The sequence below is a fragment of the Colossoma macropomum genome, unplaced genomic scaffold, assembly GCF_904425465.1.
Source record: "Colossoma macropomum unplaced genomic scaffold, Colossoma_macropomum, whole genome shotgun sequence".
NCBI classification, from domain to species: Eukaryota; Metazoa; Chordata; class Actinopteri; order Characiformes; family Serrasalmidae; genus Colossoma; species Colossoma macropomum.
In genome coordinates, this window is record NW_023494784.1 from 15345873 (window position 1) to 15467768 (window position 121896).

General features: G+C 38.1%; 9 protein-coding genes across 18 annotated transcripts in view; 7 read left to right on the forward strand and 2 right to left on the reverse strand.

Annotated features, from left to right (window-relative positions):
* Positions 1–667, forward strand: part of olig2 (oligodendrocyte lineage transcription factor 2) — a 2299-nt gene extending 1632 nt beyond the window's left edge. The window contains exon 2 of the mRNA XM_036573397.1: positions 1–667. This exon is cut by the window's left edge and continues 1290 nt beyond it. The gene's annotated coding sequence lies outside the window, so the exon portion shown is untranslated.
* Positions 668–18635: 17968 nt separating this feature from the next.
* Positions 18636–19380, forward strand: olig1 (oligodendrocyte transcription factor 1). Its single transcript, XM_036573410.1, has one exon. The coding sequence runs from the start codon at positions 18646–18648 to the stop codon at positions 19378–19380; it is 735 nt and encodes a 244-aa protein (XP_036429303.1). The 5' UTR covers positions 18636–18645.
* Positions 19381–50623: 31243 nt separating this feature from the next.
* Positions 50624–56791, forward strand: ercc1 (excision repair cross-complementation group 1). Its single transcript, XM_036574414.1, has 9 exons — positions 50624–50797; positions 51414–51848; positions 52957–53060; positions 53376–53475; positions 54780–54856; positions 54962–55061; positions 56003–56074; positions 56257–56325; positions 56423–56791. The coding sequence occupies exons 1-9, from the start codon at positions 50735–50737 to the stop codon at positions 56483–56485; spliced, it is 1083 nt and encodes a 360-aa protein (XP_036430307.1). The 5' UTR covers positions 50624–50734; the 3' UTR covers positions 56486–56791.
* A 336-nt stretch (positions 56792–57127) lies between these two features.
* Positions 57128–59793, reverse strand: LOC118810605 (granzyme B-like). The gene is made up of 5 exons (XM_036574546.1): positions 59734–59793; positions 59496–59643; positions 57826–58009; positions 57473–57730; positions 57128–57366 (listed from the first exon to the last, which is right to left on the reverse strand). Exons 1-5 carry the CDS (start codon positions 59777–59779, stop codon positions 57208–57210), a joined length of 795 nt encoding a protein of 264 aa, XP_036430439.1. The 5' UTR covers positions 59780–59793; the 3' UTR covers positions 57128–57207.
* Positions 59794–66004: 6211 nt separating this feature from the next.
* On the forward strand, positions 66005–75206 carry LOC118810674 (granzyme B(G,H)-like). Of its 9 annotated transcripts, none has more exons than XM_036575084.1 (7): positions 66005–66091; positions 66388–66448; positions 67114–67524; positions 70777–70924; positions 73217–73376; positions 73459–73716; positions 73809–75206. In XM_036575084.1, the coding sequence occupies exons 4-7, from the start codon at positions 70782–70784 to the stop codon at positions 73956–73958; spliced, it is 711 nt and encodes a 236-aa protein (XP_036430977.1). In that variant the 5' UTR covers positions 66005–66091; positions 66388–66448; positions 67114–67524; positions 70777–70781; the 3' UTR covers positions 73959–75206. The 9 variants fall into 9 exon arrangements, with proteins under 9 accessions (XP_036430977.1, XP_036431057.1, XP_036430730.1 ...); XM_036575164.1 differs by lacking the exon at positions 66005–66091 and having other exon boundaries at positions 66282–66448; positions 67114–67147; positions 67370–67524; XM_036575235.1 differs by lacking the exons at positions 66005–66091; positions 66388–66448 and adding an exon at positions 66461–66721 and having other exon boundaries at positions 67045–67147; positions 67370–67524.
* Positions 75207–79042: 3836 nt separating this feature from the next.
* Positions 79043–84073, forward strand: LOC118809904 (granzyme B-like). The gene is made up of 5 exons (XM_036573420.1): positions 79043–79159; positions 79292–79439; positions 81267–81432; positions 81512–81772; positions 83694–84073. Exons 1-5 carry the CDS (start codon positions 79111–79113, stop codon positions 83847–83849), a joined length of 780 nt encoding a protein of 259 aa, XP_036429313.1. The 5' UTR covers positions 79043–79110; the 3' UTR covers positions 83850–84073.
* Positions 84074–86398: 2325 nt separating this feature from the next.
* Positions 86399–93327, forward strand: LOC118811274 (granzyme B-like). 2 transcript variants are annotated; one of them, XM_036575537.1, is made up of 5 exons: positions 86399–86519; positions 89558–89705; positions 89995–90160; positions 91941–92201; positions 93115–93327. In XM_036575537.1, the coding sequence occupies exons 1-5, from the start codon at positions 86477–86479 to the stop codon at positions 93268–93270; spliced, it is 774 nt and encodes a 257-aa protein (XP_036431430.1). In that variant the 5' UTR covers positions 86399–86476; the 3' UTR covers positions 93271–93327. The 2 variants fall into 2 exon arrangements, with proteins under 2 accessions (XP_036431430.1, XP_036431358.1); XM_036575465.1 differs by lacking the exon at positions 86399–86519 and adding an exon at positions 89036–89095.
* Positions 93328–93509: 182 nt separating this feature from the next.
* Positions 93510–99804, reverse strand: rabl3 (RAB, member of RAS oncogene family-like 3). Its single transcript, XM_036575662.1, has 8 exons — positions 99682–99804; positions 99375–99466; positions 98977–99106; positions 97134–97248; positions 95575–95725; positions 95321–95392; positions 94397–94435; positions 93510–94106 (listed from the first exon to the last, which is right to left on the reverse strand). Exons 1-8 carry the CDS (start codon positions 99731–99733, stop codon positions 94050–94052), a joined length of 708 nt encoding a protein of 235 aa, XP_036431555.1. The 5' UTR covers positions 99734–99804; the 3' UTR covers positions 93510–94049.
* A 193-nt stretch (positions 99805–99997) lies between these two features.
* Positions 99998–109617, forward strand: dnajb11 (DnaJ heat shock protein family (Hsp40) member B11). Its single transcript, XM_036575374.1, has 10 exons — positions 99998–100176; positions 100634–100790; positions 101385–101482; positions 101928–102060; positions 104730–104872; positions 104989–105071; positions 105788–105845; positions 107169–107280; positions 107386–107545; positions 108662–109617. The coding sequence occupies exons 1-10, from the start codon at positions 100103–100105 to the stop codon at positions 108724–108726; spliced, it is 1083 nt and encodes a 360-aa protein (XP_036431267.1). The 5' UTR covers positions 99998–100102; the 3' UTR covers positions 108727–109617.
* The last annotated feature ends 12279 nt before the right edge of the window (positions 109618–121896 follow it).

A 121896-nucleotide genomic window follows, 5' to 3' on the forward strand; every position in this document is an offset into this window, starting at 1 on the left:
TTGGCAATAATTCTGTTTTATTCACGTGAAACAGACGCGCTGTTTTGAATCAGGTAAACTAAACGCACTATTTCCTTCCCACTGTAGCCTCAGAAAGACTGTATCTGATAGACAGAGGTGAGGCTGATGGGGAGCTGACACAGCCGGATCAGTGACACTAACGTAGCTTTTTTAACCCGTTTAGCTCCAGTAGGTGATTATTTTCCTCCACACGGACATTTCAGTGTAGCTCATCATCGATTGTGAACGTGCTGTAACTGTTCAGCCACCTCTACAAAACTGTTATTATTATTACTATTATTATTATTATTATGATGTGTAAATAAACCATGTAAATATGTAGACAGTGTTTGTACAGAATGAGAGATTTTATTTTAGGACTGAAACTCGCGCTTCGGGCTTTAGAGCGAGCCTGGAGAACTCTTATTGCACCTGTTCACCTCTCTCTCCCCCTCTCTCTCTCTCTCTCTTTCTCTCTGTCTCATATTCTTCTCTCTTTGTTGTCTCTGTTCTTACTGCCATGTCATTGACCGACGCAAAGAATGATCATCTTTTATTTTTTATAAAAGTGCGAGACGATATTTATTGACTTATTTTCGATTGTATTTTCAAATGAATGAGGGATGATGTGAGAACTGTAAATGTAGTTCAAATAATAATAATAATAAAAAGGTTTAAAGTGAATCGTATCGCTTGTCTTGTGCTTTTTTCTTCTTCCAGTCAGAGAGAAGTCCTCAGCAGCACATTCTGCAAACAAACACCGACCTGTAACATGATTTATCAAATTTCAGCTGAATTAATTCGTATTTTTACATTCAATTGTCAGACGTGTGTCGCTTTGGCTGCTTTTCAGATCCCTGTTGGGTGAAAGGAGGATGGAAGAAGTCTTAATCTTTAATCTTAAATCTTAATCTGAGCCTCAATAACTCACCGCCTTATTAACCACATGATATCTGCCATTTCAGAGCTGAAACAGTATCTTCTCCATGTTGCTTCCACTGTTTATGTCGTTAAGGGTGAATCATGTCATCCATGAACAGAAACAGGCCTATAGACACTCACTGTTACTGGCTGGCGAATTGCTGTAAGCACTACGTAAGTAAACACTACGAAAGGCTGAGTGCACTCAGTCCTCCAGACTGTTAAATTTGTCATTAAAACTTTTTAGTTCACATCCAACAAAACACAAGTCCATCACCTTCCTTAAAATGTAAAGATAAGATTATTATTATTATTATTATTATTATTGTTATTATTATTATTATGGAAAATCATGTTACGTGTCTTGTAAAGGATGCTTGAAGAGTACAAGCACAAAAAACCCCAACAAAATAACAGAAGCTACATATTAAATCTCGCACTGAAACAGGATGTTCAAATATGAATTTTCTTGTCCATCTATTCGACGCAAATTAAATCAAACGAATAACTTTTAATTAATTAAATTTTAATTAACTATTGCTTTTGGAGAAACATCAAAACAGCCATTTTTCTCTTTTCTAATACCAATAAAACAACAACAGTTTAATAATAATAATAATAATAATAATTATTATTATTATTATTATTATTATTATTATTATAGTAGTGTTTGATTTCTGTCTTGCTATTATACAGTAGAATTCGCCTGTGTGAAGAAGCACGCTCCCATTTTAATTCTTCTTATTTTAAAATGATTTGAGAGAAGAAAAAGAGACTCTCGTGCTGTAACTGCTTATTCGAGTTCAGCTTCTCTGAATGAGGACCTGAATTATAAGGCACGAATCCAGTCGACCTTAATAACATCTGTTTATTAACTTTGATCGATTAATGTGGTCCTCAAAACCGCATAAAAGACCTGACTCTCAGCTCTGAGGAGGTGATGTAGCTGGGGGGGCAGACAGCGTGGTGGGCTGTGTGAGCTGAGTTAGTGAGATATGCAGTGCCTGCAGAGTAAATACAGCGGTGTGCGCGGCGGATTATACTCAACTAAATGGCAGCAGCTGGACGGCAGCTTTTCCGCACTGTTGCGATGTTTTCCAGCAGCCTCTAGAGCTGGAACGATATGGAGCGAACTTGCTCTCTGAATATTCATATCTAGCGTTTGTTTATCTCTCTGTGTTTCAGCGAGTGAGTTTAGAGGAATTCAGAGCACGAAAAGTCCTACAGCATCCCGAGGACACGCGAGGAGAGTTTACTCTGCTGTTTGTTGTGTTTTTGTGAAGCACAAATTAAGACAATAAACTATTCATAAAACACTGCACATCTCCACATAAGGTGGGCAAAGGTAATTTCACCGGACAGTCTGTTTGTGCTCCTCCGCTGAACTGAGAACACATTCTATCAGGACACACAGCTCAACGAAACAACGGCCTGTCAACAGGCTAGCGCACCTTAGACCCCCGGTGCCCCTCAAAAAAAGCATATCACTGTTAGAAATAAAGGTTCTGTGCAGGTACATTTTTGTTCATCAAGGTACAAACGATGTAAATATTCCCTTAAAGGTACACCAGTGGTTTAAAACAGAACAACTCACTGCCAACAATAAACAAATAAATCAATAAATTAAGCTTATAATAATAAATAATAACGGTAAATTAACCTAGCAAGAAAATCTACAGTTTGTTTGAGAATTTTCTGATTTCACTCTTTCATGTAGCTTTAAGACTGACCTGTGTAAATAACTTCTTTTGTGATCGGCTGCCCTGTATTGTGCCTCATTCAAAAAGTCCAGTCCAGGCTGAAACACTCCTTATAGCCTTAGTGTTAATGGGCAGAGCTAAACTGCCAAGGTATAATAATAGGTAGATTTATGAAGAGTTTCATTTCAAAATGCTCTATATACATTTGTAACAATTTCAGACACCAGATCAATAGCAGAACCCTTTTTGGTGCTATATAGATCCATTTTCAAAAAGTTTCTATACAGAATCTACATCACATTCTCCATCAACCTGAAGATCCATTTCACCATGTAAAGAACCCTTTAAGCATGCAAATGGTTCTTTGAGTGTTCCTGGTTCTATAGGGAATCATTGTCTTTCCTAAAACTCCTGAAAGAACCTTCTTTTTACGAGTGCTGAAAAGTTAAGTTTACTCAAACTATTAGAGGTAGTTTGTTGAAACAAATGAGTAGATTTTGAAACTCAGTTTTTTAAGTTATCTGTAAGGCACGGTGTTGAATACACTCAAACTTATAAATTTAACAAAGTATTAGTATACATCACGCAAACTGTGCTGGTTCAGAAACTTGAACTTTTAAGTTCAAGTAACTACATTTGCTTCTTTAATTTTCACATCAACGTATTTGTGATCACAAGCTGAAATGTGTAAGAAAACCTTTTCAAAAAGAGTTTTCAGAGTTACACAATCTAATAACAGCTTTGAGAAAAATTACTGCATTGGCAGTCATTTAAGTTGTTTTGTTACAACTGGACTAAACACATTCATGGTTAGAAAACCTGAAACATGTAAAGTGCATCCAAACTTCTGTTTAATCCACATATAACATGTGAAAGTGTTGTTTGTTCGAAAACAACATCTGAAGGCCAAAAAAGAACTAATATACAGAAATCCACTGACTCGCTAGGAATTCTGGGTGACTCCACCCTATACTCTCTCATTGCTTGTCTTTTTGAGTTTGTTCTTCTCACTAAAATAAGTACATTTGAATTTTTGACCTGATGGTGCAAACAACCTGTCTAGAAATTAAGTAATTACAACTTGATTATTAACATCATGGCTTTCATGGTTGCGCAAATGAGTAATATTTTTATACATTTAAATGATCCGTTTTTTGGTGCACTTTTTTATGTGTTGATGAGAGTAAAAGATTAGAAATGACATTAGCCTGCAGTGTATGGCTTACAAAGATGTCAATATTGGAATCCAGTTTACAATCCAGCTATCAGCGGCCACCAATGCTTTTTTGTGGACATGCCCCCAACTCAGAAAGTCAGGAGCTGCGTTCTATTCTGCAGGGTCCCTCAGCAGGACTGTTATGTTCCCTACACACTTGAGTGCTGGATGTCGGTTAAGGGAACTGGAGTTGATAAACACCTTAATTTGGAATGTACTACAGTGTCATAATCAAACACACAGCTTCAAGAGACCTGCAATGACCGATGAGTAAACTTTCCTGCAGCTTCCTGCAAAGTGATAAGCTGTTCATCACTCTCTCTGCAGTTTGAAGTTCCCTTCCAACGAAATGTTTTCACTTCCTGTGGTGTGGAATCACCCTTAAAATGTCTAAAAACCCTGTGTAGTACACTTTTTAGGGAACTACAAGGGCAATTGGAATGCACCTTGGGTTCATTGAGAAATCCAGTTTCCGGTAGCATATGTGCTAGGGAGTGACTGTACCTGTTTTATTAGACAGAAATTGAGGAAACGTTAGTTTTCCATGACAGGGGCCCTCAAAGTGAGAATCTGTCTAAGAGGTTTTAGCTCTCGAGTTGGACTCAAGATTGAGTTAAACAGAATCAAGCAGGCTGCTAACTGCCTTGTCTCCCTTTTCAAACATCTGCTTGTTAGCAGTCTTCGCCGCCTAGCCCATTTGCTCCACGTAAAATGCAATTACCCCCGAAAGGTAATGAGAATTACATGCTATCACGTTTCCGAATTAATCACCGTGCACCTCCCCCGCCGACCCACCGACAGCAGCCCCACCTTAATAAGGATCTCCCTCTTGCTCCTAGAAGGCCAGTCAAAAGCCACTAATTAGCCGATCCATGGTTGGTGAAGCAGGTAGCAGAAAACGTGCGCCATTATCTGTAATGAAACAGCGATTCAGGGGTTAAATGAGTGACAACAAACTGCAGAAATTCGATTATGTAAATGCTGTGGGTGAATGTTGAGGAGCTGTGTTGACTATAATGTAAGTGTATGTGATTTTGTCTGAACGGTGCAGTAATTGCTGCGGTTATGCTAGCACAGCGGTTAGCTCTGCATTAAGAAGCTACACTCCCTCACCTCACAGGTCTTACACAAAGCCAAGAAGGCTAATTGGATTCACTGCACTCCAGTTAGTTTCCTTCTTCACCCGGTGTCACTGAAAGAGTGCTGAAGACTTGAGAAGATACAACAAAATGGATGCTTAAAACTGGGGCTAATCACATGGATTCCCCATGGTTTCTTCCCAACACTGCTGAGTAGCTGACATAGTAAACATTAAAGGGTGAATTTAACTCACTAAAAAACACACAAAAACAAATCTCTGCATAGTTACATCAGAAAATGTGATCAAATTAATTCAGAGTGATTAGATATGATATGCTCCCTTCTAGAGAAACTACAATCAGAATTGTTCACAGAGGTGGTGATGGGAACCAGACGTCTGAAGAGTTTACTGGCTTTAAAAGCTCCTTCATAAGATGTTACAAGAAACAGTTATGAGTATGCTGCCTGATGCCTGAGACATTGTTTAATGACAGTTTTGATACAAAGTTATTCTTGGTGGAGAGCAAAATAATACCAACAAGAACCTTGTTCTTTCAGATTTACCACTATTTTACCAGCATCAACATTATATATATTATTAATTATCAATGGATGACTGTGAAAGACTTTTTTGACATCTCTACCATTAAATTATGCAGAAAGTATCAAACAGGTTTTCTTGAGGACTCTGTTCTGTCCACTACTGGATGGACTCTAAGAAAGGGGGGATACTCAGTCCTCACGGAAGGCAACAGTCCTTCTTTTCTTGAACTCACAGATTGTGTTGTTTACGGTTTGAATATTCATGGTGCATCTTCTGTGTGTGTGCGCGTGTGTTACACTTACATTTCAAACCCATTCTCAAATCCCCTGGTTCAGTCCAGATGCAGGCCTTTTCAGTCTCTGGGCCGTGTTGGTGCAAAGGATTAGACGGAGAGGATTGGAGCAATGCATCAAAGGTGGCATCAAAAACACAAAATGAAAGAAAGAAAAGAGAAAAAATAAACAAATAAAGAAGTGCATCTGTAGCTTAGTGAGATAATAGACAGTGTATGAGAGACATAGAGAGAGAGAGAGAGAGAGAGAGAGAGAGAGAGAAGATAATCTCTTCATTGTAGTTTGCAGTCTTGCATCTTTGTTACAGTTTTAGATCATGTGTTTAATTTATTCACCATCTTTACTATTAATGTTATTCATTCACCCTATAATCATGCCAAGAAACCATCATGCACTGAGATGGTGTGAGTGAAGTGTGTGTGTATGTGTGTGGGTTGGGGGTGTTGTTACAGTAGCCATATGAGAGCATTTCTCCCTGGGGAAGACTGATTCTCTCTTTCTCCTTCATCTGTTCTTCCTTTAGCAGCACATGGCACTGTCTGGAGGGGCTAAGCACCACTGAAAGACCCTCATGTGTGACTTTTAATGTACTGTTTAAAGGTAGGAACCTAACAGAAGTAGCACAAATGAAACTAGTTAGTAGAACTAATCTTACCCACACGCATTTATGTAGAGCAGTAACAGTTACAAAATAATATACTAAATTTACACTACAAACCTTCATCCACACTAATAACACCCATACTAACCCCTAGCATCATCAGAACTAACATAGCAATGGCCTTCCAACACCTAAACAACCATTTGGGATTCAATAGTAATGGCCTAGCAACACCTTAGCAGCCACTTGTGATACCATAACAATTACCTATCAATGCCTTAGCAACTACCTTGGATAGCACAGCAACAGCTTACAAAACACCTTAACAACCACCTAAAATAGCATATCAAACACCTAGCAAAACCTTAGCAACCACCCAACAACCACCAAGCAACAGCCTAACAACAAGCTGGAATACTATTGCAATCAAGTAGCAACACCATGACAACTTCTTGGAATTACTGTATAAACTAAATTAAGTTATATCAGCGCTGCTCTGCAACTGTTTTAAATTTGACACTTTATTAGCTGGCTTTGTAAAGCCAACTGAAAGTTTCTTTTTCTCATTACTTTTACATGTATTTGTACTTAAAAGAATGGTTAAGTGAGAAATCAAATATACACAATTTTCCACTTACCACAGATATTCAGCCAAGACTTTTTTGATGTTTAAATGTTGCTTTTTTAGTTTTTAACTGGAGCAATGAGGCTAATATAGCTAATAAACACCATAAATCAATAGTCACCCAAATCTTTTACATCCCCAAAACTTTTCTTAACCCACTCAAACCCCATCCAGGCCTTTATTAATATTGTACAGACTTGTCAATGTTGTTTAGGGCACAGGATGACTTACTGTGAACTATAAAAATGAACAAACTTAATCTTGTAGCCAAATGCATAAGGTGTTATATTGACGTCTGCCTTTACATGTTTAAAAAACAGAAATAATAGATCTATCACCCATAGTAGGGATGGGCATTTCAACTTATTTTGTGCTAATGAATGGATATCCAGTTAACTGCAGAAAAGGAAAAAAACAACACCAAAATGAGAGAAACATATTACAAAATATGTTACTTATCCAAAAATAGCCTAAAGTTGTTTTTTTCTGTTAGGTGACTAACAAAACTGAGGTGCATTATTTGAGCTAATGAGCTACACAGATAATTGGTACAACACTGAATGCTGGTAGAGACTGGTCATCTTCTGCAGGTGTTTTATCCTGTTCAGACAAAGTGCTAACATGTCAGTTTGTCAAAGAAATGTATTTTAATTGTTTGTAGTCAATAACAGTTTAGCCTATGTAGTGATAAAAGCTGTGCTATGTCTGCCTTGTCAGTCACGTCTTTAACAACACGTCCTTGGTAACATGCTCACGCTAAGTCACTTATGTTCTGGAGAAAAAAATATAACACAACTCACAAATATGAGCAAAACTTTAGCTGTTAAAACTCACTTTAACTGTTAAAGCAAAAAAAATACCTGAGTAGTGATTTCAGTATTAGAATACTGGCACCTCGAATGGTTAACTGAGTACTTCAGGACATCTGCACATCTGCCTGCATGGCATGAATGCACACAAACTGGAGCTGGATTCTATGGGGAGGCATAATTTTGCACAACGCCTGACAAAAATAACTGCCCAAAGCATTCAGCTGCACAGTGAGGTTTTGTTCATTTTTATGTTTCATAGTAAGTCATACTGTCCTCAAAACTACATCGACAATCTCAATAAAGATCTGGATGCGGATTGAGCAAGTTGAGAGATGTTTTGGGGATGTAGTTACAGAAAAGATTTGGGTGACTATCGACTGCTTGTGTTTGTTAGCAACATTAGCCTTTTAAGTCCAGCACTAATCTAAATAAGCCAAAAATGGATGTCTAATATCCCTTGACTGATTGACTACATCCGGGGTAAGTGGAAACTTGTGTGTGTTTGATTGTTTGCAAAACCATTCCTTTAAGTAAAATTTTGATGGATTTGTGCTTCTCTGAGCATCATCTGATGATAACACTTTTAATTTTACCTAGACATATTTGTGAGGAAAGTACTCTTCACTTAGTTATGCTTTAGCCATTCATTTTGAGTTATTAATTCCCTTTTTGGGTGTAATTTCATTCTGTTCTGTTAGTTCAGCATCTGGGCTGCTTTTCTGTTGCTTACACCTCTCATTTTGAAGAGTATTAGTATTTTATTTCAGAGCAGAAAGAACCCATAAAAGGAGAAACACACCACTTACAGGGGACTTCCACCAACTTTTGAAAATTTCTGCACAGTTCTATTGTTGAGATGTAAACAAATTCACTCAGAGTGATTTGATGTTAAATGGTTAATTGAAGAGAACATTACGAACTTAAATTTCTTTACGGAGGTGGTGATGAGAACCAGAGATCACTATGTCTACAACACAAATGTGGCCATTTATTTATTGTCCAAAACTACCAGTGAACCTACACGTGTATTCTGAGTTTTTATACATAACGTTGATGATGGTAAAACTGCAGTAAATCTGAGGAAATAAGTTTTCTTTTGGGATGTACTCCTCCGTGAAGTTTTTATGTGTTTTAATTCGTTAATGTATTTTAGAAATCAAGCAGAGTTTTTGTGACCATTTCATTTAAACACTTTCTCTGAGGAAGTTTTAGATGTCTGGTTCCTATCACCACCACTGTGAACATTTCTGAGTTGGTACGTTTCTCTAGAACAAAGCATTTCACATCAAACCAGTTTAAATGACTTTGTTTACATCTTAACCATTGAATTAAGCAAATATTTTGAACAATTGGTGGTATTCCCATTTAAAGTTTTTTTTCTTTTGCTTGGCTACTTGTTCTTGAGTCATTAGATCACAAAAGTAAAAATTCTATTCTTTGAGAATGGGTTTAGTGTATTATATATACCCCTGGCTATTTCTGTTTTAATCAATAGCTCTGAAAGCTGTGGTTATCACATTGTTGCTGTGAAAAAAAAATCTCCAAAATGGCAACTTTACAGAACTTACTTTTAATGGAGGTTAATGTAAAGACATTTTATTCCAAGCATGTTTATAGCATTTGTATTGGCCCATACATAATTGAAATTTTTACACAGCATAAAGGCAACTAGTGTGACCAAATGGTGTTAAAAAGTAAAAATTACAAAAATATAAATATGAACAAAACAATTTTCAGGGCAACATAGTGAAAATAATTGTGTTGTCTCAAGTTTTTCAAGTATAGATGAGTCTTAAGTTACAGATGTGAATGTGTGTATTTGAAATCATCAGTACTGTTTCTAACTGTGTGCACTTTTTAAGGCCAGCTGGACATCAGTGTGTGTGTGTGTGTGTGTGTGTGTGTGTGTGTGTGTGTGTGTGCGCGCATCCAGAAGTCTATGATCCAAAGCTGATGAACTCCCATACAGGGTGGATCAATGTGTTTACTGAAAGAGTCAGAGACACAAAGACAGATGGAGAAGAGAAAGACAGAGAAAGAGAAAAAGAAGGGAATATATAACAGAGAGAAGAGATAGAGAGAGCTGGGCTTTGAGAGTGTTTGAGCGGTTAAAGAAAGAGGGGATAATCCTGTAAGAGGAGTGAACTCTTGGATATTCATGACTGGCCGAGTGTGGACACTCTGTGAAAAGAGGACACGGCCTGGACACAACGCAACATCAAAGAGCACCATGGGAGCTCACACAGGCCAGTGTGTGTATGTGTGTGTATGTGTGTGAGTGTGTTACAAGACCTTTATTAGTGGCTGTGGGCCTGAAACCATTCAGAGTAGCAATGATCTGATGAGTGATCATCCCTCCCTCAGAAAAGCTGCCCCCTGTGAGAGCTAGAGAAAGAAAGAGAGAAAGTATGTGTGTGTGAGAAAGAGAGGGAGAGAGAGAGAGAGTTCTGTTTGCTCTCATATCTGATCGTTTTCAAGCATCTCTTTTTCTAATATTTAATTAATATTTCCTCAGCTATCAATAAACTGTGCTGGTTTCTGAGGCTGCCCCAGGCCTTGTACATGTGAGGAAAAACAGATTATGTGCAACTATCCAACTAAGCAGGAAAAGGAGGCATCTCTGCTTGTTAGTCAATCATGTTGCACATCCACAGCACAAAGCAGGAAGCCACAGGCTAACTTTAGCAAGCAGCAAAGCTCAGTTCTGATTTCACTGCCACCCATCCCGACCGCTGGTATGAGCTTTAATGAAATAATAGCAGCGGAAATAACACAACAATACAGCAACAAAACAAATCAAAAATCAAATACTTTTTGAAAAAGTGTCCATAATAAGAAAAAATGTGCATAATGAAATAGTATTTGTAATAAAAAAAAAGCTAAAATATCAAGAATTTTGTGTTTACTTACGCAGTTGATTGTGCTCTCTAACTGGCAGGCCTGGAAGTGTGTGTGGGGGGCTTGTAGTCTTCCCAGGGTGGGCTTGGAGTCCCATAAAAGAGATACATGTGCCAGGATGAGAATAATAATTGAGCTATCTAGAACTTGAGAGACTTATTAAACAAGTGAACCACACCAACAACCACATGCAATCACAGCACACTATTAAAAAGCAAAATCCGGATGTGTCGAGTTGAGTTGAGTTATTGGGGTAGACAGCTCATCCTCCAAACACTGAAGAGGACACAGTAAAAATGAGTATACGAAAGTCACCCCCTCCCCTCTCTTTCCAAGCAATGCTCTTGTGCCACATGGTCTTGGCTGTGGACATGGTTTGTTTCCGATTCTTTTTTTTTTTTCAGGAATTGTCTTTTTCAATGCTGCATTCTTTTGCCGGCCTGTGCTCTGTTCAAGTCAGTATCCTTTCTTTCCATCTGTCTCTTATTGCTTGTTCCTCCATCTCTATACCAGCCCTCCTCATCCATCATATCCCATAAGCCTTCAGTCTCCTATTTCCCCCTCTAACCTTCCTTTTGCCCCCTTACCACAAAGTGTGGGAGTAAAGTGCAACACACACACACACACATACATGCACAAAAGAAACTTTATTAGACGATATGAGGTCGACATAGGTCCTGTATGGCGGTTTTGTGGTTGTGTTAAAGATGTCAGTGGCAGGCAGGAGATTCATCACTGTCAAAAGTAGCATGAAAAGCAGTCTGGGTTGAAGGGGAGATCCATGATCTTACCATATGGACTTTTATCATCAGCTAAGAATACAAAGCCATATTTAACTGAAACATTTAAAGAGCATAGTCCAGTGTTTTTCAACTTAACATTTATCTAGCGGATCTCTAGCATGTGATTGATTACAGTGGATCAGGGAGTAACCAAATGAACCTGATGACCTGTGGACCAGGCTTAAAAAAGGAAAGCTGCCTCTTTAAATCTGCCACCAGAGGAGTTACACCGCATGCACATCCTCATTGGCAGCAGTAAGATCATTTTCTATCACTGATTAAAAGATTGCATGCATTCAAGCATGTGAGCACATTCAGTATAGAACTGGGATCGGTTAACACTTATTACTGATTAATTTAATGTGTGACATATACTCTTTCTCATGCATTTTCTTCTTTAAAGTGTGACACAAACTGAATAAAAATCTACAAACTTTTGGCTTTGTAAGATCACACTCCTTACAAGTTAAAAAATGCAACAACAGCAAACGGAAAATATGTTATTACGGTCTTCCTTAATCACTAAAACACATTTAACAAAACTGCAGTCGACTTAATCTTTACTGTGACTTCCTTAGCAATGCAGAAGTGTCCTTTTGCAAATGTGTTAACACCTTCTTATTGCTTTCCCTCATTTTTTATACACTTTTTCAAAACAATTGAAACAGACTTCACACAAAAACACAGAAGTTCCTTGGATAGCTGTGTAAAACAAAACATGTAGTGGTAGCTTGTAGAAAATCCATCACATGTGCTTTCAGCCCCCACTTACTAAAAGATTTTACCTGAGGTATTCAGAAGCCTTTGTTTCTGCTTTTATTCCAAAGTTTTATTCCAAATACACAAAAGGTGAGAATAGTAGAAAGAAACTTTTTCCCAAATGATGACACACAGGAGGCTGGACACAGTGTTTGTCAGTAGAGGGATGTGTACCTAGTGAGGTTTTTAAAAAGAAATTCATACAATATACAATACAGTTTTTCCTGATCATTAAAACACATTTAACAGAACTGGGGTCAACATAATTTCCATTATCACTTTATTAGCAAAGCAGAGGTGTCCTTTTGCAATTGTGTTAACATGTTCTCATTGCTTTCAGTCATTGTTCACATATTTTTACAGAACGATTAACACACTAGTACAAAAACACAAAAGTTCAGTAGATAGCTGAGCAGAAAAGAAAGGAAAACATGTAATGACAGCTCATAGTTATAAATACCTTCAGTACCTGTGCACGATTGTTAACTCAGCAGTCATCATCAGCTGCTGATGTAGACATCGATAAAAGAGCAAAAAAGAAAATCCACTTGAGATACTACAGAAATATTTGTTTCTGCTTTTCTCTTTTTTCTATACTAATTAAAAAAAATGTGAGAATAGTAGAAAGCAACATTTCCCAAACACTGACAAACAGGAGACAATGTTTGACACTGGAAACATGTGTCATAGATTTACACAATGTCAGATTAACCTATTCAGGTTTTTTAAAACTGTATAATGTTACAGTGTGTTGATGGGTTGAACCCCTCTTCCATGTTCTGTCATAGATAAGCCATGACTGGTGATCTGGTCTATAACTGTTTTGTCTGAATTTCATGAAAGGTTCGGCTTAATAAGGTCTGAATGTAAAAAGCCTTCTTTGAGATCCTCTGACGCAGTCTAACCCTTGACCGATGTTTACTCGGGCGTAGGAGTTTGGCATCATTTTGGACAGTGTTGCCCTCCACCACTCTCGCTTTTGTTTCAGGAGTATACGCTGTTAGAAATAAAGGTTCTGTGCAGGTACATTTTTTATTCATCAAGGTATAAACAATGTAAATGTTCCCTCAAAGGTACAACAGTGTTTTTAAGGTCCAATTGTGCACCGTAAATAAGTTTTTCCAGGTGAAAAGTACGTATTTGTATCTTTTCATAACCTAATGTTTTATAACAGAACAATAAAATAAAGAGATGAGACATGGGTGTGTGGAGTCAGTACAACTTAGAAAATATATTATTACAGTACAATTTAGAAAACATATTATTACAGTACAACTTAGAAAATATATTATTACAGGGAACAGTTATGTTCCCTGACTAAAGGTACTGAGAGGTGGCCACGAGTGTCCCACCCCAGTGACAAGAGGGGTACTGCCCCAGTGACAGTTTAGTATCTTTATTTCTGAGAGTGTAGAAAAAAAGAGGAAAAATTAGTAAATTTGTTTTGCCCAGCAAGCTTCTGTTTAGTATTATGTGTTAACTGTTTTAAGAATGTGGCTTCTGAATGGACAAAAGTGTTTGAGAAAAACTGTAAAAGAAAAGAATAGATAAAACAGCAGAAATAGCCACTTCACCAACATATCTAAAAAGTGAATGTAGCCGCATATGCTAAAGGTTTAAAAAGGAAGCCTGTAGTTTGGAGAACAGTGTTTCAGAAATCAAAGCAACAGAACATGTCCTCGTTCTCAAAACAATGCCCACTTCTTGCAGCTCTGCTGTGAGATGCTCTTGCTCCGTTTGGAGGCTGTCTGAGTGATAGCCCTCATTAGTGAAATTTGACACGTCCAGCAGCTGTCACTGAGTAGTTAGTGACAGCTATAATCAGTGTGTCCTCAGCATGCCTGCCTGTGTGTGTCTGTAAGTGTTTGGAGAATCAGCTCCAGCTCCAAACAGCCATGACTAACTGCGAGTGTGTGACAGTGAGTTTCGATTCGGGGTCTGTCATGTCGACTGCGCTCGGGCAGAGGGGACAAAAGACCCACAGGGCGACTCTCCCTGGCCCCTTCTGCATCTGAGCGGCCCAGGCCAACCTTTCCCAGAGCATGCTGGGAGCCACAATGCCCAGCCTTCAGCCCATTGGTTCCGCCCTATTAACAGCTTGTAATCTTCTCATAGCTCTGGCCGTGAGCCTGCAGCTTTGTAGCTAACTGGAGGTCTGATGCCCAAGACAGTTGCCCCCTCCCCACACACAGTCATTCCTTTTCCCAATCTGTACCCTTCCTGCCTTGATTGAAGGCTCTTTTTTTGTTGCATCTGAATCGTCCGCCTGACTTTGAGGCCCTGTAGTGAGTCTCTCTGCACCTGCCTCCCTGCAGGGATGCAAGTGGGAGAATATAGTTGTTGACATCTGTTAATTTCTCATTAGAACTTTGCTTTATGCAGGATTTCTTTTGCACAAGACAGCTTGGTACACTACGCCATCCAGCCACAAGCTGGCGAGGGCCCGGCCAGCCGGCGGTTGAGAGTGCGTGGCTGGCGTTTAGCAGACGCTCGGAGGAGTCTGTGTCCTGGCGATGAATATGGAAACAGCTGTTTTATGCTTCCTCACTGCTGATTTTCGGTGTGTTGTCTGTTTTGACCTTTCAGATGGCGGAAAAAGAGTTTCCAGTGTGAGCTGTCAAACTTGCGCGAGTAGCTGAACTTCCGTGAGCTGTGTTTATTTGTTTGTTTGTCTGTATGGGGCAATTAAGCTGAGGGATCTGGCAGCAAAGCACGGGTACATTTTTGGAGCCATATGCGCTGCATCATTGACTGAACTCCAGGGTTGGTTTTTCCAAAGTTACTTGATCTAAGGTCCTGAAATTTTTGAAAATGTTTTCATTTTCATGTGTTTTGGCCTCCCGTTCACATGAAAATGGTATGTTAGGTCAGTGAAAATTGAGAGTGTAGAACATATTCTCTATTTTTTTTAAATTGCTGGCATCATGTCCTCATCTTGGGTGCAGTCAGTCTGTTTGCATGTATTGGACAAAAACATTGATTACATGTTGACTAACTTCACCTTATTGTTACACTCAGTCCACACTTATGAATTATCCTTTTTTTCCATTTTCTTCATTTTCTTAATACATTAAGGTAATCATTGTGCTGTTTCCTGGCACTTTGGAGGCCCTAGGCAAGATATTTCGACAGGGCCCCCATCTTGCTAGCTGATGTACTGTAACATTAGAGGCTAACTAATAACAATGACTGCCACAAGCTGTCTAAATGATATACATTTATAGCTGGCTAATTGTGATTTGCTTATAATTGGATGTTCATTTGACCAGCTAACTTTAAGCATAGTTCGATCTCACTCTGGTGGCAGTGGTGACAGTGGTGCTTTTTTTACCATTATAAATGCTTTATTTTTTACAGATTTAGTGTGATTTCTTTTTTCTTCTTTGGCTGCTACTCATGTTACATGCAAGTGGCTGTTCACCATAAATATCACGCTTTTATGTGCACAGACACAAGGACAATCTAAACCTGGATTAACAGAGAAAGTTGTTAAAACAACTGAACCATGGTTTTGTGAACCTGAAGCTCAGTCAGAAAGCTTAAGTTGAATCTGCTTCATCAAACAGACCAGATCCACTTCTTCTTGTTTTCCAAGTACAAGCCAAAACAAATGGCATAATGTGAACACCACAAAAAAAAAAACATCTTTGAGCTTTTTTCCCTCATCTTTTCTATTTTCTTTTTCTGTTCCAGCTGCATACATTGTTTGTTGAGACATGATTAGTCACCTGCTTATGTTGCTTATTAGATAGAGCCAGCGATATAGATGTTATGCAGATACATTATCATCTCCTCCTGGAAGAATGTTCAATGCTAAACTTGATTTAACTGTAAATCATTAGAAATTGTAAAATTGTAAATATTCCATTTCCAAATATATCTTGGAATAGCACATGCTTACACTGTGTGATGTGATGTTGTCAGCTGTCAATTTCATCCTGTGGGGTATTACAGTGTTTGTGTATTTTGAGTATGATTGTCTACTTTTAGAGGACCATTTTAAATGAATTACTTCTGTTAAAAATAGCTTATTTTAAAGCTTAGCTGTTTGCGGTATTGGCTGATTCTCAAGCATTGGCCTCAATATCAGAAAAAAAGTGATATTGTCCAATCTGTAATTGCAACTGTAGCTAACTGAAACAAGAAGATACATTCAGATTAAAGTTTGGGTTCTAAACCTTTAAGTAATACCACATTTGTGCTTGTTGAGGACATATTTTAGTCTAATTTTAAACTGTTGAAAGGTATTGATTAATATACCTTTTTTTACAGAAAGCTTCCTTTACATTTTTTCATGTTTTTCTCACTTTTTTTGATTCCTCTGTTTCTCTCCATCTATCTTGTTGCTGGCTGTTCTCTTCCATATCTACCTTCACTTGTCCCAACCATAATTGCATTTTCCAATCAACCCCCATCAAGTCCCATCCTTTCACTCTGTTCTTTCACTTTACTTATTAGAGCTTTCAGGTTCAGCATACAGGCTGAACAAGTATGGTGATAGTATGCAGCCTTCTCTTATTCCTTTGCTGATGTGGTCTGCTTGATCTGAGTTTTCTCATTTGAGCAATGAGATGTTCTGCTGTATCCATTTCTCTGAGGACATTCTATAATTTTTCATGGCCGACAAAGTTGTTGGCTTGACTGTAATCAGTGAAACACATGTTGACTTCGTTCTTGTATTCCTTAGCTTTTTCAATTATCTGATTATTTAATCAATAATTAATTAATTATCAAACCTGATGATACAGAATGTAAATTGCAAGATCTAATTAATGACATAAATGATTATTTATATAATTGCTGGCAAATGCTTCTATTTATTTTGAGATTTTCGCACGAGGCTTCTCGAAATGCCTTTCTATTTTCAATGGACTTTATATTAAAATATCATGACTGATGAGAAGGAACTCAGTTCATAATATCAGTGATGAATGTGCGGAGGTTTACATCTGTATACACACTTGTCTGTTAAAGACAGAGGGAAGACCCCTGGGCCAACGGTGACCTGCTCGGCCAGGCGTGCCGTAATGTTTAATGGGAGTCCACAGGAAACAGGCTGGGTGTGAATGAGCTGATTGAAGCTCCAGGTGCAGCTCCAGAGACCCAGCCACAGCCTGGCCAGCTTGGTCCAGCCGGAGCGCACCCAGGCCCCCACAAAGAGGGCCCTCATCCTCCTGCCCAGCTCCACCATGCCCTGCCCCGCTCTAGCCTTGTGATAAAGGCCCACGGAGGGCAGGGGTACGGATGTGATCCCCCCCGGCACCACACCGGCCCATTCAGCCCCTGCAAGCTGGAAGGAAGGATGGAGAGAGTGGGAGGGGGGCGGTGGACACCAGGTTCTTTCTTTGCCTCTCTTTTTCATCTCCTCTCTCTGTCTGTGTGGCAGTGCAGGTGTCCTTTTCTGGCCTCTCCCTCACTCCTTCTTTCTGTTTCTATTTCTTTTCATGGAACCTCTCTCTCTCACACACACACACACACATGCAAACAAAACACACACAGCTGACAAACATCCCAGCTCTAATCCATCACAGGCTGGCTTTTATAGGTCAGATCGTAGGAAAACGCACACACGCACATGCACATAATACTGGCAGGTTGTGCTCTGTTGCCCTGCAGGTGCCTGGCATGGTGACTGCTCTTTTAGTGTAGTTTCTCTTTCCTGTCTCTGTAAGAGCATGTTTGTGGATGCCATGATACTATTCACCAGTCAGACAACACCAGTTACTATAACCATTTCCTATAACCCCCACTCCCTTCTCGTCTTTTCATGTAGGGAAAATGGAGCTTCACTTCCTTCTTCGCCTGTTTCCAGTATGGCCTCTTTTTCTCTCTATCTCCCCCTCTATTTTATCCCGCAACATCCTCTGAGGGGCAGGTTTATAGATGGAATGTCAAGAAAGTGAACGTGACTGTTTTGAGTTTGTGTGTGAGCGAGAGAGAGAGAGAGGGAGAGAGAGAGAGAGAGTTAAAACATTAGGTCATTACCCCTGTCTTCTCTTCCTCATTTCCTCTCTATGATCTGAGGGTGTGATCCAGTCAGATCACTGTGTGATGCAGTGGAACTGCTTAAAGATTAACAGACTAGGATAGACCTATCAGCTGCCAACAGCCAAAGGAACAGACACAGAAGACCATCTTTTGTCTTATTTCAGATTCTGTGCCACTATTTATCAACAATTTGAGGGATTCTTCTTGAGGAATTGGTATGGATTTGGGGGGCTGAATCACTGTTGGATGAATCCTTGAATCATTGGAACCCAAGTGGAATTGCTGAATCAAGGATCAAGGTCCATTGTCGTGGAGGGACTCAACAACTCTCAGTGTGATTAAGTTGTAGATGAGACTTTTGTGAGAACATCCTTGGCTTTTGGTTGAAGCAAGTTTTTTGCTTTGAGACTTGAGCATCCTGGTAACATGCAGCCTGTGTCTAGCCTCAGGTGCAGGGAGCAAGAAGAGCCATCTTTGCAGCAGCTCGTGCCCAGATCTGTCAGGGTTACTGGGGCTACAGGAGCAGGAGGATCATCCTCTGGTGTCATAGGTTTCCAAGGGCCCCAAAGACACCCCAAACTCCCTCGAGAGCTCAGCCTGCAGGAGCAGCAGGAGCTTAGGCGGAAGATAAACAGCCGGGAGAGAAAGAGAATGCAGGACCTCAACTTGGCCATGGATGCTCTTCGGGAAGTGATGGTACCTTACTTTTCCTCCCCCTCTTCATCTCCCGGTGCAGGAGGAGGAGGGCTGCAGCACCCTTATCTGCCTCCCGGAGCTCCTCCAAACGGCCGCCGTCTCTCAAAAATCTCCACTCTGGTTTTGGCACGAAACTATATCCTTCTGTTGGGTTCATCCCTTCAAGAAATGAGGCGACTCCTGGGCGAGGTCAGCATCGGGATGAGCGTTGGAGGGACGGTACCACGCCTCCTCCTCACTAGAGGGTGGCCGTTTCTCACAGGTCCAGGACAGCTTCTGCTAAGTCCCCGGGAGGTCCAGCCGCTTGGCCAAGTCAAGTGTACTTCACTGCCACTGAATGACCACTCAAATCTGGAGGAATCGTGGGGTTCAGGAAGGGTGAATGGAACCCCACTCTGCCCCTGCGGTGTGTGTAGGGTGCCCAGAGTGGTGCATGGTGCACCTACATCACGCTTCCAAAAATAAGCACAGGACACCCGAAAGAGGATGCACATTTCAGAGATCATAAGAAAACTGCTTTTGTATTACAAACACAAGCCCCTCTTTGTTTCATGTTTTCTTTCTCTTTTGTTTTTATTATGTTGTTGTTGTGGCTTTTAGGTTTTTAGGTGGCTTTATATTATTATTTTTTTAAAAGCTGAAGTGAAACACACTTCAGTACTATATATTTGCCAAAATTATAACATATCCCTAACCTTCACATTTTATTATTTTATTGCTACAATACACCCACCTCAACTCAGGAAGGGGTAGTTAATTAATTGATTATTTAAATCAGTCTTCTTCGAGTAAGCACCAATTATGCTGGGCAATGGCAGGACTGTTTCTTGCTGTAAGCAGTGCAGGCAGTCAGTCCCCAAGCCAGCACAGGGCCCCTAAATACACAGTTTTTAAAATGTAATTAATATATTCGGTCAAACATGTGCAGTGAGTTTGGAGATGGTCTTATATTGTTTCTCAAAATTAATGATTAATGCTTGGTCTAGTCTTGCATACGTCAGAATAATATTGGGGTGTTTGGCCCTCAAGTGGGATGTAGCTTAAGGTCCCAAAATGATCCAAAATGTGTTGGGAACCACTGATATGTGCAATTAAACAACAGAAGTGCTCAGTCTAAATAGCAAAATATGTAAACCAATATCCTAAACATTAGTCTGTTCTTTGTTGAATGAGACTTCAAACCCTGGAAAAGCACATGATGTATCTAAGTCCTAATATTTTGTAAAGAAAAAAGTAACATTTTTCTTCTACTGACTTTGACTACACTCATTATTCATAGTAAAGAGAATAAAACTACATTACAAAGAAATAGTGTGTATGTCTGTGTATGTGTGCTTCTGCAGCAGTTCAAGAAACAGTGAATATTCACCTTTCAACAGGCTTTTGCATCTTTCACTTTCTTCCCCTTTCTTTGTCATGTTACCCCCATTTAAAGAGAGTGTGTGTGTGTGTGTGTGTGTGTGTGTGTGTGTGGGTGCTCTTCATCTAAGTGAATGTGAGCCCTCACAGACTGAAATAATTACTCAAACCCTCTCCATGTGATGAGGAGGTGCAGCTTACAGCAATACTGCAACAGTCTCTCTCCGCCCTGGCCTTGCTTCTTTAGCCCACCTCAAACTCCTATTCAACTGGGCCAAACAAACCCGAACATCAAAACCTGTCCCTATAATTACTTCGCTCCACTCTCCTTCTCTTCCTCCAGCTCTCCCTCCCTTCCTCCCTCCCCTGTCCCCCATCCCTCACTCAGAGAGGTAAAAGGCCGTTTAGCCGGGCCGGTGTGCCGCATACTCATTACGCTCTACTCACAATACGTTCAAACGCCCAGAAAATGTGTTTCCATCAAAAGAGCTCACCCTGCAAAAGTAGAAACGACATCCCCCCCACCCCCTCAGCACCCAAAACTCTGACGTCCGTCACCTCGGCGCTGAAGAGCAGGCCCCCTTTCAATCCAAATAGAAAAGGAGGCAGCAGTGAAAGAGAGCAAAGGCAGTCCCTGCTCCAGGATTGAGGGGCACGTGAGTGAATGATAATGCTGATCATAATCATAATAATGATGATAAAATAGTGGGAATAATTGGGCCGGCGGTGAGAGGGGGATTAGCCTGGCCGGGCGAGTGAAAGAGGGCAGCAGGTTGAAAAGAGGGAGTCTGTTACCCATCGGGTGAGACAAAGGGAGAGGTAGATGCCATTAAGCAAGATTAAGCCTAATAGAACTTGATTTTCTTACAAGAAAAGAAAAGGAGAGGGAGGGGGTGGACCAAGAAGTGAGAAAGATCAAAGACAATCCGACTTGAGACCCCACTTCTTGCAATGAGACGCACATACACGCTGACTTAGTATTCTTCATATTTACATATAGCTGTCTTACGTCCTAGCTTGAAGAGGATTGCCTCACTAATTTTAACTTTCATTCACCTAAATCCTGCTCTGTGTCAGTCTCTCTCTCTCTCTCTCTCTCTCTTTTGTGCTTGTGCTGTAACTCATCAGTAGTACTCAGTCCAGGCAAAACAAAGAGAAACAGAACAGGAGAGAGAAGAACAGGGGCGTCCCATTGTTCCTCACTAAATACCAATGTGTCGGTGCATAGCTCACTGATATACGACCAGCAGCCTGGGTCGCTGTGTGGATGCGTGTTTGTTTGTATGTTTGTTTCTGTGGTTTATGATTGAATCATGTTTAAGCCTACAGATTGGTTGATACTTATTCTTTTATATCATTTTGAACATCCATGTAAATTTGGTTTAACTCTGTGTGTAAGAATGTGAGGATGGGTTGAAGACTGATTGAGGGCCATCCATCCTTGGCTCTGGGTGAAAGGACAAGTGTGAGAAGAGTTCCACTCCTCCTTTCAGTTCCTCAGCACAAGCTGAGGATTTATTTCTCCCTTCCCTGGGGTCTTTTTTTACCCCCTCAGTCCAGCCAAATCTCCAACCTCCTGGTGACTTATAGCGGGTGAGAGAGTCATCGATTTATCACACAGCCCAGCAGCCACACGTTCAGGAGAGAGCAAAGCACCAAAGTACATGTTTTTATATCAATGATTCAGTAATTACACTAATAATTAGACTCTTACACAATCTCTCAACCTCTTCTCTTCTCTTCTCTTCTCTTCTCTTCTCTTCTCTTCTCTTCTCTTTTCTTTTCTTCTCTTCTCTTCTCTTCTCTTCTTCCATTCATCTCTCCTCTCTCTCTTTCACCTCATCTCTCTCTTTATTTCTCTCTCTCTCTTTTCTCTCTCCCTCTCTATTTCTTCCCTTTTCTCTCGCTCTCTTTGTCCATCTCACTCTCTCTTCCTCCATCTCTTTTATTCCTCTCTATTCTCCTCTCCTTTGCTCTATCTCTTTGTCTTTCTCACCTCTCTTTCTGTCAGTTTCTCACTCTTGCTCTGTCTTTCTCCCCTTTCTGCCTTTCTTTTTCACTTTCTTTCCCTCTCTCTTTCTACCTCTTTCTGTCATCTCTGTACTTTTCTGTACTCCTCCTCTTTCTTCCTCCCTCTGTCACCTCCCTACCTCTCCTTCTCTTTTTTTCACCTCTCTCTCATCTGTCCTTCATATTCTATAGTCTTCTTTGTCTTCTCTTCTTTCTCTTTTGCTCTGTTCTTCTCTTTGTAAATTCTTTCCCTCTAACCTCTCTCTCTCTCTCTTTCTCTCTCTCTCTCTCTCTCTGTCTCTGCTGAGAATCATTGGGCTCAACGTGGGGAGTCTGAGGTATAGGAAATGCTGAGCAATAAATTTGAGCATGTGAATGAAAGAGAGAGGGAGAGGAGAAGGGGCGGAGCTACGGGCCCTGTTCTCTTCACACCCCTCTTATTATTTATCTCTTTAACTTAGACCTCCTGTACCCCCCCATGCACACCCCTTAAATTCTTGACTACTGTTCTACAACCCAGCCTTAACCCAGTACACTCACTCTACTGGGCCTAGTAATGACCTGCGCCATTAACCCTCCACTCTGAGCCCACCCCTAACACACACACACACACACACACACACACTGGTTTCCATAACAGTTCCTCATTATTCTAATGCCCCTGTGTATCCTGAGTGCTTCGGGGTGGCACAGCATGGGAACAAGCCTGATTTAACACACACACACACACACATGCACACACACACATACACAATAACACATATATAGTGCTGTATGAACTTGTGAAGAAATCAGAACTGAGAAAGACAAACTTCTCTCTTCCCAACACACAACAAGCACACATAGTGTCACTGATATGAAGCACTGCTTTTATGATGCTTTAAAAGCTTTTTGACTGCTAATGGTGCCCTCTGTGGAGAATTTTACATATACAGCCTGCTAAACATGAATGAGTCTGTGAGTTACAAGCCACAACCATGAGGTGCTTCACAAATGGTAACTACATGTATTAAACCTACCCAATGTGGGTTTAACACTATACACTGTAAAAAATGGGGTATTAACTTAAAAAAGTGTCTAGGCTGCCGTAAATTTGTGAGTTATTTGAACTCAGGGCATAAAACCTTTATAATATATATATTTTTCAATAGCTGAAGCTCACATTGTGTGGGCTAAGTGAAACACACTATCAGTACTATATATTTGCCAAAATTACTACATATTCTGGTCACACTTTATTTGGATGGTCCCCTATAGATGAAATGTAGATACCTATATTATTTACAAACATCCTGGTGATACTCTGTTAATTATCAACACTGTATTTTGAATAAACAGTGGTCAGTTTAGGTTATAGCAAGATGTTATTGAAAAATGAAATAAACACATAGGCGCTCTCTGGCTCACTGATTTGTTGGGATTTTTTAATATGGCCCTTTTAGTGGTTGAGTTGACACCCCTGCCTTAAAAGCTTGCTGTACTATTGCAATGAAATTACACAACTGCATGATTTATTACTACTTAGTTATGTAATGAATTACATGAAAATGAATATTCTATGTCAACAGGCTTTTAGACTTAGGCTTGTTGTTGGCAGCAATAAAGTGACAGTAGTCACAGTAGTGATTTTGTAGCAGTCAAGTTGCAGTTGAATCTATATTTCCATTTATTGCAACATCACCAAAAGGCAATAAACACAAGGCAAAATAGTTAAGAATGCTTTTTTTCTGCAAGTGAAGACTGAACATATAGCAGGAATGTTTTATTAGAAGAACTTTTACTTTATAATAGTTATAAATGGAATCCCAGATGGTTGCTAAGGTGCTGCCACGCCATTGCTATGGTATTCCAGGTGCTTGCTAAGGTGCTGCTAGGCAATTGCCATATCCCTTGTAGTTGCTGAGGTGCTGCTAGGCCATTGCTATGGTATTCAAGCTGGTTGAAAAAGTGTTTCTAGGCCATTATTTTGCTATCCAGGGTAGCTGCTAAGGTGTTGCTAAGCTTTTGCTATAGTGCCTCAGGTCACTGCTAAGGTTTTAGTTGGGCATTGTTATGTTATCCAAGGTGGTTGCTAAGGTGTTACTAGGCTGTTGCTACGTTATCCTAGGTGGTTGCTAAGGTATTGCTTTAGCAACATGGCAATGCCCTAGCAATACATGTTATCCCAGGTAGTTGCTAAGGTGTTGCTCAGCCATTGCTGTTATTCCACTCGGTTGCTAAGGTCTTGCTACGCTGTTGTAATAGTATCTCAGTGGTTGCTAATATGTGTAAATGGATGTGCTAGTACGTGTGTGAGTCTGTATGTAATGTCCTTTTCTACGTATAAACACAAATGTTATATTAATTGAACGTTTCAAATCTCTACTTTCCACAGAAGTGTGCCACTTATTTCAATGTATCATGTGTGAGAAATAATTCATAAAAACGTACACCATGCTTTTGCTATCACCAATGATAACTACAGTACTATTGAAGTAGCCTGTCTAACTGAAGCACATTTGTGTCTTTATGATTTATTATAGTTTGTTATAGTCCTCAAGAGAACACTGAAGTCTAAAGTGTTTCAGTCTTTAAATTGAAGAGGAAAGTAAACACACACAATCCTTCTGCAGAGAGTCAGCGCTCTCTATCACGAAGAGAAGAGCAAACACACACACACACACACACACACACACACACACACACGTTTAGTAACACACTCTGTCCCCGGTTGTCTCTGGTCGTGTGGTAATGACCCACTGGCTCTTAGTTTGACCTTTTTCCCAGAGTTTGCCCCAGGCTAGAAATGCCAGTTAACACATCACAGAGCTAGGCCTTTATTCTTCTTCTCTCTTTTCTTCTTCTCATCTCTCTCTTTTCTCTCCGCTCACCCCGCTTGCCCTGGCCATACAGCTGACAGCAAACAGGTCGCTCTCTTTCTCTCGCCTTCCCTCACTCCTCTGTTCTCTCTCCTCTTTTCTTCCCCCTCTTTTCTGCTTAATTGAGTTGTTTGGCAGACAGGCTTGTCAACCCGCCTCCACATCGTGGGGAGTCTGTGTGTGTGTGTGTGTGTGTGTGTGTGTGTGTGTGTTGGGAGACACAGAGCAAAGGGTGAGCTGGCCTTTGTACTCCGCTAGACGGGTTAGTTTTTCACGGTTAGTGCTGCTTGAGTAGATATTCTACGGAGAGGGAGAGGGAGAGAGAGAGAGAGAGAGAGAGAGAGAGAGAGAGGGAAATATATATTTTTTAATTTATTGATTTCATAAATTTGCCAGAGTAATGATAACATAACATATGCAACATATTGTCGACATAGCTATGTATATAATGTGGTTCATTTAGAAAACCTGCATGAATTGCATTCTTGCACACACATTTGAATGCAAAAGTCTGAACACCCTGGTCAAATGACATGTTTTGTTGATTTTTACAAGTGAAAAAGTTAAAACACTCTCTACAGTTTTCTGCCGCCATTTTCTGCAATTTTTAGTGCACAATTTCTGTTTATTTACTGAGTTTAACATACTAGGGAAAACATAAATATATATATCTTTTTATAACTTTTGCACAGGCCACATTTTATTTTCCAGTATGTTAAATTCACCAAATAAAGAGTAATTGTGTATAAATATGTGTTCTCTGTATAATTTTTCAGAATTTAGTCACTGTTGCTTTGGATAGTAAATAAAATAGCTGTTTGTGTTGAAGATATCATGAGCTCTGGTTCCTATTACCACCACTGTAAAGAAATCTGAGTCTGTAAACGTCTGTTCAATGAACAACACAACTTTGAGTGGTTTGGTCTGCATCTCAACGATTGAATTATTTAGAAATCTTGAAAAATTTGTGGAAACCCCTTTCAAAATTCTTTTAAACTTATGATTTTTTTCCTATGTTTAATTTTAAAATTAGGATGAATTACATTCAAGTGGGCTAATTCTTAGTGATTTAAATTATTTAGATTGTATTCAAGTTTTAAAGAAGACTGATCTTGAAAAGAGTGTTTGTTTCAAGGTATAAACATATTATTTCACACCTGTGAAGTGAATTATTTCATGGCCTTAATCTCACTGTTTTCACAATAGCAGAAAGGTTTTGCTTAAACATGTAATGAGTCAGCCTCTCAGAGTCCACGACTCCAGCTTACTTCAGAGGGGGAATTTATCTCACTTCCCCACAAGCACTTTCACAAACAGCATTACCCATATATCTCACTTCACCATAAGAGGCAAGCAAATACAGTCAGTACTAGGAGAGAGGCACAATAACAGCGCTTAAGAGCATCATGAATAGTGTGTGTACACACTGAGCAGCCTAACCGCGTCTTTAAAAACTGGTGATTTTCTACTGAAGAACTTGTTAAAGCAGCAAATGAATTAGACTTTCTAGTAGTTCTATAACTTAGCTAGAATATTTAAAGTGCTTGTAAGAGGATATAAGCTGTTGTGATTTTTTTTTGTTTTTGACAAATTTGTGTAGAAATGTACACAAATCCATCCATATTAGTTTTATAAAATACACAAATTATATCTTATAATTTTATTATGTTTATTCATCATGAATATAAACTTAAACATAAACATAAAAATCCTACTTAAACATAAACATATAAACTTAAACATTACACATTTCAGTTAGCAGGTTATGGAATTGAAACAATATGCATATATGACAATTTCCCAGATTTTTAGTTCATTGAAAAGTAGCCCATACTTCACTGATGTTGGAACAGAAGCTTCCGACCTCAATTTTTGTCATTATTTCTTTTTTTTGAACATAATGTGAGAATTCCAGTTGCAATTTATGATTTGTCAAAAGTGTAATGATGAATAAGGGCCAAGAGAAACAGCTCAAAATGACTTGAATGATGAAAATCTTGTTATATCAACTTACTCTGAAATTTAAGAATGTGTTCTCCTCCTGTGATGTTGCTTTTTTGGCAATATGCTCCTGTAAAATGAGCTAAATCTGTGATATGTTTCATATGTGTATTTATTGTTAATGTGCGAATATTCTTTTTCACATAATTTGTGAAATATTTACAAAAGAAAATATTTTGTTTATATAAAAAAATTATTACATTTACATTCCAAATTTACTATTTATTATATTAAAGCAATGATTTTTTCTCTACAATGATAATTACATATTTATTAATATCCCCCTCACTTATATCTTTTATTACTTTTTTATTACTTTTTTGATTGCCTGTCATTCTGTTATGTAGTTTTGTACAGCACATTTACACAAATTAAAATGTTTCTTTTATTAAACATAAAAATAAAGTTAAAATATGAGCAGAAGTATTATAGTAGCAATATTGTTATACTATTCATTACACAGAATGTCTGTGGTTTTTACATGCTTGAAACTGTGTGTGTGTGTGTTTGTGTGTGTGTGAGTGTGTTTGTGTGTGTGGGGGGGGGGTATGGGGGTGTGTGTGTGTGTGTGTGTATGTAAGCTTCATGTTTTCTTCTAAGTATGAGTGATGCTGTCCTGCCCTCTTCTTTTCCCCGGTGCACTCTGACACACATCAGAGACAGAGAAGGGCAAACCATGTGTGTGTGTGTGCGTGTGTGTGTGTGTGTGTGTGTGTGTGTGTGTGTGTGTGTGTGTGTGTGTGTGTGTGTGTCATTTATGGACAAGGTCTGGACTGGAGCCACTTTACTTCAACCTTCCCCCAGCAGCCCTCCCCAAACATACACACCTCTCTTATCTGACATCAGCGCACACACACACACACACACACACACACCCTCTGGAGTTGTACTGACAGCAGAACTCAGCCAGAAGGCAGACAGACGTTGTGCTGACCAGCACAAACCTGAAGACACGGCGGCCCAAGGGCAGTCATAGGAGGGAGGGAGGGACAGAGAGAGAGAGAGACAGCGAGTGAGAGAGAGAGAGAAAGATGAGAGAAGCAGGGTCAGGTCTTCTCTTCTCCAGCCTGCTGGAATGCCAAAACCGGCCGGCTGGGTCAAGGCTTGATGCTCCTCAGAATTCATAAACGCCTGTGTCCTCTTAAACTGGGCCACAATGTAAATGACTCCCAACTTTACAAATTATGGTGGGGCTGCACATTTGTGCAGACAAGATAGAGTGAATTACCACAGTGTTAGCGATTTAATTAGTACCCACAATGACTGACTGTTTTACAGCTGTAGAGAGAAAAGCACACATTGTTCACAGTGCATTTTATTCAACAGACACTGTAACCGCTAGATCAGTCACATTCTAGATAACTGCTGTATGAATAAGAAACTGCTGTACAAATGGAGAAATTGAGTTTTTCTGCTCATATTAGTTACAACAGCTCTAGATGCTCTGGTTTACGCATATATAATCAATATGTGTGGAAATCTGCACTCTTAAAATAAATGTGCCAAAAAGGGTTCCATAGAAGAAAGAAACTTTAATGACAAAAAAAGAATGCTTTCTGAAGAAATTCAAATGAGATTCAAATGAGTGTGAATAATCTGTTTAAAATTTAAGAACCTAATGTAAAGCTTTTTTTCCTAAGAATTGAGACCAAGCCAAGAACTAATTAGAACCTTTTTTTAAGAGTGTGTGCTTAATCTTTATCAACTCACTGGTTTAAACCACTTAAACTGTATGTGGGTCCACAGTTCATTCCTCATTTACATAACTACATTATATATCCTAATGTGTGTAGACACCTGCTCAAGTTTCTTCTGAAATCAAGGTCCCCTTTTTGACTGCAGTAACAGCCTCTACTCTTCTGGGAAGGCTTTAATGCTAGATGTTGGATCTTTTGCTGTGAAGATTTGATTGCATTCAGCCACAAAAGCATTAGTAACCTGGGGAGCAGTTAGGGGTTAGGCGACTCGCTCAGTTGTGTACTGTCGGCTCAGGGGACTGAACTGGCGACCTTCCGGTCACAAGGCTGGTTCCCTAACCTCCAGCCCACGACTGCCCCATACGTATAAAGCGCATGACCTATTTCATGAAAATAAAGTCACTTTAGGCCTTCTGGAAGTTCCAGACATGTCACTGACTGTGAATATGAGTGTCAGCCTAGTCATTGGGTTGTTGGGGTGTCAGCTCTGTAGCGGGCCTTCCTATTGAAAGAGTCACTATGAAACAGCTACAAGGTAAAACATATGCTAAAATGTCCATCACAAGTTTCAACTATAACATGGAATGTCTTTTAGAGGCTTCAAATGTCTATGTTTATTCATGCTCAAGGAAAGTGGAGTACATAAGAGGATTCACTCATTTATTCACACAGTTCCACTGACCTTCACATACATCTTCTGCAATGCAAACATGAAATGATGAAAGTTGTATAATACAGTTAATGTCCTGATGTCCTTACGCAAGGCGCTCTGCAAAGCGGGTGGTGTGGGTTACCAAATCCACTCTGTTAGAAGGGCATGCCACACACACACACACACACACTTACACTCATACACACATGCTCACACACACACACACACACACACACGGGTCACTCCTGGTCTCTGCAGGTCAGGTGCTGCTTGGCTTGCCTGGAGGCTAATTTGCATATATTAGCATGCTGTCAGACAGTGTCAGAGAGTTGGAGTTGACCCAAACCAGAGAGAGGGAGAGAGAGAGAGAGAGAGAGAGAGAGAGGGAGAGACCTCCAGTACAGAGAGAGAGAGAGAGAGATACTACCATCTAAGACCTCATTTTGTAGCCTGAAGGTTTTATTTCTTCTTACTGCAGACCACCACATAATGACCAATATCATCTGTGTGTGTGTGTGTGTGTGTGTGTGTGTGTACAGATGTGTGAAGGGAAAAGACATAAAAAGGAAAGATTAAAGGAAAAACATAAAATGTGTATGGTTTGGGCCAATTTGCCACAACACCTTCACTGAGCTGTTGCATAGATTCTACAAGTCTGTGAAACTGTACTGGAGGTCTGTGAAATTGTACTGGAGGTCTGTGAAATTGTACTGGAGGTCTGTGAAACTGTACTGGAGAGATGGAACTTCACTCTTTCAAAAGATATTCCCCCAGTTGGTGTTTTGATTATGGTGGTGGATGGTATTGCTTAATATGTCGTTTCAAGGGTCCTACAGGTTAGGGGTTCTCAACCTTTTCATTCAAAAGTTCTTACTATTTATCACTAGAAATCATGAAGGACAACAAAAAAACAACTTTTGACTAAAGATATATTTTGGGAAGTTTTCAGCAAAATGTTTGGGTGCCATAATATGTGATGTGTATTGCTAAACATATAATACTGAGAGATTAGGCTAACATGAGCGGAATAGTGGCAAATTAAAAGAAATGTTTTCTTCCAAGTGGACAAGGGACATGCTTTGTGGGCCATTGTCACATGGCATGTATTAATACCAGTAACTGTTTAAAAGCATTGTATGTTTCCTCCTTATTACTTTATTTATCGGTTATGTTTTCACTGATTTTTGAGACACAAAGTGCCATCACCGCCTGACTATGGACCACTGGCTCCCCTCAGTACAGGCCCAACAACCAGCAGAGGGTGCTTTGCTGGTGGTTCAGAAATGTTGCTATAGGTGATTAATTGGGTTGAGATCTGGTGTCTGCACAGGATATGATTTACATTGTTTTCACACTCATCAAACCAATATGTGACCCATCATGTCCTGTGTATGCAGGCATTGTCATCCTGACGGAGACCACTCCCATCAGAAAAGAAATGTTTCATTATAAGACAGGTGATCAGTCAGAATAACTTTGTATTGATCTGCAGTGACCCTTCGCTCTAAGGTGATATTTGACACAATTCATACCAACACAATGCTTCTCACACCATTACAGATCCACCGGTCCTCCTTACTGTAGAGGCCAAGCATTCAGGCCTGTATGGTGTATGCTGCACTTGCACTCTCCCACTTGTGGAGAATATGGTCAAGCATGAAACCATATCACTGTTTCCCCATCTCTGTGGAGCCTATTGTTTTACACCACTCAACGACTTTAGATAAAGTTTAAGACACAAAACTGAAAATATAATCATCTTGCTCCAGAACAGAAATGTTAATTGTCTCTTTTACTGGTTAATTATGTTATTTTTTAATTTCCCTCAAATGAAAAATATTGAATATGTTAATATTTATCTCTTACCCAGAGTAATGACATTTACTCATATACATGTACTGAAGTAAAAAAAGCAATACAAATGTATGTATTTGTGTCTGATACAGACTTACTTATGTGGTTTCTGACACTAAATAGAGACAAACAAATGATTTGTAATTCAGGTGTAAAATGTAGGCTGTTATATTGATCATCAGTAAAATTGTAACACCACTGACAAAATTACTAAATACTGGGCTTTTTCAAAAATGAGGTCCATTGCCATTTTATTTATATTATTTAATCATTCAATCAATTAATTCTTCAAAAGTAACACCACTGAAATTGTCTTTGTGACACATGAAGTCATCAGTATTTGCTATAGTAACAGTGAACTTCTCAGGGTTTGTCTTTTTTCTTTTGAGATATCCATACAAGATGTAATTTAAAAGACTTTCCTGTTTTGTAACGACATTTTATGTTAACACCACAGACAAATTATGTGATACATATTAGATACTATAATTTTTTGTTCTTTTACCTAACATGTATACATACTGCTAGAATCAGATACCGATATTTTCATATATGCCTTCGGTCGAAGCGCCATTAGAGGCGGGTACCAACAGCTTACCAAAGCTTTAACTGACAGCAACCAGTCAGGGCTGTGATGGGATAAGTCAAACTTACTTTTTGATTGGACCAATTCAAACTTTTAAGAGGAGAATTGGGTAAATTTGAGTTTTGGAAGAAACATTAAACCATAACTTAAAGTTATGCATGCCATCTACTACGATTTAATAAACCTGTCATTCTTTCTCTCTCTCTCTCTCTCTCTCTCTCTCTCTCTCTCTTTTTTCTCTGTGTGTCCTCTCCTGCTGAGGGACACTGATGTGTGTTTACTGGTGTTGTGTCTCGGTACAGGGAGGCTTGTAGCACAGCGAGGGGCTCACACAGGTGTGAAATACACACACACACACACACACACACACCTCAACTCGTCCTGCAATGGCAAATAGAATATGAATATTAAAGAAGAGATTGTAGCTGGAATACAGCTTAATGAAGCACATTATAAACAAGCAGACAGGGAGAGACTCTAGCAGTTAGAAACACAAGCACAAAAAGCAGGATTATTTTAATAAAACCAACAGGAGACTGATTTTACATCACCATTATATATATATAGTGTGTGTCCAAAGTTCATCAAAGTGCATTCTTCACAGAGCAAGGGAAGCTCCTAAAATTAATCATGTTGATAAACTATTTAATTATGGCACATTTTTTCAATCAAATAGTGCAGAGTGGACATATACAGTCTTTGTTAGGGCATGTGGTATAATGCTAAATGATGGTCAAATATTTTGTTGATTTTCTAGTTGCAAATAAATTACACATCATCTCCAGAGAGCACACTTGAATATGGAGTATTTCTGCAATTATTAGTGCACAATTCCCATTTATTTGATGAACATACTAGAAAAATGTAAACATGATGTATTTTATGCTTTTTTTCATTACAGTATAGTGCAAAAAAGCAGAAAATATTTATTTAACAGAAAATTACACAAAAGCACAAAAATACTCAACAACTAGACTTAATATCTTTCCTTAAGTATTTAGCCCATCCACTATGCGTTTATCACAGAAAAAGATATAAAATAAAGAGACTTGCTTTAAGTTTTTCAAATAAATCTGCAGGGATATTTTTCATACCTTCAAAGTACAGTCTTAGAAATTGGTTGCATTTTATGCATCTCACCATTCAGGTAATCTCAAACTCGGTAATGTTGAGGTCTAGACTTTGGGGTGGACAGTCCATTGGCCAGAGAACACCAGCATCTTCTTTGTTTCATCTACAAATTTTCTTTTTTTTGTCTATTGTCTTTTCTCAGTAATGACTTCTTGACAGCTACACATCCTTTCAGACTCATAGCGTTGAGTTGTCTTCTCACAGTGGAAGGATGGACAGAAACACCTGTGGAATTTTTTAGATCTGAAGTAAGAGTGGAGCTTGATTTTTTCTTCTCTCTCAAAGATGAAAGCTTAATAGTCACAGTTTTGGTGGTCTACTTTGTCTTAAACAATCATTAGAAGTTAAATTTCTGTATGTTTAATTTCATATGCAAGATTATCTTATATCCAATCTCTTCATAAATATAGAAATATCTCCTGAAAAATGAATTTTAAAAATAAAAATAAAATTTGGCTACAAATGAAACAAATGAAGGGTGCCCCCCCACACACACATTTATTCAGTAACTATGGCAACGTCCATATTACAAGCCTTATTGCTCAATTCTGATAAGTCACTCAGTTTCTGGCTTCATGAAGGTTGACAGTTTTGTTTGTTAGTGACCCGTCTCTGTCATTAGTGTGAACACATCTCTGCCCTGAAAGAACTCACATGTACACATTTTGTCAAGTGAAAGCCAATACTGCCCACACTAGATAATAACCCTAGTGATGTCTGATCAATTGGATGTATATTGACACATACTGCATGTTTGTACAATCTAATAATTAATCTAATATGTAAGTAATTTAGTCATAGGAGTGAGGAGCTAAAGTGACTCACAGTCCCTTGAAGTTTATGTGGTTAAAATAACTGTGTCACTTGGACTTAAAACTTTACATGAAGAAGTCTGTGTATAAATCTGAGCGCTTATTGTACGTTCAGACTGACCATGAGGACTGAATGGTCAGCATCTGAAAGGGCTAAAGTTAGAGAGCGTGTGAGAGGTGGATGGTGGATGCTGTGCAGCAGGCAGACAGTCGTCATCTCTGTCAGATACAAAGCCTGGCCTGTTCCTCCGCAGCCACGAGCAGCCTCACCATCTGTCAACAAACCCCCACAGTACAAACATTGTGTTACAGCCCCGGAACACATTCACTCACCCACACATACACACACACCTGACGGCCTCAAACTATTACATCTCAGCTTGAAGTGCTGCCAGAGACCCAGAACAATAGAGGGCATCTCCACCCTGTGCAGTGATATCATAGAGACTCCACTCATCTCCTCTGCTTACTGATCTCTCTCTCTTTCTCTCTCTGTCCCTCACACTCTCTCTCTCTCTCTCTCACACACACACACACACACACAGAAATGTGTTTTTTCTTTTTTTACATTTTCATGATACAAAATGGCTTAAATAAAAGCAGAGAAAAGCAAAAGGCCCCTGACTTTATACTATGTTTTTTTTGTTGTTGTTTTTTTTAAATAAAAGCCGATTATTTGTTGGTTGATTGATTTATTGATTGTTTGATCAATTTCTTTTTTGTTTCTTAAGTTAAGGTTAGGTTTAGGTTCAGTCACTGGGCCTCATTCGCCAACCATCTTAAGAAGAATTTTCTTCTTTAAACTCACTCACTGAGATTCACCAGCGTTTTCTTATTTGAGATTTATACTTAGGTAAGAACAGAATGTACACACACTCAAGAACAATTCTGCGGTTTAAGAACACATCATGAATCTGAGGTAGACTTTTTCTTAGGACCTTTCTCATGAACATGCTTTCTGGAGTAGCCTTCACAGTCCCTTGACATCACTGAACAGTACATCTTAAACACAATGAGTTACTAAATTGCGATGTACTGACTTAGTGAGGTGTCCAAACATTTGGACATGCCATAATTACTATTTTATCTATTTTTTTTTCTATTTTTCAAGCTTATCAAAAATAAAGTAACTGTTCATTTGCAAATTTGTTCTGTTTATTTCTTTTCAGTTTAAAAATCAAAACATAATAATATGGCTAGGGTGGCCAAACTTTTGCATACAATTTCAGATACATAATTATATGATGTATATGATGGACCTCTTTTCTTGTTAGTTCATGTCCTTGGTCATATTAAGCACAATCCACAGTGTTATATCATTCAAAATACAAAATTTATGAGGAGCCCCCATATCCTTTACAAAAAGAATTAGCAACATCATGCCATTTATTTACCTTCTATTTTGTCTGGCTAAAGAGCTACTTGGCCTGCACAGAGCCCTCACCTCAAACCCACTGAACACCTTTGGGGTGAACAGGAACATCGATTGCAAGCCAGGCCCTCTCGTCCAACATCAGTGCCTGACCTCACAAAAGTTTTTTTGACTGAATCAGCACAAATTCACACAGACACACTCCAATATTTTGTGGAAAGCCTTCCCAGAAGAGTGGAAGCTGTTATAGCTCCAAAGGTGGGCATGGGGCTTAAGGAGGGGGCGGGCAGGGAGGAGGGTGCCCTATATTAATGCCCATTGTTTTGGGATGTCCCATACGTGTGATGGGCAGTGTATATAATGTATAAACAAGGCCATAAAAACAAACCCATACACATACACACATACACACACACACGTTCACAAGGAGGCACAATAAGATCTGGTCGCCATACAGCAATGCTGACAGTAGAGTATTGAAGAGCTATTAGAGAAGAGAGAGAGAGGCCTCTGTGTTGAAAACAGAGCAGAGACATAAGAGAGAGTCAGATAAGGACAAGACAGAGAGACTGTGAGAGAGAGAGAGAGAGAGAGAGAGAGAGAGAGAGAGAGAGAGAGAGAGAGAGATAGAGAGCTGTCAGCCAGTCCTCACACACTGCTTACGGAGCCCTCCTTCCCTAGGATGCTTATCTTTATGTGTGTGTTCTCCAGCCGGTTCTCTCTCACACACAGCTGTGATTAGGGTGTAAGGGGACAGAAAGCCCCAGACTGCACCACCCATTGCCCTGGCAACAAGACACCACCTGCATCCACACACACACACACACACACACACACACACACACACATACATGCATTTCCCTCCGATTCTGTCCTCTGTTGAGACTTTACAGGCCTAAAGAACACAGAGCTCCTCTGTCTCCTTCTTACATCTCAACAAAATGCTTTACACTGTTGACACACACTCATTTCACACACTCTCACTATTAGAGTTGAATGAATATTCAGCAGACTGTGATCACAGACATCAACATTAAGAAAAACACAGTGATTCACTTTAACCCTTTAAACTCCTTAAAGAATCCATCAGGGGGTTCACTTCTCATTCTTAATAATGTATCTCTGTATTTACATTACAGACCCACAGGTCCCAGTCAGCATGTCTCACTTTTTTTTTTGTTTTGTTTGTTTCGATGTCAACAAATAACAAGAAAAGGTGTAAAGGAAATTTTTCCTTTGGCCAACAGCAATACAATTTCAACAAATTAAAATTCTAATAAAACATCTACTCCTTTACTTACAAACAGAGTAATGTAGTATTGATTGACAGTTTAGAATTTGAACATTCCTCAGGATGTATTGGCTTGTTTTAATGAACTACAAGGGAAAAATAAAGCAAAAAACCATGAGAGGCAATGCAGTACTAATGCCTGACAAAATACACCCATGATAAAATCACTAATGCATGACCTTAAGGTGCTTATTGCTATCATCAAAAGGTGACAACATAAAATGTGATAAAATGCATTCTATCCACCTCATTCATGTGGCCCATGATGCCTTGAATGGCTTATGGACACAACTTCCTGTGAGGTGTAAACAGTCTATATTTGTTAAATGCTAACAAAGGCTTTTGTGCTGATGTATGTAATCGATCAGTCAAGAAACCTGAACCTGTGTGATAGAATTGCTTTGGTCAGAGGATTCTATTTGTAGCCAACACTAATCACTTTGGCTAATAAAGTCATTACATTTCAACTTTTGAATTTTCTTCACACTTTCAAGCACAGACATTACACTTATGTTTTCAACTAGTGCTGAGATAACGTTCCTTCCATGATGTGTTAGTGCCAAGCTAGTGCGATTAGTTCAATATTATGTTGGATATTGAGGTTGGCTTTAGTTTAAATAAATACATTTTGAGCTCATAACAGGTATGTAACATATGTAAGAAACATTTTTTTCAGTTTTATGTCTCAGCTTTTAAGCAAGTCTTGAAGGCTTTCTGTTTCATAATAATGACATTATCCATGATTATGACCAATGACAATGATTAATATTGAATTATCAGTCTAGAAATTAATCAAGACATCTCTGCAGAGATCACATAGTTCATCAGAAGCTGTATCTGAATGTGAAAAGTACTAGATGTGTATTAAGAGCTGGTATGAGAATTGTAGGGGTTTCAGTGTGACTGGGTTGCCACTGCACTAGCAATCAGTTGCAACAATAACAAGGCAAGACACCAAGTCTACTGGGCTTAATTTCCCCAGTGACCCTCTATGACCACACACACACACACACACACACACACACACACACACACACACACACATAGATAATGCTGGAATAAATGTTGCCAGGTGTGTTTCTATGCTTTAAGTCTAATTCTAAATCTCTGGGTGTTTACCTGCACTAATGAGCAGCTCTGACTCAGCACAGGAGAGATAATTTAGCGAGCGTGTGTGTATGTGGGTGGGTGTGTGGGGATGAGGTGAGAAACATGCGTTAATTTCATAGAACATTGGAGACTCAGTGGCTGTGACATTTATGGGCAATTAAGCGTTGCTGATTAGAGGTGAAGAGATGAAGATGATAAAGGATGGAGGATGTGAAGTGGGAAAAATGGATATATACAACACAAACCCAACTACAAAAAGTTGGGAGAGTAAATAAAATGCAAGTACAAAAAGAAAACAGTGATTTGGCCTGTATTCAATTGAACACAGTACAAAGACAATATATACATAATGCTTCAACTCATTAACTGTATTGGTTATTGTATATATATGCTTATTGTAAGTGTAATGCCTGCAACATTATCCAAAACAGCTAGGCCATCTATTGGAAACTGAGGGCATCAACTGTTGCAGTTGTGTAAGTGGAATTTTCCCCATTCTTGCTATATATATATATATATATATATATATATATATATATATATAAAACACTTAAACTGTTCGACAGTCTGGGGTCTCTATTGTCATATACTGCACTTCATAATGCACCACACATTTTCAATGGGAGACAGATCTAGACTGCTGGCAGGCCCGTCATGCACCTGCAGTCTTGTACTATGAAGCCACTTTGTTGTATCACATGCAGGATGTGGCCTTAACAGCCTTGAAAAAGACATCATCTAGATGGCAGCATATGTTGCTCCAAAAGACTTGTGTACCTCTCAGCATTAACAGTGACTTCACAGATATATAAATTACCCATGCCATTGACACTCCCATACCATAACAGATGCTGGCTTTTGTCACTGCATTGGGAACAATCAGGATGGTCCTCTTTGACCCAGATAACACAACGTCCATTATTTCCAAAAACAATTTGAAAGGTGCACATTTCCACTTTGCGTCAGTCTAACTCAGATGGGCTTTAGCCCAGAGAAGTTGGCAATGTTTCTGGATGTTGTTGATATGTGGCTTCTGCTTCGCGTAGTAGAGTCTTAACTTGCATTTGTAGGTGTAATAGTTGTGTTTACTAATGAGGGTTTTACAAAGTGCTCCTGATTTCACATGACTCATTTACACCTTACGTCTTAAAGACACAAGAACAAAAAAGCCAGCTTAACTGTAAAATGGGCGTCTAATAAAGTACATTTTGACTGGGTTTGGTCCAGAAAACCATGCAAATTGGACCTCAGGGGAAAAGCTAAAACACAAAAAGAATGTGGGATAGAGGCTCTTTAAAGGGTTAATGTGACATGTGACTTCAAACTTTTGAACAGTCGTGTATGTGAGTGCAACATAATCACAGGGCTGTTGCCTATTGAATTTTGATTAAATCAGAACATTGTACTATTTATACCCCTCCAACAAAACCAGACAGAGTCTAAAAGAGGCACCACACACACAGAGTGAGGGGCAGTCCCAATCCGGTCACGCCCGTCTCCATCGGCAACAGCTGCTGTGAGGCGATGATGTCGTGCGGCAACAATACGGCATGTGAGCGGCCACAATGGCGGCAGTGTGCGGACACCATGCTGTTACACACACACACAGTATCTGTGTTGATGCTGTTGTTTAGCTGCTTGTTTAGAGGCCTGAAAAGCAGGAGGCCTGTGTATTCAGCCACCCGAAAACACACATAACAATGTGCCGCGCGACGAGGGAAGTAGGTCATGGGAAGAGGGCTGCAGTCAGGGTGCATTGTGGGTAGGGACCCAGTTTACTAGCAAAGTGTACGCAAGACCAAGAGTGGAATATCACGACAGGTCTCGGCTTTGTGCACGAGTGGTTTTAGCACTACAGTGAGTGTCTGCTGAAGCACTGATGATGTCTTGTTTAACCCCTTTAACCCTTACAAGTCTAGAGCCATTACTGCTGTTTTGCTGTGGCATTTAAATGTAAGTACTCTGTTGTTAGCCTACATAGTTAGCCGCCAAAGTAATTGCATTCATATTAAAATTTCATTCCCTATTGACAGGTACAGGTTATGTACTTCTGACTTTGACTGCTTATTTTGATGTCAGAAAAAAGGGGGCAAGAACAGGGGCACAGCAAGAGCTTTTACCATGTGGTAGCCAGGTTTTTTGTAATTTCCTTATGCATAAATTGAAAGTTTGTGGCCTCATTAAACAAAATAAACAAAATCAGCATATATATTGTGACTGGCATTCTCACCTGTCTGTTTAGTTTAATCACAGCAAGCCACTGCCAGAGTGGATAACTAGGAGAGTCAGGAGAACTCCCAGTGTGAGAATTTCCATTTTGGGCTGGTTACTGTGATTTAATGCATAAAATCACCTATATAAGCACAAGAACACTCAGGTTAATGCTAAATGTTACATTCAAGTGTATATATGTTGTAATTTAGGGGTTAAACTAGCAGCCCCCACCTCAAATGCTAAAAAGTGCCCTACAGAGTTCACTACTTTTATTGCAAGGAGGACAGGCAGCAGAACAACACTCTAGAAAAACACTGTGGCACCAAGAAGATAAGAATGAAATAGCTACCTAAGGAGGATGAGGACATATTCAAGCAGGTAAGCAGTGAAAACTTCTGACAGACTTAACTTACCTAGCAAGCATTAGTTTGTTGCACATTCTGTCATGAATATGTCACATTTCAGATAAAAGCTTTTGCCAGTTTTCATCTTATCACTAGCTAGCCACTTTGATTGTCTGAGTGTAACATGTAAATAATAAATAAGATTTAGTAATGAAGAAGGTGAAAATGAGCAGATTTTAGAAAAAGTGAATTGTGTGTGTGTGTGTGTGTGTGTGTAGAGTTTGGGGTGGGCTGGGTTCTAGAAGTGTATAATTAAACTTTGGGCCTGATGGTGGGCCCTGGCCATTTACGGGGTTAACTGGGGTGGCCAGAAGAGTGGCCATGCTTGACGCTATGTGGCACCTGCCATCATTGCCACTTATTGCAATGCCTCTGGGGAAAATGTATAGGATATTTTTTTAGAAACACTTTACTGAACTCTACTACATAACACATACATGTCATGGCAGATGTCATATGCTATCATGAGTTGTCATGAAAGATTTTGTCCAGTAATTTAACAGTGTCAGGATATCATTATCACTAAATATCCATTACATATATCATTGTGTTTGATGCCATGACAGCTAACTAGAGAACACTTAACAAAAATCAGCATGTGATATAAACTGTCATAGCGTAAAACATAATGGAATCTGTCATGAGAATTACCAGTAATGGTAACATTACATTGTTATATTATATTACAGTGACAATTCATGACAGCATACCATCACTGCCCAAAAAAATGTATCTCCATTTCAGCACGACAATATGACATCTGCCTTGACATGTTTATGCAGCGAGCTGGAAAGTGCAAATTGTTCTTTTTTGTCTTTCTGCAAAACAAGACTGAAAAAAAAATCTTGCCATCAAATTCAAATCATAAAAAAATATCTTTTCTTCATCTTGTGAACACAAATTAGGGTAATGAATGAATTTTTTTAATCTGCACTTTCCAAAGACGTGATACAATAAAGATATAAATGAGAAGAATTTGCTTTTGTTGCTGGCAGCAATTACAATGAATTCTGAGGGTTAAAATGTAGGCTCATTGTTCAAGTATTATTCTTCAGGATTATTTTCCAGTAATGACTATAAATTATTTGTAAACTATAATTAACTACTATGAAATTAATATGTAAATGTTGGAGCTCTCAGATTGAGGACCTAAAGACGAGCCCTTAAGGTTTAAGGAGTTAAATCTATTTTGATGATGGAGGCTCTCTATGTTTTGTTGACCTACCCAGATCTCTAATGAGTTATAGGCCGCACCTCTCTTACTCCTTCTTCTTTTTCTCTACTTTCTCTCTCTCCCTTGGGTTCTGACCATTCTCATTAGAGATGTTTCCACAGTCCTTGATAATTGTGTCCTGCCTTTTTCAACACCTCGCTTCATACCCATCCTCTCTCTCTCTCTCTCTTTCTCTCTCTCTCTCTCTCTCTCTTTCTCGCTTTTTGTCTCTCTTTCTGTCCCTCTTTCTTTCACTCTTCCTGTTGCCTCCTTGTCTCTCTCTCATCGTCTCCAACAAATGACTAATATATTTATCTTTCTTTTTCACTGTTTTACCTTATTTGTGTACCATGATCACACATAAAGTCTCTTTTGGTTTGTCTTTATTGGAGGGTGTGTCACGTGTCTTCATTCCTTTTTAATTTTGTTGTCTATCAATAACAATATATTCTCTCTCTCTTTCTCTCTCTCTCTCTCTCTCTCTCTCTCTCTCTCTCTCTCTCTCTCTCTCTAATTGTGATCATAAGGCACTGCTCACTGTCACAACTGGGAAACAGCCTGCCCACAGACACACACAGCCTGTCCCCATCCACCCCTAAAGACTGCCTCACTCACACACACACACACACACACACACACACACAGGAGAATCCACCAGGGGCCAATGAGGGACCATGCTGTGATAGTGTAGCTAACAGGCAGTGTTGAGAATAGCTGGTCCCAGGTTAGGACACTGTGTGTGTGTGTGTGTGTATGTGTGGCAGAGGTGCTGAACAGCTAACAAGGCCAAACTGGGAATTCTAATGCGCAGCAGTGGGCCGCAGGGGCCGACAGTGTTGTAACCTGGCTGTGAAAACATGGTTAATTATGTGCCTATGTGTGAATGCGTGATGAAATTGAACACAGAGATATTGTTACTGCAAACTGTGCTGCTGTTCACTCAGTCAGCAGTGGCCTTTAGATTTGGGCCCAATAGCCACAGTATCAGAAGTAATGAAAAGCACAAATACATGCTCTTTAGCTCAAAATCTAAAGGGGTAAGTATAAATGGGACAACTAGGCCATGAACAGTGGCTGTGCTGGATCAGGTGTGTTGAAGAGATGTATAAGAAAGTGAAACAGTTCTTATCTCTGTAAAGTAAATAAACAGTCACTGACAACAAACTGATTCTAACTTTTTTATTTAAAGCCTCACTTTATAGCAGAACACTTGGAGGTGACTGGATGTACTTTTTGCTTATGCACAGGTCTTGTTGGTGTAAGTAAGCTAAGTGGTGGTCTATGATGTAACACTGAGTGAACATGTTAGTAGCCAACAGTAAAAAAGGGAAAAATAGAACATATTTACTCAAATATTGTGATTAATTTAGTCTATATATAGTAAGGGCACGATATAGCCACAAAACCATAAAAGGGACAGTGAAAAGTGTATATAAATGTGTGTGTGTGTGTGTGTGTGTGTAGAGCAGGTTTACTGCAGTCTGTTTGGAGCCCCTTGAGTAAATGTAAAGGTCATTGTAACACTTGGCACATGAGGGTGCATATGTGGCTGAAATGCATATTTTACAGCTATGAGTCTGAATATGTGTGAGTGTGTGTATATGTGTGTGTATGTGTGGTTGTTTTCAGCAAAAAAAGCATTCTGACTCTGAAAAACAGTGTGAAACTACAATATCAGGGCCAGTAAAATGTTCTACAAGGTATATGTATTACTATTATTATTATTATTATTATTATTATTATATTAGGTAATTGCCCTTTTATAATACAATCTAATTAAAAAATCAAATACAATATATGTACTTACATCGCTGTTCTCGGAACCAAACCTTGTGTCTCCATTTTTGTCAATTTTTACACAGTTTGAAAATGCCAGCTGATCTTTACAATGTTTCAAACAAAATTTCTTGATGAACGGACGAACAGAAATACTCCAAAAGTGCTTGGAAAAAAATCTAGTTCCCTTAACTTTCATTTAAAATTAAGAACATTCTTTCCTTCTCCTGTAAAGTTAACATTTTGGAGATACAAGGTTTTGTTCCGACAGCAGTGAAATATTATATACATCAGAGAAATATTATTATTACATATTACTACTTACATATTGTTACTGTTTGAAGAAAACCTTGAATCTCCAAAACAGTAACTTTACTGAAGAAGCAAAAAACATTCTTCACTTTCAATGGAAGTGAATGTAAAAAGATTTTGAACATTTCTTACAGTCCATTCATCATGAAATTTACACACAATTTAAAGAGCTGCTGGTATTTTAAAATTATGTAAAAAAAGGAAAGTTCTTATTGTTATTATAATATATAGCTGCTTACATGCCATTGTCAGAACAAAAGCTCGTATCTCCAAAATTTCCATATTTAACACAATGCAAAGGGTAACGAGTTTTTAAATTATACAAAGAAACAACAAAAATGGGGATTCAAGGTTTTTGCACAACAGTGATGATATATAAAATACAAATGGACACATTTTGATTACATATAGATAGTTGTATACGTATAGTGTACCTTTTTGTATACAGCACTACAGTACTGTGTACGTTTTAGTGATTTTCTAAGAGAAAATACACATCTTCTACATAAATGTGGACTGTGCAAAAGTTATGGCACATTTTATGTTTTTTTCCCAACATGTCAAACTCAGTAAACAAACACAAATTTGCATAAAAATACAATATTTAAACATGAAAATCAACAAAACATGTAATTTGAGCAGGGGTGTTCAAACTTTTGCATATGACTGTAAGAGTGGTTCAGAGCACAATAGCTTCAGTAAGGGTTCTCTGTGTGTATATGTGGAGTATATGTAAGTGTGTATGTGTGTGTAAATGTGTGTGTAATATCAAGGCATGTGGTGGTCTCAGTGAGGGGTATTGCAGGGCTTCAGTTGGACAGCTGGAGAGCCAATCTGTCCTCTTTCTGCGCTGGTGACGGCAGGTCGCTACGGATCGAGCCGTTACACCTCTGCCCCCTCGCGCACATACACACACCATATCACACACACTCTGGCACGCACCCGGGAGCAGGCCGTTTGACAGCTCGACACACTCCACCCAGCATGCTGCCTGAGATAGAAAGAGAGAGAGAGAGAGAGAGAGAGAGAGAGGAAGAGAGAGAGAGAGAGAGAGAGAGAGAGGAAGAGAGAGGGGAAGAGAGAGAAAGGGTGCTAACAAGCCACTAAATGCCACTTTTTAGGGATCTTGCCAGAACCTGAAGTGGGCAAACTGCTTGCCTACATCACATATTTCTCTGTAGCTTATGAAAGGCATAAAGAGAAAGGGACAGAAAGAGAGAGAGAGAGAGAGAGAGAGAGAGAGAGAGAGAGAGAGAAAGATAGTTTTTATGTCTTAACAATATGCTGCAAATACTTCATACACAATATGGATCACTTTCATTAAAACAATCAGAACACCTTCAAAACTACTGTTTCAGCAGTGACTGCTTCAGGTGTGACAATTTTAGCTAATTTTGAGCAGAACTCTGAAACACTAGCCAGTACATGACCAGCAAACACAGCTGTGAACAGTTGTACATACAATAAATCTTAATATGTTTCATTAAAACACAAAAATGTTTACTTGATTGCAGTAAATATGTATTTCAGTAATGACAATTCTCAATGTTACACAAAGACGTTCCGAGTTTAGTAATATTTACTTCAAAACAATGGGATCTAACTGCTCACCATGTGGCCGTGAGGAACAGGGATGCAGTCTCTCTTTCTGCGCTAAAATGCAGGGGTGTGGCTAAAATGAGGCTCCACCTATGGACTAAAACTCGTTGTGTTGTGGTAATGACTTGAATTAAGTTTTTGTTTTTTTAAAAATTAAGATCATGATAAATCTAAAATCTTCAACTTCGTTCATTAAATGTTTTTAAAAACAACATTGAAAAAATGCAAAGAAGTTATTTTTTGGTCTTGTTTATTTTTTATTTTCAGTTGAAATTTAACACCTCCCAATAGAAAGTACCTTATAAATGGTGATTTTGTATATATGTTTATTTCTGTGACACCGCAGTTTGAACCAATTTGGTCCATATATCAAAATATATGAAGCCAAAATCAAAATTAGTCAAGAAAGGTTGGCTCTGATTGTGTCTGAAAGTGATGATATGTCTCTGCTCATCTTCTCCTTCATCATCTGACTCTTCTGCTCCTCTTCCTCCCTCAGTACAGCTATCCTGGCTACCTCTTCATCTCATAGAAACTGGTGAAGCTTCTCAGACTCCTCCTTAATCTGCCTCTCTGTGTGCTGAAACTGAGTCTAAAATGAAGAGTAAACTGATGATGTAATGATGTTCAGAATCATCATCAATCATCAGAATTCATAATCTCTGTAGTTTTTCATTTTCACAATTCACATTTTCAGACTGAAATCAATCAACACACTGGATTTTATAAATTAAGAGCAGTAAATCACTGGTTATTTTACATTAGAAGGAATAAACTCTAATGTATGTTAATGTATTTAACTTTTATTCCATGTAATTATGGAGCATTTCTATTGCTCCATTCATCATGAAATGCTCGCACAGTTTAAAGGGCAGCTAGCTTTTTCTAAAGGTGTAAAAAGTAAATAAAATGGAGATTCTGTTATAACTGTGAGAACTTTTTCATTATAAGTAGTAAAATGTGCAAATGTAGCACTGAATCCTAGATTTAAGTTAAAAACAGAACAAAAGGAAACAAACATGCAAAAAAACTACATTCATTTAAATGGAAAAACAAACTTCCTTTGCTTTATTTATTTACTTATTTATTTATATGCTAAACATACCATTCACTATCTAGACCCCATGTGTCAAACACAAGATCCACAGGCCAAGTCAGGCCTGTGACACAGTCCTATTCGGCCTGTGAAATTATTTTGATTTTCTATTCTTATTAGCCTGTTTCACCCTGAGATGCACTACCACTACGTCCCCAGCATGCACTGCAACTTAGTGTGCGTTCAGACCACCTTGCCCCAACAACAATCCCGCAGTTACGCAAAAAAGAAAAGCAATTTATTTTTATTTAGAATTATTTTTGAATACTGAGTAATCAGTGCCTATTTTGCTGTTGCACATTTGGCATGTTTCGAATAAACAATGGCCTGTTCAGGTCATGGCACGATGTTAAGTAAAAACAAAATAAAAACACAGCTGGGCCAAAGATTTGCTGAGATTTTTTAATATGGCCCTGTAAAGGTTGAGTTTGACACCCCTGATCTAGACCTTATGGTACATATAGAAAAACTAAGCTGCAAAAACAGCCCAATTTGAATTTTTTGTATCTGTGATGTCATGAGACCCAACTTTCATATATCCATATATTCCGCCAACAGCCGTTTAGCTCCGCCTATTTATATTGAAGTTATAAAGACTGTTTCTGCTCTGAGTGCTTTTTGAATGGGGCACAACACAAGACAGCTAATCACAACAGTTAATTTATCTTATATCAGCAACATAAACAGCCTGTTTTATTCTAAGGGATAAAAAGAAGTTGGAAAATAATCATGTAAAAATGAGTTATAACCACTTTTGGTACATAAAATCACACAAATATTATGAGCCTTAAGGGAAACAATACAAGAAAAATGTAGCATATGGGCCTTATCATGAAAAACATTTGTGCTCCACATTATGAAATAAAACATAAACATGCTATCATTGTAGGGGTATTTAGCGAGTCCTCGAGAGGAAACAGGTATAACAGAGTTCAGTTGAAAACTACCATAACTGTAGTTATACCAGACACTGTGTTTGAGTGTGTTTCACTCTTTGACAGATGTCTGAAGTGACTGACATGTGCTGGAGTGATGCCAGAGGTGTTGTGTGTGTGTACTTGTTTTTGGCACACTGTACGGTGTTTTCAGAACGAAGCTGACACCATCTGTCTGTGGGACCCTGGGCCAGTGACGGGACGTCCCGAATCCTCCACACATACATACACAAATATAGCCCCCTACAGTGTAAAGTGCCTAAAATACAGCTGTCCCATACACTTTAAGCTTCTTAATTAGATAACCTTTAATGCAACACAAAAGTAGCATATACTCCACCATAGGAAGAGGAATATGTATCCAAGCAAAAGTGCATTGGGACTGTCATAAGAAAGCCTTCAGTTTTCCAAAAAATAGTTTTAGAGCAGAAAGATTGTTTTATTGCTTGTTAATGTAAGACCATTTTTCTTATTATTTTGGACAGCTTCCATTGGTCAATTTGTCATGTAATTTTCACTCAATTGAAATTGGAGCTAGTATTTGGAAATGGTGTAAAAAACATTTGGTCAACACTTGATATGACATTGATGATGCAACTCAGCGAATCTGCAGTGTAGCCTTATTGACTGATAGGGATGCATTCCTATGTGTTCATATACTAATTAAAGGATTTATCAAAGTTTTTTCATCTGCCTGCTTTGCTATATTAGTAAAGGACCACAATGGAGCTAAGTTTGAGACTATATTGTGGAAATTAAATTAAACAGGAATTCCAATGATGTTCCAAAGTTTAAATAAATCCAACTGGGATTTCTTTATAGCGGTAGTGGTAAGAACCAGGGGTCACAATGTCCACAACATAAATATAGCCATTTTATTACTATCCAAAACAACCTACACGTATCTTCTGAGTTTATATATATATAAAGTTAATAGTAAAATAGTGCTAAATGCTATAGTGTTATATAGTGCTATTTCTCCTTACAGCGCCCTGTACACAGTTTTTATTAGTAAAGATGTGCTATATAGAACCATGAACACTTAAAGACCCCTTTGCATGATTAAAGGGTTCTTTGCATCATGAAAGTGTTCTTCAGATTCATGGAAAATTTGATGGAATATGCTAAAGATGGTTCCATATAGAACCTTTTTAGAAGGGTTCTTCTATTGTTACAAGCTTGAAATCATAATAGAAGAACCCCGTTTCGGTGCTGATAGAAACATTTTCAAAAAGGTTCTATATAGAATCATTTACAGCCCTTCACAAAGATGCAAAGAACACTTTAATCATGTAAAGGTTTGTTGGAGTGTTCATGGTCCTAGAACCATTTTTTTTACTAAGGAAACATTAAAGCACAATCTTTTTTGAGTGTATGTACTCTTCAGACGTCTGGTTACAATCACCACCACTGTGAACAATTCTGAATGATGTGTTTACATCTTAACATTTAATTCAGCAGAAATTCTCCTTTAATTCTCTCTTTCTCTCTCTTTACATGAATATATAGTGATAGAGCGGGCCTGTGTGTGTGATCTAATAAGTTGTGATCTGAGGTGACAGGCGGACGATGGCCTTGATGACATCATTACCATTACTTCAGCGACACAAGCTGGACGCAGGCCGCTGCCATGTTGCACTGGACTGATCATGTGGCAGATGTCCCTGGTGCAGGATTTTACCAAAGACTGAGGGAACTTGTTCTCTAAAGAGGCCACTGCTGATTAATGTCACCACAGACTTTTTATCGCCGCATGGAAAAATGCAAGCACAAGGGTCATTTTTTTTGGGACTTGTCAGTGACAATAAGGCTGAAGTGTGAGTGCATCATTATCTCCAGTAGGTACAGATGAGATGCTGCATTTGGGATGAGGTGCATGCTTTAGTACACGAATACAGAATTAGAATATATTTTTAGGAACTGTAATGTATACTTCCCTTTCCTTGCCTTCTCTAACTGTTCAAATCAGACTCCCAATCAAATTTCTTAGGTTTTTTATGAGGAGTGTACACACAGAAGAACAAGAAAAAAATATGAATCTATTATGCAATCAAAGGAAATAAACTAATCAGACACAAGAAAACTGAAGTTTAATACAGAGTAACTCTATTCTGAGCATGATCAACAATACAAATATACAAACAAAGAAACAAATACAGTAAATACATTGCAGTTTGCTTGAAGCACACTCGCAAACATTTGTTTTAATTCATCAACTAGCAACGCACTTCATGCTGTTTCCCTTTTTAATCCCTCTATCGGTAGATCCCAGAACTGCTTTTAATTTCGCCAGATAAAAATCTTTTTAGTTTATACTGTTCTGTGAAATATCCCCTTTTACAATTATCCAGCTTTTCATGTGACCCATCGACTCAAATTCATGGACCAAATCCAAATCGGCACGTTTATATAAAAAATGTCTGCAGAACACTTTATTTTCCTTACCACTTCTTTTCACTGAAAAAAGGATGGAAAAGCGCGCACACACACACACGCACACACAGGCACAAACACACACACACACGCACACACAGGCACAAACACACACACACACAGGCACAAACACACACACACACACACACACAAAACCTGAAAACAAGCTACAGTCAAATAGGTAGGCGAGTCCATTCCCGCCACCTAAAATAAAAAAAAAACAGAACCTTATCATTATTTTTTATTCTTAAATGAATTGCTAAGTCATTATTTTGAGAGACCTTTTCTCAAAATAACGACTTAGCATCTCAAAATAATAGCATCATCTCAAAATAATGACTTATCATCTCAAAATGACTCAAAATTATGAGATCGTATCTCAAAATAATGACTTAATATCTGAAAATAATGGCATAGCAATTCATTTAATAACGAAAACATTATAATTAGGATTTTTTATTTTAACCCGCCTGGCTTTGGGGTCTATTTTAGCCCACTCAGTGTTTAACACCGTTAAATGGCTAGGGCCCGCCAGCGGGCCCGAAGTTCTATCACACACTTCTATAACCTAAGAATAGTTCAACCAGTTTGCACCGAAGTCCCTTTAGTATGTAGTAAGCCTGTGATTTTAAGGGATTAACGTGATTTTAAGGGATTAAAGAAATGTGGTGGCGTACTTTTCTTCTTGTAATTTTTTAAGACGCTTCTACCATTTCACTGTTTGTAATTCATTTTAAAACACGCTTTGCTGTTCGAGGCTAAAATAATTAGATTGTTAATTTAAATAATTAAAAACGTGATTACTTAACTGACGTGAAAGCTTTGTGTTTGTCTGTAAAACAATCAGAGTACACCTCTCACAGTGTAACTAAAGCCAGTGTGAAATCTCACCATGTGTGAGGAACACATGTGCGTCAGTACTCTTCAGGCGGAAAACAGGCGTACTGTGGCGCCCCCTTTCGGTTCATACACGTAAGTGGTCTGTGTGGCCATCGATGTGTCTGTGCTCGACAGACAGACCTGTCTGCAGCTCCTCTTGTGTCAACAGTAGCTACCTCTAGTATAAACAGTATAACCTCACACTCCGTTTTCCGTTTTTGAGGAATGGAAAACAAGAAATTTAAAATAAATCTTGACGATTCTGCTTTCAGCAGGGAAAGAAGTCCGGTGGGTAACGTGTATTTATAATTCGGCTTAATTTGAGATTCCCAGCCTCTGTTTTTGCAAGTTAGCTGGCTAAGCTAGCTAACTGTAGTCTCTAAAGTCAGCTTCTTATTCGAATTTCCACCTTAAGTGGGGCAGCAGTTACATTCTGGCGCCTGAGGCGTTAGAATAATAATAACTGCTGCACCGTTTAAGGTGGAACGGGGAAATTCGAACAAGAAGCTGGTGAATAAGAAGCCGACGTTAGCCTCGTTCTGCGTGCTAGCAGAGCAACACTAGCTAGTAGCTCCTACCTGTCACAGCATAGCAGTTTTTAAATGACAAAAGGGACTGAACCAGACATTTTGCTCCACAAATAAGAGCGCAAAATGTTTTTTACTGTTTCACAGTTTAGAGGTTAGCTAACCTAACCAGCTCTCTGCAGGAAAACATTTAGCCTCCTCTGCACTATGTTTTAATATTGTCAATATTTGGCGTAACTCAGCTGATGAAAATCGTGTCACCGGTCACAAAAAAAGTATTTTTTGGTTACAGATGGTCTCCATTCCACAAGGTCACTGGTTTTGCGTGTGAAACTGTACAGTTTGTTTGATGTAAAACGTCCAATGTGTCCCCGCAGGTGGCATCTCTTTTTAAGCCCTCATCAAAAGAAGGCCATGGAGAGACTTCATCCACCCACAATGCCCCCCAAGCTGCTGGCCAGCCATTATCCTATGCAGAGTTTATCGTCCAGAGCAAAAGCAGAGGAGCTGCCAATGGACCAAAGACTCAGGATGGGCATCGAGATGCAGGAAAGAGAGTGGATATGCCTCCCAAATGTGAATCGGTTACAAAATCTTCCACAGACTTTGGAAAACCTCAGACCAGAATAAGCGAGCGTGAGGGTCCGGGACCCACTAAAGCAGCATTGGAAACCACTACAGTTTCAGAGATACAGAAGGAGGGTCTGGCAGGAGGAGAGAAGAAAAAGGAGGAAGGTCAAAGCACAGAGGAACTCAGTGTTGCCTCACATCTGTTAGGGTCAGGGAACAGTATAATTGTCAGCCCTAGACAGGTATGGAGCTGTTTTGTGTGTCAGAATCATGAAGTGCGGGTATTGTGGCATGCCGTTGAGAATGTATTGCATATAGTTTGTTGTATTATAAATATTATTGTGCAAAAGTCTGAGATCTTTGCTTATTTAATTTCTAGTAAAAATGGCCATTAGGTTATTCTTTTTTCAAAGTCAGGAAAACAAAAATAATTACACAAAAGCCTTCATCTCTTAGTATGTCAAATCTGTCTTTCATTTGTCCACTTTTTAGTTTTGTGTATCTCCTGCCAATTTAGCTCTTTAATTTTTTCAATCTCAAAACCAATGAGTTACAGCTGTGTCCTTCCAACAAATGTTCCCAAATGTCTCACTGAAATTATATCCCCCTTCAAATAGACACTAACATTCACACAAGCAACTACCCAAACACACTTAAGCTGTCTCACAAATTTCTTTTTCATGTGCATCTACAATGGCTAAAGGAAATGTTTCTGGGGAAATTAGATATACGATTATTCACTTGAATAAGGAAGTGGGGAAACAAATAGAAAACAATAAAAACAAAAAGTTTAAAAAGATCAAAAGATTATTGCTTTTGCAAGACAACGCTATGGATCTGAAAGTATGTGTAGTTGTCAAGAACTTGTTACTGAGAAAAGGAAATAGACAAAAAGAAGAAACTTTTCTCTAGACCACTGAAATTTAACATCGGAGATGGCAAGTAAGGTTTTACTGCAGTTGAGAGCACTGGACTTCTTTTAAAAACTATAAGCAAGTCCCTTAAAGACAATAATAAAAAAGCTGTAATAAAGGCAAAGGGTGAACACCCTAAATGCTGAAATAAAAAAAATATATGTTTAAGTTGTTCGGCTTCTGTGTAATTTTCTGTAAGTATACTTTTTTGTTTTTCTTTCCTAATGATGAAAAATGTATAGCTTGTAGTTATTTCCCATTCCCAACCTGGAAGTTAAATTAATGGGTGGTCTTTGCAATCTGCTTTAGGCATTTTGTTTCTCAGATTTAAGAGACCAGTGAGACTAGTCCAGATGTCTTGTTTATGTTTTGGCAGTATGCATTTGCCTGCATAGCCTTGTGGCTTATTTGTATGTTTTATGTTCCACCACTACAGAGAGGAAACCCGATTCTGAAGTTTGTCAGGAGTGTTCCATGGGAGTTTGGAGAAGTGGTGCCTGACTATGTCTTGGGTCGAACAACATGTGCTCTCTTTCTTAGGTACTGGTCTTTGTGTTATGTGCAGTGTTTCAGCATCAGCAGAGGTGTGAAACCACAGCGCACTCCTCATGCTTTTGCAAAGAAATTAGTCAGAATTCACAAAAGGGGAAGAACAAAGAGACTCATTTTAGGTACAAAGTTGCATTGCTAAATATATTTAGCCCCACAGAATCACAAAAAATAGGTTTCCTGTAGCATTGTTCATGTAACAAACATAAATGCAGATTTATAATTAATTTGGTGAAAAAGTTCCTTTTTTTCCTAGAGAAACTGAAGCAACAATCTGCAATCTGTCTTTTTTCCCTATATCTACAGTTTGCGGTACCATAACCTGAATCCAAACTACATCCATGAGCGGCTGAAACAGTTGGGGAAGTCTTTCACACTCAGAGTGCTGCTTGTGCAGGTTGATGTGGTGAGCAGTCATTCATTTCTACCAAACTCAGTTGAAATATATGTTTAATAATATTTTTTTAATGATATAAAGCCAGTTTGCATGTTATCGCGATATTTTGCGTGGCAATATGTAGCACAAGAAAGAAAGATTGCTGACAAAAACCTGGTTGTATTTGCAGCGGGAAAAAGGTAGTAAATCGCAGTATATCACAATATATGTTATCGCTATATGTTTAAAATCGCAATAATATTGTATTGTGACTTAAGTATCACAATAATATTGTATTGTGACTTAAGTATCACAATAATATTGTATTGTGGGTCCTTTGGCAATTCCCACCCCTAGTGGATATATGTAAATCCATTGTTTTTCCTGACATAACAAGAACAAGTTTAAGTTTCCTTACACGGACAGGAGAGTGAATGGTATGTTTTGAAACTTCAAGAATGTTTACATGCTACATCAACCTTCTATAAAAAGCAAGGACAATTTGCTTTTCCACGATATGGCCCCTTTAAGTAAATATCCAGAATTTATCATATTTCAAAAGTGGAAATCAAATCTTAAGACGGATAGCTTCACAAAACAAATATGTAACTAGATAGTTACAGAATGTTGTTTATCATTTAAAAACATTCACAGAATTCTTGGAATATTGATTAAAACATCTAAAAATACCTTTTGGTGTCAACATTTACAATTGTTTATATCTGAAAACTGCTAGCATATATATCGCTGCTATCGCTGCAAAACCTTGTATCTCCATTTTTGTTGTTTTTCAGTTTTTGACATAATTTGAAAATGCCTGTTGTCCTTTACATTGTGTCTAAATTTCATGATGAATGGACCAGAAGAAATGCCCAAAAATGACTTGGAAAGAAGTCTGGTTCCATTGACTTACATTAAAAGTAAAGTAGTAATAAAGTTTTTTCCTTCTCTTGTAGAGTGATCATTTTGGAGATGCGAGATCTTTCCAATCTATGTTTTTTAGAATTAAAATAGGTGCGTGTCATGTTTGCATGTAGATCCTGTTACAACTCTCAGCTCAGCAGTCAGTCTGCGGCTTTCTGCTTTGATTCTCTTTCCGACTTTGATGTTTGTCTTTGATTTTCATTTGTGTACCTCACTTTTTGTCTGCATGTCTCTCACCCTCTCTTTCAAACCTGTGTCTGTCCGGCATTCCCTTAAGTCAGGATGGGCCACTTATTTCATTGGTTTCTACACTTATAACTTCCCATTTCTGTTACATTTTTTAGCTAGAGAGGGTTGAGAGACAGGTTTTTAAGAACATTCTGCCCTTTGTTATTTTCTTGTTGATTCAGAAAGACCCTCATCATGCGCTGAAGGAACTGGCTCGAATCTGCATCATGGCTGACTGCACGCTCATATTGGCCTGGAGGTGAGCTCAGGAAACAGGTTCACTTTTGTGAGCTGCATTGCCACTTATAACACTGTGCTATAAGATAACAACTACGAAAAAAACAACATTGTGTTTTTTCTAAAGCCCTGAAGAAGCTGGTCGTTACTTGGAGACATACAAATCTTATGAGAAGAAGCCTGCAGATCTACTTAAAGAGCAAGTAGAGAAAGATTATCTCTCTAAGGTCAGAATGCACCAGCTGCACATACGCACTCACATATGATTTATTGAAATAGTCGGGGGCAGTATGGCTAAAACTTTATATCATGGTATTACTAACGTTTCTTTGATTTTATAACATATGTATATTTCACTGATAAACCATTTTAGATGCTTAAATAATCCTTTGTAGATTAACAGTGGCCTCACTTTTTAATAAGAAACATTTTTAACAAGCAATATTAATCTAAAATATGTTCATTGTGCAAAATAGTAATAAACTGAACAGTATATAGAAAACCTATGTCAATGTTGCTGTCTAACAGGCCCAGCAAGAGTGGTGCCAAAAGTTGATTAACATCCTAATTCAATCTTTAAAAAGGCTGAAATTGGCTTTGTCAACTTTTTGTTCAAATTTCTGTTCCATTTAAGATGGAATGGGTAATACAAAAAGAAAGCCAACTGAGGCTTTATCAAATTTCATCAAATGTCATTGACATGTGCATCCCATACACTCGTGCCTTCGACGATCATACACTGCTTGAATGAAAAATGTTACGGTCATTCACATTATTGTGTACCAGCTGGTCCAGGGTTTGTTTTGTCAACAAGGCATGCGGCTTCTCAGGCAGTACGAGAGGAAGCCCAGCAATCGGTCTGGTGTCCATGTTAGGCTAAGACCATCCCCAAAAGACTGGCCGTTCCATAATGTCTGCTTTTTCACAAACAAACTGGAGTACTTCAGATGCAGCAGACTAGACAGCAGGATGTGACTGAAATGCCCATGACTCTTAGCTAAATGAGCTTATGTTAATGCTGTTTGTAACGTTTATACATTATCTGCATTTATATATGGCATACTGATATAACAGACAAAACTCATACCTGAGGAAGAATTTCAACCAGATGAACCAATACACTATCACTCTGAACATGGCCACCTGTTATTCTCTTTCAACCTGGCAGGTTACTGATTGTCTGACCACAGTGAAGTCCATCAACAAGACTGATTCCATCACACTGCTGTCCACATTCTCTGTAAGGACTCCTATTTCTGGAAAAGATAATAATATACTTTTTAGCACTTGTTCTGGATGAACATGATTGTGCCCTTTCTCCAGCCAAACTGCACAACTAGTATAATGTTTACTCTCCAAGCAAATCTGTTGAACTTATTTTAATTGGATTCACTGTTTTAATATGCATTGTGTTCTCTACAGTCTTTGGAGGGCATCATTAATGCATCAAAGGAAGAGCTAGTGCTGTGCCCTGGACTCGGCCCTCAAAAGGTCAGTTCAACATAGAGATTGTGAACAGTTTGTAGGTTATATTTGTCATTTTTAAACACACATACATAAATTCTAATTTCATGCCTGTCTTTGTTAGGCAAGAAGGCTGCATGATGTGCTTCACCAGCCCTTTCTGAAGTCCAAAAAGAAAGAAAGTTGATGAGACTTGGACTCCTTTCAGACAAGCATGTTCAAAGCCCAGAATCTCTTACAGCGCACATTAGGATCTCGCTAGGTCCAGGCTCGGAGTTCTAGATCGTTTAGAGACAACAGTGCCTCTCTAACAGCCAGCTGGAGGATGCTCTGTGGTTGCGTATTTTGTCTTCAGAGGATTAAATCAGATGAGCTGGAGTGCCTTCATCAAAAAAGTGGCTAGTTTTAAGTCCAAATTATGCCTCAGAATGATGGTTTTTTTTTATATTTGTGTCCATTATTTCTTTGTTTCAATAAAATAGTATTTTTTTAATAGTGAGAGTTATTTTTAAGAAGAGCGCACTGATTGTTTAGTTATTTGTAAAAGTAAGGAATAGTTTTTAGTAAAAACACTAAATTTGCATACTGTGAAAATTATTTGCAGCATATGTTGAGTTTATATGAGTAACTCAAGGAACATTCATTTTTTACATTGTTTTGATCTCCTTTCCACCATTTAGCCATTAGTTTACTAGGTTTAGTTCACTTTAATTTGCTACAGCCAAAATCCAAATGAACAAAAAGAGGAGTCTTAAATGAATGTTTAAGTTTGTGAGTATTAAAATGCACCTGGCTTCATTTGGCCCAAACTGCAAAGAAATGACATCAGTAACTTTTAAATGGTCAGTTTTATTAAAACAGTATGTAAAATACAGCAGTATTTGTTCCCACTGGGGTACATTAATAGCCTCAGACCTCTTTGCTCATGACCTTTTTAATCCAGTCCAGGAATGCAGAAATTTTGAGATAGACCCCAGGGTACGTAGGGTCATTGCATCTCTCTCGAGATGTGTAGATGGCTAAGCCCTGCAGCTTAGACTTACACATCAGAGGACTTCCAGAATCACCCTGTGTGAGAGAGAGGGAGATGTAATTTTTAGATGATTTGATTGATGATTTGTATTAGTTTGTTATTTAAAGCAGCCCCCCGGATCCGAGTGCCAGACTGCCATACCTGACAGAAAGTGTTGTCTTCAGCTGTAGCAGTGCACATCATGCAAGCAGAGTCAAAGTACATCTGCCAAATCCCTTCACATTTAGGTTGAGGCAGCACTGTGAGTGAAGTCTCAATCAACACATTAGATTCCACACTGTTAGGCTGTCTCATGCCCCAGCCTGCTATGGTACATTTCACATTGGCTGATGTCTTGTCTTTCTTCCCAGGAAGCTTCATAACTTTAACAGACTTTTTCAGCTTTGCATTAGACTTCAGCTGTAAGGCATCATTTAGACAGCGAGTTAGAGAAATGAGTGTTTAAGTCTCTATAACAGTAAAAAAGGAGGAAAGCCAAGGCCAGCATGTCATACCTTAAGTAGCATGATGTCTACAGTTAGGTTTTTCCAGTTACCTGCAGTCGTATACTTATTGAAGTTTGGATGCCTGATGGAATTTCTTACTTGGATTCTCTGCTGACTTGATTCTGTTTTGTTTATATTATGAGCCCCCAGAACGACCTCTATATTGTGGTGACCAACATCAGCTCTGTTGGTACTGTTCAAAGAATAGTAAAGCATACCAAGTTTGCAGGTTACATTGTGTGACAAACATCTCATTGACTGAAATAAAAAAGTAGAACAGAAAGAAAGATTTTACCTAGCTTACGACCAACTACACAAGGAGTAATATAACGCGAAATATTTGAAGCAGCAACAAAAGTAACCTATTCAGAAAAGTATGATAATATAACTCAATATTTCAAGAAAATCTGTTAAATTGTGTGCACTCATACTTGTAATCTAGTATCTCTGTTTTTATTTACATCTTATTTACTTTTTTCCCTTAAATATAAAAAAAACAAATGACGATGTTACTTTACTGAACAAATGAAACAATAGCTTTATATTTGTGGTGTCATGTTCTGAGATTTAAAGAAATGTAATGTTGAAACCTTTATATAAATCTTCCCCACATTTGCCATGACATACAAACATACATATAGACAGTACTGTTGTATAGATAATACTGTGGTCCAAATTCAGGATCACTAGGTTGAGATCCCTGTTTATATGAGATTTAGAAAGGTTGCTTAATGATCAGGATTGTTGAATAAAAATGTGTACCAACTTCTAATGATACTGGTGATATTCAGATGGCACACAGTTGGGCCTAAACTTTACATAGATATAGGCTAAAGACACTCAAACTCAATTTGTCCACACATTTCATGTTGCCATGTAGTTAAGGGAACTACATTGTCACTTTTGGCAGGTTCTCTGGACAGATGAAAAAAAAATTGAACTCTGTGGCCATAATTATCCATGCAATATATGAAGGAAAATTACAAATTGCAAAAAAAAAGAGAAAATTAACCATAATCCGTCTAGGCATATGCTCGCCTAGTATAGGACTAAACTGTAATTTCAATAGCAATTTGCATACTTACTCACAAATACAAGCAAGACCATAGTATTTTACAGTTGTGTTAAAACAGAAAAGCATACTCTTAAAGACCCTCTTCAAGGCTTCTTTAGTAAAGAAAATGGTTCTCTATGGCACCAAAAGGGGTTCTTCTTTTGTTACGATGTCAAGCTTGTAACAATGGAACAACCCTTTTCAAAAAGGTTCTTTACTGAACCATCTACAGCACATTCTCCATCAATCTGAAAAGTCATTTCATGATGCAAAGGATTTTTTGAGTGTTTATGGTTCTATATAGAACCATTTTCTTTACTGAAGAACCCTTGAGAACCATCTTTTTTAACTGTACAATGTTTCATTGCATTGTTAGTGTATTTTCCCCATCTCTGTCTGTGCTTAAACAGAATGACTAGTGATTTCAGTGTTTGAGTACTGATATCACTCTAAAGAATCCCTTTTGGCTTTCTTAAGAATGTTGTTGCAGCTTAGCGCATGCTGTCTTCTAAATCTGATCAATGAAGGCAACAAAAAAGCCACCTTCTTGTGGTCACTGATGTGATCTTACATGCCACACGTTAGTATCTTTCCATGTTGAGCACTAAAGCAAAGAGACACTTACTTCAGACAGTGGGCTGCAGTCAGTACAAAGTCTTTTCTGATGAGTATTCCTCCACAAGTATGACGTCCATTATGCTGAACAGACACCATGTAGGGTCTGGAATGAGGTTTAACTTCCTTTCCTCCAATAATACCACTGTCCATTGCTCCTGAGAAACAAAAACGTCACATGCAAAGGTCACAGCAAAGTACAACAGGTATTACTGTAGAGCAGAATAAAATGGTGGAAAGGGTTTTACTTGACAAGGTGAGGAGGGAGAGCAGTGCAGAGATGTGGAGTAGCATGGTTAAATGCTGCAGTGAATAGATGGGGTCTGGGTTGTCTGGGTTTTACGTACACGTAAAGCATGCAGCCACGCCCCCACAGACGGGTGGAAAATTCTTGAGTTATTGTACTTTCCTTACTATATTTAAACCAGTGAAGGCTATTTTTGGAGTTTGGTCAGTAACAATTACAATTTTCAGTTACAATTACAATCATAAAGTATTTTCTGATGATTAGTATACCATACCATCTTCTTTAAACCTCAGACTGGTCTAGTTTGATCTTTGTTTTTGGATTGTGTGGTATCATCATGCCTAGATCAAAAAAGCTTTAGAAAAGAGGCCTTTAGAAAAAAGGCTGTAGACACTGGCGGACTCAGAGAGAGGGTTGGGAGCCGTTGAAAAATCATAGCTAAAGTGCCCTGTAGAATGGCAGAAACGAGAGGAAGTGCCTATTGTCTACCCTCTAGAGCAAGAAAATTCAATAAGGTGTCTTAATGAGTGTCCTTCTAGTGGAGAAAATGTGATGCAGTGCCCTGTAAGGTCCCCTTTTAATGGTCTAAACTTGACGTTCTCTATGGGTGCCCATCCAATGGAAAAGGGTGTCGTTATGAAGTGCCCTCTATGCTGCCACTACATGACACAGTCCCAAATGTTTCCTTTCCAATAGGGAAAATGGGATGCAGTGTTGTATAGTCTACTCCTCCAGGTGAGAAAACGTGATAAAGTGCCCAATTATGTCCTCTTATAATAGAGAAGTGCCCCTCCTGTGGATAAAATGTGATGTAGTGCTGTAAAGGGTGTCTCTATATGTGTAAGAGAAAATGTCATATGGTGCCATATAAGTGCTTTCACAATGTGATAAACTTGATGTTTCCTACAGGTGCCAATGAAAAAAAACTCTTAGATGCCCTTCCAAGTGAGAAAACACAATGAAGTGCCCATGCAATGGAGAGAAAAAATCCCAGTGAAGAAAATCAGATGCAGTGCCCTACAGTCTCCCCTACAGGGTGTCCTTTAGGGCAGGCTTGGGTGCCGTGATGACAGTCTAGGAGTGCTGCCAAATACTTTGATAGGATTTTGAATTTACCTCACAAACACTGCTTACATTTAAAACACACTGTATGGCTGCTAACAAATCTTTTCTGCGTTTTTGCAAAGGGGCCAAAGTTAGGGTAATATCTAGCTAGTATTTTAATCTAATCTCGAATGCACTGTCCCTGTCCCTGTCGAACGCACTGTCCCTTTAGGTCAGGTTAGATTATGTTAGATTAGCTGTATTTGAAAGTAAAAGACAAAGTTGTTGCCCCACCCTCCCTAGAATGTTCAGATGTCAGAGGGGGCTTAATCCAGTCTTAGCTGTAACCCTGACATCCTAATACAGTGTGTGAGGTAGAATACAGCAAGCTTTCTTTGAAGATGAGTTTTACTAATGATGCATTACTAAATCCTAATGTAGCCTATGTACATTGCAAGTGCTTTTACAGAGAGCTGTCCCACATTTTTTAGCCTAGATGCCTAGCTGAAGAGCTTACAGGTACTCTGCTTAGCTGATTTTATGCTAACCTGTGGACTTGATTTGGAAATCCAGCTGAAGTGTTAAATCCTTCCCTCAGCATGTTGTTTTAGTGTAATTTGCACAAAAAGGCCCCAGGACTTAAAAGTTTGGTGTCAATTGCTTTTTCAATGAACCTGAATGACTACTACTGACTCTTACAAAAGATGGTTCTTCAAGGGTTCTTCAGTAAAGAAAATGGTTCTATATAGAACCATGAACACTCAAAGAACCCTTTACATAATGAACAGGTTCTTCGCCTAGTGAAATGGTTCTTTAGACTGATGGATAATGTCTTGTTTATAGTTCTTTTTGAAAAGGGTTCTATATAGCACCAATGTTAAGCTTCTAACAACACAAGAACACTTTTGGTGCCAAGGACAAAGGACTCTTAAATCATGCAAAGGGTTCTGAGTGTCCATGGCTCTATATAGAACAATTTTCTTTACTAAAGAACCATCTTTATTAAGTGTGACACAAGCTCCCAAATCATAACTGTATTATTGACATCATCACGTCTGTGTGTTTATGTGTTTGTGACACATTAATAGTTCCCTCTGTGTTTTACCTTGGAGGTGTTTGTGAAATAAACATTTTACAGGTTTATGGTTCCCTGTCGTGGCACAGACGCACACTGACTGGGAGACCAAACGAACAGAGACACACACACTGACAGACAGTCAGCACGAGAGGACCAACATGCTTGATTTACACATTTAACGCAACATTAACCAACTCATACCCAAACGGCTTACTCAGCCTTACAATACAGAGTCCTTGTTCAAGCAATCTGTTCTCTCTCAGGTTCGTGGCCAGCGTCCTGTCCACTTCCGTGCTGGAGAGAGGGCCAGTTTTTAAAGAGTCAGTTCTGCTCTCATTCAGTACAACTGTGCACGATTAGAGGAGATCAGCTCCGCCTCTCTACTACTACATAATATTAATAAACATAATGTTAATCTTAATCAGGGATGAACACTACTTCATCATAGCTTTTTGTGCACTGGTAGAGCCCCATGTCACGCAGTAGGTGCCCTTTTTATTTTTTCTCCCCTGCCCTTCAAACAGCCTGGTTGTAGATACCTATAAATCTAGAAAGGGGTTTAAGAAGATTTGCAAAATACTGAAAATCGATCATTCCACTGTCTGGAAGATTATCTGCAAGTGGAGAAGATTTAAAACCACTGCCAACTTGTCTAGATCAGGCCACCCCAGCAAATTAACCAGAGAGCATACTGTAAGATGCTAAAGAACCTCAGAATTTCACACATGAGGTATGCAGGTAGCTCTTAACACTGTTGATGTCAAAATGCATGCATCTACCACCCTTAAAAAAACATCAGGGCAAGACTGAAGTTTGCTAATGAATATCTAGGCAATGATCTGGACTTCTGGAACAATGTGCTCGGAACAGATGACCACAGTACTGAAAGCATTACCTTTGATCAAAAGAGCCTCATACCAACTATAAAGCATGGCAAGGGAAATGTTGTGGTTTGGGGCTGCTGGCCTGAGTCAACTTTGGATTCTCTTTTGTACAAGAGTGCTTGAGGAGAATGTGAGGCCATCTATCAAATAGGATGATGGATAATGATCTCAAACATACAAGTAAATCTCACCAAGGAGTGGCTCAAAAGGAATAAGTGGAGGGTTATGGAATGGACTAAGATCTGAATATCTTTGAATTTCTATGTTAGGATTTTAAATAGGCTCTACATGCAAAAAAGTCCTTAAACATTGCATAATTGAAAGAACTCTGCATAGAGGAGTGGGCAAAAATGTCTTCCAGCAGATGTCAGAAACTGGTAGACAGTTATAGGAAACGCCTACGTAAAGTTGTTTCTGCCAAAGGGGGCAGCACCAGTTAGTGAATCCAGGGGTGTACTTACTTTTACAACAGACAAAATGACATCTTAGATTTTATTATTATTTTTTTTAAATATACATATGGTTTAACTGAAGATCAAATACTGTCCACATCTGCCAAAATAAAGAAACATTTCATGGAGTGTAATTACTTATTCACATAACTGTAAATTGTAACAGATTTCTGATATCTTCACAAATTTGAGCATTTGTGCATCAAAAATTTACTAGCTAATTTTGTGACTCTTTGCTATCAAAAAAGTTGTCTGGTCAGATACCTTTTCAGAAATTGTTAGACTAGAGTGTCTGTGAGGGCTAAGATAATACTTGGATAACACTTGGTGCTGAATATCAAATGTATTATTATGTTTATTTATTTTATCATATTATGTTTATTTATTTCTTATTATTTATTATTCAGTTTCACTTTGAGCTGAAATTATTGTAATAGAGCAGCCACAATCAGTATTGACCTGCCCCCACTGTTACCCCACTGTTAAGTATTATTTTGGAAGATTTGTACTTAACTTGAGTAATATTGAAACTGAATACTACATAAAATGAAACTGCACATGACTATGCTAATATGTCTTTCTGCAATAACCAATACCAACCATTGGTCACCACACCATACACCACTGCATCATACATCACCAAAATAGGAAAGTGTTTAATATATCTGTTGAAACATTTACTTTTTACTTTTATATACTTCAGTATGTTTAAATGTGTGCTATGATAAAAACATTTATTTTAAGGCCACTACACAGTTTTTTTCTTCATAAAGTTCACAAAGTACTCATACCTTTCTACTAATTCCGCTGTACGTTGTCCCTGCCCACAGATCAAATGAGAGCACACATACAAGAGGTGAGAGAGGTTAAAACCACTGAAAAGGCAAGAACTAGGGCAGAATATCCATACAAACAATAACCCACTCCCCACACACCACTGACTGCAAATGTGTCACTTGACCTGACTTTATTTGGTTTTATCATGTTTGTGCATGTTCTGCATGTCTGTGCACTGTGTGAATGTGTATATATGGGTAGTATTTGTAATTGTGTCTATTTATTCTGTGTATATGATGTTGTTTCTTCTTGTAGACACCTTCAGTGTTTCTTCTAAAATCAAGCCAATCTGCTGCAGTAACTACTGGGCAGCCCTGTGTATTAATAGAGTTTGACCCCCTTTGCTGCAGTAACAGTCTCTATTCTTCCGCAAATGCTTTACACTAGATGTTTGTACACTGCTATGAGGATTTGATTACATTCAGCCACAAGAGTTTTAGTTAGGTAATACTAATGAAACAGGCCTGATTATCTTTGTAACAGTTGTACAAACTGTTACAATGGTATGCAGTGCCCTTTTTTCGCTTTTTATAAATCAAAGCAGCTCTAGCCCACACCTCCAATCTCATTTCATTGCTGGACTCCACATTTGCTAACTCCTCACAATTAGGTTTTGTTGGAGTCATTAGCCTGGGGGTTCACCTACCTTTTCCAAACTACACTGTGAATGTTTGAATGATGTATTTAATATGGACAAGAACATACATATTTTGGTAACACTTTCTTTGAAGGGTGTCTACATGACACATTCATATCACCTTACATAAACACTTCATAACATGTCCATGAATGCTCAAATCAACATTCATAAACTATACATGTTTTACATGATATTAATATGGACTCCTATGTCATTTTATTATTTTCAGTGAAACTCCTCGTTTCTGGACTGTCAGCATAAAATTACCTGGCTTTATCCCTTTGGACAGAAAGTGTTTTGACACTTTTTGCCTAGACTTTCAACTTTTTTTTTCTCAAGCATTTGTATTTTGCAATACACTATTCTTTCTGCTTTTTACGCTAATTATTCATATATAAAAGGTACTGTTCATTCAACACTATAGGTAATTGTGGAAAATGTTACTTAAACTAAGTTTAACTTTCTTGGGGTAAATGCTAACACTGTTATCCCAGTTACTTTGGAGGTTTTATTTTTAGTGATGTTCTTCCTCACTTACGGTTCTGGAGAAGGCACAAGTATAACTTTGCATTAGTTATCCTGTGTAACTGAGGTTAAATGTGACAAGCACTGTTATCACAAGGAATGATTCCTTTTTTGGCATTACTTCAAAGTACAATCAAGTGGTGGCTCTTTGACTTTCCTCACTCAGGGTGCTGATAATTTTGTAAGAAATGTCCTTTATAAATTTGCTTGCTTTGCCTTCACCATAAACGTGATGGAAGTCACGTTATCCTCACTAAAGTGCATGTTACATGAATGGAATGGATAAGTATTATGGGCCTGTCCCACCACCACACAAAGTCTGAGACTTTAAGTTGATTGACTGTTCATAGCATATTTATGAGTAATTCACTGTTCATATAGTAAAGTGACATGCAAGACAACATTCATAAGTGATTCATAGCAGGAGTGTTTACAGACCATGTGTATAAATAGTGAAAGTAATTTACAATTAAATATCTACAATTATGTTCCCTACCTTTGCAGCAAGACCCAATGACTGTGAAAAGAGTCAATAAACACCACAAGTAGGAAGGTCCTTTTTTTTATTGGCAAGACCTCTGTTCAGAACAGGCACTTAAACATGCTGCTCAAAATCAAATCAGGAACCTACAAACTCTTCTGAACATGGAACTGCAAAATAGGCAAAAATAAAGTAATCCTCCTTTACAGTAAAATAAAGCTCTGCTGATCGTTCAACACAGTTTCAATTATAAATGGTCTAAAACACTGGAGTTAATATAGCCTATATCTGCTAATTTACCCTTTAACCCTGCAGGCCTGCAGACGTCTGATCACAGCAGGACAGTCAACAGTCTTGCCCAGCTAGCTAGTAAGTTAGCTAACAAAAAAGCGAAGGGAAAGATTTAAGACAAACATCGGTAATTTGGATACGAATGGACTATCCCGATATATTTAATCTGTAACGAGAAACTATCAAATACTGAAAAGTCACGAGGCCGAAATCAGCTTCTCGTTCGCCAGCTTGTTTTTCTAATTTACCCGTTCCACCTTAAATGCTGCAGAAGTTACATTCTGGCACCTCAGGCGCCATTTAAGGTGGAACGGGTAAATTCGAACGAGAAGCGTCTTCAGCCTCGTAAAAAACGAACTTTGAGAGACATTTTCCAAGAATTACTTTACTTTTTTTACAAGATTATTTTACTTTTCGGAAAAGTTTCGAGGTGGAGATGCGAGACATGCGGCTATAGCTGAGCTAAAGGTTAAAGCAGAGCAAAGTAAGTCTTTCGTTTATATACTTTTAGCCCATACTACCACATTAGCACATACTGAGACATATTACAGCCAGGATAGTAAAATGATTTTTGTTGACACTTCGCCGACCCCTGGTGTAGGCCACCTCACTAGCCAAACGTTAGCGAGTGTTTTAAGTGCACCTTGCGTTTGGGACTAGCTTGTTTAACGTATCACTCCGCATCGCACTGCTGTGCGTCATAAGTAATGCTCATTTAAGCCCACTACTTCAGCTCGACTGGCACGGCCGCAGAACAGTAAGCTAAGTTAAATCAGTATCAGTTATTTAAGTTAGAAAAAAAAGAATGTTGTTATCAAGAGCCGCATAAGGTCTGTTAATCTTTGGGGCTTAACTGAGTCATGTAATCTAGCTAATTAGGTGACGTTAACATTAGCCTGATGCATTTTAATAGCTAATGTAAGGTAGCGTTAGCCTGCTAGCTAGTTAGCAAAGTTTCTTGGCTACAGTTACTGATCATAAGTAAAGTAGCTAATTTTACTGCTGTACTGCTAGTTATATATCATACCTCTGCTATGGCAGTCTGTCTAGCCCACTAACATAACGTTCATGCGCTTCCAGTATAAATAGGCTCATCCTGTACGTGTAGAGTTCCACACATCTGACTGCTCCTGTTTGATCCTTGTATAGCCAGAAGAGGACAGACAACCAGCAGCAGTGCCAGGTTCATGATATCTTCAGATTCTTGCAGTGACTTGTGTCGTTTTGTTTATTTTCTTCATATTTTTGTTTTGTTTTTCAGAGAATTTAAAATAATTTCAGTCTAAGAAGAAAAGGAGCAAAGTGAAGGCAATGCCCTTAAGTAATGGCCACATGAGGTGGTGTGTTTTATTTTTCGTTTTAGAAAAGAGTTGAAGATTTTATTGAACACATCTGTATTTTGCAGTTCCATGTTCAGAAGAGTTTGTAGGTTCCTGATTTGAGTTAAAGCAGCATGTTCAAGTGCCTGTTCTGAACAGAGGTCTTGCCAATAAAAAAAAGGACCTTCCTACTTGTGGTGTTTATTGACTCCTTTCACAGTCATTGGGTCTTGCTGCAAAGGTAAGGAAAATAATTGTAGATATTTAATTGTAAATCACTATCACTATTTATACACATGGTCTGTAAACATCTCTTTAAAATGTTATGAATCACTTATGAATGTTGCTTTGCATGTCACTTTACTTTATGGTATATTAACAGCTCCTTAAAATGCTATGAATCACTTATGAATGTTGTCTTGCATGTCACTTTACTATATGGACAGTGAATTACTCATAAATATGCTATGAACAGTCAATCAACTTAAAGTCTCAAACTTTGTATGGTGGTGGGACAGGCCCATAATACTTATCCATTCCATTCATGTAACATGCACTTTAGTGAGGATAACGTGACTTCCATCACGTTTATGGTGAAGGCAAAGCAAGCAAATTTATAAAGGACATTTCTTACAAAATTATCAGCACCCTGAGTGAGGAAAGTCAAAGAGCCACTACTTGATTTTACTTTGAAGTAATGCCAAAAAAGGAATCATTCCTTGTGATAACAGTGCTTGTCACATTTAACCTCAGTTACACAGGATAACTAATGCACAGTTATACTTGTGCCTTCTCCAGAACCGTAAGTGAGGAAGAACATCACTAAAAATAAAACCTCCAAAGTAATTGGGATAACAGTGTTATCATTTACCCCAAGAAAGTTAAACTTAGTTTAAGTAACATTTTCCACAATTACCTATAGTGTTGAATGAACAGTACATTTTATATATGAATAATTAGCGTAAAAAGCAGAAAGAATAGTGTATTGCAAAATACAAATGCTTGAGAAAAAAAAAGTTGAAAGTCTAGGCAAAAAGTGTCAAAACACTTTCTGTTCAAAGGGATAAAGCCAGGTCAGTTTATGCTGACAGTCCAGAAACGAGGAGTTTCACTGAAAATAATAAATAAAATGAGGACTTTTATTTTGAAAAACATCTTTTGGTAAAATGACATAGGAGTCCATATTAATATCATGTAAAACATGTATAGTTTATGAATGTTGATTTAAGCATTCATGAACATGTTATGAAGTGTTTATGTAAGGTGATATGAATGTGTCATGTAGACACCCTTCAAAGAAAGTGTTACCCATATTTTTGTGTAATTAGCTTAAACAGACTGTTTGTTCTTTATTGTACCTTAGACAAAGACGAGACCATATTTAAAGATGACTTCATACGTAAATACAGATAATTCCAAAGGGTTCACATACTTTTTCTTGGCACTGTATTATGAACTGTATGAATATTTTATCATGTTTTAGAAGAAATTAAAGTAGAAGTTTGGATCATTCAGAAAATAAGTCAATTAAAATATTAAAACTGTGCATAAATGCACAAAATATAAAGACAAGAACTGCCTTGTTGTCAGAACAGATCAGCTATTATCAGTTAACCTCTGATCAACAGTGATGCCATAAAAGCTATGTCAGGCTAGGCACAGTTGTATGAGTACCTAATACAAACCCGGTTCCAAAACTGTTGGGACAGTAGGAAAAATGTTAATAAAAACAGACAATAGAAAACAGTACAAAGAAAAGATATTTAATGTTTCAACTAATTAACTTTATTATTTTTTTTGTATATACTCTTATTCTAAATTTGATATCTGCAACAAGTTGGGACAGGGGTATGTTTACCACTGTGTTACATAACCTTTCCTGTTAACAATGATCAGTAATTGTTTAGGGACTGAGGACACTAACTGTCGTATTTGTGAAAGTGGACTTTTTCCAGTCTGGGGTCTCCATTGTTGTATATTGTGCTTTGAAATACACCATATGTTTTCAATGGGAGACAGGTCTGGACTGCAGACAGGCCAGTCTAATGCCTGCACTCTCTTACTGTATAGCCATGCTGTTCTAACACATGCAAAATGTGGCTTGGCCTAGTCTTGGTGAAACAAGCAGGGACGTCCCTAAAAAGGTGTCTTTTGGATGTCAGCATATATTGCTCCAAAATGTGTGTTCACTTCAGCCTTAATGTTGTCTTCACACACGTGCAAGTTACCCATGCCATAGGCATTAACACAGACCCATACCATGACAGACAGTTGCTTTTGAACAATCAGGATGGTCCTTTTCCTCTGTGGCCTGAAGAACATGATTATTTCACAAAAACAATTTCAAAGGTCAGACTAAAGCATAACTTTCCACTTTGCATCAGTCAGTCTTTTTCCTTCAAGTCTTTAGCTTCAGAGAAGTCATGGTGTTTCTGAATGTTACTGATATATGGTTTCCACTTTGCATAGTAGAAACTTAACTTGCATTTGTATTTGCAGTGATGAACTGTGTTTACTGACAAGGGTTTCCTGAAGTATTCCTGAGCCCATGTGGATATATTCATTACAGAAGTATGTTGGTTTTTAAACTGTTGGAATATTCGCTCAAACAGTTTTTGCAAAGTGGTGACTGAGCCTTTTGTGAATGTTCCTTTTATACCCAATCATGATAGCATCACCTGCTACCTTTTCATCTGTTTACTTGTAGAAATATATATTTACAAAAATCAATAAAGTTGATATGGTAAAATATTAAATATCTGTTATATGTTTTCAGTAAAAACCTGTAAAATACCTGTTTATAAATCTGCTTTCTCTTCTAATTTGCATTTACATCTCAGTGTTTTTGGAATTGGGTTTGTACAATGATTGCTGTAGATTTAAAAAGAAAATTATTGACAAAAAAAAAATCTTTAAGCATAATTTCAATGTCTTCTCCAACTGCTCACCAACTGCTTAATTTCCACTCACCTCTACTTTCGTTTTGAGTCATATATCTCACCTCAAACCCCACCAAAGACCCCCATGTGTGTGAGTTCCTTGCAATTTTGCATGCATCCTGTATGGTTGAAGGTGTAAATTTGTGTGTGTGAATGTTTAAGCGGAGATGGTGTTTTTTTTAAAAAACGTACAAAAGTACACAGATAGGGGAAACGATGTTCCTGCCTCTGCTCATCCTTGCTGTCCTCTCTTTGTCTGGTAATGTATTAAACTAACAAACTTTTCACTGAAAAGAAAATCATAATACTTCTTTTTACTGTTGTTGATTATAGATGTGATGTGCAGACGGTGAATTTTTAATCCCTGTTTAATCCTCAGTTTAATTGAACGCAGAGATAACTGTAGCTTTCTCTCTTATTAATGCTAACAATAGCTTTCTTCTTAAATTCTTGTGAGGCCTCTGATAAACTGTCTTTACTGATAATGCCTTTATTGTATTAAAGTTGCACCTCGAAGTGATATAAATGTTGTAAATGCTTAATTATTTTCTTAGGAGCGATGGAGAGTGGTATTGTTGGAGGAAAGGAAGTTGAACCACACTCCAGACCCTACATGGTGTCTCTTCAGCTAAACAACACACACGTGTGTGGTGGGATGCTTATCAAAAATAACTATGTGCTGACTTCAGCTCACTGTGTGGAGTAAGTTTATTCACTTTAATATACTCTGGCAGTCAAAAAGAATTGCTCACACATTTCTTCATGTAATGATAAACACAATGAAAAAAGACAGAAATAAACCACTAAGAATGTTTATTTCATAATGCTTCCTCTAGCATCTATGATGGAATGCTTAAAAAACGTCAATTAAGTCATCTAACATCCAACACCATAGAACAACCACTGACTGAGCGGCAAGATAGTATATTTGGTGTTTGTATGAATTTATCTGGCACAGCAGTGTTGCTGAGGCTTTTTACACATATCAGTGTCACTGCTAGGTTTGGGGTGGTCCAACCCATAAAAATGTCTAGCTAAGAGAGACTCTTTGGTCAAAAACTGACGCTGATGAAGGACTAGAGGATGGCAAAAACAAAGTGTCCTTCAACAGAGGGGCTACAATCTGTAAATGTACACCAGCACCAGCAGTGGAGTTACAACCCCATTTCTAAAACTTGGGGAATGTAAATAAAAACAGAATGCAGTGATGAGCAAATAATTTATACCTTATATTTAATTGAAAATAGTACAAAGACAACACATTAAAACAAAAAAAAAGACTCTTGTTTTTTGAAAAAATATATACGTAATTTAAAATTGATGTCAACAATACGCTTGTTGGGACAGGGGCGTGTTTATCACTGTGTTGCATCACCTCTTCTTCTAACAACACTCTGTAAGCATTTGGAAAGTAGGAGACTAACTGCCCGTTCTTGCTTGATATAGGTTTTCAGTTGCTCAACAGTTTGGGGTCTCCTTTCTCATATTTTTGTTTCATAATGCAGCAAATGTTTTCAGTGGGTGACCATTCTGGACTGCAGGCAGGCCAGTTAAACATGCTTTTACTAAAGAGCCATGCTGCTGTAATACGTACAGAATGTGGTTTGACATCGTCTTGCTGAAATAAGTAAGACTTTCCCTGAAAACGGATGGCAGAATAGTTTACTCTGAAACCTGTAAGTATTGTCCAGCATTAATGGTGCCTTCACAGATGTGCAAGTCACCCATGCCATGTGCACTAATGCACCCTTATACCATCATGGATGCTGGCTTTTAAACTGTACGCTGATAACAAGCCGGATGGTCCCTCTCTTCTTTAGCCCAGAGGATAGGGCATCTATGATTTCCAAACAGAATTTCAAATTTTGATTTGTTGGACCACAGAAAACTTTTCCACTCAGTTCATCTGAAATGAGCTTGGGCCCAGAGAAAGCAGTGGCATTTTTGGATTCTGTTTGTATGTGGTTTCTTTGCATGATAGACTTTTACTTGCATTTGTGGATGTAGTGACAAACTGTGTTCACAGACAGTGGTTTTCAGAAGTGTTCCTGAGGCCATGCAGTAATTTCCACTACAGAGTTGTCTTTTTTTTAATGCAGTGCTACCTGAGGGCCTGAACATCACAGCCAGCCAATATTGGTTTTCAGCCTTGCCTCTTGCATGCAAAGATTTCTCTGGATTCTCTGAACCTTTTAATGATATGATTTACCATAGATGGTGAAACTGACAAGTTATTTGCTATTTTACTACGAAAAAATTGTTCTTCAATTCTTGCACTATTTACCTGTGCAGTCTTTCACAAACCTAATTAGTTGCGAGATGTTCTACCGGGTGTTTTTTAGCATTACACCACTTTACCAGTCTTTATTTGCCTCCATGTCATCTTTTTGGTAACATGTTGCTGGCATCAAATTCAAAATGGACATATGTTTTTCAAAAATCAGTAAAAAAATTCTAGTTTTAACATTTCATAAATTCTTCCTGTAATGTAGTTTCTTGTCGAATATCTTATTGTAGAAGTAATATTAAGGTTTTTTATTATCAAACTCTTAAGAGCATGCATTTTCAATGTATTCTGGATGTATTCCTTTTTCATGTGTTATAACAGAAACCTGTCTGTTGTTTAATACATGTAGGATAGTCTATTTAGCATTTAGCCATTTATTCTGCCCTATGACTATGACTATCACCACATCAGTGTCACTGCTGTGTTGAGAATGGTCCACCACCCAAATAACATCTGGTCAACACAAGTCTTCTGGACAGAAATTGGCCAAAAACCAATTGAATGAACAAAAACCGGCCAAAGTCTGTTTACACCTAGCAGACCTTTTAGGCAGGTGGATTTCATAGGTACAAAACAAGAGTATTTAAAAAAACTGGCATCAATGTTTGGGCATCTGAGCAATTCTTTTTGACCACCAATGTAGTATTAAAGACACCATGAGAAATTTGTATGATCTAATATTTGTTTGGCATCAACTGTGATTGCAGCAACATTAAGTGCTCTGAGAATAGCATGCTGGAAGTGGTCCTGGGAGCTCACAACCTCAAAAAACACGAGATTTTCCAGCAGAGAATCAAAGTAACGAAGTGCATCAAGTATCCTTCATACAAACAGAAGGAGTACCACCATGACATCATGCTACTGAAGGTATTACAACTTCCTTACACAATTAGTGCTTTGGTTGCGTACTGTACACCAGTTAGTCAAAGGTAAATCTGATCTGTTACAGCTGAAGACCAAAGCCAAAATAAACAAGTTTGTGAATGTCATTGCTCTTCCTGAGAAGGATAAGAAGATACCTGCCAATCAGAAGTGTTCTATAGCAGGCTGGGGTATGAAAGCCCCAAACACATCTGCATCGCATGTTCTTCAAGAGGTCACACTGAAACTACAGTTTAACTTTGAATGCAGGAGGATATGGCAGAAATATTTTTACCCTCAGCACATGATCTGCACTGCATCAGATGGAAAAAAAGCTTTTTGTCAGGTATTACAATATGACAATTTCAGTATTCTTTCAGAGCAATCCACTAACAGTACACAAATAACCAATTACGCATTATTCTGTTTTTTCCATAGGGTGATTCAGGGAGTCCTCTTATTTGTAACAACAAACCACGAGGAATTGCTGCATATACCTACCTTTATGACTGTAGAAGCCCCAAGTACCCACAAGTATACATTAAGATATCCTACTTTTTTCCATGGATTAAAAATATCATAGGTTAGAAAGTGGAAAAACACTTATATTTTTCTTATGCAAAGAAACCCCAAAAATAAATGATGCTTTGAATGGATGAAAGATGTTTTCTATATTTTGTTTTGTCACCTTGAAGAATCTGCCTCAGAAAATAATAGGGGTGTAAGAAAAAATCAATACACTTCAGTATCACAATATTCTATTTTATGATACTGTATCGATTCTCAAAAACACAGTATCGATTTTTTATTAATAGTTTACATGCAAAGATTTGTGGCAGACAGTGGTTCATTTTGTGCTGTGTTTAAACCCCAATCACTAGATGGCAGTGTTGTAGTCTATCTTCAGCCATTAGACTTTTTCATTTACTCAGATTGTGTGCATATGGTGGTGTGTTATTCTAAAATTAGTTTAAAAAATCACAGTATATCTCCTTGCTTACAGAATAGCAATATATCGCAATATATTGAATCATAACCCCTGTATCATGATACTTATCATATCACCAGGTTCTTGCCAATACACAGCCCTAGAATAATACCCAGGCAACCCTTTAAATGGCCAGGGCCCATCGTTGGCCCCAAAGTTTGTCGACTTGTCTGGGCTCAAGTTCATGTAAAATGGACCCATGCCAGGTTCTAACGTGTATTGTAGTCTGAAAAGTGAACCTTGTTGCGCACATCATATTTGGAATGAGCATATACTTACAAAAAAAAAACAATGACGTTCATAAGGTAAATCATCAAAGTGTTTTTGTACTGTTTTTAATTTTATATTGCTCAAAGAGAACTTCTTAATCACTGCTTTCTGGTTTTTATACTGTCGCAACTGTTTTGGAATTGAGTTTGTAGAAACTAACATAAGAGTTTAAAGGGTTTCTGTGTGAAACGGAAATGGGGCGGTGGGTTTTTCTTAGTCAAGCAGCACTAAAGCCACAAGCCTTTGTGATGTTTGCCCATGCTCAGGTTCTCAAATTTGATGCACTTCCTGTCCTGTAACACAACACAAAAACAGGGCAGACTGAAAAACACCATTAAATTAAAACCTCGTAGTTGACATTTTCAGGTCAAACGGCAGAACAGGGATGTGTGAACTTCTAGGTTAACATGTCTTTTTTCTTTGAAACATTTGACATCATTTAATAGTCACATCTTTACCCTCATTGTTTTACAAGGCAGCTCTCACTGTTGATCATGCAATACTTCACTCCTGGCAAGATGCCTCATTCTGCACACAGGCCTAAGGATGATATAGCTCCTAAAAGTTGAGATGATTAGATTTTTTGACCCAAGTTGATCTGACAAACCATTTGTAAAGTGTAGACTGTTTTGAGTATGAATACTACAAAATTGCAGTCCAAAAAAAAAAATCAAGTATCTCAAAAACTGTAACTTTACAGGAGAATGCAAAAAGAGTCTTAACTTTAATGGAAATCAGTGTAAGGAGCTTTATTGCAAGTGATTTTGGAGCATTTCTATTGATCCATTCATTATGAATTGTTTTACACAGTGTAAATGACAACTGCCATGTTCAAATAATGTCAAAAAATAAAAAAATCAACAAAAAATAAGATACATAGTGATGATATAATGGCTGTAATATTGTGTGTGTGCATGTGTGTGTTTGTGGTTTTGTGGTTATGTTTGTTGAAGAAGTAGTACTAAGTACTTAAGAAGTAATAGTGATTGTACTACGTAACCAGTAGCATACATTGAAACACTGAATGGATTTTTATGACCCATTTGTGGAACTTTACAATGAGGGGAGCTCTACAGGTAGGAAAGACCTAAATAAAACAGCATAGATACATGAATGACAGTCACATAGTTTTCATTCATTTATTAAACAAAGTGAACCAACATTAAATCTTCATTAAAAATTAAGTCTTTGTGGGCAAAAGTTTGTGAACCTCTTGAATTATCAATACAGTTAGGAACAAGACGTTCGATTAATTAGATGACAATCATGTATGACTGTGGGTGAGTCTACTCTATTAATAAAATGTTGACCTGTGTCTTCACTATCTCAGTCTGGTCTTCACCACACACATTTGTGAGTGCACACCATGCCTTGGTCAAAGGATATTTCTCAAGAAATGAAAAGTGTAGTTGTTAATGCTCAATTGTCAAATTATACAACAATTTCTCAACACCATTGTTACCTTTGTTACCTTCCTCAGGCATGGCATTCCGACAAAAATGACTCAAAAAGCAAGCATATAATATTCTGGGAGATTATAAAGAAAGGATAATATCTAAAGATGCATTGGATAATGTTAATGTTCATGAGTCCACCATTAGGCAAGGATCCACCATTAGGCAAGCACTGAATCAAAATAGCATTTATGGATTTATGGAACCAGGATTTATGGCCTGCTTAAAGTTTCCTAAAAGCAACCTGCATGATCCAGACTGCTGGACCAAACTTTATGGCTTAAAAGAGAAATGTTACATATGGCAAAGACCAAACATTTAATTACAGCATAAGAACCTTATCCCAACTGTGAAACATGGTGGTGGCAGTATCACAGCCATTGGACAAAGACAGCTTGCCATCATTTCATCAACCCACAGTACTATACAGTACATATAAAAAACAGCACCACGGCATTACTGTGTTTCAAATGATATGTACACCTACTTGCCACTTTATTAGTCACTTCTACTATGTTGGTGCACAGTTAGATCTTTTTTTTTCATGCAAAGTTGGTGTGAGTCATGCCTTAAACACAGTATTCTCAACTCAGCAGTGACATGACATTAAGGCGTGTAAAAACCCCAAAACACTAATCTGGCTGATATCCCAGTCCAAGCACTACACAATGACATTCCACTACCATGTAATATCTGGTCAGTGGTGGTCCTATCATGGTCCCTTTCCACTGATGGACAGGCTACAGTCAGTGATTGTATACTCTCAAAGAGCACCTATATAGGTGTACCCGATTCAAAAAGTGAAGCTATGTAGATGTACAGTAGTGAAAAAAAGTGTATGTAATGTTATACTTTAATGTAAATTGACCATATCACCACATTGCACTCAGCACTAGTTCAGGCAACCTCATTTGGACATGATGATCTCTATAGAAAAGGTGTCTTTATTTAGTGCATCCACTGACCAGCACTACAGGATCCTAGAGGATTTATTATTAGTTGATTTTTTTTTTTTTTCAATTCAATAGAGAGCTGTGAAGATCTTCATTTAAAGATACTGTATATAAAACACTCACTGGAGAATACTGGTTTAAACCTAAATTAATGATCTAAAGGTGAATTCCATTATATGACCTGTTAATATTAAGATCTTTTTATTGTTTTCTTTACATTATCAAGATTGTATAACATGCCTCATTCGAACTCATTCAGAGTGGTTTGATCTAGAGAAACTTGCTGAGACAGATTGCTCACAGTGGTGGTGATAGGAACCAGACATCTGTAGCATTTAATGCCTCTAAAAACTGTAGTTGTTTGACAATTTTGGGCACCCTTGGTCAAATTACATATTTTGATGATTTTCTAATTAAATAATTGTTAGCACATTCTTTACAGTGAACACACCTCTGCACATTTTAATGCTCAATTACTGTTTGTTTGCTGAACTTTACGTATTGGGAGGAAAAATAAAACATAACATTGTGGACTGTAGTACCCTTGGACTGGCAGACTGGGGTGTTGGTCCCTATTTTTAAGAAATGGGACTGGAGGGTGTGTGCCAACTAATCACACTGCTCAGCCTCCCTGGGAAAGTTTATACCAAGGTGCTTGAAAGGAGACTCCGAATGATAGTCGAACCTCAGATTGAGAATGAACAAAGCGGATTCCGTCCCGGCCGTGGAAGAATGGACCAGCTTTTCACCCTCTCGCAGGTTATTGAGGGGTCATGGGAGATTGCCAACCCAGTCTACAAGTGTTTTGTTAAGCTCATTCAGTGTGAGTGTTGGACTCTTTTGTGCCTTGTCTCCACTCCTGTTTGTGATATTCATGGACAGGGTGTCAAGGCATAGCCTAGGTCAGGAGGGTATTATGTTTGGAGGCCGGTGGGTGGCATTGTACCAGACTGTAGTGGTTAAGAGGGTCAGTCGGTCTACGTCCCAACCCTCACCTATGATCATGAGCTTAGGGTAATAATCGAAAGAATGTGATCGTGAATACAAGTGGCGTTACAGTTAAAGATGATGAATGAATTGTGGCCTGTGTAAAATAGTATGTAAAATGTTTTTTAAACTCACCAAATGCCTGAGATATTGTTTTACAATAGTTTTGAGATAAGATTTTGGCCTATAATTTATTTTTCATGGCATCTGTTCATGGCAGAGTTATATGGGGAGTGCTGTAAGTCAAAATTATACCAAAAAAAGTTATTTTTTTTCAGAATTAGCATATGTTTTTGGACATTTCTATATGTGTTGTAGACATTGTGCCATGTGGTTCCTATCACCACCACTGAATAAATAATGTGTACCTTTGTTCTGGGTGTACCTTTGTTCTGGGTGTCCTTCCACACGTCAGGCGTGTTTCTTTTAGAGGCAGTTTGCTATAAAATCATTGTATAAATGTTTTGTCAGACTAAGAATTAGGCTAAGAAAGCAAAAAGAGTGAGAATACTTACACTATTGATCTCTTTTCTGCTGAAGAGACATCATGCACGGTCAAGAGTGGACTTCCACACTCAAAATTCAGAGGTGGGGCAAAGTGCAGCAGCTATTTCTGAGAAGTAACACATCAGAATGAAATAGTATAAGGGTCTTACCTGACAGGTAAGGGGGGAGAGGAGTAAAGAGATGAGTAGTAGAGTGGTTAAATGCTGAGGAGATATGGAACATGTGGGGTTTTCTTAAGGGGGTGAGGTAAAACAAAGCCATGAGTGACCAGCATGTGACATTGATACCATTCACTGCTAAATGCTGTAAATGTAAATAAAAGGCAAATGTTTTTGAAATGTTGCCAATGTAAAGACCCTTTATCAATGGAAAAAAATGGCATTGAAGTTTTAAGTCACCTTAAAATCCTCCAAAATACCCTGTTTTTCTGAAGTATTGAAAGTTTGCACCCATGTGGTCTAGTGGAAAGAGCAACATGCGTATGTGTGAATGGGTCGGGGGGGGGGAGGATGTACTTGCACTGCATGAATTTAAGAAAGTGAACTGTGTATTTCACAGTTCTAACAGTGCAACATAAAAACATGTTTCTCTGCGTGTCTCTGCTCATCATCTTTATCCTCCATTTGTCAGGTAATGTATTAATAGATTCATGTTTTTTCTCAATATTTTTGTACACAATGTAACACGATTATGACCTCTGTCTGCATAGCTGATCATACGTAAACTGAACGTATTTTGTGTGCCTTGGTTTTATTTACTCAGGAGGGATGGAGAGCGGTATAATTGGTGGAAAAGAAGCTAAACCTCACTCCAGGCCCTACATGGTGTCTTTTCAGCTTAACAAAGAACATGAGTGTGGTGGGATGCTCATCAGAAAAGATTATGTGCTGACTTCAGCCCACTGTCTAGAGTAAGTTTGCTTACTTTCACAAAGAACTAAAGACTCACACTGTAAATGTGAGAACATTTAATGTGGTTATGAATAACCAGGAGCACATAGTGTGTCATCTGTAAAATACTCACTTTATTCTGTACGCAGCAGTGCTACAGCTATTAACTAACATGTGTTCATGAGATCCTGTTAGTTTTCTAACTCTAAAGAGAGTTTTCTCTCTTTGATTGATCCACATTACACCGATGTTAGAGCTAACAGCTCCCCCTTATGGGGAAACTTCGGCGGTTTCAGGCCAAGTAAATGATGTGCTTGGCAGTTGAAAATGAAGTAGGTTTGACGTCTGTTTACTATATGCAGTTACAATGACCATATGTCCACATTAGGAGGCGACAAGTCGCTAATGTCTCTCTTGAGCGTGTTAAAGGCCACTCTTGTTGTCGCATGTGGGCTGTCCAGTGTCTGATAAGAAAATGCAAAAATATTTACTATATGTAGCACCATTTTGTCTGAAATATGAATTGTGGTTTTACGTTTGCAAAGGTAGAAGTGTCTCTTTCATTTTCTGGGTGATACTGTTATGAACCGGAATGAAAATCAAAACATTTTGGAGCAGAGGCTGGGGACCTTGGGCCTCCCATGTCTAGGAATTTGCCTAACTTGCTGAATTGCCTTATGCCCAAAAGTAGTAAGAAGTATGCAGTATGTGACCAACATGTATTTCTTCAGTACAACTAACATACCTGGATGGCCTACTACTCTGGACAAAAATTGAAGTATGCGGTGTCTAAATGATCTGCGCCCCCTACCCGATTTGCACTGCGCATGCACAACGCTGTTGAGCATGCATAGAGAACTTTGCATTTACCAGCACTACCAGATTTGTACTGCATATCTGTAAGCATTACATTGCATCTTAACCTAAAAACAACTTTTAGGTAGTATTGAACGCGGAAAGGGAATGAGGGGTGGGTAATATGATGATGATTTATGGTTATTGTAATCAATTATGTCACAATACACTTTTCTGACCATATGGTGGATACTGTCAGCACTTAAAGAACACCGACCAACTACATATTTCATTACAAAGAGATCATAATTACAAGTTAATTGGATTTAATAATAGTACTGAAGTCCCTACTCAATTATAATTATCTGTTGTTTTTGTGATGTAAGAACAATGAACTGTCCGAGACAGAATTCTGTTGGTGTTTTCTGTTGAGAGATTTTTTAAATTATTTGTTCTGCTGTTTGCTTCAGTTCAGTTTTAAGTTGGGTGGGACTAAATTCAGCGTCAGATCTGTATCTATCTGTATCTGAAGTATCTATCAGAGTTAGCAATCTGTATACGTCAGCTACTCACACTACTGTCCCTCGCATACAGTGACAGCTCTCCCCGATAAAACTCCCAGCAAGTAGGTTTAGCTTTTCTAAATGTATTTTTACAAAATAAAATACATAAATAAAATAAATCTTATAATCATGATGTAAATCAATCTTGAATGTAACACTGTTAAATATGTTAAATCCACTGGTTCTTTTGGCTGTTTCAACTTTCAACTAAATATCTTGATGCATATTATGTACTGAGAAAATGTCAAACTGTAGTAATGTTATAGTTTTGTCATATTTGCCCAATGCTATTAAAAGCAAAACAGACTGTTAATTTGGTACATGATGTTATGATTATATGAGGCCAAAATGTAAAGATTTATTACTCCAGTATTCAGCTTATAACACTGACAAACACTTTACTGTGCTTGATGTGATTCAGTTAGATTTTGCCACCCAATACAGTTAATACAGACTAGGATCAGTAAGACTGTTGATCTGTTTCTGCAGTGACTATGATCCCTCTGGGAAAACCCGCCTGGACGTTGTGCTAGGGGCTCATAATATCAGGAGGAAGGAGTCCAGTCAGCAGAGAATTCGAGTGGAGAAGTGCATCAAGCATCCCTCATACAATAAGGGACAGAACAAACTGAGCTGTGATGTCATGTTACTGAAGGTATTACTGTCTCCTTTTGCATCTGGTGCTTTTGATGATTTTGTGTCAGCTCTCAGCTCAGACTCCGAATCTGTTACAGCTACAGACTGACGCCAACCTGACTGAGTCTGTGGGGGTCATTGCTCTTCCTAAAAAGAATGAGAAGCTTCCCGTCAATCAGGAGTGTTCTATAGCAGGCTGGGGTATGGAAGTGCCAAATGAGGGAGAAGCATCGAGTGTTCTGCGAGAGGTCACACTCAAGCTTCAGTTGAAGAAATACTGCAAGACAAAATGGCAGAATCATTTTGATTCTAAACGCATGATCTGCACTGCCTCTGATGGGAAAAGGGCTTTTTGTAAGGTACCTAAGCCCACCACATAGCTGAGTTCACACTAGGCGTTTTGGTGCCTTTTAAAAAGAACAAAAAAAAAGTGACGAGTCACGCCAACTGTTTTTTAATCAGCCAACCAATCAGTTCGCAGCTCAGCAGGTTCTTGGAACCAACAACCAAAGTGGAAGTTTAATAGGTGGAAATAAAATACTTTTTACTTTACTGTATTCTGCAAGATACTGTGAAGTAAAAACTAGATATTCCATAATATCCAAAAGAATATAATGCAATTTCACAAATAAATCAAACCAGTAAATCCCTTCTGGATATTGACTGTCCAGTCCTAGCAGTAACTAGGCCCAGGCTACTCTGATAAGCTTTCAGAATGAAAGAAAATGCTATAATGATGTGTGGGGGATTTCTAAACACATAGCCGATAGCCCAGGAATTTGGATGGGGAATTTTACACATTAGAACATCTCACAATATGTTCACTTTGATACCTAAAGCTGCACTTTTTTTGTTAAAACTGAAAGAATTAGCATTACTGTGTCAGGAGAAAAAATACATAATAAACACATGATAATTTAAAAGTTTCAGGTAATTTTCTTGGGAATTTTTTGGACCACGTCATATGTCTTAACATATTAATGTCACACACAGGCTCGAAAAGATCCTACTCAATGTTCGGATCACAAATGCAAAATCAACATTGTACTGATATAGATATGACAGCAATAGTATATGATTTACTTACATCTTTTACATACATACACGTCCTTCACCAAGTTTGACCGAGTTCTCTTTGAATACTCTTTTAGCTCACGTAAAATCATGAGATTCATCAGGGAAGGGGTCCAAAGCACAACCAACATTACAAAACGTTCTTCTGCACTAGGGCTGCAAGAACTAATCCTCATAACCAATAACGTCAAAAATACAAAAAATGTTGGAATCAAGTTATTGATGGTTGGCTTGAGGGTTGCGTATCCCATTTATCACGTGATTGAAAGAGGACAATACAGAGAGCAGGCCATGCACAACACAGTGTTGTGCATGGCCAAAAAAATACTTCATCTTACAAAAGAAAATATTTCATCTTAACAGTGTCTAAAAGGACATTTTGCTGTGTGATGTGTAAAAGCGAGCTCAGCAGGCTGTGCAACCACTAAACGCGAGTATGTGAGAGAATATTCATTGTGTCCAGAAACTCAGCATAGTGAGATACTAATATCTTATTAAAACCACAGCTAAAATAAAAACAGCGCATCACTGTCTGCTTTTCAGCTGATTCTGTTTTTGGTCAGAACTGTCTGAAAGGATGAGCTTCAGTTTGAAACTGTTGGTCTAAACTGCTCATCTAAACTACATGGTTATCAGGGAAGTTTGTACATGATGCACACAGACTAGCTTGGATGCTTTTTTAAATTTTTTAAACTCTATTTTCAGTATTGGAGTAAATACTGATAAAAACGTATACAATTGAATATGATTATTGCCATTTTATATTTGATGAGCTCCTTCAGGTCTCCTTATTTGACACGCCTGATGACTGCACTGTTAGTGTGATCTGTAATATTAAATTTCATTATATAAGCTATTTATAAGCCTCTTAGTTTATTTTTGCTTTACCATTAGAGGAGCTATATAGAACACCAGCCAGTCTTGGACTTGGATGTGCTGTTCCTTTATTGTTTCTGCACCTTTTAAAAATAGAGTTTTCATTAGCAAGAAGAGTTTTCAGAACCTTCCTTTTTCCCCATATCAGTGCAAGATGCACCCCAGCAGGCAGCATTTCATTTCCTCCATTCAAAAACACCTGATGTGAAAACAGCCTTTACATACATTATATATAGTTTGAGAACTGACAGGATATAAATAACTATCTGAATATTTAACTCTCTCTCTCTCTCTCTCTCTCGCTCTCTCTCTCTCTCTCTCTCTCTACAGGGTGATTCAGGAAGTCCTCTTATCTGTAATAATAAGCCTCAGGGAATAGCTGCATATACGTACCCTGATGACTGTCTAAACCGCGATTTCCCAGAGGTGTACATTGAGGTAGCCTACTTCTTAAAATGGATTAAGAAAGTAATCAAGTCTGACTGAGAGTATTATATGCTTGTACAACAGTAACCACACTCCAATAAATTACATATTGCATGTCCAGAGCGTATGTTCATATATGGTAGGTATAAAAAAAGTGCATTCTGTCCACTGTAAGGTAATCAAATCTTTGAATTTCACTTATATTATTAAACATACATTTTACACTTTTCCTTGAAAAGCATTGTCAAAGTGAGAAAAGCAGTACTAAACTTTCTTAATACCAAGCAATATTGTCATAAAGTTGTCTTTATTCATCTTTTGATGTTGCTTGTCAACAAAGGCATACATATGAGTACAGTCTTCTGAGTTTGCTAATATAGCAAAATGCAAATTTATGAAATGGCATGAACGACAAGGATCAAGAACAAGAAGTCTTTGCTGAAAGGTAATTCATTTTCAGCTGTTCGGAAAGCTACCATGAGCCTGACTACGTTGTAGATATGAGACACACATTTTACATCTCTTATGTCTTATGAGATTTGACTGTTTATAGATTAAGTCTTAACACAAATTTAGCTGTTTGGGGAGATGTCAGGTGCCAAAAGCCTAAAAGGGGTCTTACTCTGTATCTCTACTGTTACAAAGGGAGAACAGTTTCAGTTTCATGTATTTTGACCATGGTAACTGTTGTACCGTAATAAACTATGGTGAATGTCTGCTGATAAAATTGGGTACTGACTAAGTAACTTTGTAAACCATGTCAGAAGCCTACCATGATAAGTGAAGCTATGTTCAACTATGGAACACTCAATAAAGAAAATCGTCAGCATACTTGGGAATAAATTACAATAATCCTATAAAAGATTTATACTTATTGCTTTCCCCCAGCGAGATTTGTCACTCATCACTTTTTAGAAATAAAGTCGCTAAGTTAAAAGGGTGTCAAATGTCACTAAGTCTAGCGGCTTAGGCCACATATGTCATATATGGATGACTGAAAAAGTGACAGTTAAAAATTTGTAGATCACATGGTAGTCCACATTCAAGTAGATTCTATGCCTATACAAATCAGATTCAAGTACGATTCAAGTCCTGCATCCCCACTCCTGCTTTAATCCCTTGGTTACCTCTGGCCAAAACAAGCACAACGTGAGAAGTCTGTCTGTCTGCTGTGCTGCCAGGTCTTTCTAAGGACTTTCCGGGGTGTTTTTATTTCACAGCTAAAAACAGGGACATTTCCAGAAATGACTGTCCCCAGAAATCGGGAATGTCTGGTCACCATAGTTTATTAGACAGACAGAAGTAAAGCCACAAGGCTCTGTGGTGTTTGCCCATGTTCAGTCACAGTGAAGACTCATTAGGTTGCAGCACTTCCTGTCTGTTAAGCTCGTCATCTACAACAAAACAAAAACACAAAAGAAATTAAAAACATATACACATAAGACAACAATAATACCTCACAAAAATAGATCAAAACAATTTTGATTGTTTTGAGCAGGAGTGATTCTGATTAATTTAAATGGAGATTAGTTTACAGGTCAAAAGGAAAGTGCAATGTTGTGGAAACCATGATTCTATTCAGAGTGAAATGCTGCATTGTGCAGGCCATGAAGATTTAATACCACACTGTGAACCATAATCAGGATGTACTCTCACCTGACTGGGGTCTCTGGTTAAGTATCTGTTCTCTATAACCTTATGTAGAAATGACATCACACAATCAGCAAAGACATGCAGCTCTGTTAAACACGTTTTAAAGCTACGACATGCATTCATTAACTAGTATTTGCTTACTGAATTTACATAAAGCAATAAAACAGGTCTGTCACAGGAAAGTGAAGAACAATTGGATGAAATATTGCAAGTCTAAATTACATTTTGTCAGTTCTGGGCTACTGCAGAGACATGGCAGCGCAACACATTGGAGGAGGACCCACTCCTTATGTAAATATGAAATGCTCTTTTTCAGCTAACGACAACCCAACGATTCGTAGTTAAGGGTAATCATACAATAATGAAAACATGGAATTATGTACCATATTCCATTTCTGCTAATAGATCCCTAAATCTTACACACTGCACCTTTAATCTAGATCTACCACATCTGTAACATATGGGAAATTACCATAGACAATGCTTTAAACACATTTAAGTAAATGTGGCTAGGCATCATAACTGAGCTCAGTCGTCCTTTGCCCTCTCTTATTTCTTCCAATTCTATTATTCTAACATTCGTCTTCTTCTTTTTCTTCTTCTTCTTCTTCTTATTATTATTATTGACAACTTATTATTATTGTATAGTCATAAACCAGCATTTAAACCAATAAACTTGTCTTCTAATTTGGGTGTTCTTCCATACATCTGATCAGTGAAACAACAAAGAGCCATAGTGTGGTCCATTTTGTGTCAGCTATAAAATCATTGTAGAAATGTTCTGTCACGCTGAGTTTCAGGTTAGGAGAATAAAAGACTTATAAGTATGCTGCAGGCAGTAGAAAGTGTTTTCTGATCAGAACACTTCCACATTCATGATCTCCATTCTGCTGAAGTGACATCATGTAGCGTCCGGAGTGGCCTTTTGACACACTAAAAGTCAGAGGCAGGGCAAAGTGCAGCAGCTATTTCTGAGAAGCGACACATCAGAATGAAATGGTGGAAGGGTCTTACCTGACAATATCAAGAGGCAGATGAGTGAAGAGATGAATAGTAGAGTGGGTAAATGCAGAGGAGGTATGGAACATTTCAGAATTTTAAGGGGACTGACAAAGCCTGGGCTGACCAGCATGTGTCACTGGTACTGTTCTATAGTTTGGCCTTTCTCTAGCATTGAACCTTCTCCATGTACAATATGCAAATTTATAGTAGTTTACATAGTAGTAGTGATGGAAAGCAGAAAGTTAGCAATAAAAGTGATCATTGTGTTGACAGTAGTTGATTAACTAGAAGATAACTTGGTTAACTAGTTGCATGTTAATCCTCAACATGTTAACCACTTGAATGAGGTTTACTGAGAGCATTTCTGATGTTTTAGGGGAGAGAGGGGCACAACCTAACACATTTTGGTTTTTGTGAAATAATTTTAAAACTGTTAAGGTTGGAATAATCATGTTTTTCTGAAAGATACTAAAAAGATGCTAAAAAGTAGAAGATAATCTGTTTTCAGATTTTTTCACTTTTTCATTTTAAAATTCCTGTGAACATATGAAACAAAAGGACAAAATTTATTTTATCTGTCTTTATGTACTAAAGGTGTTTTAGTTGTATTGTCGTGTAACAACTAACCCTGCAGTACAGAGGTTTTACTTAAGCCTAATGAGCACTTCAAAACAAGGCTGCATTGTAGGCAACAAGATGGTGATTAAAGTAATATAAGGTTTGATTTTGTGATTTACACAAACAGCTCAGTAACCGAAAAAAACGTGTTTTGAAAAAAATGACTCACATGCCCTGAAAACACTCTCTGGCACAGATTTCTTTAAACCGCTGATGAATCGCTCTGAATTTTGGTCGGAGACCGTGGCTAGGAAATGTGGTAATGTGGCCAGAAGCACACACTGCTTGACCATGTATAACAATATAAAAGGTTGTGTTAAAATGTGCCCTGTGCTAGGTAGTTATACTCCTATACGAGAAAAATTAACTAAAGTAGGACACTATAGCACACTTTTAACTAACAAACCAGGAAACATCCAAACTATGATCTTTCCTTCTAATTCACTTTTATTTCACAATAATAGGATGATAAGGGCATGCTGACATTATACAACAGCTTGTAGAGGCAGTTACCCAGAAACAAATCTCTAACAGTGGCTCTAAAAGCTATTACAGTTAGCTACAGCAGCAGTACCAATACTGCTTTCCAGTGTATGAAGAGTGCCTAACCTTCTGTTTTTTACTGAATTACAATAGCAGTGATAAGTAACGATTTGTAGAAACTACCTTTTGTAAAGTACTAACATTAATGTCTCAGTGCTACACTTATGATCTGTTTTGCCATTTAGCCTGCTAGCACCAACTAGCGGCTAAACCAGCAAGTAAATTGGCTATTTTTTTGAAGGGCAGGACTTTCCACGTAAAAAGATGCCTTATTGAGCATTACAAAGTTTCCCATTCATATTTGAACCTGTCTCCTCAATTATAAATGGTTCTGTTCCTTCTCAATAGTCCAAGTTTACCTTTGTTTTATCTATCCATAAGATGATGCTCCTGAACAGTAGAGGCTTTTAGATGTTTTTGGCAAACTCTAATGTGGTGTTATTGATCTGGCCAACTGTAGATTCTACTGTCATGAACCACAGTTGTTTTCTGGGCCTTTTGGTGTTTCTGAGCTCACTAGTGCATTTTTTAAGAATGTACAAAATAGTTGATTTGGCCACACCTTGTTGCTATCTTTCTGATGGGTTTGTTTTCATTTTTCAGCCAATGCCAACAGACAATGCTAATGCCACACTTGAAATCAACTCCAGATCTTTTATCTGCTCACTTGTAAGTGAAATAATGAGGGAATAACACACAGCTGGCTATGGAAGAGCTGAGCTGTCTGATTACTTTTGAGCCTCTAAAAATGGGAGGCTGTTCATGAAAATGGTTGTAGTTCCTACCCCGTTTACCCAATTTTGATGTAAACACCCTCAAATTAAAGCTGATAGTCTGTACTTTTAAATCATGAACACTTTGAAACAGCTAAAAACAATAACTTTGTCAACGTCCGAACATTTAAGGATATTATCTTATAAGCATATTATAGCATGTTACATGTTAACAAGACATAGGTTTAAAAGATGAAAGAAATGTGCATCTACCAATAATCTAACCTGTTATGGGAATGAACACAGTCATTTTTGAGATTAGCATTGCTTTTTATACCTTTCCAATAGTTCACTTCGGTCGTTTTGTATGCAGTTTAACTCAATATTAAAGAATCAAATGGGGCAGACTTGACTCAAAAAATATGTGGAGCATGATTTTGAAATTTTGCATTTGTCACATGAAGTAAACTAAATAATATCTTGGATCCATGATGTGACCAGCCAGGCCCTAGTTGGCATGGAATTATTTTTTATGTGGTATTAAAGCTTTATATCCTCCTCTATTTCACCCATGTTGCACCACTGTGGTCTTGAAAGAGTTACCCACTGCAGTATATATGTGTGTGGAAGTGTTTGCGGGCAGAGGAGGTGTTTGTAGGTGGGCTGCAAGTCTGTAAAAAGGGGAAATGTATTCACCCTTTTCGCACATCTGTCAGTTCTGCAGGAAAATGGTTCTCTTTGTGTCTTTGCTCATCATTTCTGCCCTCCATTTGTCTGGTAATGTATTTATTAATATATTAGTGTTTTTATGTTTTTGTACACAATTTAACCTGCTTACACATTCTTCAGTGCTCTAGCTGCACAGATTATATGCATTCTGAACAATGGGCCTCATTCACCAACTGTTCTTAAGATGACATTTCTTCTTAAAACCCACTTACACAGTTTTTACAACGATTCTGATATTTGTCAGTGTTTTCTTATTTGGGATTTGTTCTTAGGTAACAACAGAATCTACACACACTCAAGAGCACAAATGTGAGAACAGTTCTGTGGTTTAAGAACACGTCATGAATCTGATGTAGACTTTTTCTTAGGACCTTTCTTAAGAACACATTTAAGAAGAAACTTAGGAAGATACTTGTGAATGAGGCCCAGTGTCACTGATAAGGTCCCTATAATAATTGCGGAGCTAAACTGTGAATGTAACTTTGTGTATCTCGTTTTTTATTTTCTCAGGAACAATGGAGAGTGCAATTATTGGTGGAAAAGAAGCTAAACCTCACTCCAGACCCTACATGGTGTCTTTTCAGGTTAATAAAGAACACAAGTGTGGTGGAATGCTCATCACCAAAAACTATGTGCTGACTTCAGCTCACTGTCTAAAGTAAGTTTAGTTCACTGTAATATAATTTTGATTGATTTGAGATGTGCTAGTGTAAACAAACTTACTGAGTCAGAACTGTTCACAGTTCACAGAGTTAGAAGTGTTAGAACGTGTTAATTTGTTACAGTTATAATAATTACATAGTGCTCAATTTGATTCAGCTGTGAATTTGTTCAAACAGTTAATTGAAAGGAACCAGCTGAAGAGAACAATTTATTCCTGAGTCAAACATTGCTATAGTTTACACAAACTAGGATCAGTAAGTCTGATGAAACCTGTGTTTGTGCAGTGGATATGAATCATCTGGGAAAAAACACCTGGAAGTTCTGCTGGGGGCTCATAATATCAGCCGGAAAGAATCCAGCCAGCAGAGAATTAAAGTGGAGAAGTACATCAAGCATCCCTCATACAAGGAGGCACAGAATGACAGGAGCTATGATATCATGTTACTGAAGGTATTACTGTCTCCTACCTATACTTATAGCTGGTGCTTTTGTTGATTTTTGTGCCAGCTCTCAGCTCAGATTTACTAAAGTTTTGCTCAGATTTCATTTTGGCGTGAACTGTTGCTTTGGCAATTTACTAAATAAGAGCAATGGTCTTTCAGCACCCAGCACATATTGAAAATATTCAGGCTCTAAAGCTATGTGCTACTTCTTTGTTCCTGTGTGCTGTGGCTTCTGCGTGCAGTGGTTTGTAAGCAGAGCTGGGTAGAGTAGTTTAAATCAATACTCACATAAAAGTATTGATACTTGCATTAAATTATTACACAAATAAAAGTACCTTCCAAAAAACAACTTGAGTAGAAATCAATATTTTAATTAAGTACACTTGAGTAAATGTAACTAGTTACTACACACCTCTGTTTGTATGTGGGCAGTGACACTGCCATCTATTGATGTAATACACACAGAAAACTTTTACGCTCAAAATCATACAGTTTCCAAACAACCTGGGTGAAATTAAACAGGTTTTTTATTTTACATGGTTTCCAAAAACACTCAGCACAGAGCTCAATTCAGCTCATCCAACCAGCTGAAAATGAATGTGTATTTTAAATGTAAAAAGTAAAAGTAAAAAAAATCATTTCAATTGTCCTATTTTATGTACAATGATACACAGATGTTTGCTTTTGCAAAAGAAATGCTGACATAATTTCAACGTTAATTCCCAAAAGGTTGTTTGTAATTTCCACTGTTGTATTTAAAAGCCAGCAAAAGTGCAATATCCGTATAAAAGTAAACAAAAACGTAAACTATAAGGCTATATCTCAATATTAAATGAACTGAGCATTACAAGTTCATTTAAAATCTAATCATATATTTGTATATAAAGTGTGACTCCTCTGGCTGGGATGAGTGAGAGGGAATTTTTCACATGTTCCTTTCCAGCAAACTGCGAAGTCCACAACCGAATACTGGTGGATTCTACAACCGAATAGAGGTGGACTCTACAACCAAATAGAGGTGTAAATTGGTAGCTATTAACATATCTACGGAGCAAGTTTTTTGTTATTTGTAGAATTGGCACTTAGTGGCTGCTGCTCCATTTAAGGTGCAACAGAAAACTCGAATAAGAAGCTGGATAACTTCACGCTTTCTGTTCACTCTGGTAACTAATACATTTGGGTCATTAGCATGGGTGAAGTTATTTGATCCTCATGTTAAACAACGTCAACACTTATTTCCCATCAAGATTGTACTCAATTAAGAAACCTTACCATTTCCAACAGCTTTGCTAATCAACTGTTCAAGATTGGGTAAGCAAACCAGATTGTCCAGTTCCGAGAGCTGCACAGTGACTTTTAAGAATATCATGGACTGTATTAAATAAAACTATAGAAATCATTTTTCATTATAGTATGAAATTAAACTGTATTCGGTTCACAATGTCTTGCAACCCCCATATTGAAAAAAAAATAAATGCTAATATGCCTATTGTTAAAATAAGGAAAAACAAGTCAATATTTCAACTTTATGAGTCATAGTTTGAACATGATCAAACTGTCGAACAGATGCATACATTTTCTTCTCCTACCTGGCAGAAAGAGGCTCTTATACAAAAAGCATGTGAGCCAAAAATTATGGTCATGTTAAGTCTAAAATTGTGCCCATGTTCATTTGCATGGAATTTCTTTGTTGATAACCTGCTATACTGGCCACCCTTAAAGTGTTGGTAGACTGTCGGTAATTAGCACATCTCTTAATCGTAAATATGCCCCTTAATCTGTTCCAGCTGAAGACCAAGGCCAAGATGAACAAATACGTGGATGTCATTGTTCTTCCTAAGAAGAATGAGACAATTCCTGCCAATCAGAAGTGCTCTATAGCGGGCTGGGGTATAAAAGTACCAGGCAAGCATCAAGCATCGAATGTTCTGCAAGAAGTCACACTCAAAGTACAGTTTAACTTTGAATGCAAGAATTTATGGAAGGATTATTTTGATTCTATGCGCATGATCTGCACAGCATCGGATGGGAAAAGGGCTTTTTGTCAGGTACTAAAGTCTGCCACAGCACACTCTCTTAAAGCTGTGTTCACACTACATGTTCTGGCGTCTTTTTAAAAACAGTTGCTACAGTTAGGCCAAATGTTGAGGAATACTATTTATGACTTATTAATTTATCTACTACAGTGCCCCCAAACGTATTTGGATACTTAACATTTAACCATTGGTAGAATTTAATGAAGTTCTTTAGGTTACTTCATGAAATGTTTAACCTTGTGGTTTTGGTTCAGTGACTGTTTCAGCTGGATTTCTTAGCTCAGCCAGATTACTTGAAATGCCCCATGTGCTCTTCACTGAGGTTGCACAGACTTGTTGATGTAATTTAGAGAACAGTGTGACTTATTATGAACTGCGAACACTTGTCATGTACACAGTGAAGATTTGTTCATTTTTATCATTTACACTAAGTCACACAGTGCTCTAAACCACAATTCAGCAAGTCTGCACGGCCTTAATGAAGATGTGAATAGGCTGAATTTAATGGGTTGGGTGTATTAATGGAAAACAATTGTGTTAGCAACAGTGGCATTAAAAAAAGCAACATTTGGACACTAAACATGTCAAGTGGAAAATTGTTCATGTTTTTGGCAAACCATTCCTTTATTGCATTGTTAAATGTTGCACAAGTGTCCAAATACCTTTTGGAGCCCACTGTGTTTATTACTAATAACAATAAATACCACCTAGATAGTCAAGCAAGCTAATTAGTGGTAGTTACAGTGCAGATCAGGTTCCCTTTTTCCATATCAGCACAGGAAACTCACCAGCAGGCAGCATTTGTCCCATACAGAAATGCATAGTGTGAAAACAGCATAACAAAATTTCAGAACATTCTTCTAAAATTACATAAATAATATTTTTACTAACTTCCATATTTTACTTTTCTATCTCTCTCTCTCAGGGTGATTCAGGGAGTCCTCTTATCTGTAACCATGAGCCTAAGGGAATAGCTGCATATACGTACCCTGATGACTGTCTAAACCGCAAGTTCCCAGAGATATACATTAAGGTAGCCTACTTCTTACCATGGATTAAGAAAGTAATTCAATCTAACTGAGAGTATTATTTGCCTGTACAACATTAACCACTCCAATAAATTACATACTGCATTTGACATGTTCTCTCTTCTTCTTCTGAATGCCTCCCACCAAGTGCATTTTATACTCTACAAGGTAATCAAATCCTACAATTTCACTTAAAAAAATTAAAGTTTCCATCCAAATAGACTTCCATTTTAAAAAATATTCTCAAAATGTCTAAAGAAGCCAGTATTTAAAAATGTTCAATGCAGAGCTATTTCATCATAAATCTGTCTTTATTCATCTGTTGACGTTGCTTGCCAACACCAACGTATACATGAATACAGTCTTCTGAGTTTGTTAATATAGCAAACTGCAAATTTATGAAATGGCATAAATTACAATGATTAACAATAAAAAAGAAAGATAACTCATTTTCATCTGTTCAGCAAACAACTGTGATCCTGATTCTGAGGAAGATGTGAAACAAGTATGTTAAACCTTTCTTAACTGAGAATGGGAAAAGTCAAATTTGACTGTTTATACATTACATAACACAAATGTAGGCAATACAGGCCCCTTCTTAGCAGTTTGGGGAGATATCAGGTGCCAAAAAAGATATATGGAGTCTTTCATGAACTTACTTTAAATGTATGGTACATAACTTTTCTATTAGTGGTGTATTAAGTGATGGTACTGGTAAACATTCACAGACAAACCTGCAGTAGTGAGAGGCATGTCTGAAACTGAGATGGGGTGGTAAGTTCATTAGACAAACAGAACTAAAGCCACAAGCCTCTGTGGTATTTGCTCATGTTCAGTCATAGTGAAGGCTCTTGAAGTTGAAGCGCTTCCTGTCTGTAAAGCCCGTCATCTACAACAAAACAACAAAGATGGAAAAAAAAAAACACATTAGACAACAATACATCACAAGAAAACTAGATCAAAACAACTGATAATAGTTGAGCAAAATCATTCTGATAGATTAGTACAGATATAATCTGGATAAATAATCCGACAGATTATTTACAGGTCAAAAAGCCAACAGGCCATGATGTGGAAACCACAATTTTCATTTTTTAAAAATGATGCATTTGTGACCGCAGGTTGTGCAGGTCATGTTTCAGTACCACACACTGAACCATAATCAGGACGTACTCTCACCTGACTGGGGTCTCTGGTGAAGTACCTCTTCTCTATAACCTATGAAAGTGTTAGAATGACATTAAACAATCACCAAAAACATTCACTTCTGTTTTATATGTTACATGCTATAACGTGAGGTGGATATGAATATGCCACCTGATGACTGACACACTGATCTGTGATAGTTGTAAGAAGGTTTTGGCCGTTCAGGGGTACATGCAGGGTGTTGTAAGGAAAAACAGTCCCTAAAGATAACATATTTGTACTTTTCATATATTTTTTCCTGAAGTATATTATAAAAAAAAAAAATCAGAGGACATGAGCAGATTTACTAGCTTTACTGGGCAAAATGGCAATATTTATTGCTGTGATAAATCACAATATGTCACAATGTGCTTTTCTGACCATATCATGGAGATTGTCAGTACTTAAAACCATTTCCCAACTGCATGTTTGATTAAAAAGAGAACATGGTTAGTCCAGTTTCATTCAGTGGATTCAGTGGGGCATAGTAAGTTGAATACAAATGATACTGGTGTTGAATACAAATCAACATGTTGAATACAAATAATTGAATTCATCGTTTTTGATAGTATTTTAAAAATACAGGCTTATTTTGTCTAAATAAAATTAAGTAAATATCATGACATATTGTGTACTGTAAAAAACCTCCTGAAGGAAACATGGGTGATATGACATTTTGCCCTATCACCCACCTTTAATTTGCATTGTAGACATCATAACCCACTGTTCCTATAATCACCATTTCACATCAAACCACTTTGAATGTCTTTGTTTATATCTCAACCTTTGAATTATAGAATTCTACAAGATTAAAGAGAGAATATTTGCTACCTAACTTTCACATAGCACTTTTTGAAACAGCATGTGTGACCTACAGAACTGCCAGTGACAGTGTTATAGTTTTAGTATGTATCTTACTTTGTCAAAAAATCTGCTCAGTTTCACAGCATTAGATGATCCAGCAGCAAAATAACGTGGGTTTGTGCAGTCCTAAATATAAGTCACAGGTAAGAAAAAACAACACAATAAATAATCATGAAAAAGAAAGGATAAGAAAAGCAATTAATTTCACTTTGTACAAAAAACTAGCCCATCAAATGAGTTCTTATGAAATGTGAATCTTTGCTGTTTCTGTTCCTCTCTTATGATACAAAAATGTGTGAAACACCAACCAGGTTGATCTCCTCTGCATTGAAGTCTTCTGACAGGAAGGCTGTGCGGGTCAGGACGTCATTACGTTTGTTTTCAGGTATCTGGTCATATTTGGTGCCAATAAGCAGAAGAGGGATGGGGTTCTCTGCAAACTGCTCTCTGTCATAATCCCTGTCTCCACAGAAAAGCAGACATTTCATGTATCATATACATCAAGTTGCCAGTTTATTAGGTACACTTACCTGGTACCTACACTCATTAGGCATTTTATCAGGTCCACCTACCACATTCAAGCACTTTGTCTGTATACAATTACTGACTGTACCTTCTATGTTGCTGCACAATTTATCAGCCCTCCCTCAACTCCGCCCACTACATGACCACCACTGACAGTGATATATAGTACTGTTTTAGTATTATTAGTATTAGTATTATTAGCTCCTTTTCTAGCCTTGATGGCTGCCTCTCATTGCAACCCCCCTAAAGCAGGGATTGTAAACGGTTTAGAACAGTTTGGTAATTTTCCTATTTAAATGCACCTGATTTAACAGTTAACTGCCAGAAAAATCATCAAATTGTGCTGGATAGATTAGGGCTGAACAATTTGAGGAATAGATCTGACTGCGTTTTTGCTGATCAGTATTCTGATTTGTAATTTAAATGTGATTATTTTTTATAAATTAAGTACCAGCATATCGATTTTTTAAAACTTGAATGCTGAAGTGTGCTAGACCGCCAGTTTACAAGCTTTGCCTTATTCGGTTAAACATCCCCACTAAAAACTTGTTAAGATAGAATTAAAGTTCCTCTTGCGATTTGAAATTTGTACTCTTTTAAATTGTGGTTTCAATATAAAAGCGATAAGTCATTCATGCCTTGGATAGATCCCCTCAAACACATCACAAACAGTCCCTAAACATCTGACTATGATGTACATCTGACTATGATGTACATCTGAGCAATTCTATATGACTGTATCAGGCACAGAAGTCTTGCTAAAGTTTTAAACACATCACTGTCATTGCTGATTTGTGAATAGTCCAACCAAAACATCCAGCCAACAGTGGTCCTGTGATCAGAAACTGACCACTGATGAAGAGCTCAAGAATGAACCCAAAGTGTACAGAAAAAGTAAAGATATAGTTGTCTAACTCCACACCTACAAAGTAGACCAATAAATTTGGCACAAGGTCTAACCACAAAGTTGCCAGTAAATGTAGTTAGTGGGTAAAAAACACATCAGTGTCACTGCTGTGCTGAGAATAGTCCACAACCCAAATAATATGTATTATTCCACATCAGCTCCTATAAGAGCTGATGAAGGATGTGTGCCTTGTTATAGCATCTTAGATTAGCTGGACAACCACCTCTATTCTATTCTATTCTATTCTATCATACTTTACAGACCCAGACACTGAGCAAATCATATAATCATACTTACCATTCTTAGACAACAAGTCACTCCCTACTGAAAAGCCCATAAGATTAGTCAACTGCTTAATCATAATTGTTAGAGCAGGGCTACAGTAAATTAATTATATCTTTCTTTTCCACTTAACATTGACTGAGGCTGCCTTACCCATTGGACACGATGACCCCTGTAGGAGAGGAGTCTTTATTTAATGCCTCCATTGACCAGCGATACAGATTCTGGGAGGACTTCTTGTTGGTCAGATCATGGACTAGAATAATGCCTGTAAAAAACACAATTGAAGAACAAAAAAATAAACTATTATTGGAGGACCAGGTTATTTTGTAATACACACACCATTCAAATTTAGTGGCTACATGAGATATTAGCTATGTATTGCAATTGTGGTGAACCCCTAACGTAACAAAGACTAAATGTGAATGTCTTGACTCACCAAAACAGTGACGAAATGTTCATCTCCAATCATACATGTGACTGGTCAGGATGTCCACAGCTCACAATAAAAACGTGACTTGTAGATCATTTTAGAGTGCTGATTTGCATATTGCATTGCAGAATATGTGCCAAAATGAAAAACAAACCCTCTATTACATTGTTTTCTCATCATGCGACTCCTTAACTGAAAAACAATGCATGAGCATTTGCATTTTAAATACAAAGTGCTGAATTCATGTCAGAATTCACTATATTGTTTTATACTATGCAGTACTTAAAACAATGTTAAATCAATGTAATGGATCTTTTACTCTTCACTGTGCCATGTTTTCAGCATGTACAGTTTAGATACAATCTCATATGTGCACTGCATTTCACTGTTTTGGTTGCATTTCAATGAGACAAAGTACAAAAAGAGGTCAAGTGCCATGAAAACAATGTAACAGGGGCTTTGCTTTTCATTTTGGCACATATTCTGCATGTAATGTGTGCACTGCATTTCACTGTTTTCACTGTTATGGTTGCATTTTAATGAGAAAAATCAGTTTAAAGTACTGTAGGGTGGAAAACAATATAGCTGTGCATTAATTAAATTTTAAAGTGTAGGTGCAAAATACAGAGGGTCCTGGGGGGTCCAGGACCTCCTAATTAATCTTTTGGACCCTACAAAATTCTGGGGGTCCTTAAAAAAATATTATGACATTATGCTGTCTGTTAGACACTCAAATACAAATTCGGGTAAAGCTTATTGTTTAGCTGCTTCACCCACAATCAGCGATCTTGTGTCTTTGGCATTCCTGACTAAATAAAGATGCAGAACTGGTCTGCCTCAGGGTGGCGCTGTAGCAAACTGAATCACCCTCTGGGTTCTTCATAGCCTAGCAGCTGTTACTATGCCTGGGATACACAATATGGCATAGCATATTTGTAAATCTGAAAACTTCTCCAATTTTCCATGAGTTTAGTGGAAAGAGTGAACTGTTACTCACTCTTTTTTAAACCTTTTTTACTCTCATTTACTCATTCTTTTTAACAAATTGTTATTGTTGATCTCAGTTAATGTGTGGACCGCATTGCCAACCTAGAAAAGAGCATTTCCAGGAGAAGAGTTGTTAAACCAAACGTTTTACTGCCCTTGAAGTTAGCATTAGCACCACTATGGTGAGTGATTTAGCAGCAGACCAACCAACAATGGACCCCTCGAATACCAGGGGGCATTTTGCACACTTAGTGGATTGTATTTTGGCATGTTTTTGGCAAGTTTTTAATTTTGCCATGTATTCTGCATGTCACCATGAAAAAGTAATGTTATGTGTGCACTGCATTTCACGTTTTTCCACTGAAGTGACTGTTTTTCTCTTTGGCACAAATTCCTATCCATACTGGAGATCCACTGCTCTACAAAGGTTAGTGTGTTCCCTGCACAAGAGAACCTCTGTATGTTCCACTGTGTTGTGATGTGCGACAGTTGTAAAAGTGGACCACCTCTAGAATATGCTGCTGTGTTTTTTTACTCATCGTTATATTGTCTGAATATAACATTTTGATACTTTACCATTAACCGAATTGTAGAAAACCGCTCTGGTACTTTTAACACTACTGGCACTTCCAACAGACCCTCCAACATCCCACAGTTCAATGTAATAGGTCTTCTCCTCAGGGGTGCCCTCTTTATAGTCATGAACCTGCATGGCACAAGCATATTACTGGTAAGAGATTTTGTATTATTTCGTTTTTTATATGTATACAACATGTATACAATAGTTTGATGTATTTGTATGTTTTTTGTATATTGTTTTGTTCAGTTTGAAGATAAACATGTACTGAAATAATTGTTTCTCAATAAAGTTTGTTATAAAAAGCAAAACCGTTAGCATGAATGTGTGTGTGTATTCGACATGACAGTCGTATTTACAACTGGACAGATGCACATTCAACACATATTAACCTTACCCTAACGTCCACAGAACAGCCCACTGTCCATGAAGGATTTCCTAACACTTGGTTTTGGCACAGCAGATGAACTAAAGATGATTTTCCAACGCCTGCAAGCACACCGTCAGTATAAAGTCAGACAAGAAATCAAGACCGCAGCAAAGTACACCTTGACTATTATTACATGTCAAAACACAGTTGGCTTCTTAGCATTTAGTTTGAGCTAGCCGAGTAGTTTCTTACTGGACGACGACAATCTAGAAGATCATGTAATAAAACACGATGTGCTTATAATGAAGAATTAAAGCTATTTTACGTGTCTTACCAGAATCTCCCAAGACCAACACTTTGACTCTGTCAAGGGATGCCATTGTCATTTCCTATATCACTTGCAACGTTGTGCAGGCAAATAAAAGGACTTCCCCTTAGCAATCTCGAGCAAAATAAAAGTTGAGTTAACCGAAGAATTTAAGCATTTATTCCATACTGTATAGCAACAATTTCGTTGTTATTTTGATTTTATTTTGGATCAGTTATCCACGGTGCATAGTAGATATACATTATTATTTTGTGTGTCTAATTTCAGTCCTATTGATTCTGATGCCTTTCGAGACTTTTATCTCGTTTCCAGCCAGTCGGTAAGAAGACAGGAGGCGTGTCCTGAGTGCGAACAGGAAGAGGTCACTGCGAGACAACACACAGAAAGCCGGTGTGTTTTACCTCACTTCTGGAAGAAAGCAAGACCTATGGCCGTGGGAGGGATGAAACTATCGAGTATATGCTGTCTGCTCTTGTATTTAATTGCGACAGTGCTGGCAGGGTAGGTGGTGGTAGTATTTTATTCGCCGGTTTTGTGTTACTCCGCTGTATAAAGCGAGTCGCTGAGCTGGTACACATGTTCCTCTGTGATTGGTCTGCGCCGCTCCACTATCCTTACATGTGAGCTACAGTGGAGGGGGATCTAAACCATTACCCAGCTCTTAATCACTCTCTGGTAAACACATGCGACAGCTCAAAATGATCAAAATGTTTTTTTCTTTATCTAAGAGTAACGTAGGCTGGCCTGTCTAAATGTAGTTTGACGGTGAGTTTGGTGGTAAAGCAGCGTATGTTAACGTTAGCTGGTTGGATTACATAGTTGAACGGTCGTATCCTGTGTATCCCATTCTTCCCCAGATAACCTGTTAAACAGGATGTACAAAAATACTTTTGTCCCCCATCGTGTAGTGATTTTCACCGTTTCACGAGCACAGTTTGTAATGTTTTTATCCCTTCAGGAGAGATTTCTACAAGATCCTTGGGGTTAGCAGATCAGCATCTATTAAAGACATCAAGAAAGCTTACAGAAAGTTGGCACTGCAGCTTCATCCTGACCGAAACCCAGATGACCCTAATGCCCAGGACAAATTTGCAGACCTCGGAGCAGCATACGAGGTGTGTTGGCCTGCTAGGCTACCCTGACATTAGGTGCTATAACAGGTGTGCTTTTAAAATGGTTTGGTGCATTAATGTGTGCATTATCGTTGAATTGTACCGCCTGTAAAGTTCAGAACATTCCGCAGTTACTAAACATAAAACCTTTTTAACGTTATGCGGCCAAAACAGGGCAGATAAGTCTATTTTTATGTCACTGCACTAAACATCCAACGAGCCTTCTGTGACAGTCATGATTTCGTTGGTGGGGAAACCACGGAGGAATTTGATTGGTGGAGAGAAATGTGTGGCTCATTCTGATTGGCTCAAACGCCAGCTGACCGGTAACGTTACGCCCGAAAATACGACGTGGATCTTCAGCGGCGTTAGTAAAGCTGTTTGAAAAGTACTGAGTAAATGAATGCAAATTAAAACACAGCAAGAAAACAGATCACATTTAGACGGTTTATTACCTCACCAAACGTGTAAATATAGGAATAAACACGTATTAGACTGTTCTAAAATGACTAAACGTGTTTTGATGAGGAAGAACAGCAATCTCAAACGATTTTATGAGTGAAATAACTTAAGTAAGCTGTTCTTGGTTGAACTCAGGTGCTCTCCGATGAGGAGAAAAGGAAACAGTATGATGCTTACGGAGAGGAAGGACTGAAGGAAGGCCATCATAGCTCACACAGTGATATCTTTTCCAGGTAAGCATATAAACATCATTTCATTAAAACATGGATTGCAAAATTTTTGGAATTTCTTTGAATTTTGAAGAATGTTGTCAAGCCTGGTTGGGAAATTTATTACATTTTATTTATATATTTGTAGTCATTGATTAGTATCCATGACAAATATACATGTCTGTATGAAACATCTGTGATAATGCATAATATTATTTAATTCAATTATTCATTATTCCTTTTTTACTCTTGGTTTTACTTTGCTAAATTGTCAATCATTGTGTCTAATGTAATAATTAGAGTCTAATATTAATATCTAATTGATATCTAATAGGTCTAGAGTTACGTTATACTTCATTGCTTTAAGGACCGTTTGAGAAACGTTGAATATATCACTGCCTAATTTTAACACTTGTGTTTACATATCTCTGTCTTGACACCCAAATGTTTCTTTTTGTCTTTGGTGCAGCTTCTTTGGTGATTTTGGGTTTATGTTTGGTGGAAACAGGCAGCAACAGGACCGGAACATTCCGAGAGGAAATGACATCATACTGGACCTTGAAGTTACGCTGGAGGAGGTTTATTCTGGAAATTTTGTAGAAGTAAGTAATAGCTGAACAAGCTGTGTGTGCGTGCGTGCGCGTGTGTGTGTGTGTGTGTTTGTGTTTATTGGAACATTTTTCTTCTCTTTGATAAGGTGGTACATTTCGTTTTGTTATTTCATAAGTGTGTCAGCTTTGCGTGTAAAGTGTGCAATATCTGGACTTCTAGTTAAGAAAAGCTGATTTCAAATCATGTCTTTATTTCTTTTACCAATAGCATGTAAATTTTATAATATAAATATTTCCAAAAATGGAAAAATGACCACTCTGATAGAAAATTATTATACCAAATAATGGTATTTGGATGAAGGAATTGATTAATAGCTGATTAATTAAATAATCTACTTGAAGTCTACTTGTTGTGAATAGGCCCAACAATAAAATTTGAACTGAACAATAATATATTTTGCTGCTGTCAGAACAAAACCTTGTATCTCCGAAATGGTAACTTTACAGGAGAAGGAAAAAACTTACTTTACTTTCTTTCAGTGTAATTTTGGGCCATTTCTTTTGGTGCATTCATCATAAAATCTGCACACAGTGTAAAGAGCAACAGACATGTTTTTCAAAAACTGAAAAACGAAAAAAATTGAGACAGAAGTTTTTTTCCGACAGCAGCGATGTGTGTGTGTGTATATATATATATATATATATATATATATATATATATATATATATATATATATATATATATATATATATATATATATTGTATGTATATGTATGTATACACCGTGTTCCAAACTATTATGCAAATTGGATTTAAGTGTCATAAAGATTTAATTTTTTGTTTTTCAATTAAACTCATGGATGCTATTGTGTCTCAGGGCTCTTTGGATCACTGAAATCAATCTCAGACACCTGTGATAATTAGTTTGCCAGGTGAGCCCAATTAAAGGAAAACTACTTAAGAAGTACGTTCCACATTATTAAGCAGGCCACAGGTTTCAAGCAATATGGGAAAGAAAAAGGATCTCTCTGCTGCCGAAAAGCGTCAAATAGTGCAATGCCTTGGACAAGGTATGAAAACATTAGATATTTCAGGAAACTTAAGCGTGATCATCGTACTGTGAAGAGATTTGTGGCTGATTCAGAGCACAGACGGGTTCGTGCAGATAAAGGCATAATGTGGAAGGTTTCTGCCAGACAAATTCATCAGATTAAGAGAGCAGCTGCTAAAATGCCATTACAAAGCAGCAAACTGGTATTTGAAGCTGCTGGTGCCTCCAGAGGCTTGGAGTTGTGCATAAACCTTCTATTCGGCCACCCCTAACCAGTGCTCACAAGCAGAAACAGTTGCAGTGGGCCCAGGCATACATGAAGACTAATTTTCAAACAGTCTTGTTTACTGATGAGTGCCGTGCAACCCTGGAAGGTCCAGATGGATGGGGTAGTGGATGGTGGATGGTTGGTGGATGGCCATCATGTACCAACAAGGCTGTGACATCAGCAAGGAGGTGGCGGAGTTTTTTTGGACCGGAATCATGGGGAGAGAGCTGGTAGGCCCCTTTAGTGTCCCTGAAGGTGTGAAAATGACTTCGGCAAAGTATATAGAGTTTCTGACTGACCACTTGGAGTATCCTCAAGCAAAAGATCTATGAGGGTGGGAGGCAGTTCGCATCAAAACTGCAGCTCTGGGAGGCTATTCTGACATCCTGCAAAGAAATTCAAGCAGAAACTCTCCAAAAACTCACAAATTCAATGGATGCAAGAATTGTGAATGTGATATCAAAGAAGGGGTCCTATGTTAACATGTAACTTGGCCTGTTAAGATGTTTTTGATTTGAAATAGCTTTTGATTTCAGTAAATGTAAACTCTTAATGCTGCAAATTCAACAAATGACCATTTTCAGTTCTTTACAACCTATAAAATGTGTTGAAACCATTGTGCATAATAATTTGGAACAGTGCATTTTGGGTTTTTTTATTTTTGAAAAAATGCTGTTATCATTAGAAGGTTTGTTCAATAAAATTTGATTTATACTCTAACGGTTAATGACTTTAAAATTATACTGGCTGTCATTTGCATTGACATTTAGGAAAATCAGAGAAAAATATCATTTGCAAAAAAATTTGGAACACGATATATACGTACACATATGTACAGCACACAGCTGCTTGCTGAACATAGGCAAATATATGGCTTTATTATACGGCTTTATAATGTTTGATATATGGACCCAGATGTCAAGGCACTCTCTTTTCTCAGCTGCCATTTTGTAATGAATTATTTATCCAGCTCTTGCTGTAGAATAGAATGGTATCTATGCTTCTCAATCACAAATTCATCACCAGTTTATGCTATGGTCCAGTTTAGCTTTGTTTGGATCACATAATAATGATGGGATTTGGGGGTTTGAGTGCTTTGTTACAGCCAAGACACTATCTGTGTTGTATACCCTCTTTTTGCATGACTGTGTGGGCACCTTCAGAACAAAATTACAGAAGTTCTGCAAAAGACTGACAATAAGCATGTGATGCTCTCCAATTTTAAAATCTGTTTAGATTATAAAAGGGGTACACCTGGCTTTAGTGGTGTTACAGCAGGGAAACCATTAAAATGTGCTATGTTGTATCCTCTTGTACTGGATGCCCTGTTCTACTTTATCTGTGTTTCTTCTTTATCACATCTTTTCTTCTCTCACATTCGCTCCTCTTTCACTATGTAGGTAGTGCGAAACAAGCCTGTCGCTAAAGAGGCTCCAGGCAAAAGGAAATGCAACTGCCGCCAGGAAATGAGAACTACACAGCTGGGACCGGGCCGCTTCCAGATGACACAAGAAGTAGTCTGTGATGAATGCCCAAACATTAAGTAAGTCTAACTTCCACCTTTCACAGCTAATGATTTTTTGATGTGAGACTTCAGTTTGATGTAAATCTTTAATTTGCTAAGAGACTGGATTAAATGGCATTCCTAACTTTATGCAGGCTTGTGAATGAAGAGAGGACACTAGAGGTGGAAATTGAGCAGGGAGTGAGAGATGAGATGGAGTATCCCTTCATTGGTGAAGGTACAGACACTGAAGATTTTATCATACTCCCATGATTGGGATGCCATTTGTGTCCTACTGATATTATACTTTGTATATGTATGTAAAGATAAAGGACATTGTAAACATAGATAGATATAATAAGAGTCCTTTACAACCACTGATGTGCATGTTTCAGATAAATAAAACATTAATAAAAAAAAATCTACATCACTTAGAAAACTGCTTTTTGCCCATCCCAGCTCACTATAATTACACATTACCGTGGAATATAACCATTAAGATATTTAATAATGTAATATTTTTGCATTAATTTGTGCATCGATTTAAATTTCAAGCTCAAAGCTTTTAACGAGTCATCCATTATTGGTAATGAAAATGTACATTTTAGTTTTGACTAAAATGAGGTTACTCTGAAAGCTTAACCTTGTTATCCAAATTATAGATTGAAAGTATATTATTTATTTTAAACCATATATATTTTATTTAAAGTGTTAATGTCATTAATGTTCTTATTCCATTAGCATGGATTCTAATAAACCACATTGTGTGTTTTTGCTAATTCTGTGCTCAACTCAACCCTGTTACTTTCAGTCCTGTTACTCTTTTAAGGTACTAAGAAGCCATGTAAAGGGAAAGAAAGATATTGTTGAGATGGGTTATTACATTTTTTTGAATGGTTAAATGCATGTTGTCCTAGATTTAATGCATCCTAATTATTTTTTTTTTTTGTGCAGGTGAACCACACATTGATGGAGAACCTGGAGATCTTCGCTTCCGCATCAAAGTCTTAAAGTAAGTAGGGATAGGAGGGTTATCAGCTTTAATGATATACTACAGTTTAAACCCCCAATTACTATAATACTACTTCAAATTGTATCAATTCACGTAACCATGTGTGATTATTATCTTTTTAAAAGAGTAATGTTGGAAGTAAATAGTACTGATGGGCTATTAGTGAATGAGTCGGCTCTTTGAGCGCCCTTTCCTGGTCCTGAGATCTATCACTGTGAAAAGTTCAGATCCAGCATACCTGGCTCTAATATTCAGATGCCTCTCAAGGCCTTTATTACCTTAATGAGGTGGTTTTGATTAGGTTTGAAGCTAAACTCTGCAGAGTGGTAGATTTTTAGGACTATGATTAGGCACCCCTGGAATATCCTGTGACCCCTACCTCTTGAAATTAGTCCAGTTAAAAGCATATATTTTTTAAAATATATGGCATTTTTTGTTGATTAGTTCCTTATAAGGTGGATTAAGGATAAGAGTAATTAAATGGTAGATAATATTGCTAACTTGGCTAATTTTTTGAGCTGAAAGATCTCTTCTTTGAAGAGCTGAGCCAAATGATCTGACTTATTGAAAAGAGCCAGAATGCCCATTACTAGTAAATAAACCCACTGCAACATGTTTACATAATGTGGTTATAATATGTGTAGTGGTGCTGGGGATAATTGCATAATTAAAATCGCATTTTTTCAGTGACTTTTCTGTATGTTTTAAGTATATTGTCTACTCTTATATGGTACAGATCATAAAAGATCAAGAGGGGAATTCATAAAAACAGCTATTTGATCTGAAAAATCCAAATATAGTCTTATACAAAAGTTTGGGCGTCCTGGTCAAATTATATTTTTTGTTGATTTTTGAAGTGAAAATAAGTTATTATGTCCTCTGCAGGGAACAAATTTTCTATAGTGATCTATAGTCAATAGAGCACAATTTTTATTTATTTGCTGAGCTTAAAAAATGTATAAACAAATAAACATAAGAAACATGTAAGATGTAAAATGTGCCATAACATTTGCAAAGGCCAAATTTAATGTTTTACTTTTTTCAAATATGTTAAATCAAGCAAAGAAACAGTAACAGGGCATAAAAATGTGCAGAAGTGGGTTCACTGTAGAGGATGCGTTTCACTCAGAAAATAAGGCGTGTAAAACCTTTCCGAACAACTGTAAATCAAGGCTGTTTTGGGAATCATGTTGTTAAGCTTTTACCTGTTGCTTTGTAGGCCCTTTCTTAAAATTCTTTCAGTATTTCCGGTGAAGATAGCACTCTGTGATTGAAGAGATGTATGTCCTAGAGTCTAATTACTCTGTATGTTTTGTACTCTAGGCACCCACTGTTTGAGCGCAGAGGTGATGACCTGTACACAAATGTCACCATCACTCTGGTAGAGGCTCTGGTTGGCTTTGAAATGTACATCACGCATTTGGATGGTCACAAGGCAAGTGTCATTATCATCACTCAGGCTATTCACACTTATGTCTAGTATTCTGGTGTTATATAAGTTGCCAAAAATAATAAATTATGCTGCTTCTTGTTTTTGCAGGTTCACATTGTTAGGGATAAAATTACCAAGCCTGGAGCCCGAATCTGGAAGAAAGGAGAAGGACTTCCCAACTTTGATAACAACAATATCCGTGGATCACTAATAATAACATTTGATGTAGACTTCCCCAAGGAACAACTTGATGACCAACAGAAAGATGGTATGGGCAAAGCAAGGAAGTTTCTTGATTTACACTGTATGGCCAAGAGCATGTGGATATCACACCTAAATGACCTTGCTGCACATGCCATTCCAAAACGATGGGCATTAATAAGGAGTTTGGAAAGGTTTTTTCTCACAAGTCTTTAGAGAGTGTTTCAGTCAAAAGAGCATTTCTGAGGTTAGGCACTGATGTTTGATTAGAAGGCCTGACTCACAGTTCACACCCCAGTTCATCGACTCACTGGGATCGAGGTCAGGGCTGTGTGTAGGTCACTGGAGTCGTACTGAAACCAAAGTGTTGCCACAAAGTTGGAAGCATGTAATTGTCTAAAATGTCTTTGTATGCTGTAATATTAACATTATCACATTATTACCCTTCACTGGAACTAAGGGGCCCAAACCCTGAAAAAACAACCCAAGGAGGTTCCCACAAGGAAAAAAAACAGCCCCATTATCCTTTACACTATTCCAGCTGAGGCTTGGCATCTGAGTAGTGGTCTTAGACTTGTATGCAGGTGCTCAGCCATGGAAACCCATTTCAGGAAGCTGAGTTCTTGTGCTTATGTTTCCAGAGGCAGTTTGGAACTGGCAGTTTGGTAGTGAGTGATGCAGCAGAGCATAGGCAATTTTTATGGGCTACACACTTCAGCACATGGCTGAGCTGTTGTTGCTCCTGGATGCTTCTATTTCACAATAAACGGATTTACAGTTGACTGGCGCAGATCCTGAAAAGGCAGAAATTTCATGAACTGACTTGTGGCAAAGGTGGCATCCTATGACAGTGCCTTGTTTAAAGTCAATGAGCTCTTCAGTTCGACCCATTGTATTAGCAGTGTTTGTGTATGGAGACTGCATGGTTATGTGCTTGATTTTATACACCTGTTAGCAATGGGTGTGGCTGAAATACCTGAACTCAGTAATTAGGAGGTCCAAATACATTTGGCCATATAGTGTAGATGTTAGAAAATTTGTATGTTACAAATGACGGTGCTTAAATTTGTTTGTAGTTACATTATACATCATACAACTACAATTCTACTTGTACTCCTGTTTCTTTCACAGTTTGTTTTTGTTACAGTAGTCATACAGGTAATGCTTCTGTTTCTGTGTGCAGGTATAAGGCAGCTGTTGAAGCAGACTCCATCTCAGAAGGTTTATAACGGCCTACAGGGATACTGACACCAGCCGACAAAATCAGGACTGATTAAACTGTCCCGTTCCATAGACCACACACAAACATGCTCACTGGCACGCACAGAGAAACAAGCATCAAGGGTTTATTTATTTTTTGTAGACTGTACTCAGGATAGGTTGACTGTATGTATGGATTTTTATTTTTTGATTTGGGATTTTTTTTTTTACCTTTTTTTTTCTCCTCTTTGAGGTGTGGTTTTTGAACGCAATTTTATTATCAATTTTTTCATGCCCAAATTATTTTTCTTTCTTTTTTGAATAACACTTTCAATGCCTTTCTGATTACAATTTAAATGTTAGTGCATTACAGTTTAAGTGGACATTTAACTGATTTTTCCATGTCGGTCAGCCTGGACCGCAACAACAGAGGGAAATGAAATAGACTGAGGCTTCATATCAGAGGACACTATAGAAATACCTGCCTCTGTACTGTTCATCTTCAAGGCCGAGTATTTCTCTTTTCCTAGATTTTCAGAATGTATGTTTATTTGTAGATTTTTATCCTAACTGTTTCACCTTTGACTATTGTTTTGTTTTCTCTTCTTGGTCAAACCCGTTCATCGTCTCACTTTTCTATCTCATTTTTGCTCTTGGTCGTCTTTTCCTTAAGAGGCATTTTCGTAGTTGTGGGGATCAGACTGCTGGGGGTTTTTAACATGTTGGACATCGCCCCTCTCTCTACGACCCTTCTGATGTTCAAATCTCTGCGTCTCCTCCTGTTAACAGTCACCTGCTACATCAAGCCGGTATGACTTCACCAGTGAGAAAGGGACTAGTGCACTAAAATTGCCCAGGTGCCCAATGGGAGGAAAGTGTATGAGAGTTTGTGATTTTCAAATGAAGACCTCAATTAAAAGTTTCTAATGGTGTTTCAAACTGGCTTTCTATGAAACATTTTACTACATGTGTCCATTGGATGTTTTTCAATGTTTGTCCACCTATCAAGAACGGGACTAGGGTCATTCAAGTTAGTTTGACTGCATAGACAAGCAGCAATGGGTTAATAACCCTAAAATGGCAAATGTAGGCTAATTATATGCATACTTATTTTGTAGACTTGCAAAGTGCCTTAAAATTGTGTAGACAGTAAATGCAACATAGGAGACCAGAATGCCACATCGATGGCACCTAACATTTGAAGCAAAACTACAGAGGAGGGAGTAGCATTTACTGGCGAACTTTTAAAATGACAGTTGGCCACAAAAAATGTCAAATTGACACAATCTTCTCCTTTTTTTTTTTACAAATGTAGATGTTGAACCTAGACATGTTTCATGTCTAAAGTGTGGCTATTGTAGCTAACAAGTAATGGTCCAGTTTAGCATCATGCATACTGCATTCCTAAATCATCTTACATTTGCCTTAAAGTTGCTAGTTAATCTCATATATATATATATATACTTTTGTCCATTTTCATAGAAATCCATGTATCATATATTGTATATCAAGTCCTTTTGAGATTACTTGATGATCTGATGCAGTTTGAGGCAAGTGTGTGGTGAAGTATACAGTTTGCACAGTGCTAAACTGGTTCCTATAAGCTTTTATTACTTGTTAAGTAGTCTTGTAATGCTAGGGGAAACCTAAAGAAGCGCTCTTCACAAGCCAAGTGGTGTCACCACTAACACTATGTAGTGTGCTCACACTAGGGCCAATAGTGTGGGAGGGCCCATGATGACCAGACACTTGAACATATCAGCCCATTATCGATCCTCCAACTAACTTTACTGTTATCACTATGCATTCTGGTAAATAACGTTTTCTTGACATTTACCAAACCTAGAGTCAGACTACCAGATAGTGAAGCATGATTTATCACTTCAGAGAACACATTTCTAATGCTTCAGAGTCGAGTGGCGGTGTGTTGTACACCACTCCAGCTGACGCTTGCCATTGCGCATGTTGTTGCTTCTGGAGGTAATCTGGAACTCAGAGCAGGGCAGAAATTTCATAAACTGACTTGTGGCAAAAGTATCCTATAACAGTGCCTGAGTCACTGACTCAGGTCAAGTCACTGAGCTCTTCATTACACGTTTGTACTGCAAATGTTTGTCTATGGAGATTACATGGCTTTGTGCTTGATTTTATACACCTGTTAGCAATGGGTATGGATGTCCACATACTTTTGGCCATATAGTGTATACATAAGATCCTGGTTAACCAACTGTCAGCCTTCAAACATATCTTGGCTGACTGAATATATTTGGGGTAAGGGGAAATTGTGTGAATATGTATTTTGGCTAATCTATTGCTGTATAAAGTCATCAGGTATTGTTAGGAATACTCTAGGGCATCTGAATCGAGCAGAGGTGCACAAGCCCAGCCACTTCAATTCAAGTGCATACATGGCTTTTCACAACAAAGCTACAGGAGTGTGCTCATATAGTCGGAGATCCATAGCAGAGAATGACACTGAGGTATTTACATTCTAAAAATGTTTTCTGAGAAAACATGATGCGTGGGTATTTTCTTTAAGATGTGCTAAATGTGTTACACTGAGGAGTTGCACCATCTTAGTAGGACAAGCAAGGTAAGAGGATACACCCTCTGCTCCCTAGGGAGGGGCTACCAGAACAGAGAGAAAAGAGACTGGTATGTTGTTAAACAGCTGTTTCTGCCTCACAGGATCTGGCACACACTGTATGCAACACATGGAACACAAAATAAATTGTGTAGAAGACTTCAAGCCATAAGAGAAGATAATGAGGCATAGCCAATGTAAAGTAAAACCTCCTGTAAAGGATTACATTCTCCAGTGGGGGGCAGCAGAAGAGCAAACTGCAATGACAGTGTAATAATGGCATATTAGTGCATTAAGAAGTTATTAAAAAAATAGGACAAAAGACAGTTAAACCACTAGTATTGTCATTGATCCAGTGGGTACTTCAGAAAAGAAAAAGTGGAGAGTTAATATATGACCAAAGGACCACTGTACAGTGTATAAAGTGTTCATTTTAATTTGTATTTTAAGTCCTGATTTTACTGTTTTGATTTAGATTTGTATATATCAAATAGGTGGTTGAAATTCAGAACAAAACCTGTTGTCTAAAGTAGATGCTGCTACACAGTGAAGTTTTGTGTATATTACAGTTGACAGTAAGTCATGCTGTGCCCTAAACAACGTCAACAAGGCTGTGTGACCTTAGTGTAAACCTGGGGTGGTATTTCACAAAGCAGGGTTTCTCAGTTTAGCCAGATAACTCAAGCCCATTAAGGACATTAAGTACATTCTTATTGGACATTCCTAATCTTTCTAATCTTTGGACTTAAGTTATTTAACTAACTGAGAAATCTTCTTAGGGAGATCTTATTTTGCGATGTTGTTCAGTTTAAGTTTACATTTTGGACTTTTTGCGGTATGAAATAGTAATAAAGTGGTTCAAAAGAGACGTTTGTCTGTTTTATTTTACACAAACCTGGCTACTTACTTGTTGTAGTTTAATGCTAGACAGTCGACCTCTGAGATCTACTGTTATCTTGTTTACAGGGAGAAAATGTACTGAATGAAACATGTAAGACTAATAAGCTGTTCAGTGTGAATACTTTTAAATAATTTCAAGATAAAATTGAATGCTGTTGTCTTAGTAGTTAAATTTAAGGCTTTTAATATTTGATCCATTTAAACAGTAGCCTTAACAGTGGTATGTTGTGGTGACCAGAAGGGTGTTCTTAGGCATGATGCTAAGCGGAGTGCCTAGAACCCTTTCCCTGTGATAAAATTGCAGTAACGCACAGCCTCGAGTGGCTTATTGCTTTTATAAAACAGTAGACAACATCAAATATGGTAAAATGCACTTTTTTTTCTGCAAATAATTCAGGTTATTATTGAATATTGTAATCACCATAAACAAGTATTTCACCAAGAAATGTAATTCCTTTACTCTGTAGTATCCTTACCCAGCAGCCATGGATGGTTGAATGAAGAGAACTTTCAGTCGCCCATCACTGTATAAGGCAGTTATTCATGAACTTTTTCACTTTTTGTTGTATAATAATGAACATATCATAACATATAACTGTTTAATGCAATACTTTTGGATCGCATTAAACAGTGATATAATATTCAACTATAAGTACTTTTTGATCACCAAGTTATCACTGTGATGACAATGCTAATTTCCTTTAGCGCCTCGATGTGATTTGCAATCTTATTTAGCACCAAGCTAATGGCGTCCCTCACGCTGGGGCTGAATTTCAAATGGATCCCTGCTCCCTACATAGTGCACTAGGTAGGAATTTAAATAGAAACCAGCATTTCGTTACTTATATAGCAAGCACACTATTTAGGGAGTATGGAGCCGTTTGAGACTGAGCCTGGGTTTGATGCTATTTAAGACAGATCTGGCTGAAACTTGGGCATTTAAGTGTGTAAGCCATTCAAGTGATATTCTTTAGTCTTTTATATTGCCTTTCTAAAGTGATTCATATCGTAAGTACTTTAATTTAAGTCTGTGATATTAATGATGGAGTTGTTAAGCTGGCATGTTTGCTAGCTATGTTTTAGCCTGTTAGCTAGTGGACCAGCCGAGTTATAGGTAAGAAAATAAGTTTCCAGCCCCTCAGTTTAAACAAAAACGGGCTGTTACTTAGTCAAAACACTCGGTAGTTCATGCGAGCAGCATTAGAGTCAAAGATTATTAAATGAACAGCACAGGGATTTGCTGTGAGGCGGTCATAAGTGTGCCTATATGGAGTATTTCACAACGGCTTCGAACGCGGCTCAGCCAATCAGATTTTAGAACCGGGACTGCCCGTTTTATAATGTACGTTTGAAAATGAAATCCTCCTGATAAACTTCATGCTAGGTTGGTAATGTTTTTCTTTTTATCACTGACCTCAGCAATGACAAGTAGCAAACGTAAGTTAGGCATCAACTAACTTACAGCTGTAATGGCTACTTAACTCTCGTTTTAAACGGGTTAACAAACACAAAACTACGGAGCCCCGGAGGAGACGGAGTTAAAAAAATTAATTAATTCGAGCGAACGTTTTGCAGTTCGTACGCACGTTTTCCTTTATTCGTGGTCACGATTTTTTAAATCGTTCCCTCGTTTTCTTTTAAACGTGCGCACGTTTTCTTTACTTCGTGGGTACGTTTTTTTTTATTCGTGATCACAATTTTCTCATTGCTTCTCTCGTTTTCTTTTAATCGTTGTCGTTTAATTTTTAAGTGAACGCACGTTGTTTATTTTTTTAATTCGTGCGCAAAAGCAATGTAGTGGATACAGGTCGTGTTCGTGTGCAGAAGTAACTAACAGATCCCTGAGACTGTCTGACGGGTTTTGATGAGTTAGATTGATAAGATAATGGACAGAGATGCTCATCATGAGGAAACTGTAGCTCCTCTTCACAGAAAACGGCCCACAGATTCATCAGTGCAGCTGCAGTTTGGTGGTGAAATCAAGGAAGACAATAAACTCCAACCACAATCTTCACTAAGCTGCACTTGCTAATGATCATATTTAACGTATATATAGACGCAGCCTGGCCGCTTAGCACTGTTTCTGCTCCCGCGACAAGGTGTGGTGTTAGAGATCATCACACAATTTCAGGAAGAAAGGGTCAGCGTCAATTTGTTTCAACAAACTCAAATTAAACACACACAGAAACATTCATGTGGGATGAGGTCAAATGGCGAGAGAGTTTAATAGATCTATGGATTAGATATAGATATGTTAATGTAAGGATGTTGAAACGCTGATCATTTCGTCTTGTAATTGTGTGACGGTCTCTGATACCGCAGCTTGACGCCGTGGGCCGTTTGCTGTGAAGAGGAACTGCAGTTTCCTCTTAACCCCCAAATCAAAATCAAACTTGATGAGCATCTCTGTTCATTATCTCATCAACCTAACACATCAAAACCCGTCAGACGGTCTCAGGGAGCTGTTATTAAAACACAAACAACGTGCATTCAGTTAAAAATAAAACATGACCACGATTAAAAGAAAACGAGGGAACGATGTAAGAAATCGTGACCACGAATAAAAGAAAACATGCGTACGAACTGCAAAACGTTCGCTCGAATTTTTTTACCTCCGTCCCCTCCGGGGCTCCGTAGAAAACAGATTAGGAAATGCTTTAAGATATTAAAAACCGATGGCTATCTAGTGAAGTAATTAAATGTATTGCATGCATGTTTTTGAACTTCTGCCTGTAAGTGTCCAGTTGCATGCAACTCACAACATGCAACTAGTTGTATGAAAGTTTTAGAATGTAAAGCCATTTTAAGAGGAGTGTTGATTTTTGGGATAGTGTGGGGTATTTTGGGTTCGTGGGGTTGTGCTGAGCTGAAGTGGAGCTCGTCTAGGGCTCATTTAGGTCTTGTTTGTGTATGGAAGACAGTGTGAGGTAATGGTTTTTTGTATTTTATTTTCGTCTCCTGTGTGAGACACAAGGTCAGTGTATTTTCAGCTGTAAATAATGAACATAAACTAATGTTTGCGCAAATTCATTTTCCTTTTCCCAAAAAGTCTTTTTTGGTATGAAGAGCAGATTTTGCTTAAATAATGATTTGACAGGTCTTTTTTTCCAAATTATAGTCGAAAGTCAATGACAACACCAGAAATTACAACATATATTTCTTCCATACCGTGACGTATTTCCGACTGAAATACACAGTATCAGGGAGGGTCTCTGAGCTAAAAAAGCATTCTCGCTCAATTTAAGGTTGAGGGTGGAGGTGGAGGTGAATCATGATGCTATTGTTTAATATTATTTTTCCCCATCCACTGGTGCACGGCAACATAATCAAAAATCAGACAACATTTTAGAGGATGACAAAGGTCATTACATTTTGTTTGAAGAGTACAGGAAAACACTAATTTTGCATTTTAACGATATAATATGATGAATTGTGCTTAATATCAGGAACGAGAATTAACGAGTAAAAAAGATCCATTACATTTCAGGTTGACTTTAAAAGCACATTTAAAAAAATGTGGACCCAAATGACAAATGTACTATAAATGCTCGACACTCCTTAAAATACATGTTCATCAGTTCAGATCTCTGGGTAAGTAATAAGAAATAAATATAGTGTTCTATGTTATAGCAGAGACACTGAAATTATAGCAGACAGATCACGTGAGCGGTGCAAAGTGGGAGCGGAGCGACGTGATTTTGCTTCTGTTCAGCAGACCTACATACTGGAAATGCTCACAAAATCATCAAAATCAAAAAAGGTCTACAGACATTATACAGAGTCATTCTTGTGTCGTCCACTTCGCTGCGAGAATGATAACGAGCGTGCAAAAAGCACATACATTTGTTTACTCTCTGCAGATTGAAGCTGTCGCTTGAAGCCTATAGCTTCGGAAAAAAAGTTTGTGTAGCACAGAATGTTTAACAGTTTTTTTTTCCATTTAATAACAAAATATAATTGTATAGTTAATGGAAAAAAGTGTTTGTTGTCTTGTTCATACATTCAAGACGGGGCAGGGCAGGGAGGCGTGGCACCACGATTCTGGATCAACATTGTGATATCTGTCAGCTGTTAAAAGTGAACAATAGCATCATCTATCAGCCCAACCCTAGAAGGCAGTACCGTGCCCCCCCCACCCCCCACATAATGCTGTATTATCAAAATTACAATGTCAGTAAAGAGTTAAAATATGAATATTTCTATTCTAACACAGTGCTATGATAACACTGCTGTGCACTGAACTGACAACATGTGGCAGGCAACATCAGCAAGATACCCCACACAAACCAGCAAGGTGTGCTAAACCTTGTCTGGGAGTTTTTGCACAGCAGAAGCCTCTATTTTAAGGACACATGATGGCAGTGATTTCCGAAAACGCCATTCATTTTTCCCATAGAGAACAACCTGGAGACCTTAATGATCCATTCACTACAGAATGAGACATGTTTTCAGGAATCTGTTATTCCCAAAATGGTACCATCGCAAATATTGTCTCGAACATTTGTGTGCGTTATTGTTTCCCTCACATTTGAGCATCTTTAAGATTTTTTATTTTGTGTTGCTCATGTGTATTAAATCAATGTGGAAAGCTAGGTGTCCCTACACTTTTAACACTGTGTGTGTGTGTGTGTGTGTGCATGTGTGTGTGTGTGTGTGTGTGTGTGTGTGTGTGTGTGTGTGTGTGTGTTGTCCTAGTCTCAGCATATTTTGTGGGGGGTCTACCTCAAATGTCTTCTAAGCATCTGCACTGGGACTCCCCCAAGTTGCAAACCACAGGCCTCCCTATTAACCCTGTTTTACACACATCAGTCTCCCCCAAGACTCACTCTCAGTCAGCTATTACCCAATGCTCCTCATGTTAACCTTTCACCACTGCTATGTGCATGTGTGTGTTTGTGTGTATGTTTGTGTGTGTGTCCCTGTATGCACGTGTCACTCCCACAGTGATATTAAAACTGAAGAATGAGGAATTTCCTCTGGTGATCCCACACACATCCTCAGTCACTATGCCTGTGTGTTAAACCTAGGGGTGGGTAATATGACAATGTTTTGTCCTTATCGTGATACGATCACCCAGTACCAGTTAAACCTGAGGTAGAGGGTGATATTTCACCTCTGCTTTACACAAAAGAGGAGAACAGCCTGAATGTGCCTCAGTGTCACTCATGGCTGCCTTCCTGCACACTGCTGAGGATAATATTAATGCAGTTATAATATGTTGTTTATCGCAAAAGCAATAAGCCACAAGAGACAGTGCATTACAGTGATTTTTACCACAGTTAAAGAGTGATGTTAGTACAATGTGAACTGTAACACAAGTCCTCAAGTGGCTTATTACTTTTAGAAAACAGTAACAAAATATACTATGATGAAGCTGTATGCAAAAGTTTGGGCGCCTGTGGTCAAGTGATATATTTTGTTGATTTTTGTTGATTGATAAGTAAAAATAAATACACATCCTCTTCTTTATTTTTCATAATCACATACAGATTAATAAGATGGGGGTGCTAGTGGGCCCCCAAGCAGGATGTCGGTCAGGGTCTCAAAGAAATGGCCCTGGAAAGGAGTGTGAAATTCTTCTTTAGGAAATGATTTGATGCATTATAAAATCTTAAATTTCTCTGTAAATTAATTCCATTTTATCAGATTATTTTGGTTTACTTATTTTCCCTCAATACACAAATGAAACTAGTGAATAAAAACTATTTTTTGGAATTATATGTGTGAAAGTAAGTAAAGAATTTTATTTTTATTACTACAGTTGATTTTAACATTCCAAAATTGTTGCAGCTGAATTGCCACTTTCAGATGTATTTATACACTATTAGTTGTAAGCCAATTGAAAGTATAACTGTTAAATAAGTACTGTGTGAACAGGAGAGGTCTTTTTCTGAGCTTAGGCTGAGCTCTATTAGCTTTGTTTTGCACTGGAGTTGTGGCCACATGAGGGCAATGTTGTCCTCGCTAACGCTCGCTTTTAAACTCGGTACCACATGTCTTCAGGATGTGAACCGCTAAGTGAAATGAACTTGGAGCTTGCACTCTGCTGAGTGAATTGAGCCCAGGGTTCAAAGGGGCACTGGCAGGCTGTGAAGTTTAATGGCACAATCAGGGGGTTAAGCATTCCCGGCAGCCGTGCTTACACTGCCTTGGCAAGTAGTTTTGTGCTAATGGGGTCTGACTTTTAGTGTGTGTGTGAGAGAGTGAGAGTGAAAAGTGAGAGAGAGAAATGGTTATTCAAAGCTTAGGCCTTCAAACGTTAATGGCTTTGATGGCTTGGGTTATCTGGTGATACTTTCTGAACTGCACCTCTTAAGTAGCCATGCACTAGAGGATTCCCTAACGTAGTGTAACCTGTCAGCTTCTCTTTGCAATTTCTAAACTATTAAGGTCAGTTTTATATTATTGGATGGTGGCCTGTCCTGTCACAGTCAAGACGTTTTCCACACGCTCCATCCACACCCTCTGTGTGGCCCTGCTCCAGAACAGGATGCATTTTTGAGTGTTGAGTGTACAAGACAGTGTGTCATTCATTTCATCTGCGTGTGGTTATCAGTACGCAAACCAGCGCAGCAGGGAGGGGGTGAAAAAAGCAACCCAAAAGAGAGACTTGATGGACAAATCCTACATTTTTGTGGCAGGGAGCTTGAAGTAAACAAAAGGCAGCCCTTGTGTGGAATAATATATGTCAGCCGTGTCCTCAGCCCGCTGCTGCTTTGAAGGCGACTGGGGGTGGCCATTGTGCACTACACTACTATATAGAATCCCATTGATTCAAAGGCAAAAAGTTTAAAAAATAAATAAAAGCCTCAACTATTTAACAGCGAATTGTGGGCTCTAATTATGGGAAGCGAGGGCAGGAAAATGCAGCTTGAGGTTTTTTCCAGCCAGCGCCGAAGCCCTTCTGCGAGTGAGGACGATGCTGCTGTTTATTGAAATACTTTCGGGAGCTAAACATAGTCAGCTGTCATTATGGATCTTCACCGACCTCCTCACAACATCTCGAGTGCACTCCCTTCCTAATTTCACAGTCTAATGCGCTGCTTCGTCCGCCGCGTCCACATCCTCATGAAAGAGCTGCAGCGACAGGCGAAGTCAGAGACACAAAAAGAGAGTCCAGACCACCGGACTTGACTGAAAGCTCTCAGACTGTTTGACACAAGGGTTGGAGCACAAATGATGTATACAAATCTTCCTAGTCATGCTGTAATTTCCCATAGTGATAAAACGTCAGTGTGAATTTACATTCCAGCTTCTACTCCACCTACCTGACCATTTGACAGGAATTTAGGTAGTTTGAGGAGGTGGGCCGTTTTCCAACCAGGACACCTTAAGAAACATCTTTTAAATGCTAAGGAACCCGTATGTGGGTCCACACTTCCGTTTTCTCACTCTCAGAACTACCTCACATATAAGTTTCCTAGTAGTCACCAAATAGTTCATAATAATTACTGAATAATAAGTCATAATATTGAAAAACTGAATAGGCCAAAATGTATGTGCATATGAAGTACAGTAAGAGTGTGGGGGTGCAGAGGGCAGAGGTGCTCTGAAAGCGGCCTTTGTGTGGGTTAAGGAGCCCATTCGGTGCCCGGGTCCTGTGGCGGCGGATCACAGTTAATAACTGTGCGGTCGGCTGTCAGGAGCACTTAGTCTGATGCTGGGCAGGCAGGGCCCTCGAACAGAGCTTCCTCTGCCTGAGTGGAAGAGTGTGTATATGTGTGTATATGTATGTGAGCAAATGCATGCATGCATGCGAGAACTGTGGCCCTGAAACCAAGCTCACATGAGAAGGTGTAGAGATTTGAACCTTGAGTGCAGAGGTGTGTCAGGTACTGATTAGTTTTAGTAAAATTTTACCTTTACAAATAAACATGACATCATTGGTGAGACTTTTTATCCATGTGTACATCAGCATGGCTATAGTACATTCAAATTAGCATATTTTTCAGTTTGTAGTTAAAATTCCTAGGAAACATTGTTGAAGGGTCAGTAGTTAATATCTGAATAAAGCATGTTTTGAAGCTCTAACATCTTTATTTTACAATATCATCATGAATGCAACCAAAACACTTTGGTAGACACCATTTTCATATCCAGTAAAGTTAACAATAACTGTAATGTATAAAGTAAACAATAACACCTTAAAGGTAGAGGTATCATTTCCGTATCAATGGTTGGTATAGGACTGACGTCAGCAGAAAATGCTAAATCAGTTATAGGAGGGAAAAAAAGAATGAACATAATCCAGTACCGTAAGCCTGAAATATCACTCTCTCATTGTGTGAGGTGATTTTATCTTTTCCTGTTGTGTAGTAGAGTAGTTAAGTAGTTTGTGCTTGATAGCCTTTTAAAGTAAACTGCTTCTATTAAGAATAGCTCATTTTAAAGCTTTGCAGAAATGTAAAGAAAAGAAATATTAGATCTATATTGGGATTGACTGATACTCAAAGTTTCAGTAACAGTGTTTTGGACTGATACCACTGATTGGATGGTTTACAGTGCTTAAGATGATACACAGGTTTTATGTACTTGAGTACTTTGAATCCCTTCTTAATAAAAATAATGTGTGGTCACAACTTACTAAAACGTGGGTGTGGGATCCTAATGCATGGCCATGACCTAGTAAGGTGTGAGAGTGAGATCAGTAAGTTGTCGCCATGACTTAAGTATCACAACTTAATCTCATTCCCAAAACTTGCTAAATCATATCTACAACTTAACTATCTTGCTCCTATGCCTTGCTAAGTTGTGGCCACAGCTTAATTATCTCATTCCTGTACTTTCCTAAGTCATGTCCACAACTTAACTGTCTTGTTCCCTTTACTTACCAAGGTGTGGCCATAACTAAATTATCTTGTTTTCACTTTTTACTAAGTAGTGGCCATAACTTAATTATCTTGCTTCTACACCTTACTAATTCATGGCCACCCATTAGGATCCCATTCCCACGCCTTAGTAAGTTGTGGCCATTATTTTCTATTAAGAAGGGATGTCATGCACCATAAATCTTGGGTTGGCCTTTCTTTTTTAGTAGTTTAATCTGCACCGAAACTCATGAACATATGAACACTTTCATAAACTATTCTATCCAGGTATGTCTCTACACTGATTGACTTTCCGGTGAAATTGAAATTAAATTGAAACCATTAAATTGAAATTGAAACCAAGCCATTGGCTATCCATCTAAGAAGCAAAGTTCAACTCATTCTCAGGCATGTAGATTAGATAAAAGTGCATATAGACGGGAATCCCGTTTGATGTTTGCTTTCTTTTATTCCCAACAGCATTTAGTTCTTGTTCAGGTGCCAGGGTGCCCATACCAAGATCAAGACCATGGCCATTACAGTGTAATTGGGACAATGGTGGACTAGTCAAAAAGAGGGCATAATAATATGTACTTTCGCCAACTAACTGCCTACAGGATCAGCCTAACATGATACCACTGATTGGATCGGGATGATACCCAGCAGTGGATCACAGTGAGTAGAAATGGACATTAGTTTTTTTTTTTTTTTTCTTTCATTGTATGATCAACACAAATAGTATCAGGACAGTTTAGTTTATGCCATGGTGTTTCGTCAAATATGTTTGAGAAAATGAACAGCGAATGTAAACAGTTCTGACAGTTTAGGGCTTCCAACTAACAAGTTAGAGTAGAGATACATCCAGGGTTGAGTGAGTGATTGCACTACTGTGTCCAGCATGATGAGTGTATGTTTGTTAATGACCAT

What these genes read in the sequence shown, in the direction of transcription:
- olig1 (XM_036573410.1), top strand. Translation starts at nt 18,646, where the DNA reads ATGCAGCCTGTGTCTAGCCTCAGGTGCAGGGAGCAAGAAGAGCCATCT.
- ercc1 (XM_036574414.1), top strand. Translation starts at nt 50,735, where the DNA reads ATGGAAAACAAGAAATTTAAAATAAATCTTGACGATTCTGCTTTCAGC. An exon ending in TCAGCAGGGAAAGAAGTCCG is followed by an intron (nt 50,798 to 51,413) that starts GTGGGTAACGTG and finishes GTGTCCCCGCAG; the next exon opens with GTGGCATCTCTTTTTAAGCC. An exon ending in ACATGTGCTCTCTTTCTTAG is followed by an intron (nt 53,061 to 53,375) that starts GTACTGGTCTTT and finishes CTATATCTACAG; the next exon opens with TTTGCGGTACCATAACCTGA.
- LOC118810605 (XM_036574546.1), bottom strand. Translation starts at nt 59,779, where the DNA reads ATGCTACTCCACATCTCTGCACTGCTCTCCCTCCTCACCTTGTCAA. An exon ending in ACTGCAGCCCACTGTCTGAA is followed by an intron (nt 58,010 to 59,495) that starts GTAAGTGTCTCT and finishes TTCTTTGAACAG; the next exon opens with TACCAACAGAGCTGATGTTG. An exon ending in TAGACATCATGCTACTTAAG is followed by an intron (nt 57,731 to 57,825) that starts GTATGACATGCT and finishes GATGCCTTACAG; the next exon opens with CTGAAGTCTAATGCAAAGCT.
- LOC118810674 (XM_036574669.1), top strand. Translation starts at nt 70,439, where the DNA reads ATGTTCCTGCCTCTGCTCATCCTTGCTGTCCTCTCTTTGTCTG. An exon ending in TGCTGTCCTCTCTTTGTCTG is followed by an intron (nt 70,482 to 70,776) that starts GTAATGTATTAA and finishes TTATTTTCTTAG; the next exon opens with GAGCGATGGAGAGTGGTATT. An exon ending in GAAAAAAAGCTTTTTGTCAG is followed by an intron (nt 73,717 to 73,808) that starts GTATTACAATAT and finishes TTTTTTCCATAG; the next exon opens with GGTGATTCAGGGAGTCCTCT.
- LOC118809904 (XM_036573420.1), top strand. Translation starts at nt 79,111, where the DNA reads ATGTTTCTCTGCGTGTCTCTGCTCATCATCTTTATCCTCCATTTGTCA. An exon ending in CTTTATCCTCCATTTGTCAG is followed by an intron (nt 79,160 to 79,291) that starts GTAATGTATTAA and finishes TTATTTACTCAG; the next exon opens with GAGGGATGGAGAGCGGTATA. An exon ending in GGAAAAGGGCTTTTTGTAAG is followed by an intron (nt 81,773 to 83,693) that starts GTACCTAAGCCC and finishes CTCTCTCTACAG; the next exon opens with GGTGATTCAGGAAGTCCTCT.
- LOC118811274 (XM_036575465.1), top strand. Translation starts at nt 89,047, where the DNA reads ATGGTTCTCTTTGTGTCTTTGCTCATCATTTCTGCCCTCCATTTGTCT. An exon ending in ATGATATCATGTTACTGAAG is followed by an intron (nt 90,161 to 91,940) that starts GTATTACTGTCT and finishes AATCTGTTCCAG; the next exon opens with CTGAAGACCAAGGCCAAGAT. An exon ending in GGAAAAGGGCTTTTTGTCAG is followed by an intron (nt 92,202 to 93,114) that starts GTACTAAAGTCT and finishes TCTCTCTCTCAG; the next exon opens with GGTGATTCAGGGAGTCCTCT.
- rabl3 (XM_036575662.1), bottom strand. Translation starts at nt 99,733, where the DNA reads ATGACAATGGCATCCCTTGACAGAGTCAAAGTGTTGGTCTTGGGAGAT. An exon ending in GTTGGTCTTGGGAGATTCTG is followed by an intron (nt 99,467 to 99,681) that starts GTAAGACACGTA and finishes GTGTGCTTGCAG; the next exon opens with GCGTTGGAAAATCATCTTTA. An exon ending in TCACCAGAGACCCCAGTCAG is followed by an intron (nt 94,107 to 94,396) that starts GTGAGAGTACGT and finishes GTTTTGTTGTAG; the next exon opens with ATGACGGGCTTTACAGACAG.
- dnajb11 (XM_036575374.1), top strand. Translation starts at nt 100,103, where the DNA reads ATGGCCGTGGGAGGGATGAAACTATCGAGTATATGCTGTCTGCTCTTG. An exon ending in ACCTCGGAGCAGCATACGAG is followed by an intron (nt 100,791 to 101,384) that starts GTGTGTTGGCCT and finishes GGTTGAACTCAG; the next exon opens with GTGCTCTCCGATGAGGAGAA. An exon ending in TGATGACCAACAGAAAGATG is followed by an intron (nt 107,546 to 108,661) that starts GTATGGGCAAAG and finishes TTCTGTGTGCAG; the next exon opens with GTATAAGGCAGCTGTTGAAG.